We start from the raw sequence: 144,179 nt of genomic DNA, 5'->3' as shown, positions 1-144,179 counted from the left end.
TTTCATTGAATACGTAACATTTTGACTATCTACATTCAAGCTCGCTCTCTCTCTTGACCTAGAGAAAACTTCTCTTATAAGCATATAAAGTTTTAGTATTAATTTAGATCTGTGAAATTGGCTTCAACTTGTGAAATATGAATGCTGTAGATAACAAAAGCATAGGATATAATGTTTTATACATGTTATCCAATAACAGCAGAAGATAATGATGTTGGAGGGGCAGGTAAAATTTAGGTGCAAGCTAAACTCTAATGTGAACTTCTGGAAATAGAAATCATGCAATAATATATATTTTTTTTCTCCTCAAACACATAAGTCTTTCAATGTGGAAATCAATTGCCTTGGCTTCAGGGGACAATTTGTACCCGTGGTTACTGTACATTGGAAAAATGCTTGTACACTTAAATAGATGACTAAGTCTACTTTTGTACCCTGTGAATCATTTTATATTCAGCACTTCAATTAATTATTCTTTTCATCCAATTAAGGGAAACTTATGAGAACTGGAGTACTGTATATACTTAGGTGGTCTTGTACTTGCGAGCCTTTTTCCTGGATTGCTTTGGGAACCTAGATTGATAAATTCAAAACTGTTATTGCATTTGTTTGGATGATCATATTTCCATATCACAATGAAAGACTATTATTGTTTTATAAAACATATCTATCTAATTATTAGCTACATGATGTAACAAAATGTTCAGCGCAAGCTTAGATTAACTATGGATACATTTCCAATTCATTTTAAAAGATGTATTTGGTTTAGTCTTGTGTTGTTTCTTTTTTTCTTATTGTTATACTTTAAGTTCTAGGATACATGTGCAGAATGCGCAGGTTTGTTACATAGGTATACATGTGCCATGGTGGTTTGCTGCACCCATCAACTCGTTATCTACATTACGTATTTCTCCTAATGCTATCCGTCCCCTAGATCCCCTCCCCCAACAGGACCCAGTGTGTGCCCATATGTTCTCATTGTTCATCTTCCACTTATGAGTGAGAACATGCAGTGTTTGGTTTTCTGTTCCTGTGTTAGTTTCCTGAGAATGATGGTGTCCAGTTTCATCCATGTCCCTGCAAAGGACATGAACTCCCTCTTTTTATGACTGCATAGTATTTCATGGTGTACATGTGCCACATTTTCTTTATCCAATCTAACGCTGATAGGCATTTGGGTTGGTTCCAAGTCTTTGCTATTGTGAATAGTGCTGCAATAAACATACATGTGCATATGTCTTTATAGTAGAATGATTTATAATCTTGTGGGTATATACCCAGTAATGGGATCACTGTGTTAAATGGTATTTCTAGTTCTAGATCCTTGAGGAATCGCCACACTGTCTTCCACAATGGTTGAACTAGTTTACAGTCCCACCAACAGTGTAAAAGAATTCCTATTTCTCCATATCCTCTCCAGCATCTATTGTTTCCTGACTTTTTAATGATTGCTATTCTAACTGGCATGAGATGGTATCTCTTTGTGGTTTTGATTTGCATTTCTCTAATGACCAGTGATGATGACCTTTTTTTTTTAATATGTTTTTTGACCACATAAATGTGTTCTATTGAGAAGTGTCTGTTCATATCCTTTGCCCAGTTACTGATGGTTTTTTTTTTCTTGTAAAGTTTTTTAAGTTCCTTGTAGATTCTGGATATTAGCTCTTTGACAGAAGGATAGATTGCAAAAATATTCTCTCGTTCTGTAGGTTACTTGTTCACTCTGATAATACTTTCTTTTGCTGTGCAGAAACTTCTTAGTTTAATTAGATCCCATTTGTCCATTATGACTTTTGTTGCAATTGCTTTTGGTGTTTTAGTCATGAAGTCTTTGCCCATGCCTAAGTCCTGAATGGTATTGCCTAGATTTTCTTTAGTGTTTTTATGGTTTTAGGTCTTATATTTAAATCTTTAATCCATCTTGAGTTGATTTTTGTATAAGGTGTAAGGAAGGGGTCCAGTTTCAGTTTTCTGCATATGGCTAGCCAGTTTTCTCAACACCATTTATTAAATAGGAAATCCTTTGCCCATTGCTTGTTTTTGTCACGTTTGTCGAAGATCAGATGGTTGTAGATGTGTGATGTTATTTCTGAGGTCTTTGTTCTGTTCCATTGGTCTATATATCTCTTTTGGTACCAATACCATGCTGTCCTGGTTACTGTAGTTTTGTAGTATAGTTTGTAGTCAGGTAGCATGATGCTTCCAGCTTTTTTCTTTTTGCTTAGGATTGTCTTGGCAATACAGGCTCTTTTTGGTTCCATATGAAATTTAAAATAGTTCTTTTTTTTCTAATTCTGTGAAGAACGTCAATGGTAGCTTGATGGGAATAGCATTGAATCTATAAATTACTTTGGGCAGTATGGCCATTTTCACAATATTGATTCTTCCTATCCATGAGCATAGAATATTTTTCCATTTGTTTGTTTCCTCTCTTATTTCGTTGAGCAGTGGTTTGTAGTTCTCCTTGAGGAGGACCTTCACATTCCTTATAAGTTGTATTCCCAGGTATTTTATTCTCTTTGTAGCAATTGTGAATGGCACTTTGCCCATGATTGGCTCTCTGTTGGTCTATTATGGGTGCATAGGAATGCTTGTGATTTTTGCACATTGATTTTAGTATCCTGAGACTTTGCTGAAGTTGTTTATCAGCTTAGGAGGTTTTGGGGCTGAGACGATGGGGTTTTCTAAATATACGTAATGTCATCTGCAACCATATATACTTTGATTTCCTCTCTTCGTATTTGAACACCCTTTGTTTCTTTGTCTTGACTGATTGCCCTGGCCAGAATTCCAATACTATGTTGAATAGGAATGGTGAAAGAGAACATCTTTGTGCTGGTTTTCAAAGGGAATGCATCCAGCTTTTGCCTACTCAGTATTATATTGGCTATGGATTTGTCATGAATAGCTCTTATTATTTTGAGATATGTTCCATCAATAACCAGTTTATTGAGTGGTTTTAGCATGAAGGGGTGTTGAATTTTATCGAAAACCTTTTCTGTATCTATTGAAATAATCATGTGGTTTTTGTCATCGGTTCTGTTTATGTGATGAATTTCATTTATTGATTTGCGTATGTTGAACCAGCCTTGCATCCCAGGGGTAAAGCCGACTTGACAGTGGTGGATAAGCTTTTTAATGTGCTGCTAGATTTGGTTTGCTGGTATTTTATTGAGGATTTTCACGTCAGTTTTCATCAGGTATATTGGTCTGAAATTTTCTTTTTTTGTTGTGTCTCTGCCAGGTTTTGGTATCAGCATGATGCTGGCCTCATAGAATGATTTAGGGAGGATTCCCTCTTTTTGTATTGTTTGGAATACTTTCAGAAGGAATGGTACCAGCTCCTCTTCGCACCTCTGGTAGAATTCAGCTGTGAATTTGTCTGGTCCTGGGCTTTTTTTGGTTGGTAGGCTATTAATGACTGCCTCAATTTCAGAACTTGTTATTGGTCTATTCAGGGATTCAACTTCTTCATGGTTTACTCTTGGGAGGGTGTATGTGTCCAGGAATTTATCCATTTCTTCTAGATTTCCTAGTTTATTTGTGTAAAGATGTTCATAGTATTCTCTGATGGTAGTTTGTATTTCTGTGGGATCAGTGGTGATCTCCCTTTTATCATTTTTTATTGTGTCTATTTGATTCTTCTCTTTTCTTCTTTATTAGTCTGGCTAGCGGTCTATTTTGTTAAACTTTTCAAAAAACCAGCTCCTGAATTCATTGATTTTTTAAAGAGTTTTTCGTGTCTCTATCTCCTTCAGTTCTGCTCTGGTCTTAGTTATTTCTTGTCTTCTGCTGGCTTTTCCATTTGTTTGCTCTTGTTTTCTATAGTCCTTTTAATTGCGATGTTAGGGTGTTGATTTTAGATCCTTCCCACTTTCTCCTGTGGGCATTTAATGCTATAAATTTCCCTGTAAACACTGCTTTAGCTGTGTCCCAGAGATTCTGGTACATTGTGTCTGTGTTCTCATTGCTTTCAAATAACTTTTTTATTTCTGCCTTAATTTTGTTATTTACCTGTAGTTCTGTGATTTTGAGTGAGTTTCCTAATTCTGAGTTCTAATTTGATTGCACTGTGCTCTGAGAGACTGTTTGTTGTAATTTCCATTCTTTTGCATTTGCTGAGGAGTGTTTCACTTTCAATTGTGTGGTCTATTTTAGAATAAGTGCTATGTGGTGCTGAGAAGAATGTACATTCTGTTGATTTGGGGTGGAGAGGTCTGTAAATGTCTATTAGGTCTGTTGGTCCGGAGCTGAGTTTAATTCCTGAGTACCCTTGTTAATTTTCTGTCTCATTGATCTGTCTAATATTGACAGTGGGGGTTAAAGTTTCCCATTATTATTGTGTGGGAGTCCAGGTCTCTTTGTAGGTCTCTAAGAACTTGATTTATAAATCTGGGTTATCCTGTATTGGGTGCATATATACTTAGGATAGTTAGATCTTCTTGTTGCATTGATCCCATTTTTTTACGATTATGTAATGCCATTCTTTGTCTTTTTTTTTATCTTTGTTGCTTTAAAGTCTGTTTTATCAGAGACTAGGTTTGCAACCTCAGCTTTTTTTTTTTCTGCTTTCCATTTTCTTGATAAATCTTTCTCCATTCCTTTATTTTGAGTTGATCTGTGTCTTTGCATGTGAGATGGGTCTCCTGAATACAGCACAACAATGGGTCCTGATTCTTTATCCAATTTGCCAGTCTGTGCCTTTTAATTGGGGCATTTAGCCCGTTTACATTTAAGGTTAATATTTTTACGTGTAAATCTGATCCCGTCATTATGATGCTAACTGGTTATTTTGCCCATTAGTTGATGCAGTTTCTTCATGGTGTTGATGATCTTTACATTTTGTTTTGTTTTTGCAGTGGCTGGTACTAGTTTTTCTTTTCCATATTTAGTGTTTCCTTCAGGAACTCTTTTAAGGCAGGCCTGGTAGCGACAAAATTCCTCAGCATTGTTTATAAAGGATTTTATTTCTCCTTCACTTATGATGCTTAGTTTGGCAAATATGAAATTCTGGGTTGAAAATTATTTTCTTTAAGAATGCTGAATATTGGCCCCCACTCTCTTCTGGCTTGTAGGGTTTCTGCAGATAGATCCACTGTTGGTTTGATGGGCTTCCCTTTTTGGGTAACCCAACTTTTCTCTCTGGCTGCCCTTAACAATTTTTCCTTCATTTCAACCTTGGTGAATCTGATGACTTTTTGTCTTGGGGTTGCTTTTCTCAAGGAGTATCTTTGTGGTTTTCTCTGTATTTCCTGAATTTGAATGTTGGCCTGTTTTGCTAGATTGAAGAAGTTCTTCTGGATAATATCCTAAAGTGTGTTTCCCAACTTGGTTGCATTCTCCCTGTCATATTCAGGTACACCAGTCAAACATAGGTTTGGTCTTTTCACATAGTTCCTTATTTCTTGGAGACTTTGTTCATTCCTTTTTATTTTTTCTTCTCTAATCTTGTCTTCACACTTTATTTCATTAAATTGATCTTCAATCTCTGATTTTCTTCTGCTTCATCAATTTGGCTATTGATACTTAAGTATTTTTCACGAAGTTCTCACGCTGTGTTTTTCAGCTCCTTCAGATCATTTATGTTCTTCTCTACATTGTTTATTCTATTAGCACTTCCTCTAACCTTTTATCAAGGCTCTCTAACATTTTATTATGTTTCCTTGCATTGGGTTACAACATGCTCCTTTAGCTCAGAGGAGTTTGTTATTACCCACCTTCTGAAGCCTACTACTGTCAGTTCATCTGACTCATTCTCCATCAGTTTTGTTCCCTTGCTGTCAAAGAGTTGTGATCCTTTAGAGAAGAAGAGGCTTTCTGTTTTTTGCAATTTTCAGCCTTTTTGCACTGTTTTTTCCTTAACCTTGTGGATGTATCTACCTTTGGTCTTTGATGTTGGTGACCTTAGGATGGAGTTTTTGTGGGGTCTTCCTTTTTGTTCATGTTGATGCTATTGTTTTCTATTGGTTAGTTTTCCTTCTAACAGTTAGGCCTCTCTTCTGCAGGTCTGCTGGATTTTGCTAAGGGGTCCACTCCAGATCCTGTTTGCCTGGGTATCTCCAGCAGAGGCTGTAGAATAGCAAAGATTGCTGCCTGCTTCTTCCTCTGAAAGCTTTTTCCCAGAGGGGTACCTGCCAGCAGGCAGCAACGTTTAAGTCTGCTGAAGCTGAACTCATAACCACCCCTTTGCCCAGGTGCTCTGCCCTTGGGAAATGGGAGTTTTATCTATAAGCCCCTGACTGAGGCTGCTGCCTTTCTTTAAGAGATGCCCTGCCTAGAGAGGAGGAATCTAGAGAGGCATTCTGGCTACAGAGGCTTTGCCCAGCTGTGGTAGGCTTAACTTAGTCCATACTTCCAGGTGGCTTTGTTTACACTCAGCTGGACATGCAGAAATCATCCACCTTCTGCATTGATCTCACTAGAAGCTGCAGACAGGAGCTGTTCCTATTTGGCCATCTTGCCTAGGAATCCTCATGTTGTTTCTTAAAGGAGGAGACCTAGTAATAAAAAGAGGAATGCCTTTTAAAGATATTAACAATGATGGTTGATAGAAAAGATAAGTTATTGAGAAATGTGTTTACATTTTAATTTTAAAAATCATTACTGTTGTAATCAATATAGAATTGTATGTTTTACAGAAAAATGTTAATGCACATCAGTGTTATTAAAACTCATTTGTAGTGCAGCAAACCAACATGGCACATGTATACCTGTGTCTCAAACCTGCACGTTGTGCATATGTACCCTAGAACTTAAAGTATAATAATAAAAATAAAATAAAAAAATAAAAATAAAAAATCTTGAAATAGAAAAACCAAAACAAAAACAAAAAACTCATTTGTACTTCTCCAAAAATAATTTTCTCTTTGTCTTGAGGAGTATTTAACTTCATGGTATCTGATTTTTAACTCACCTCAAATTTAACTTTGAATCTTGGAAATAAAATTCAACTATATTTTTATATTTCTAAAGTATATTAATGATTAACATTGCCTTATTTTGATATATTCTTCATGATTATATTTACATACAAAATTCTAAAACTACTTAGAACTACAAAAAATGTGTTTATTTATTCAAATACTTGGATTCATTCCTCTTCAAATATATTAAATTAATATATAATAGGCAATCTCAAACTTTTTAAACATTTGTAACTGAGCCTAAATAAGCATAGTTTTGTGTTTATGTTTTCTCTGGTAAATGAATAAAATAAAGTCTTTGCAAAGTTATAAATTCAAATACTTCAAAAGGGATCATAATGGAAAATGCTACCTTCCCACACCAATATAGTAACTAATCTTTAAATAATATAGTGTTTCCTATGGACCAGATATTAATCTAAGTCTTCTGTGTATATACATATGTACATTAATTTTCACCACATCCTCATATGGGAGGTAGTATTATTGTTTTCACGTTACAGATTAGGAAACTGAAGCAAAAAGTATAAGGTCATTTGTCCAAAGCTGCATGGTTAGTAAGGGTCAAGGTCAGAATTTATAATCAGTACTCCTACTCCAGAGGCCATGTTCTTGGTCAATACTTTGTTCTCTTTCTCTGTCTCTGAGCACTATATTCCTGATGTGACTAGTGAATTTCTTCATCAGAAAATAATCACCGTATATTTCGTAAATCAGATGGGTTAAAAGAGTGGATTTTTTGGCTATGTTTTTTATTAGAAAACAAGTCAGCAGAAGGTCATGCTGTGAAGGATGGATGTGTGTCTGCACATTTGTCTGCTTTTCACTGTAATGAAATTTATTTGCTCACAGTAGTTACCTTTCTCTTTATGACCATCACTCTGTTAATTATTCTCACAAAAGTAAAAGGGATTAAAACATTAAAAGGTCACCAAATTCTCTTGCATGGCCCTTTCAAATGTGTCTCTCAGGGCTTGGATTAAGACCTTCTCCTCTTCTACTATGACAATGCTCTTCAAGACAGACTTCAAAATAAGGAGAGGAAGCATTTAAAAACTCATGGTGGATATTTTTGTGTGGAGAAAGAGAAGGAATAAAAGGAGAAAGATCCAGGGGAACAAGGAACAAAACATTGCAGTGGTTGTTTAAGTAATCTGAATTCCATTAATCACCAAGCATTGTAGAAATAAAATGTTTTAGAGTGTTGACCGGGCATTCATGTATTTGTTAACTAACAAGATGAACATACCTTTCATATGGGGGCCCTTTGAATTTCCCTCCTAATTTAAATTGAAGCTGTGACACATGGTTCCGTTCCAACAAATGTGACCTTCCCCCAGCCCTCAGAATCTAAGCGATGAATCTCTTGGTTTAAAAAGAAGAAAAGTAATAATAAAATCTTTATAAGATATTATAATCTATTTGCTTCTTTGTTAAGGAATAGTGACAGTCATTTTACAGATTGGATACTGATCAGAAAAGTTTTCAAATTTGCTTTGCATTCAGTTTCAGACCAGGACAACAGCTATCAATTATTAATTTGATTTGGGTGCACTTCATCTGATAAAAATCTAAAATGTTGATTTAGACTGCATTTTGAATATCTCAATACATCTCTAAACTATGGAAACTCATCTAATGGCTAAACACTGCCTATTGAGGTGGGCTAAAATTTATATTTCTATTCAAGTTAATCCTTTCTTATTAATATAGGAACCAGGGCTGTGTGAGTGTTGTCCTAGTAAAATCAAGTCAACCGATAGTCATTTCATACGTTGTAGGCATTGTAGGGAATACTAGAGGGGGAAAAAAAAGACACCTGCACAATCTAATTAGAAAGGCAACATAAATGTTCCTCTAAATTTTAAGACAATATATTATCAAGTAATAGATTGTCTTATACAAATATAAGTACTTCTAGAAATGGAATGTTTGAAATACCTCTTTTTTTTTTTTTTTAATTGAGCCTGAGTTTCACTTCCTGGGTTCAAGTGATTCTCCCGAATAGCTGGACTACATGTGTACACCACAATGCCTGGCTAACTTTTGTATTTTTAGTATAGAAGGGATTTCATCAGGTTGGCCAGGCTGGTCTCAAATTCCTGGCAGGTGATCCTCCTGCCTCAGCCTCCCAAAGTGCTGGGATTACAAGAGTGAGCCACCACGCCTGGCCTTGAAATATCTCTGAGGTTGAATCATTAATAAAGTTTTTGTGAAGAAAATTGTTCTAAAAAATTGCATATGACATTATGTTGCAGAAAAATAAGGAAGAGACTGCAAGGTGAAGTGGAAAAGTTAGTTCTGGGATAGTGGAAGAAGAAAACAAGGGAGAAGAGGCAATGACAGAAGTTAACTTCCATTGTAGTATGGTACACAGCATTGCTCATGACTGAAGGTTTGCTTCCAGCCTCCCACTCTGCCCCAATTCGTATGTTGGAGCTTAATTCCCAATGAGATACTATTTGGAGATAGGACTTTTGGAGGTGATTAGGTCATGAAGGTGGATTCCTCGTGGTGAAATTAGTGCTCTTATAAAAAGAGACACAAGAGAGTTTGCTTCCTCTCCCTGCTCTCCACCATGTGAGGCTACAAGGAGCGAGGAGCTGGCTACAAATCAAGAAGTGGGCCCTCACCAGACACTGCATCTGCGGCACCTTGATCTTCAACTTCCCAGCTTCTAGACTGAGAAATATATCTGTGTTGTTTAAACTGCACCATTTATGGTAGTTTACTGTGGAAGCCAAAACGAAGATAAATATGTTGAGAGTCACCCGTCGATGATCTGGACTGTCTGATGGTGCTAAGAATCTACCTCTCAAAAAGCTTTTACTCCTAACGTCCTAAGTAAAGACATGCTATATTCAAGTTATTTGTTTGGGTGTTTCAGGGAAGATTACTCTCTTTACTGCCTTAGAGATTTCCATTTTTCAGGTCACCATCAGCATCATGCTTTTCCTGCTCTGCTATACTTCTGAGCCTCTCATTGTTTGACGGGCAGACCCAGTCCATGAGACTGCCCTTGTCCTAGGCTGGACAGAGTCATGCCTTCCATGTGACAGTGTGTCATGTAGACCAAGCAGTGTGTAGACACTTACTTGAGGTTCAGGTGTTTCCATGGAAACCAGGTTGCATGCTTAGGCACAACAGGTGCAGTCTCTTGATATGTAAACTTATTATTATCTTCCTACCACAACCTCATCCCCTATCCAAGTCCCCTTATCTCTCAGGGACTACACAACTTTAATTCTACTTTCCAGACAACTATGAGGAAAAGTTTAAGCTGTTAAAAAAAAAAAAAAAAAAAAAAAAAGAGTTGAGCTGCTGTATCTTTGTATTGAAATACAAACAACTCAAAACTCAAACAGGAAAAAAAAAGTTTTTTTCTTTATATTTTGTAATTGATTAATTACAGGAAGGGAGCAAGCATTATTCAATGTAAAAGAACATGTTCCACCTGTGCCTCCAATATTTCTCTACTTTTATGGAGAATGTGGCTTTTATGATCTGTAAATCCCATCCCTCCTAAGTAAGCCATGACCCTTTGGCTGCCCCATCTCCAAGATCCTAGAAGAAACCAATCTGATACAATTGTAAACTTAAAGTTATATCTCCTTGGAGTACATCCTAACCCAGATATGAAATATCCTTATGATTTTCTAAACTCCAAAATACCACCTAGAGCAAGACACAAATAATAAAATTTAAGAGAGAATATTGCTCAGATCTTTATCTTGAGTGGTTACCTTGGCACATGCTCTCTCTCTTTGTTTTAAGTAATTTTTTTCTGGTTGCATAATACAAAGTCATGTATTAACGAAATTTCAAATTGCCACAGGTTTTCGAATCTTGTAGTAGCTTGTTGGCAAAGAGATATAGCAGAGAGGCTACTGTGTTTTCATTGTAAAAAGAATCTCTGAAGAGGGAATATTAACCAAAAGGAAAATATAATAATGGTGTGGGAATAAAATAAATTTTTGTTATCTTGTCTTAAAAATAATTGTTATTTTGTTGAATTATAAGATATCTTTCACCGTAGCTTAGTGGGGTTATCACAGGAGAGGAAAAAGGCTTAAGAGCAAGAAAACAAAACTTATATTTTTAGGAGAGCATTCATTTAGATCACACGACATATTGGCATATAAATCAGTTCCTACCAAACGAGTCCATTGAGATGACGGTACTTATTTGTTGAAATCAGTGTTGTTTTGAAACTCAATGTTGCATTTACAGTCCACTTAAAAAGTAGAATAATTTATTAGTCCTACTTTTATACCCTAAACTAACACTTCTTTTTTTTTAAAAAAAAAAAGCCATAGTATTCATTCTATTTATATATTAGTCTACTTTAAGAATGTGCACATTGTGAATAGTGCCGCAATAAACATACGTGTGCATGTGTCTTTATAGCAGCATGATTTATAATCCTTTGGGTATATACCCGGTAATGGGATGGCTGGGTCATATGGTACATCTAGTTCTAGATCTTTGAGGAATCGCCATACTGTCTTCCACAATGGTTGAACTAGTTTACAATCCCACCAACAGTGTAAAAGTGTTCCTATTTCTCCACATCCTCTCCAGCACCTGTTGTTTCCTGACTCTCACTCAGAGGTGGGAACTGAACAATGAGATCACTTGGACTCGGGAAGGGGAACATCACACACCGGGGCTTATCATGGGGAGGGGGGAGGGGAGGGATTGCATTGGGAGTTATACCTGATGTAAATGACAAGTTGATGGGTGCAGCACAGCAACATGGCACAAGTATACATATTGTAACAAACCTGCACGTTATGCACATGTACCCTAGAACTTAAAGTATAATAATAAATAAATAAATAAATAAATAAATAAATAAATAAATAAAAAAGAATGTGCACAAATGGGAGGAAACACCAATGGTAAAGATAAGGCAATGAAACCCAAGTCTACCCTCGTTTAGCCTTATTACGCTGGAGCTTCAACCAAATTGTATGAGCGATTCTCATTTTTCAGAAATGTTCGGCAATCTTTTTGTTTGTTTGTTTGTTTTTGGAGACAGGGTCTCACTCTGTTACCTAGGCTGGAGTGCAGTGGCACGATTACAGCTCACTGCAGCCATAATTTCCTGGACTTAAGTCCTCAACCTCCTGAATAGCTGGGACTACAGGCATGCACCACCACGCTTGGCTATTGTTTTTTTTATTTTTTTGTAGATATGATGTATTAGTCCAATCTTGTATTTCTGTAAATAAATACCTGAGGCTGTGTAATTTATAGATAAAAGAGGTTTAATTGTCTCACAGTTCTGTAGGCTATACAGGAAACATAGCAGCGTCTGCTTTTGGGGAGGCCTCAGGCAGCTTCCAATCATGGCAGAAGGCAAAGGGAGAATGCGTCATCTCACATGGCCACAGCAGGAGGAAAAGAGACAGGGGCAGGTGCTGCACACTTTTACACAATCAGATCTTATGAGAACTTACTATTGATGACAGCACCAAGGGGGTGGTGTTAAACCATGAGAAACTGCTTCCACAACCAAAGCACCTCTCACCAAGCCCCACTTCCAACATTGGGGATTAGAATTTTATACAAGATTTGGATCGGAACACAGATCCAAAACATAATAGATAGGAACTCACTAAGGCCGGGAGCGGTGGCTCAAGCCTGTAATCCCAGCACTTTGGGAGGCCGAGGCGGGCGGATCACAAGGTCAGGAGATCGAGACCACAGTGAAACCCCGTCTCTACTAAAAATACAAAAAAAAAATTAGCTGGGCGCGGTGGCGGGCGCCTGTAGTCCCAGCTACTCAGGAGGCTGAGGCAGGAGAATGGCGGGAACCCGGGAGGCGGAGCTTGCAGTGAGCCGAGATCGCGCCACTGCACTCCAGCCTGGGCAACAGCGTGAGACTCCGTCTCAAAAAAAAAAAAAAAAAAAAAAAAAAAAAAAAAAAGATAGGAACTCACTGTGTTAAACGGGCTGGTCCTGAAATCTTGGGCTTAAGCAATCCTCCCACCTCAGCCTCCCAAAGTGTTCTCCCAAAGTGTATATATTGAAGTCTTAAAACCCCATCCCTCAGAATATGACTATATTTGAAAAAAGAGCCATAAAAATAGTTACTACGTTAAAATGAGACAATATGATTTGTGTCTTGGTAGAAAGAGGAAATCTGGACACATGCAAGAAATACCAGGGATGCATGTACACAGAGGAGTGACCATGTGAGGACACAGTGGAGGGCAGCCAATTACAAGCCAAGGAGAGGGACCTCAGAAGCAACCAATCGCCTGACACCTTGATCTTGGACTTCTCAGCCTGTAGAACTGTGAAAAAATAAATTTATGTTGTTTAAGACACCTAGTACTTTTTTATGGCAGCCCTAGAAAACTAATACGTATGCATATGCAGAAAAAGCAAATCCTTATATAGGTATATATTCATTGGTATGTCATAGTTGTTAGAAACATGCCTCAGAAAATGTTCTACGAACTTTACATGCATTATTTCATTTAATCTTCAAAATAATATAGCAACAATGAGTTAGGTGCTATTTTAATGCCCATTTTACAAAGAGGAAATTCAGTCACAGAAGGTTTTAATAACCAGTCTCGCAGTTAGCCCAAAATCAGTGTTCAAACTCATAACCACCGTTCTCTAAAAGAAACTTTTAAAATTAAAAAAATAAACAAATAAATAAAAATTTAGTTTAGTAGGCATGTAGTGCAAAATATACACCAGTAAACCCAAAGCATGAAGTCCCAAAACTTTTGTGAAAAAGTGGGAAAATTCAAGTGATTTTAAACCTAATTTAGGCACACATGAGTGCATGTTACCAGATGTATTCTTATAAGAACATTTCAATGTTCATTTTCATGAGGAATGTGGATGACATGCAATTTTTAAAGCACTAAGAGTTGTTTTTAGGGCAGCCTAGCCTATAATTTTAGAGTCTCTTAGCACATCAGTTTCAAGTATCCATTGGGCAATTTCATGATCACAAACACAAAGTAGATATAACTCAGAAGATAATGAAAGCTAATAACTCCCTTGTCTGGTCCATGGCTAAAACGCTCAGATTTTCAACTTGGAAAATATTTCATTTTGCCCACATCATTTGGTGTAAGGATTTCAATAGATCAAATATCTAGATTATATTGGTTTAACAGAAACACAATTTGATAATTTGAAATGTGTTAATAAGTATCGATAGGACAGGCCCCCAAGTATATAAGAATTTAGAATGTTTAGCATTAATTACTTATAAACAAATGTATCTAATAAGATAGAAATAACATTTGAAGCTGTGAAAAATAGTTATTACCACATGCCAGTTACTTTTCTAGATTATAGATATAGAAATCAACAAGAAAAAATCATTTTCTGTATTTGTCACAAATATGAGAATAATGCCATCTCAAATTCATTTAATATTATTGCTTTTCCTTGAAATGACTTTTTTGATGAAACAGAAGGAAATGTTACCTGACGACCCAATAAATATAATCATAAATTGTAATTATTTATTTCTGCGACTGGCAGTATTTTCTCTTATTTATACAATCTTATTCTTTGTGTGTCTTAAAATCTAAACAATTGTACTTAGCACTTAATTATTTTCTCTAGCTATAACACTACTACATAACCATTATGGAAAATTCAAATGAGACAATTCCCACATATTATCCCTTCACCACTGAGGATTAGTATCAGATATTGACATATTGCATTTCAGTTTCATATTTGTATACATGAGTGTGTGCTCTCAAAGGTTGGTGCATGTATTTATTTATTCTTTTATTTAGTTACTGTGGCTAATGTGTATGGATAACAATTCTGTTTCAGAGCAACAGAAGGCAGAAACCGTAAACTCTGTATTCTGAGATTTAAAAAAACGTCTATTGATGGAGAGACCAGGAATCCAGATTTGGACATGCTAAGTTTGAGATGTGTATGAAACCTTCAAATGGAAATATGTTAAGCAGGAGCCAGATACTGAGTTGTGCAGTTCAGAAGAGAAGTCTTGTCCAGCTTTATTACATTTGGGAGTCAAAGGTATTTAAGACCGTGCGGTCACATAAAGCAGCAAAGAAATCAGTGTGGCTAGAAAACAAAAGACACCAGAGATGAGCCCTGAAGCACTTCAATATTAAAAGCATGAAAAGAAAAGGAAGGGCTGGCAAATCTGACAGAGAAGAAGAAAGTAGTGAGAGAGGAGAAAAAGAGACTGAGGTTGGAAAGTCAAGTAAACAAAATTTTTCTAAATTATACTACTAAAAGAGATAGTTTCAGCTTCATTAAATAGTGCTGATAGACCAAGTGAGGTGACAAGTGGGATCAGACTGTTGGATTTCAAATGAGGAGGACATTTCTTTATCCACTTGTAGATGGATGGGCATTTGGGTTGGTTCCACATTTTGGCAATTGCGAATTGTGCTGCTATAAACATGTGTGTGCAAGTATCTTTTTCGTATAATGACTTCTTTTCTTCTGGGTAAATACCCAGTAGTGGGATTGCTGGATCAAATGGTAGTTCTACTTTTAGTTATTTAAGGAATCTGCAAACTGTTTTCCATAGCGGTGGTACTAGTTTACATTCCCATCAGCAGTATAGAAGTGTTCTCTGTTCACCGAATGCACGATGCACCAAAATCTCACAATCACCACTAAAGAACTTACTCATATAACAAAACACAACCTGTTGTCCAATAACCTATGGAAATAATTTTTTAAAAAAACTAATACAAATAAATAAATAAATACAATGAGGAGGGCATTGGTAATCTTAATGAGAGCAGCTTCTATGGAGTATTGGGAAAGAAAAACCAACTGGAGTGGAATTAAGAGAAAAAGGGATAAGAACTGGAGAGTGTACAGGCTAGTCTGTCCTGGAGTTTTGAATAAGGTGACTAAAGAAATACATACAAGTGAACGGTGTGTCAGAAGGAGGTGAGAAATTGAGCCAAAATAATTTTTTCTTTTAAAATGATAAAAATAACATCTGGCCTAAATGCTAATTGAAATGATCCAAAGGGGAATAAAAAGTTGATGATGTAAGAAAAGGGAGAGAACTGTGATGCCGATAAGAAGAACGGAGAATCCTGCCATCAGTACATGAGGAGTTGAACTGTAGTGATAGGCAAGAGTGCAGAGTATGTGAGGGCAGACAAGGATAGGTAGCTGGTCATGATTAGTGAGAGCCTGAAATAATCCCTCAGATGTGAATCCACTAGAGATAGGATAGGATAGGTTCAGAAGGAGCAAGGCTAATATTCATGAATTTAAAGTGAGAACAATCAGGGGCCTTGTTTTCTACACTAAGGTTTAGCTGATTAAGTGTAAAATAAATGTAGGATAAATTTTGAATTTAGGTAGTATTGGCTAGTTTATCAAGTGTCCAAGAAAGTAAAATGAAGATTTTTAACATGAAATCATAGCCTCTTTCCTGTATTGCTGAATAGCTTTAAACTTATTATTTTAATGTTTATAAGTAAATATGAACAAAAACATATTGAAATATTTTCTAATTGTTGGAATATTTGTTTTCACTCATTATATATAATATTTCAATAATTATTGAATTTAAGAACCAAAATTGAAAATCAATTAAAAAAATAAATTACAAAGAGCTTCCAAAAGAATAACTGTTTTAATTATGATCTATTGTTATATAACAATTCATTCTCAACATTTAGTTGGTTTAAGAATCAACAGACTTTAATTTGTTTCTACTACTACAGTTTAGGAAGGACTTGTTGGGAATAGTTTATTTTGTACATGAACGTGCATTAACTAAAGTAACCTGGCTAGAAAAATTACTTCCAGAATGGCGTCACTCACATGACTGTTGCTGTTGGTTGCTGACTGTGAGCAAAGCTGGAGATATCTGAAAGATCAAAATTTATCTTAGAAATCATATTTCTCATGACACATATACACCACAGAATACTATGCAGCCATAGAAAATAATGAATTTATGTCCTTTGCAGGGACATGGATGAAGCTAGAAACCATCATTCTCAGCAAAATAACACAGAAACAGAAAATCAAACACTGCATGTTCTCATTCATAGGTGGGAGATGAACAATGAGAACACATGGACACAGGGAGGGGAACATCACACACTGGGGCCTGTCGGAGGGTGGGCGGGGGCAAGGGGAGGGAGAGCATTACGACAAATACCTAATGCATGTAGGGCTTAAAACCTAGATGACAGGTTGATGGGTGCAACAAACCACCATGGCACATGTATACCTATGTAACAAATCTGCACATGTATCCCAGAAATTAAAGAATAAAAAATAAAGAAATAAAGAAATCAGTATTTCTATGATGGCTATAAACTTTGATTAGATTGGAAGAATTTTTATATATTTCACTATTTTTCACCCCAATTTTTTTGAAACTTATGAATTAAACTTCTTTAATAATTAAGTTTTGCTTAAATTTTTTTGAAATTACTTTTCTGTTTTTTTAAGTTTACTTTGTTCTTTGACCAATTAATGTAAAGGTTTATTTAATTTAGTTTCATTCTACTTTGTAAGTCTATAATTTTTTTGGCATTTATCAGTCTCAACTTTTATATTTATTTATTGAAATCAGTTGATACTTTAATGAAGGTGTATGTGAAACATAGCAGGGACATTTTATAGACAATGAAACCAAAGCACCCCATCGAAAAGTGGACGAAGGATATGAACGGATACGTCTCAAAAGAAGACATTTATGCAGCCCACAAACATGAAAAAAGCACATCATAACTGATCATTAGATAAATGCGAATCAAAACCACGATGAGATACCATCTCATGCCAGTCAGAATGGCAATCATTAAAAAGTCAGAAAACAACAGGTGCTGGAGAGGATGTGGAGAAACATGAACGATTTTACACTGTTGCTGGGAGTGTAAACTAGTTCAACCATCGTGGAACACAGTGTGGCGATTCCTCAGGGATCTAGAACTAGAAATAGAATTTGACCCAGCAATCTCATTACTAGGTATATACCCAAATGTTAATCTATAATTTTTAAATTTAAGTTTTAAATAATTTTTAATTATTAAAATGTTTAAAACTATGTTTGTGCCTCTGGATATATTCTTGGACACACCTTAAGTCACACCTAAGGTGTGTCCTAGTTGTTCACTTTTGCTATTAACTTCTATTTTGTTGATTTTAAAAAATGAGAACTTTAAAATTTCTTCGAGAAATACACTGAGATTTTCTTTGTGACAATCTAAATTCACTTTTCTGAAGAATTTTTAATGAACTCTTACGTAGTTCTTATTCTAAGTTATAGGTTGTTAGGTTCAATGCATGCCTTTAATTTAACCTAGTGATTCTTTACTCAAACACTTTATTTTATGATATTATGCCAGTTACTTGACTGGCTACAGTTTTTAGTGTGGAACGAAATTATCACGCCAGATTTATGACTGAGTACTGACATATATAGCATTAAGGAAAAAATTGTTCATGACACTTGTTAAAGATGATAAGGAAGAATCGAGGGGAATACAAGGGACTACTGCAGTGGGATTTTACAGTAGGAGAAAGAAACTAGGCTCAATTCTGAATATCACATAATGATTTACAGCTAAGAAGTAGGGTGAAAAGATTGGTGGATGGAAAACTACTAAGAGAGTAAAGTAATTCTTTGCTAAACTTACCTGTCAAGACTCTTGCTAAATGTAATCTACGGTGATCAGACATCATGAAGGGGATGGTAGAAAGGAGGAAATTGTCCAGATATTGAGGTTGATTAGACCCTACAAGGACTAAGACCAAAGCCCAAGTTTGAGCCTACTTGAGTGGACGGCTTAGAGGAACTTGACTGAAGTTTGGCCAGGTACAGTACCTTTGACAACAGCATCTCATTTGTAGAAGTGTAATATTTTCAGTTAAAGTAATGACCTATCACTATAGAATTAGCTGTATTTACCAAAATGTAATCTGAAAAACTGATTCATTGTGAAGTCATACAAACAACCTATAAGGCCATTCTGTGATTTCAACCTAAAAGGTCATTCTAAGATTTTCCTGTAAGTATAATATTGACAATGTATTAGCCTCTTACATTTAGAATCACTCTGTGATCTAACTCTAAATTATGTATTACTTAATATATAACTAAGTATTAAAAGTTATGTTGCTGAATTCAATTTATCTCTTCCTAATACTTAAAAAAATACATTGAAATTTATAAAACCTAAAAAGACAGTTTCCATATTATTCACAGAATGTCTCTTCCTACACTTGCATCTTTAACAATGTAAGTCTTCCCATAATAAAATGCATCTTAAATATTCATGTTTTATGACCTCATCAATTGTAATCATTTTATCCACCTGGATGAAGCATGGAAATAACTATATTAATCATGTTAACAGCATTGCCGTCTGAGGGTACTTACTGAAATCACATATCATCTCTTTTGACTTTTCTTTTTTTGCAGAATTGACCTAAGGATTTATTTTTACACTGCTATCGTAAGTTTCATTGACATGTATTTTTTAACACAGTTAATATTTCAGCACATCAACGGTTAAGTAATATTTCCTAAGGTTCTTATTGATAAGTTAAAAAATGTTCATGAGATCTCCATATACAATGTAAAAAAGTGACAATATTTGACTTTCATCATTTGCATACTAAGAAAATGACTTATAGTTTATTTCTATGTAACAGAATAGTTTCTCTGTGAACTTCATTAACATAGATATTTTTCCATCTTCTTGATTTGGAATTACACTTCAAATCATCACATGGATAAATTCAGTGTGATTGAATGTTTCCTAGGTAATATAAATAAATAATACATTTTTGCACACAAGGTTGACTAATAGCTAATTATTCTTACAGACAAGCCTCTGTAGTAGAATTTGTGAGGTTTGTAGGTATATTATAATGCCATTCCAACAAATGTACCTCTGCAACAAGAGAATAAGCCTAGATTTTAGAGATGGTTTGCTGGGGTTCCAGAACTATTTGAAAAGTAAAGGATACTTTGATTTTTTTCTGTGAAATATGTTCATATTTCAAGTTTACTATTACACTTTTATTTGTAATTTTACTTCTCTTTTATTCTGACTTTAAATATAATTTTCATCTTCAATCTTGAGCAGAGCATTTTTTTTTCCTCAAAAAGTAACTAAGTGCTATATTAAAGTGAATTGCTTGTATTGTCATCTACAGGAAAATAATGCACTATATTTAATCCCCCCAGGTAAATAAGCCATATAGAAAATACACATTTTATTATACCTTCTAATTCTAGAATTTAGAGATACACTTTGTTAATAGTATTACTATAGTGTTTGTTTTTAAAGACCAAAAATCCATATGGAATATTTTAATGTTATCCTTACATTCCTTTCAAAAGTATCTACACATCTTGAAGGAGAATAAACACATACACACATACACACACATGCAGTGTCTCAGCAATTGAAAAGTTAAGATAAATATATGTCAGTAGGTACAGTGTTATGAATTAGAGCTGTGATATCAGATCTCTTGAATAAAATTCTGCGTTCTCCATTTACTACCTGTTTATCCTTTTGTAAGCTACTCAGTCTAAGTTTTGAAATTCTTGTCTGTAAAATGAGATTTTACTTAGGACTATTGTGAAGATTTAGAGCGATCATATTCCTGGTACATATTAAGCACTGACCATATCTTAACTATTATTTTTTGAGGTATCTTTTTCCTATCAATATATTTTTAAATGAGAGATAATCGTATGCATAAAAGTATGTGTGTCTGTTAAAAAGCAGTTTAAGCTGGCATATGATGGATTTCGCAAGCAAATTTATACAGGCTCGAAGACTCAGAAGAAAGAAAGAATTTTTAATTAATGTTTTTTAAAAAGATTCCATGAATTAATAACACCCTTCCCAGACACTGACACCGGTATCTATAACGTTATTAATGTTTTTATTTTTTATTGCTATAAATTTTATAAACAATTGACAGGATGACACAGATGCATTATTATTCAAGAATAATAGAATTTGTACATGGTTTTTGAATAAAAAATAGATCTAATTCAACGTATACAAAGTTGATAATTTAGTTCTTTATTAGATTTGAGTTCTTCTAGTGTGTTTGAGAAGCAAAGTACAATTGTTTTGAAAAGTCACAGGTTAAAAAGTATGTGAAATACTTTTCAGAAAACATTTCAATTGGTTGCTACACAGATAATAACCTACAGCATGTGGTCGTGAATTAAATGCAAAATAACATCAGGAGCCCTGCTTCAAGAAATAATTAGGCTTTCTGCAGAGTCATTCAGTAAAATTACATTATTGTGTTCAACTGAGAGGAGCTGTGTAGAATTGTATTTGTAAAATATAATTGCAGGGACAGCTGCCTGAAAAGGGAAGAATCTTAATAATATATGTTGCTGAGGTGGTTGGTTGTTTACTCCCCATTATGAAAGTGGTTGATAAGAAGAACAGTCACTGTTGCATGGGAAAGAGAAATTAATTCAGGAAAATAATGATGCAGCTTCTCATGTCATTTAACTGCATTTTAAAGCGAAATGTATTGTTAGGCATGCAAGCAACATGCCTGGAGAATTTGTGCTCCTTGCTCCTACTCCCAAAGCCTCAAATCTGCTATGTGGCCTTTCCCAGTTGGCTTCTTTTATTTTCTTAACTTCTCCCTTGTAATGTAAACATGGGAAAGAGAAAGCGGTAGAAGAACAAAGAATAAGCATACAAAGTAGCCCCACTCCTTCGCATAAAGCTGTAATAGGGAAATGGTGCCACACTGAGACTGTGTGAATAGATTGATAATAGTGTGTTCATTTAAACCAAATAAGGAACCACTATATGTTTTGCCATTTTAAAGTCAATTTCTCTTTTACTTAAAGGCCTTCTAGATTTTTTTCCACTCTTTGTCAAATAGGACAATTAGTTTTATCAACATAACCTTTCAATGCTGTTATAAACTCACATGTGCTAAAATAAATGTCTTAACATCCTCATGATCATGTCTTATACAGATTATCACATAAAATATGGGTGCTAGTATTTCATATACAATTCACTGTCATATAAATTAAACATAAATCAAGGGAAGACAAAGAAAAATGTTTAGCTGATTATTAACTCTGGAAAGGAACACATTTTAATTTTTAATGATTATTTAAATGCAGGTTAGTATTTAAGTGGCTTTTCATTATTCAAATAAATATCAGGTAAATATTTGTTGTAATCGTCCCACAAAACAAAAGCATTGATAAATGAATATAATTATCGTTTCCTGGAAACTGAAAGTTTCTATTTTTAGACAATGTCACTATAATGTACTCTTTAAAATTATTGGGATAACCTGTATTTTCATTTGTAAAAGCAAAGTTTGTAACTTACAGGCAAAATATCTGAAGGCAAAGTTTTACTTCTTCAACAAATATATATTAAGGCTACTATGTGCCAGTCACTATTCTATACAGTAAACAAAATAGAGAAACTACTTTCAGGGAAGGGATATGCAAAAGTGAAGGTGGACATTACACATTTAATGTCATATCAGTAGTAATAAAGGCAGTGAAGAGACAAAAGGCAGAGTAAGGGTATCAGTGAAGGATGTGCTACTTTAAGTAGGTTCGTCAGGGAAGGCCTTTCCGAGGCGATGACATTTGAGCAGAGTCCAGTCTCTTATTTATTTTTTTATTGAGAATCCTTCAATATTTTTATTATTCTGAAATTGAGGAGAAACAATACTGCTTGAAAAATGTAGGATATGATTGAAGCAATCCTGTTCTGTTTATCACAGGAAACCAAATCAGGTCTCTCAGCTATGTACAGCTGAGGTTGACAGAAATGCTTTTGTTGGCTTCATTTGTGAAGAAAACATGGATGTAAGTAAATCAGTAGACGATATTTAGAGCCATTTTTAATTTGTTATATCTCATGATCTTATGGGTCAAGAATTGAGCCAGAGCTTGGCTTCCTGTTTTGTTACACATGGCTTTGGCTAAGGCCGTTCTGATATTCAGCAGCATATAGGTTGGTGTAAGGATCCAAGGCAGCTTCTCTCACACATTGAGTCCTTAGTGGGGAAGACTGAAAGACCAAGTTTGGCCCGGGGTTGTCAATCAAGGCGCTTATATGTGCAGCTCCAGTACAGCAGTCTTCCAGTCATCAGAATTCTAACGTGGTTGTTCAGGGATGCCAGAGGAAGTAGTCCTAGAGAAGAAACGTAGATGCTCCCAGTCTCTTAAGACACAGCCCTAACATCTGTCGTGATATCATTTTGGCTTTATGCTATTGAGTAAAGCCTCATGGAGCTCACCCAGATCAAGAAGGTTGACATGGGCTCCTTGTTTTCATGGAAGTAAAGGCAAAGAGATGGTGACCATCTTTAATTGGCCACTTACGAAACGTATTCAAATACAGTGACCAGAAAGCGAATTTGCCTAAGGTGCTTGGATAGTTCTAAAGACTCTGTTATGTGTGTGTGTGTGTGTGTGTGTGTGTGTGTGTAGTAAACCTAAAATGATATAGCTGTCAATAGAATATGTCATTTCCCCTATTTTGTACTGTAGAACTCACAAATTAAAATCCAGCCAGAGAAATATTGTTTATTTGTATGTTCTGGGTAGTAACCTGAGTCCAAAATGCAGGAAAAGCTAATTCACTGTTGGTATTTGTCTTACAGAAAGGATTTCATTAGATGGCTTATTTTCGTCTCAATATTTATGTTATACAACATAATTAATAGCTTATAGTTAATATGTTATATTCTAAAATTGCTAAGAGGATGTATTTTAAATGTTCTTACCACAAAACAATAAGTATGTGAGGTAATGCATATGCTAATTAGCTCGATTTTGGCCATTCCACAATGTATCCATTATTCCAAACATCATGTTGAGCACCATAAATATATACAATTTTTAGTTGTCCATTTATTTATTTTAGCATCTTTTAATTCTTACATAAAGGGTATAACACCAACTAACTACAACATAATGATCTCCTGTATGTTTAAATTCCCACTGAAAATCATTAAAACAGGTATTTGCAATGCCAACATTATGATGGACATTGTATCACCGGTCCCTATTTAACTCAAAGGCCATTTTGTGTCTACTTGAGAAAAAATTTTGAAAGCTCTGTGCTGTCAATCCAATCATTATGGCCTCTGCTTCTGATATTTCCTTTGGCAGGTAACTTTAAGTTACAAGCGAAGTATCCACCCAATCAGTTTCACCTACAGCAGCAATAAATTCATTCTAGCATTCTCTGTAACTGTGGTTATTCATTTACTAGATCAACTTTGAAATGACAGACAATATCATTTAGAATAATTCCTACAGCCATGAAAATTCTTAATTTGGGAAATTATAAGAACTTTTAATTTGCTATCTAATAGAACTCTGAGGTATTATTTTAAGATAATTTTATTTTCTATGTAAAAATGCTGTCTATGATATTTAAATTGCCAACATTCTACTATGACACTTTAAATGAGAACAGTAGAATTCTAGGAATGGCATTCCATCCATTGTAGCAGTTAGCTTGAATTATCCAAATTTCTGGTCTGTGTTGACAGCAAGGAACTATACATTCCAGAATTCACTTGACTTTTAACAGGAATTCTTATTTCTCTTCATGCCAGTTTGAGGATAGCAATGTGCAACTGGATACTTACTTCAGCAATTTTTTTTTCTTTGATCTATGTCTCCCAGACACTAGGTATAACTATGCCCTATATTAATTAGATAAGATTTCTCAATACCTAAATTCTAATAATTAAATTCTTAACATTGCCATGAGTTAGAAAACAAAAATTCTTCTTGCAGTTTTCCTTATTAAACAAACGGAAGCAACTCAGAAATTGTCAAGTGGAAATAAATTTAGAAGAAAAGTACTTTCCACTCACCTTGTGCTGATCTTATGAAATAGTCTCATTCATTCTTTAAATATGTCTCTCAAGTTTGACCTTGGCCAGAAAGTTACGAGGAGATTATTACAATCTCTTGTCTTTGAAATGGGTGGGTCTGCTGGGGAATTTTCCTTTTGGTATTCACAGTCTCAAATTAGTTGTGCACTTAATTAACAGCTACTTTAGTTCCTTTTTTGCAAGTGTCATAAAAATTCTGTGCCAACATTTAAATGCCTATCCATATAATCACGTAGAGATGAGAATAATATCTGCTTGGTTTGATATCACTGTTGTGGGAATATCTGGGTCTAGATATTTGGGGATATCTGAATTTTTTTTTCTTCTTTCAAATGCTTTATTTTCTGTGCCTTTAGCATTATAGAAGCCTAACTATAAACTACTGAACAACAAATAGTATTTGTAGGAAGCACTCATACCACTGAACAATTCATAGGAAACACTTACAGCCCTGAATGTTCACTTCAATTAGTTAATTTTGTTTTCTAGAAACCAGGTGTTCTTTTCATAGCTGTGGACCCATGAGCTTTAAAAAATAAGAACTAACGCTTCCTGAGCACTACTTCAAATCCAAGTGTTTCTCTAGTGCTTCTTTGTATATTGAGTTATTTAATCCTCATTACATTTCTACAAAAAAAGATGCTGGTTTTGAAGGAGAGAGAGTCATATCCATTTCTACATGGACATTCTCTCCCAGAGAAGATCACAAAGCTTATAAATGGCAGAATCAGGATTTGAAATCGGGCTGTTTGTTTTGCCTTTTTTTTAACTGCTGTATTGTTTTTGCTCTCTACATAAATTTAGGAAGAAATTATTTGTAAAGACTCAGTGGCCTTAAGATAAGTCATGGCAGAACCTATATATTCAAAATTGCTTGGTGTGAGTCATTTGGAGTTTTTAAGTGTTCAGGCCTACAAACTCACCACCTGAGACCATGTAGAAATATCTGATTATAACTTTTTTTGGTGATTGACACATCCCTTGATCACTTTTCATGTACAATATATGATACCACTTGGAGACACAAATATACACACACACACACACACACACACACACATTCATACACACAAATGTTCGGGGGTAATATTGTCACTATTATTATATTTTAAAACATAATTTTTCTTCTAATTATACCTTGTTCTTAGAGTGTCTATAAAGATATAATGAGACAAATTATATTTTGGGATTTATTTTTTTCTAAATTAACGTTCTACTTTTGGTGACCTCAAGTAGATATCTCAGACAGTGAAAGGGAGGGACATATTTGAAAGGCAGAACCATTTCATGTATTTTGATACAATGCCTAAGAAAAGTGAAAGTATAATGTTAAAATAGTAATTGTTTCTCTTATATATCTCTTATAGCCTTTAAGTAAATTTTTACTTCATGGATGTATCAAACATATAGTCTTAGATATAATTGACATTATAATTTCAGAAGAGCTATTTATCAGGTTCAACAAAATTCACTTTGTGGAATTTTTATAATGATTTTAAAAATTATTCAGTTTTGAGAAAAGTTTTAAAATAACAAGTCTCTATAGACCATGGAAATATTTCTCAAAGAAAATAAAATAGAAATATTAAGATAAAATATTTCAGGATAGCTTTTTTTTGTGACTTGTTAAGACAGAGCCTTTCTTGTGGAATTAAAAATTTAACACATCAACAAAATATGTTTGCTAACTTATAGTGTGTGGGAAATAACTCACAAATTATATTTAAATCACTATTATGCTGTATGACATTTTTGTGCTCTGACTATGCAAGACTTAGATTCATTAAAGTATAAGTTCAAAAAATTTTATTTGAAAAACATTACTACTAGATCTCATAATATGTTTTCCTTATGATCTCTTCAGAAGTGAACTGTTTTTTCCAGATATTGTTTAGCTTTAGCGTTTGGCCAGTGAATCAATAAATATAAACGTTATAATCTCTATGGATAGATTTGGTGCTAGGTATAGAAGTAAAGGAGCAAGAATTTTTGAGACATGATGTTGGCTGTGCATTGTGACAGCGTTGCCCGAGGCTAAGACCATATGTTTTATATCTTGAGTCTAGCACAATTTCTGACACATAGTAGGCAGTTAAAAAATATTTGCTGAATGAAAAATGACTGAATGGCTGAATGTACTTAACTGTTCCAGTTTAGCATTTAGAGGTTATTTTTAAAACTGTTAGAGTGACGAATATACTCATTGAATACAGCAGCAAATATTTTCCTTTCACAAATGTCCAAGGATTTTTTGATCAGTATGTCAGTTTCCCATTGTGCCAAAAGCTCTAGTAATCTTTATTTTATTTTATTTTTTTAATATAAGCACCTTGGAAGTCTGGTTAAATTGAAAAGGACTTAAGTTTGCATTTTCAGTTTTTCTCTTTGTAGAGTGTTGAATTTTCCATTTGATAAAGTATCATTAATAGTTTTTATATAGTATGCCTATGATTATAAGCAGTTCTTCTTCTTCTTCTTCCTCCTCTTCCTCCTCTTCCTCCTCTTCCTCCTCTTCCTCCTCTTCCTCCCCTTCCTCCCCTTCCTCCCCTTCCTCCCCTTCCTCCCCTTCCTCCCCTTCCTCCCCTTCTCCTCCTCCTCCTCCTCCTCCTCCTCCTCCTCCTCCTCCTCCTCCTCCTTCTTCTTCTTCTTCTTCTTCTTCTTCTTCTTCATTTTTTGAGACGGAGTTTTACTCTTGCTGCCCAGGCTGGAGTGCAATGGTGTGATCTCGGCTCACCGCAAACTCCACTTCCCGGGTTCAAGCGATTCTCCTGTCTCAGCCTTTCTGAGCAGCTGAGATTATAGGCATGCGCCACCACGCCCGGCTGATTTTGTATTTCTAGAAGAGACAGGGTTTCTCCATGTTGGTCAGGCTGGTCTCGAACTCCTGACGTCAGGTGATCCACCCACCTTAGCCTCCCAAAGTGCTGGGATTACACGTGTAAGCCACCGCCCCCGGCCAGCAGTTTTTCTTAAAACAATTATTCCTATTAAATTAAGTACCACTTAGCAATTTTGAATATTGTGCAGAAACCTCACAACAATCCTAAGATGTAGGTGTTATGGTTACCATTCCTCTTTAGTTAGGTCTAGAGATGTTAAAACAGTTTGTCCCAGTTCGTTCAACTAATAATGTCTTTATTATGGTCTTTGGCAAAGCTACTTTGTGTTGGGATTGTAGTGTTTGTACCACATTCATTTCTCACTGTGTGTCTCTGTGTGTGTGCATCTGTGTGAGTGTGTATATATATATATATACACACACACACACACTTTTTTTTTTCTAATATATATGAGACTATTTAGAGTCCTTATCTCAGCATGTTAAGTCCTTCGACTAAGTCTAGAAACAAAAGTGCATGGCTAAGGTGGGTGTAGTGATGCACATCTGTAGTTCCAACTACTTGGGAGGCTGAGGCGGGAGGATTCCTTGAGTCCAGGAGTTCCAGACCAGCCTGGGCAACATGGCAAAACCGTGTGTCTACAAAAAATACAAAAATTAGGCAGTAGTAGTGGCACACACCTGTAGTCCCAGCTACTCAGGAGGCTGTGGCAGGAGAATGACCTGAGCCTGGGAGGTAGAAGTTGCAGTGAGCCAACTGCACTCCAGCCTGGGGGACAGAGTAAGACCCTCTCTCAAAAAAATAAAAATTGTGTTTAAAAAAGTACATGGCGGCCAGGCGCGGTGGCTCAAGCCTGTAATCCCAGCACTTTGGGAGGCCGAGACAGACGGATCACGAGGTCAGGAGATTGAGACCATCCTGGCTAACACGGTGAAACCCCGTCTCTACTAAAAAAAATACAAAAAAACTAGCCGGGCGAGGTGGCGGCGCCTGTAGTCCCAGCTACTCCGGAAGCTGAGGCAGGAGAATGGCCTGAATCTGGGAGGCGGAGCTTGCAGTGAGCTGAGATCCGGCTACTGCACCCCAGCCTGGGCGACAGAGCGAGACTCCGTCTCAAAAAAAAAAAAAAAAAAAAGTACATGGCAGCAAATGTCATTTTTTCAAAGTATTTTATAACAAAAATATAATTTATTTCAATGTTTTAAATATGAAATTTAAAAACTTTTCCACATTATTAACGGTGAAATATAAAAACCTAAAAAATAAGACTGAACTGGTTTATTTTTAAGCACCAGATCTGTTTCCCATACAGTAATTACTTTGATTTGTTTTATTTTTTCCTTCTGCTTCCCAAAATGCTTACATAGGTGTGCCTGGTTACAAGTCAAGTTGTTTATGTTATTCTAGTTTTTCAGACAAAGAGAAGTTTATTTTATTTTTCATACTTTTATTAAAACGTCAATGTACCACTAAAAATTCTAAAGAAAGATTGAACTAGAAAACAAATCTGAACCCATTATTGTCTGCAAATGAGTAAAAAACACATGTATTTAAATTACCCGAAAAAGTGCTCATTTTGCTTCTTCAGTTGGTATGATTCAGATATAACTAGTGATGGAAGAAACTCTCTGAGAGCCATAATTGTATTTCTATTATACCATTTGGATGCTCTTAGCTGCTTGTGTCTCAGGAGCCACATCATGGCCATAGAACAGACTGTTTCCTGTGGAAAGCAGCAGCCCGGCAACACAGTTCTCCATAAAAAAAGAGACAAAGCACTGTCATGTTCACGTTTCTGACATTTTCATTATTATCATAAGTTGCTTCCATTTTCAAAGTTGAGCATTCATCAGGGTGATCATTATATCCAAAGCAAAAGAAGTAACTATAGAACTGAAAATTTATTGTAGACATGTAACAACTGATTTAGGGTAGTCAATATTAAATCCTATTCTATTATCATACTTTTAGTTTCCATAGTTTTGCTTTATACTGTCTAGATGGACAAATAAATTGACTAATTTTATCAACATGTAGCTTATTGGCTTACAAGTCAATAAATCCAAAAATGTGGATGAAAAGATATTCCTGATTGGGTATAGAAATTAACAATTTCTGGCCGGGCGCGATGGCTCAAGCCTGTAATCCCAGCACTTTGGGAGGCTGAGGTGGGCGGGTCACGAGGTCAGGAGATCGAGACCATCCTGGCTAACACGGTGAAACCCTGTCTCAACTTAAAACACGAAAAAATTAGCCGGGCGAGGTGGCGGCGCCTGTGGTCCCAGCTCCTCGGGAGGCTGAGGCAGGAGAATGGCAGGAACCCGGGGGGCAGAGCTTGCAGTGAGCCAAGATGGCGCCGCTCACTCCAGCCTGGGCGACAGAGTGAGACTCCGTCTCAAAAAAAAAAAAAAAAGAGGAATTACAATTTCTATAGTAATCAATTCACATATTTGTTGAGTAAGTTAGAGAACAAATGAATAAACTGAGTCCATCTCAACTGTTTGTGGGGGAAACCAAACCAATGAGGAAGTAAGGCCTTGGTAAAGGATCATGGATGCCTATTTGAATATCACAGGTACTGAGAGAGAGAGAATATTCTTCCCTTATTTTAACTTTTGATATTTGTTGGTGGCATAATTTGAAGATGACTGATTTAAGAGTCAGAGGCCTGGATACTTGTTGATTCAGCCGTGTAATGCTGTGTAACCTGTTGCCATGTATTTAACCATTTTGGGTTCCAGTTTCTTCATGGGAACTGTCACAGCTTTCCTTGACTTACAACTTTATGGTGACTACCAAAAGTTGTAAGATCCTGTTTTTTAAAAGCCACATTATAAACTACAGAGCCTTTTTAACAGATTTTTCTTATAAATATAAAGTTGAAGATTTTCTGGAGTTTGCCTCTTTTGGATAAAATCTTACCCCCAGTAACTTGCTCCGTTTTGAATCTTTGGAATTTTCCATGTCTACACTCAATAATAGCGAGTGGGAAATTTCCTTGAAGGGTTTAGAGATAATAGAGATGAAGAAGGAAAGTGTGCACTTGTCATAAGATCAGATGACTAAACTGAAGCCATCATTCCAGATTGCCTATGGTCTCATGTACCCAAACTGACATCAATAATCTTGTGTGTATGTGTCTGTGTGTTTGTGCTTATGTGTGCTTCTCTGTATATTTGTCTGAATTTTTGGCTTTATAATAAATGCTTATTATCCATTCACAAAAATACGCAAATCTTTAATTTCCGAATAATCTACTACATGTAGAAACTATTCTGAGCCAACAGTTTTAAAGAAAACTCCTCAGACAAAGAAAATAGATTTATGTTTACCCACAGGACTGAAGAGCAGGAAGACATTATACAGGAGAAATAACCACCTTGTCCAAAGGACCAGTCTTAAAATGATAACACGTTTTATGTTCTCATGTAGAAATGATGGATGGTCCTCATTGTAAATGGGATCAGATGGCAATAAAAGGAAGCATATCTGATGGCTACAATATATTGGGACCAATTAGATAAAATGAGACAGTAGTGCATAATGGACAGCACACATCTGTTGTTACAATACAAAGTGCTCCAAGGAGTTCAAGGACTACACAAGAAAGAGTAGGGGAATTTCACACTCATTGACTTTACCTCTAATTGATATTTCAGCTGCAGAGATAAGATAAACTTGTTTTCATGCTTAAGTAACAACACTCTCCAAAATATCTAAGTATCATTAGCAATTATGATGTACAAAGAAAGAAAGCAAGCAAATGTTATAATATCCCACTTTGTTTTCCAGTAGTTAATTAAAATAATACATGCTATTTCTTTTGCTGCCAAAGTACATTCAGTCTTGAAATATAAAATCAAATTTAGCAATACAAATGGCAAGGAACTAATTTATGAACATCGCATATAGGCACTCTTTTTATCTATTAAGAAATTGAGGATGTCAATGTTTAAGTATTACTGGGCTCCAGCATCTGTGATGGTCTGTTAGTGTAATCAGCTATCTAATTATATTGGAATGGTGCAAAATTTTCCGTGTATTTTACAGCTCAGTGGTCAAGATACTCAAAATTAGACAGCACATTAGGGCTTTGATAATGAAAGTAACGTACTGTAATGTTTTTGAAGGCAAGAGATTTTTTGGAAACTAATGTTAACTGATTTTAGGGTTAATCCTTTCTTCGTTTCAAATATACCTATCTACTTTGCTATTGGAGAAATATAACTAAAAATAAATTAATGATCTTTTTTCAGTCAGCTCATTTATTCCAACAGACTTTTCACTCTTAGTGTCTGCTCTTATAATTAGCCACAGCACAATTAATAATACAATAACAAATTTTATTTTATATATATGGGGGGAGGAAGAGAGAGAGACTTTACTACAATCTATATGAGATAAATACTATTATTACCTGAATTTCACAAACGAGAAACTGGCACCAAGAATTTAATTAACTTTTCAGAGATCAAAAGCACATAAATTGTGAAGACATGATTCAAATGTAGGAAGGTTTTGCTACACACTAAACCTTTACAGTAACCTGGATTTCACTGCTCATTAAAGCTCCAAATTTATATAAAGAAGAAAAATGTTGAATTGTATCCCTAAGTCTGCTTTCAAGCAAATATTTTATCATGAACTTCTTATTTATTGTGCCTCATTTCAAAGAAGTTCAGACATTTGACAGACTTCAAATCTGTTATACTTGAGTTTTAATTCTGACCTATCCTTGTCACTTACTGGATGTGTGATTTGGGGTTAGTCACTTAAAGTTTCTTAGCCTCATTTCCTTATGTGTAAACAATAAGAAAAATTAATGCTGTCCTTTTACCATTCTATGCATAATTAAGCAAAGTATTATTATTTGTGATATTCTTGGCATAGAGACTGGAAAAATAGAAAAGGCCTAATATATGGAACTATTAACATTAATATCATTGTTGCCATCATTATCTTCCTCGTTTAAAATAATTTAATAACTTTCCATAAGCATTTCATAAATATATAATGAATTGATACCTTTATTGTTTTAGAGACTATTAACCCTATCTGTTAAATTGAGAAATACACTTTTAACCTGGCTTCTAAACAGTAGAATTTCATGATCCATTTGTAGAAATGGACTAGAAACAAAGAATAAGTTATTTATTCAGATATTTTATTTACATTAAAACAGTATATACACACAACCATCTATTCTTCAAGTGAGCTCAAAGCTTGTAACATGTTGTTATCTATTTGAATTCAATTCAATCCCTGATCAACTTTTGTGGTTGAGCTCATTAGTTGACCTGATCCTTTGGCTCCATCATCTTCTACAATAAGAACGCTAACAGCTTTTGCAATTAACTGTGCCTAAATATATTTAAGACAAACTGACACCTAGCAAAGAAACACTTTGTCTTTCATCCATCTTTGAGGAGTAAAGACTTGTTTTCAGGAATGCCCAACTCTACTTAAGTAGTCTCCACAATCTTAAACATCTGTAAAGAATATAATGCTTTATATGTAAAAATATAATGCACCATGTTGCAGAGATCCTATTTAAAACAGATTTAATATTGAGATTCCATTGTAAGTCTAGTAACAAAAGATAATTTCTTCTATTATTTAAAAAGTTTCTGCACAGACTCCTTTCACTTTATTTTTTTGTTTTCTTCCTCTTTTTGTGAGGATACTTTATGTGCAAACTAGAGTCCTAAAATTTCATCTACTTCAACAAACACTTATATAGTACCTGCTAATAATATTAGCAACCACTAATATCTATTCTGCATTAATTATACACTTCCATTTTCAAAAGAACCCAGTAAGATAAATATTATCTCCATTTGATAAGCAAGGAAACTAAGACTAAAGATATACAGTAATAAAAGAGATAGACCTTGCACTCAATAAAGCTTGCAATCTACTATGTTATAAGATAGCTATAAACAAACAACTTAAGACAAACCATGGAATAAGTACAAGCTATCTAAGCATGCTAGATATACAAAAACCATTGAATGCACCGAAAGAAGAGCGCGTGATACAAGTTGGAGAAAGCTGGGAGGAGCTGGCATTAGATGCAGCTTTAAAAAGAACCAGTGAATATCTGAAAATGAGGAACGGACTATTGAGGTAGAAGAAACAATTTGAGAAAAGGCGCAAAGGTATGAAAGTGTATGGCATATTTGGAAATGAGTGTGTCATCTTGTGCAATTGTAGTACAGAATATTTGAGGAAGAAAGTAAGTGAGGCATCATGGTTAGATCCATTGCTCTCAAATTTTAGTACCACTCAGTAGTGATTCCCAGGTGGGCCCAAGAATTTTCACTTCTGACAAGTGCCCGGGTAACCCTAGCACTTCTATCTCAGAAAACACACTTAGAGAACAACTAGTTTAGAGGCACAGGAGTTGCTGATTTTAAATGCAGAATGTAAAAAGTTTTAATGTTTGTAATTCGTAAAATAAGATGTTCAATGTTGGCCTGCGATGTTAAAATCATGTGTTTTCAAAGGTAATTAACTGTAGGCCTGAAAGGACTGTTAAGAAAGGATGTTTTACAATGAAGTCTGGAGTTCATTTGACAATCTAACAGGATGCTTGTTCATAGCCCTAAGGATGAAAGTCCTGTTGAAATTGACATAAGATCAAGTTCTGGCTAGGAGCAATAATTAAGGAAACCATCAGGACCTTGGTTGTGGTAATACAACAACAGTCCCTCCAAAATGAAGACTGGGGTAACAAAGCAACATTAGGTCACATATGCGAAAGAAGACATCACATAAGAAGAGACCAAAGAACTGTCTTTGAAGTGTCTCTCTTTGAAGAGCTACTGCAAAAGGTCATGAATTGGTACATAGCACAAAGGTATTGAGCAGAAGCTGACAGAATGAGACCTCCAGGCTGGGGGCGGTGGCTCATGCTTGTGATCCCAGCACTTTGGGAGGCTGAGACAGGTGGATCACCAGAGGTCAGGAGTTTGAGACCAGTCTAGCCAACATGGTGAAACCCTGTCTCTACTAAAAATACAAAAATTAGCCAGGCATAGTGGAGCACTCCTGTAATCCCAGCTACTTGGGAGGCTGAGGCAAGAGAATTGCTTGAACCCAGGAGGCAGAGGTAGCAGTGAGCCGAGATTGTGCCACTACACTCCAACCTGGGTGACAAGAGCAAGATTCCGTCTCAAAAAAAAAAAAAGAAAAACAACTACCTCTAATACTTGCACACTCATATCTGATGCTGAAGTTGGCACAAAATAATAATTTGTCTAGACAGCACATCCCTTTCTAATTTATCTCCTCACTTCAGGAATCTATATTTTTTCATTCAAACCCCGTAAGCCAAAGAATTGGGTTAAATTGGTTAGGTCTAAAATCTGGAGAAAAAGCAACCACCTTCATATTGCTGGTACTGTAGTAGTAGGTTGCACGATCTTAAGTAAGTGGCCTCTTTTGGGATGTAGTTTCCTAAAACATAAAATTGAAATAGTTAAAATAAGTAATTTCAAATACACTTTCATATCTGAAATCTGTCTTTTAGAATAAAGAAAAAACAATGTGAGTAATCATCAGTATTGACACAGGGAAGATCTGGCTTGAAAACCACTCACTTTCAGAATGCTCACTTATTGGATGATTTTGGGTACACTGTTTAATCTCTCAAAGTTTCAGGGGACTTTATTTGCAAAATGAGGACAATAATCCTTATTTCATAGGAACAGATAAAACTGAAGAACAAGTTCCAAGGTAAATTTTTTTCAAGTCACTGAAGCAAAACATTTTGCCCATTTTTGTGTGCGTGGTAAGGTAAAAACCCTACAGAGTTAAAATCCATACCAACTTTGATTTCAAATCTTCCCGTACCAAACCCTAAAAGGTGTAAATTGCTTTAAAAAGAAAGGTAAATGAAATTGCTTTGAAAAGAAAGGTAAAAGAAATTGCTTTAAAAAGGAAGGAAAGAAGAAATGAACAGATGGAAAGAGATGGAAAAATCAAAGGAGGAAGAGAGGTAGGAATGAAAAGACATGCCTTTTAATTCTAGAAAAGAACTACTTTTCTTTAATCCAAAATGACTAAATCAAATCATGGCAGTACAAGAATATATAGAACATATGAAAAGTTACATACTATAAAAATTAAATTGTCAACAGTTCCATATGAAAAGTATGACTACAGAGGGAAAAAACATAAGCAGTACAAGAAATATTAATATTTAACAGGTATCTATATTTTTACATGTGCACTTTAAAAAGAAGAAATTAATCATTAACATGTCAAATTCCCCAGTGTCTTTAAAGGATGTGAAGCACCATACTGTTTTCTAAGAATGCAGATACAGCTGGGCATTGAGGCTCAAAGCAAATTTTACTTGAATCTTGATTCCAGCACTTGTGTATTCCAGTAATGTGACTTTGATCCAGGTAATTACACCCTCTCAACCTTAATTCCCTCATTTACCAAATGTAAATAATACTACCTGCTTCTCTAATGAATCTGTTGCTTATTACTCAAGTGACCACCTAACAAAACATTTAAATACTTCAAGCCCAGTTTCTGAGCTGTCTCTAAGTGTTGTTTATTTTGGGGATTACATGAGACAGTGTGTTTAAAATATCTACATATAGTAGTCTTTCAATAAATACTAGCTTCATTAATACTAAAGAATTCACATACAAGTGTGCAGTTGACGTCCAGTTAAAAATATTCCTATTTGAATACCATAATTTCAGTCATTTTAACACCCTAGGATTTTTGGGTCTATCAAATTAATCTAAAATAGCTATTTTTTTTCCTTCAACAACTGATTAAGGTTCAGACATAATAACAAATTAATTTTCTACAAATTCTGTTACTTTTATAGAAAACACGATTACCTGAAGCATCACATTTTTTATAGAAATGAACTCATATCACCAGGCACTTCTGAATGTTCATCAATTTATCTCAGAAACTAAACACAATAACACAGGTACTGCCTATCTAAAATTCAAATGAAAGAGTCAGTAATCTATGTATAGGTCCTGAATATTGTTTTTCAGAAATTCCAAAAAGATGGTAATACCATACCACATATCTTTTTATCATCTCACTCTATGAAATTCCAAATTTTAATGCTTCTTTCCTTAAGTGAGGAGCTAAGATTCCTACTGTCATATTCACATACCCATGAAGGGCATTTTGAAATGTAATCATTGACTCTCATGTTTATTCTCATTTTCGAGCATGATTGTGACCAATGACCTCCCCTGACATAGTCAATTTTATAATCTAGGTGACTTTTGCAGGCCTTGTTGGCTCCTGTTTGAAATGAATAAAGGGCAATAACACTGCTCAGGTTACAAATGAAATGTTCTTTTACTCACATATTTTATAAATAATATGTAGGTACATTACACAGATTTTGAAATATACAAAACAAAGTCAAAGAAGAAAATCAGTATTACCTTGCACTCAGAGATGTCCTACATGCACACAAGAAAGAAAAATAAATACCCTGCTATTTCCATATATCACAAATATTTTCTCTGGTAACTAAATACTTTTGTAAATAACTATTCTAATGAGTAATACATGTTTACACATTCATCCTATAATTCATTTCAATAACCCAATTGTTGATGCCAATTTTTCATTATTATAAATGTCATAACAATAAAGATATTTGTAGGCAAATAGATGGCAATTATGTAACCTTAAATACCTTCCTAAGAAGAGAATTTCTGATCTAAAGTTAATAACGCATTTTCTTTTGGTAAGTGCTGTATTTTGTTTTTCAGGAGGTTTATACCAGGCAACAGTAAGTAACATCACTGTCTAAAATATTTCCAGTAATATATCAATCACCTCATTCATCTTGTTGTACACCTTAAAAAAAATCAGTTTTTGTCAGTTGTACTTCAATAAAGCTGGTGGAAAAAATAAATGAAAATAGAAGAATTCTGGTAAAATTGAATTTTAGTTCAATGGAAATACAATTAATGCATGTTCATTGAAGAAAATTTAGAAAATGCAGAAGAAAATGAAAAATCTGAATAAATTTTGCCATTCACAATTAGTGACTGCTCCTTTTCTCAGCAGAGTTTATGTATATATTAAACACACTATTTTTAAAAGGTAATACAAAATTTCAAACTCTTTTGACATTGTATTGTAAGTGAGTGTGAAAAAAAATTTCATAATTTTTTTTAAGGCGGAGTCTCGCTCTGTCACCCAGGCTGTAGTGCAGTGGTATGATCTTGGCTCACTGCAACCTCCACCTCCCAGGTTCAAGTGATTTCTCCTGCCTCAGCCTCCCAAGTAGCTGAGACTACAGGTGCCCGCCACCACATCCGGCTAATTTTTGTATTTTTAGTAGAGACGGGATTTCACCATGTTGGACAGGATGGTCTCAATCTCTTGACCTCGTGATCCCCCCGCCTTGGCCTCCCAAAGTGCTGGGATTACAGGCGTGAGCCATCGCGCCCGGCTGCATTTTCTAATTTTTGAGTGTCTTTTTTTTCTTCCCTATTTCAGAGATTGGCTACTATCAACAACGTTGCTCTCATCAGAAACTCATGGGAATCACTCCAGACATGACCTTCTTTCTTTTGTCCAGCACCAGCAGCTTACCAAGTCCTGTAGAATAATGCTTGTAAGTTTCAGCTCCCTTCCAGTCGTATTTCTTCTCCTGTTCACTTGTATTACCATAAATACCTTTCAGCAGGTCTTTTGACCTTCACTTTAGTCATTTGATATTCCACATCCCATGATCCTGTCAGAATTTTCTTCCCAATATTGATATAAAACCCTGTGACTCGTAGGATCACAATGATTCATTTAAGATAAAATCCTAGTTTTTCCATGTAACACTGTTCCTTTTACTTTTTCAGCTTCATTCATCTCTTAACATTATCTCAGACGTAGCTTGCCCTGGGGCAATGCCAAACACTTGCTGTTCCTTGACTGTTTGCTGCTTCTCCATGAGTGGGTAAGTTCCATATTGGAATCCTCACGTAGGGGCTCAGAGCAGGGCTCTGGGTGAATACTGCCTGTAGTTAAGTCTTAGCTGTGCCAGCTGTTGTCCTTGCACAATTCACTTAACTTTTTTTTTTTTTTTGGAGATAGACTCTTGTGGTGTGGCCCTGGTTGGGCAGGTTCCAGAGATTCTCTCATTTCTGCCTCCCGAGTAGCTGGGACTACAGGTGTACACCACCATGCCCAACTAGTTTTTGTGTTTTTAGTAGAGACAGGGTTTCACTATGTTAGCCAGGGTGGTCTTAAGCCCCTGGCCTCAAGTGATCCACCCACTTCGGCCTCCCAAAGTGTTAAGATTACAGGCATGAGCCACTTAAACGTTATATGTAACTTTTATGTTTTCTCACTTGTAAAATTAGGATAATAACAGTATTTACCTCTACGATCATTAGAAGGATTAATTGTTATGGTTATTAACTAATTACTATGTGTATTAAATAATGGCTTTCTGTTTTACCTGCACATTATATTGGTTAACTTGCACAGCTTACCTAACATTGAGAGCTCTCCAAAATTATTTTTTTTTTCTGAAACTCGGCTGAGATGCATTCCTCTCTCCTTTTACCTTTGTCCCATCATTTTCATCCAGCATTGAAACTGTCTGTTTGTAACTCCTGAAACAGACTAACTTGTCTGAGAGTAGAGGTTGTCTTTCTCCTCTTTGTCACCAGCATCGAGCAGAAAGCTTAAGCTATGTCCTAAATTGTTTTGCATCAGTATCTGTTTTATGAATGAACAATGTTTGATAAATGGTAGTTTTGATGAAGATCTTATTTACCATTCTTCTTTTGCTGTGCAATATGTTTTCAAGACCTTAAATTTAAAAATAAATATATATGTGTGTATGTGTATATATACACACACATATATATACACACACACATATATATATTTAAGGTCTAAGCTTTACATAATAAATTAAAAACACGTAATCTAATTTCAAAGGGAGACAGAGTCAAAATGTACTTTTATCTGATATTTTATTGTAATATTTTCATGGAGAAAAGAAATAGCACATGTCGTATAATAAATACAGTGAAAATGAACAGCCAAGCAGGCACATTGACTGAAATTGTATGTTGGAGCAATTGCAAGTAAACACCATGAGAAGACATGAAGGAAAAAGACATAGAACTTACTTTGCAGGCTTCTTGGGGGTCTCTTTGGCTTCAGAGCACACACCCCCAAGATTATTTAGACACATGTAGAGATCTGTAACAACGTACAATTCAGAGGATAAGCAAATTAAAACAAATGGAACCATTATGACAGGAACTTTCGGCTCAGCAATGAAATATTTTAGGATGATATTAGTCTTAATTCAAATTAGAAAGACAGAGACAAGGCTCTGAAACAAGAAGGTTAAAAAAGTTAAGGGAGATGAAGAGAACACTCAAAGTCATAAAAGTAGAAATGAGATTAATATTACCAAAAAGAAGCTTTGTGGAGGACATAAAGCAACTGGCAAATTCTTTTTCTGAGTCTGATGGTGCAACAGGAAATGAAAAAAGGTATACCACAGAGCATGGAAGTCTTTCACGATTGAAGTATTTAAGAATGAATGAGGTAAAAGTACTTCATAAATGAAGAAGTTATAAAATGTACATATGCTTATAATGCCACCAATGTTCCTAAGTTTCTAACAGTAATAGTAAATGATAACATAATAGCTTTATGACTGATGATGATGAAAAACGATGAATATTATTATTATATTAGTAATCAAGGGGAAGCAAGATGAATAGACAAATATAGATTTTCTAGAGTATGTTATTTAAATACTTCAGGTTTACTGAACACCTGGTTGTCTAATGTGAATTATTCTAAAGAACATGCTGTTCCTTTCCTAACAAAAAAACTTCAAAGGCAAATAAATAATTTCCAATTCCTTTTTGGTCTCCAAGTCACTCTTTACACAAGAGGAATTTGATGAGTTAAGTGTAAATGTATAAGAAACATGTGGATTGCATTTTCTTTAAAAATATACAACGGTTTAAAAATTAAGGACAAAAAAGTGTTTGGCACAGTGCATTTTTGGTGAAGCCAAACCAGAAACATTTGAGACAGTTTCAGATTGGAGTGTGACCTTCAGCGTTGCTTGTGTTTCTGGGCATTAAATGAATCTAAAAATAAACACTATCCATAGCTGGAACTGAAGCAGTAAAACCTGCAGCAAGGTATGGACCTGAATGAAAAATTTTATGAGGATTTACTGAATTTTTTTCTTTTTTCTAAAAAAAAAAAAATCTTCCAGTCTGAGATTTCAAGCAAATGCCCACCACATGTGTCATGCTCTGTGTCTATTGCTTTATTTCTTCATAAGGTTTCTGGTTCACGTAGAAGAGGAGACATCTGAATATGTATAAGAAAAATGTCAACCCTCCCCTAATGGTAAGATTAATTTAACTACAACTTGTGCTCTTCAACGGTTTCAAATGTGTTCTGAGATGGAGTCATTTTTCAATGCTTTTGGTCCACACTTTGTTCTAATTTCTCCCTATGTATTTGTTGAAAAGACACTTTCTGAGAATGATATTTTGTTTCTGTCCATAGGCAAGAATTATAAAACATAAATAGCTGGGTTGTGTTGAGATTTATTGGTGGGTAAGTTAAGGTGATAGAACATGCACTATAACAGGCAACGACCATTTTAACAACCTGTAACAAGTGGAAAAAAAAACAATAAAATGGAACTGTAAAATTAGTGTTTTATTTTTGTTGTGTGCTGCTGGCTTACCTGGTCCTCTATTGAGCATGGCATTTCAGTGGTTTTTGCTGTTCTACAAATTCTCCCAGTCATCGCACATTACCTCCATCTCCTTTATCCTGTTTTCCAAGCACAAAGCACTGTGTATCAGTCAGTTTTCACATTGCTATAAAGAACTGCCTGAGAATCGGTAATTTATAAAGGAAAGAGGTTTAATTGACTCACAGTTCTGAATGGCTGGGGAGGTCTCAGGAAACACAGTTATGGTCGAAGGCGAAGGGGGAGCATGAACTTTCTTCACATGGTGGCAGGAAAAATAAGCAGGAGAAGAGAGCAATCGAGGAACTACCAAAACACTTATAAAACCATCAGATCTCATGAGAACACACTCACTATCACAAGAACAGCATGGGGAGAACTGGCCCCGTGATCCATTTGCCTTCCACCAGGTCTCTCCCTCAATACCTGGGGATTACAATTCAAGATGAGATTTGGATAGGGCACAGCCACACCGTATCACACTGAGTCCTGTCAATTATTTCCTAGTGCTTTTCTCAAAGTCATCCTTTCCTTTATTTTCCTACTGCCAGCTTCCTGAGGTAGGCTCTCATCTCTCTATATCTAGACTGTACTTGTGAAAAAGAGAAAGCATCAGTCTCTGCTATTTTACATATGCCCCATAACTTGTTAACAGCAATCTAATATTTCTAAAAAATGAAAAAATTATTCTACCACTTTCTGCTTTATAACCTTCAATGGCATCGTATTACTCAAAAGCTAAATCTTACATCACAATATTAGAAAGCAGTGTTTATTCAGTAAATATTTGTTGAAGAAACAAATGCATTTCTCTCTTGTATAGCTCTCTAAAACCTATCTTCTCACTATCTCCACTACTTTTTGAAGTACATAAACTCTTTGTGGTAAGCAGAACTTAGTGGCCCACCCACTAATACTTGGAAACTGAATATGTTATGTTACATAGCAAAAGAGACTTTGCAGATGTAATTAAGGTTACAAACCTTAAAATGGAAGGGGAGAGGATCCACTATCCAGGTGGGCTCTCAATCTAACTACATGGCTGCTTAAAGCAAGGAATCTTTTTGGCTTTTAGTAAAAAAAAATGTGGCAGAAGGTGAAGCAAGAAATATATGACTGAAGAAAAAGTCAGAGAGATTCCAAGTATCCGCAGATTTGCCGTGCCCTTGCTGGCTTTGAGAAGCAGGAGTACACAGGCAAGGACCTCAGGGGCCACTGGGAGCTAATGGCAGCCCCTAACAGAGAGGGTCACCTCAATCTTACAAGTGCAAAAAACTGTATTCTTACAAGAGCCCAAGTGAGTTTGGAAGTGAACACTTCCTTGTACCTCCTGATAAGAACCCAGTTTGCCAATATATTTACTTCAGGCTTGTGAAAAAGCTGAAATCCAGAGCAGAGAAACCAGCTGAGCCAACAAAACAATGGGATAAATTTGTGCTGTTTTAAGCAAATTTGTGATAATTTCTTACAGCAGCAACAGGAAAATAATACACTCTCAAACATGCTGTTCTTCAGTTATGCCCATTGCCTCCTCAGCTCTACCTGGCATGCTACTTACCTATGGCAATAGTATACCTTCTGTATCACCTTCAGGTCCATCCCTAATCCACACAAACATCTTGGAAAAAAATTGCAGTGTGTTCCTTACAGCCAAATATTCTTAATTAATTAATGTTTGAAAAAGAAAATACCCGAGAGAATCTCTTTGGTTTGATGACTTGCCATTATATATAAGATGTTCTTGTTTGATTTATGGCTATGGACATTTAATAAAGAAAAATATTTTAAACTAGTTCATAGCAAACCTAAATATGCATATGTCACATCTGGGCATCCTGTTAAATTGCAAATTTCAATTCACTAGGTCTGGATTTGGTCTAGAAAGTCTTCATTTCTAGTAAGCTTTAATTGCATTGTCATTTACTTTTTGTGTGACCTTGAGTAAATTACTTCAGGGTCCAAACTTAATTTTTTTCACCTGTAAAATTGATATTGTGTGTATAAATGAGAGCATGGATATAAGGGAAACAGTGCTTTTTATGCTTTTCTATTACCACAACTCAGATAACACCAAAAAAGCAGCCCAAAAATGCAGGGATGAGCCAGGGACAAATCGCTCAATTAGCAGATCTCAAGAGCTGTAAGAAAAGGTCTCAGGCTCTCATTCTTTATTTAAAACTGCATTCAACACATTCAACAGGTTTTGTTTGTTTGTTTGTTATTGGAGGCAGAGTCTTGCTCTGTCACCCAGGCTGGAGTGCAGTGGCCCGATCTTGGCTCACTGGAACCTCCACCTCCCAGATTCAAGTGATTTCCATGCCTCAGTCTCCCTAGTAGCGGGAATTATAGGCATGTGTCCCATGCCTGGCTAATTTTGTGTATCTTCATAGAGAGAAGGCTTCACCATGTTGCCCAGACTGGTCTCCAACTCCTGAACTCAGGCAATTCTCCCCCCTTAGCCTTCCAAAATGCTAGGATTACAGGCGTGAGCCACCGCACCCAACCTCACCACTGTTCTTCAGAGGGACTGAGGCCCATAGCAGATGGAATTCCAGTTGTTCTCAGTGGTAACAAGCTTTCCTCTTTTCTTAGTTTCCTTCCCCCCTGCCCCGCCACACCTTTGCTTCTGCTTCTTGGACCCTTTCAAATAAACTCTCTTTTCATAAGTTCTTTTCTCAAACTAATTTTGCATCACAATTACTGATAGTCTCACCTATTTTGAAATGGGGTAAGAGGTAGAAAAGAGGGAAACATTGGCTTATGGAGTAGCTCTGATACTTGAACTGTGTGGGGGCAATGATAATTTAAAAGATTGTAAAATTAGTTGACATTTAATTTGCATTGAAAACCTTGGAGAAACAGAAGACCTTCCCGGAAGTATTTAAAAGTATTTAAAAGACTTTTATTTATTTATTTATCTATTTATTTATTTATTTTATACTTTTTTAAAATTATACTTTAAGTTCTAGGGCACATGTGCACAATGTGCAGGTTTGTTACATACATATACATGTGCCGTGTTGGTGTGCTGCATCCATTAACTCATCATTTACATCAGGTATATCTCCTAATGCTATCCCTCCCCACTCCCCCGACCCCACAGCAGGCCCCGGTGTGTGATGTTCCCCTTCCTGTGTCCAAGCGATCTCATTGTTCAGTTCCCACCTATGAGTGACAACATGCGGTGTTTGGTTTTCTGTTCTTGCGATAGTTTGCTGAGAATGATGGTTTCCAGCTGCATCCCCACAAAGGACATGAACTCATCCTTTTTTATGGCTGCATAGTATTCCATGGTGTATATGTGCCACATTTTCTTAATCCAGTCTGTCACTGATGGATATTCGGGTTGGTTCCAAGTCTTTACTATTGTGAACAGTGCCATAGTAAACATACGTGTGCATGTGTTGTTATAGCAGCATGATTTATAATCCTTTCGGTATATATCCAGTAATGGGATGGCTGGGTCAAATGTTATTTCTAGTTCTAGATCCTTGAGGAATCACCACACTGTCTTCCACAATGGTTGAACTAGTTTGCAGTCCCACCAACAGTGTAAAAGTGTTCATGTTTCTCCACATCCTCTCTAGCACCTGTTGTTTCCTGACTTTTTAATGATCGCCATTCTAACTGGTGTGAGATGGTATCTCATTGTGGTTTTGATTTGTATTTCTCTGATGGCCAGTGATGATGAGCATTTTTTCATGTGCCACCGCACCCGGCCTGCTAACTCAATCTTAGCTGGCAATCCTCTTTTATAACAGTGACATGACATAACAAAACTGTCAGCTTGCTTCATCATACAGTTTTTCTTCCATCACTACTTCCCCAATATTTATATTAACAAACAGTTATATTAACAAACTTTATCCTTTTGTTTTTTCTTTTCAGGAATACTGGTAGTTGATGAAAACAATAAGAGAAATGCCTGCTTCTTTGCATACACCATAATCTTCCCAAGAGAACCAACCTGAATGCTATGCGTTTTTAAATGGATCAATCTAACAGTCAAACCTGGAGTAAAACTTTTATTGGAGGTGAAGGCAGTTAAAGCTCAAACTTTGGGAACTATAAAATTCCAAATTCAAGGTGACTCCTCTCTAATTGATTTCATTTAAAACAGAACCACTTATTTCAAGAAAATGAACTTGAATAAAATTATAAATAGGTGAGAGTATGAGTAGGCATGCTGTGGTTAATCGATGAGAAACGTAGTTATTTTATCAGACTAGACATGCTCAGTGAATAAATATGAATAGTTAGAACCTTTCAAAAAATTTCTGAAGAAATAATAGATATTTTCATATATTATTCCTGTATATATTAGTTTCAAAGACTCTAAGAGAAATCCTAAGATCACAGAATGTTAGAACAGGGGGTATTTTAGGGAGTATTCAATTCCATCCTCTGTTCTTAGATCCTCCTTCTTGCCCAGGAAAAGCTACGTAACATTAAGGTTAAACATGCAGAATCTGGAGCCAAACAACCTTAGTTTTAGTCCTGGCTGTGGAGAAGTTACCTAATGTCTCCATCTCTCAGTTTCCCACCTGTGCAAGGAGAAGGATAATAGAAGCACCTAATTACAGGGCTGTTGAAGAATTAAGTGGCTGAATACATGGTAGATCTAGAAGAAATTGACACACACTAATAGCACAGTAAGTGTGTGTGTATGTGTTTTTCTGCAGTGATGTTTCGTTGAGAACCTACTACATGAAATCATTGACCAGGAACTAGAAATGAAAAGAAGATTTGTTGTGGTTTCTGTCCTCAGGATGCTGAAAACCTTGAGGAGATGGACACCACAGTGGTGTGAATGGGCACATTTCCCTGAAACGATATTTACAGAGGAGATGATAGTTTATCCAGATCTTGAAGGTTGAGTAAAAGCTTGCTAATATGTTGCTGCTGCTACTGCTGTTGTTGCCATTGATGATGATGATAATGACAGTGATGACAATAAATAATGAATTGATAATATAATTATTAATTGCTAAAATTTATTGGATAGTTACTATTGGCTAATTGTGTTATTTTGTTTAATGCTGAGAAAGATCCATGAGTCAAGTTTCATTTTTATCTTTACTCTTGAGGACATGAAACTGAGGCCCTGAGAGATTATGAAATTTTCCAAGGTTACTCAAGGAGTAGATGGCAGAGACAGAAAGTTAGCACAGGCAGAAATCCATTTTAAGTAATGGGACAAGCACTGGAGAGCATACCTAAACTATAATGCATTGTGATGAGTGGAAAAAAATGTTCAAAGCAGCTCAAGCACTGAGTGTGTGCAGGTGATGGCAGCTGATGGTGAAGAACCTTCAATACTCTGCTAAAAGGGTGAACATAATATAGTAGGTCCCAGTGGAAAAGAGAAGCTTTTAAAAGAGAGAAATAAGAATGATTGTTACCATTTGTTAAGAATTTATATCTACTCATAATCTCAATTGCCTGTCCCAATAGCATGTTATATACCTAATAGAATCCTTGGAAGTTTAGAGGTTAATCACTTTCCTAGAAATTTTGAAAAGATTACTCTGGAAGCAGTGTGTTTGAGAGTAATTTCTTAATTGAAGGGGAGGATGAAAGGGAAGAAATGAAGTCAAGAATGACTGTGGTTTCTGGAGTAGGGAATTGTGGAAGAAATTATAACAGTAAATGAGATTTATTGGAGAGTTTGAGAGGTAGTGGAGGAAATAAAAAATTAAGATTTTGCATAAACACTTTTACTGATTATTGGATTTCCCAGTAGTAGATGTTTTTAGATGAGCAGTTAATATATGCATCTGAATAGGAAAGATAAGGCAGATAATAATGACAATAATAGTAATGATTTGAAAAGCATTAGGAAATTTTCCTTTTACTTTTCTGCATATATAGCCATTATTCTGATTGATCTGGGGTCCGGGGATATTGGTATCAGTGGTGGGTGAGAAGATGAAAATGTTTCAGAAGAAAAGTAGAGAAAGAAGATGATAATAGTTATATCAATAATGATTTACAGCAAGATAGTGATTGTAAGTTCCAACATCATAGAGAAAAATAAAGGTTACTTTGACATCTTTAATTTTCATTTATATATGAAGGACTAAACTAGATGTTTCCCAAAGTTTGGAAAAGGCAACCATTCCCTGAGGTTAGAACAGAAAGAAAAGTGATAATGTGATACATAAAAACACTTCACACTGACTTGAAGTTTGGTCAGAGAATGGAGTTGGGGAGAGAGAGAAACTATTTGACTTATGTCTCAGTATTCCCTCTCTGGATTTGACCTCAGGATGAGGAAAGTCGATTAGATAATTAGGGGAGGGTAGAAAGTTCAGGGGACTTGTTATTTCACTTGAAATAATTTGGGAGGAGCCACTATGCACCGTGCCCTGCACTAGCATGAGGCAGCCAGTTTAGTGAAAAAGATGGAGTGGCATGGGAAAAGAGGAGCACAGTGGGCACCCTCTAGTTCCTGCCATTCTTTGATGGCAGGGAGACTATGGTGGAGGTCACCAAATCTGTGAGCAGCCTACTGAAGTGGCATAAGTCACATTCTTGTCAAGGCCAGGGTGATGAATGGAAGAGAATTGGTACATCTTTGCCAGCTGAAACTTGGGTAAGCTGAGCAAACCAGGTGGGAGAGGGCTGTGCTTCTGGAAGGACTTTATTACAGCCCTAAGTTTAAAACCTCAAATTTTAGTTTAGGAGGCATGTACGAGGCCCACCTACAAAGTGGACAAGAGTGACAGGAAAAATATCAGCAAGTGCATATCTAACAAAGAAGCAAAGGTCGGAGGAGTCCTTCCCATTGTACCTCTCACCAAATTAAAGTAATACAAAACTAAGAGCCACCACAAAGATGTGAACATTCCCTTTTCTCTGTCTGAAAACTTAAGTTCATACCAGGTGAAGGAGGTGCAGAATATCTGAACATAAATACCACTAAAATAGACAGCTTATTTAGTTTCAAATTAGATAGAACTAAAAGTTAATACTCCTTCTTACCAAGAAGTGAAGATTTCTAGGAAGACAGGCATAGTTATGGATTGGATTAAAGAGGTTTTATTTCCTATGTGACCAGAATGAGATTGGGAAAGAAGAATGAGAGAGAATAGAGATATTGCAAATTGAGAGATTCTTTTCCAGTTATGGAAAGAGTTTCAGAAGAAATCTGAAAAAGTTTAATTAATTTTCCAATGGTACAGCAAGTGAATGCACTGAAGTTTTTAGTTTGAGTTCATTTCTTGACTGTGCATCACCTCATGGCCACTCCCCATGGGAGGAGCCTGAGGATGACACAAAGCACTTCCCATAGTGTGTATGAGGCTTTAAGGAAAATAATTTCTCAGTTGGCTTCTGGAAGTACTGCACTAGATGGGTGGAAGGAAAGCTCTATAGAATGTTACGTGGAAAATGTTAACCCTCTCCACAAAAATGGTACCAAGAAACCTCAACATAGTTTATTAGAAAAATCTGGATAGATAGAATACTTTCTAAAAACTCAATTTTATTTTTTACTTGCCTAAAATCAAAAAGGTTTTATATAATAGTTTGGGAGTCATGTTTACTATTATTTTGCTTTCTAAAACAGGTTTGGATTTATCAGAGGTGGTCTTTGGTGCTTTGGGATACAAATTTTCAAATTGTATTATTTGGATTAAATCTAAATTAATTAAAAATATATATGTGAAGTAAAAATACCAAGATTCTGGTAACTAATTAGTGTATCAATTAGTAGATTGATATTAATAGCTCTCATTTTAATAATTACTCTGACTTTTAGTAGCCATAAGGTTAACACTTGAAGTACTTCTGTGATGTTCTTGGACAGCCATCGACGTTACCAACTCATTCCCAACTCAGTTGACCCAATGGAGAAAGTCAGACCCTACTTAGCCCCTACTTTTACAGATTCTTGGTACAGAACTAAATCTGTACCCTGTGCCCCAAGAGTATGTGTGAGACCAACCTCATATTTTCTACTTGCAAGCTCTTTCTTTGCCTTTTGTCTACATTTCCATTAATGCCCCTTCTTTTTACTTTCAAAGTTGTAAAGGTTAAACTGCTTTCTTGTTCTAGTTCTGAGAACTGCATTGTATTTCACCCTTTTGTTGAAACGGAAAATTGACTTTAAATGAAAGGCAAACAGATACTACTTAGTCATGATAAATGGTGAAAATTAAGCCCACAGAACTTTTATCTTTAAACATATTTTTACCCTGACATCTTGAACATATTATATGATGCAACTATTTCCACAAGTATTTTAAAACTGGTTTTGTGTTCCAAACAGTACCTCAAATTATTGCTATCATCATCATTCCATAGACTCCAATTCTGCATAAGGTGCTCTAAAGATATTGTATCTACTGAAAAGATATTGCACGTGACTAAAATCAAAGGATCTTTCTCACTAGGAGGCTAAGAGTCTATTTGGGGAAATTCTACAAGCACAGAAAAATTGTAATTAATGCTGTTCATAGAGTAGAAAATGACTTTGAATAGTCTTAAAAGATGAATAAGATTGAGGTAAAGGAAGTCAGTGTATCACAGCGTCTTCAACAGGAAGTGTGTGGTGCGTGCCTGTGTGGAGTTGGGAAGGCACATGGCAAGCCTGGGAAACAATAGGAGGTGATTTGGGCCACAATGAGGAATTTTTATATAGAATAATTTTTCTCACTAGTAAAAACTACAAAGAGTTCTGAAGGAAGAGAAAAGAACTCCCAAACATCAGCAGAGCTACAATAATGGCTGCTAGGTGAATATTCTTGTAAACAAAGACTTTTGTATTTTTTTTTCTTCCTTCTTAATGGGGACTTAATGTTCCAAGAATCCATTTGACTTTGGCAAGCTCTACCAGACACCAAGTGATGGCATCTTTAATTTGTTTACATGAAACAGAAAAATAGAAAATAAAAATAAATAAATAAAACCTAGAATGATTTTCACTTGAAGAAGCCAGAAACTGAGAAGTGAGTGGGTGCTGTATCCACTGTGAAATGGATGCTGGTATCTCTAGAAGGGTCCTACCTCTACTGTACAGGTGAGTTTTGTCGTGTTTCATAAAATGTTCCAGCCCTTTGACATATTGGACTCTTTGTTCTTTTCTCCTTCTCTTCAAAGGTTAAAACAAGCAGGGGAGATTGGGTGATGATCATAACAGAAAGAATGTGGGCGTAGGAGGTGTGAGGAAATCAGTGCCTGGGGCCTGAGTTGGTTCTTCCCTGAAATGATTGAAAAGCACAGTGTGGCTTGATGACCAGAATGAACAACAAAGACTTTGAGCAGAATCTGCAGTCTGGGCCCATGGGAAGAGTGTTCCGCAGTGATGAGTCCAGCCATCACTCACTGACGTTTGCCAAAACAACCAGCCGTAAGAAGGATGCCCATCTCCCCCCAGGCCCTGCTTGTAGCCTGGACGTAGTGTTGCCTGTTGCTAATGAACCACTAGGATTGCCTCAAACGCACCCTGACAGCTGCAGAGTTTTTGGTAACAGCCCTAATTCCACTTTCCCTTCCATCTGTCTACAGATGGTTTAAATTTGACCCCTTTAAAAAAAAGTATCCTATTAAGAGGCAATTACTGTGCTTGTAGATTTCCCATAAAAAAATGACAGAATTGTGATTTGCAAGGGAGTCTGGTAATTGTGGATTATGTTGAGAGTTTGACCCTCATTCTGGACATGGAGGTTTTGACAGTATTTGGGGCTGGATTTATTCTAATTGTCAATCATAATGGCATAGATAATGGTCAGAAATGTCAGTCATAAGTGCAAAAAGAAGTCAGTCCTTTCAAAACCATTAGCACTGATCTTGTTTTTATTTTTTCAAAATATCTTTCAACTACAACAGGATGCTACACCACCACAATGTTTCTGTTTATTTTGTGCCATCTGGGTTTCCTTGATTAATTATATATTTCTTCTTTCTACAAGAACTTTCTTCTGAAAATTGCAAAGCAATTTAAAGATAGCACTTCAATATTCATTATACTTTACATATTATCTCAGTGTGAATATGAGAACCAAGATAATTTAGGGGAAATCAAAATGTAAATAGGTTTCTAGAATATTTCAGAGAATTACAAATCTTAGACTCTTTGGAGCCTTAAAGTTTGCTTGTCCAAATCTCTCTTTTGCTAGAGGCAGGGAGGTTCACCATGCCTTGAGTGACCAATTTTGTTTCCCAGTGAGCCAGAAGGAAATGCCAGTCCTACTGATGCCCAATTTAGTACTATGTACTTTTGACACCTAAGTCACAAAAAATCTTTCTTCTAAAATGAGTCTGTGTTTTATAATAACCGAATTTCTCTCTCAAGGTTTCTGAAATAGAAAAATGTTTTTTTTGTTTTTTTTTTTTGAGAAGGAGTCTTGCTCTGTCACCCAGGTTGGAGTGCAGTAGCGCAATCTCTGCTCACTGCAAGCTCCACTGCCTCCCGGGTTCAAGCCATTCTGCTGCCTCAGCCTCCCTAGAAGCTGGGACTACAGGCACCCACCACCACGCCAGGCTAATTTTTTTGTATTTTCAGTAGAGACGGGGTTTCACTGTGTTCCCCAGGATGGTCTCAATCTCCTGACCTCATGATCTGCCCGCCTCGGCCTCCCAAAGTGCTCGGATTACAGGCATGAATATTCATTTTAACATATCAAACCAATACTTTAAAGCACGTGCTTTGTGCACTATGTTGCAGAGCCTACAAAGAAAAGATACAGTCCCTGTCTCAAGAAGCATATAATTGTCTTGGAAAATTACCTTGAGGAATCAAGGCCTTCGAATGTGAAAAGGTATTTCATATTGGGAGGTTGTGCATGACAGAAAGTGAATGGTACAGTTGATATGGAAGTGAGTAAGGCTTCTCCTTGACTTTCTGCAGGTGCTCTGCAAACACTTGTTGAGTTGCATTTAGTTGTATTCACTTGGAGAGCAGCTTCTCTATGGGAAAAACAATGGGTATCGTGGGAAACCCCACCCCTGATATTCAACATGGGTTCTTTTCTATTTCCCTAAGTGTAGGCTGGTCTGAGAAATAAAGAGAAAGAGTATGAGAGAGAAATTTTAAAGCTGGGGCCTGGGGGAGACATCACATGTCAGCAGGTTCTGTGATGCCCAATGAACTGTAAAACCAGCAAGTTTTTATTAGTGATTTTCAAAAGCAGAGGGAGTGTAAAAATAGGGGGTAGGTCACAGAGATTCACATGCTTCACAAGGTAATAAAATATCACAAAGCAAGTGGAGACAGGGCGAGGTCACAGGACCACAGGACGGGGCAAAATTAAAATTGCTAATGAAGTTTTGGGCACACATTGTTGTTGATAACATCTTATCAGGAGCCAGGGTTTGAGAGCAGACAACTGGTCTGACCAAAATTTATTAGGTGGGAATTTCGTCATCCTAATAAGCCTGGGAGTGCTACAGGAGACCAGGGCTTATTTCATCCCTTTGTCTTTGACCATAAAAGATAGTCGCCCTCAAAGCGGCCATTTTAGAGGCCTACTCTCAGGGGCGCATTCTCTTTCTCAGGGATGTTCCTTGTTAAGAAAAAGAATTCAGTGACATTTCTCCCATCTGCTTTTGAAAGAAGAGAAATATGGCTCTGTTCCACCTGACTCACTGGCAGTCAGAGTTTAAGGTTATCTCCCTTGTTCCCTGAACATTGCTGTTAATCCTGTTCTTTTTTCAAGGTGCCCAGATTTCATATTGTTCAAGTACACATGCTCTACAAACAATTTGTGCAGTTAACGCAATCATCACAGGGTCCTGAGGCAACATACATCCTCCTCAGCTTATGAAGATGATGGGATTGAGAGATTAAAGACAGGCATAGGAGAAATTACAAGGGTATTGATTGGGGAAGTGATAAGTGTCCATGAAATCTTCACAATTTATGTTTAGAGATTGCAGTAAAGACAGGCATAACAAATTATAAAAGTATTAATTTGGGGAACTAATAAATGTCCATGAAATCTTCACAATTTATGTTCTTCTGCCGGGGCTTCAGCCGTTCCCTCCATTCAGGGTCCCTGACTTCCTGCAGCATCTCTCCCTTTCTTTTTATATAAATGTGCCATGGCAATGAAGGCTTGTTCATTCTCTCGATTTTGACACAGGATTCTTTGGCTGGTCCAGCACACTAAAAATAAGCCAATTAAACAGAGAAACATAATTCTAAAATTTACTACAGTGGAGCCCCCAATAGACTTAATCCAAGTCATGGGGTTTAGTCCAGAAAGACTTTCTGCCACCTGATCTAACGCCTCAGCTCCAGGCACAATGGATAAGTGAGCTTGAGAGGCTTCAAAAATTTGTTTCTTTAATTTAGTTATGTCCAATGATAAATTATCTTCCCTACCCAGAAGGTGTCCTTTGACCATTTCCCATGAACGATCAGTCTCGTTATAGGAATACAGGGTGATACAGAAATCAGAGGTATTCCAGTTGCAGTGCATTTGCCTGTGGTGTTCAAGAATCACTACCTGATCTCCAAGCCAAATAACAGACTGTCTTAAATCATTAATTTGATTAACCAATTTTTGATTAATGCCTTGCTGAGAATTCCACATTTGGGTGGAATTGGCTTGCCAATCATTAACAAAGTGAGCTGTTTGAATAGATGTATGTAACGCCATTCCGGCAGTGGTGGCCATTGCAGTGACTATAATTAGACCCATGATCATAGCGATTAAAGTGAAAACAAATCTCTTAGATCTTTTCAGAATTCACTGTAACACTTCATTAATTAAATGTATCAAGAGGGAGGATTCCCAAGGTCTGGGCAAAGTTACTGGAATCCAGACCTTCTCGAGCTCAAACCTACGTTACACTTTTCCTGGAGTCAACATGGGAGTTAATACAAGTGTATAAATGACAATTAATGCACTGGACAGTTTGATTGTTTGCCCAAATTTTGATATTTCCCACTAACAGCATGTAAGGAGGCTTAACACAACTCTGTATGGGAACTGTCAGGTTGGAGGTAAGTAAAGCAGAATGTCTGGATCTACGTTGATACTGAGAGATGGGGGCAGTAGCGGGGACAATAGACAAAATAGTTTCCTCTTCCCATACTCTTAGTGCAGACATAGCAATAGCCAATTTCCAAAGTTCTGGGTGTTCTGGGCTCAGAATGGGGAGTATCGTATGAGGCCTTGGTGGGGGGTAATGCCTTTATCTTCCCATTTTACGGGAGAGAATGAGCTGAACCTCCTATGCAAAGTAGAATGATGATTCTCCTTCTCCTGACAAGAAAGAAAATAAGTAGCCTCCGGGCATTCCCTTCCACCAGAGAAGCAATTGTTTTTAAATAGCCCTTTGGTGCCCAGTCTCTTACTAAACCATATGAGTCATTTTTTGATATTACTGCATGTGAGTTAACACAGTCTTCCCAAACTAAAGTTTTAGATGGACCCTCAAAATTTTTAGGGCATGGTTTTCCTGCATGTTTACATTGAAAGTATGGGGTATCTCCCATTACTCCCCTTTTCATTTGTTTTAAAGGAGAAAGGGAGAGGCCAGAGATCAAATGTCCCAGTTCCTCAGTAGCTGATTTATCCAGAAGGTAAGCAGACCAGACGTGAGTTTCTAGATGGAAACAACCAGGTGCATGTCCGAGGCACAGAGGGGGGTATTTATAACACATGGTAACATTAAACGCAGTGCCTTCTTCTCCTGGTTGAGCGAGGCAATGGTCATCTGTAGCTCCAGGCATCCACACACTATCGTTAGTATAGATTTCCGCAGGAGCATCCATCCAGGTGAGAAGTCGAATAAGTGGAGGAAAAGGCACATAAGCCCAACAAGAATAATTGTGTGTAGCAGGTAAATCAGTGTGAGAAGAAACTGGTGAGACAGAAATTATAAGGAGAATCATTAAATAAAACCCGTTGTAAGCGAGATTGAGTGCTGAAAGAGGAAGATAAAAACAGAGGGATGTTATTTTCAGGCTAATAGAAATGGTGAGATTTTTAGGTTTGTAAGGAGAAAAAGAAAGGTAATTAGAAGTGGGATTAGTTAGATGGGTCTCCACTGCCAACAGAGAGGATTGAATCAGACCCATTGCGATTTGGTGTGCCTGCTTCTGAGGAGTTGGCACAGATCTCACCACGTCCGAGGGCGGTCTCTGACATGGATGTCTTTTCCCTGTGGTTTTCTTTTGATGATCTCCTGGTGAAACACAAACATATCCTCTTTCCCACGTTAAGTAGAATCAGAGACAATATCTAAAGGTTTGGGGAAATCCCGCAAGGCAGTAATGACAGCAATTAACTCTGTCTTTTGAGCAGAGATAAAAAAGGTAGAAATAAGCTTCTCTGTAGGACCTACATAACCAGCATTGCCATTACTGGAGTCATCAGTGAACACTGTAAAGGCCTCAGGAATGGGCTGATCTTTGGCTAATCGAGGAACCACTGAGAAGTCATTTTTATAAAATCAAACAATTTTGCTGTTATCTGAACATTGCTGTTATCCTGTTCTTTTTTCAAGGTGCGCAGATTTCATATTGTTCAAGCACACATGCTCTACAAACAATTTGTGCAGTTAACGCAATCCTCACAGGGTCCTGAAGTGACATACATCCTCCTCAGCTTATGAAGATGGCGGGATTGAGAGAATAAAGTAAAGACAGGCATAGGAGAAATCACAAGGGTATTGATTGGGGAAGTGGTAAGTGTCCATGAAATCTTCACAATTTATGTTCAGAGATTACAGTAAAGAAATTTTATAATTTCTTACGGGAGTAAGAAATTATAAAAGTATTAATTTGGGGAACTAATAAACGTCCATGAAATCTTCACAATTTATATTCTTCTGCCATGGCTTCAGCCAGTCCCTCCATTTGGGGTCCCTGACTTCCGGCAACAAATGGGTTTGATCAACAATGTTAACTACTAATTTTTAGTAAAAATTCTGTAGGTTGGACTAAGTTGTGCATATTTGTTTACATATATTTCAATGTACAGTGTGACTAAAAAGTGCTATGCTATGCGCTTATTCTAAAAAATATGTTAAACATGAAGATTATATTAATATGGGGAAAACACTTTTTAAAATAATTTTCTAAGTCTTTACCAGTAGCTTTCTAATTTGTGATGGTTGATTTACGTATTAACTTGGCTGGGCCATGGTACCCAGGTATTTGGTCAAACACCAGTCTAGATGTTTTTGTGAAGTATTTATTTAGATAACATTAACATTTAAATCAGTATTCGTTGAGCAAAGCAAATTGCTCTCACAATGCAGGTGGGCCTCGTCCAATCAGTTAAAGGCCTTAAGAGAAAAAAGCCTAATATCCCTTAAGGAAAAGGAAATTCTATTAGCAATCTGCCTTCACAGTCATATTGCAACATCAACTTTTCCATGGGTATCTAGCCTCTCAACCTCCTCTGAAGATTTTGGACTTTCCAGCCTCCATAATCACCTGAGCCAATTCCTTAAATCTCTCTTTTGTGAACGTGTGCATATGTATATCTTTAGAAATATAAAATTCCATAATACCAAATACACAGCAGGTTCTTGAATAACATCCTTGCAAACATGCAAATGGACTGTGTGCTGCAGAAGAATTACAAACACACACCAAGAACAACATGTGGTTATAATATATATGCAGAGTTTATTGGGGGAAATATGCATATAAAGAGGTTATTGGAGAAAAAATTCAAACTAAAGAAATAGTATAGCACATGCTGTCTCCCAAGCTCATTATTCTACAACTTAAGCGGGGTATAGATGGTCTGAATGCACCCCGGCCATGGTTTCAGCAGGAGGCGTCTGCCTGGATGAGAAGCTGGAAGAGAAACTGAGAACACGCCGGGACAGTGAGTCAGCCTGGAACCCACACTGCATTACATATTTTTTTGGTTAACCTGCGAGGGGCTAGGGGTCACCTAGTTTCACAAAGAACAAAAAATATTTTAAGATATCTCTGAGCCCAGGTAGGATGCTACAGAGAATGCATACAAATCAGGTGGGTCTGGAAAGCTATGCACGCTAGCAATGCAGACATCAAAGATCTTTTCTCTCTGTCGGCCATGACACCAACTGAGCCAGCTCCCTGCCCAGACACCAATAAAGAGGAGAAAATTAGCCTCTAGAGCCATGTAGGCTTGTTTCCCAACAGGGTCTTAAGTATGAGTGACATGAGTCACTTCCACTTTTTGACTCAGTTCCCCTACCTGTACATTCTGACTATGGGAAAAATACAATTGCAGATTAGTTGCTATTTCAAAGCAAATTATGCATCTTGCGTGACAGCAAATCCAACCTTGGAGCGTGCTGTCTCCTAGGTGGCACCCTAACTGAAGCTTCAGCCATTCCACTAGTCTACTAGATCAGCTAGTATATAGACAGGAATTCATTGCCACTCTTCTATGTTTCTAGATTACAAGCAATGTGGTGTGGGATACCATAACTTGTAAATAAGCCATTCTATAATTGCTTGGATGATAGTTCTAGAAGCAAGGTGCATTGATAAGTCAAATTCAATTTTGAAAATGTATCTATTTATATTAAAAAAAAAGTTTGCTCACTAAGACTTGTTTCTCCTTTTGAGTGGGATATCGTGCATGTCTTTCACCCTAAAAAGAATGCCCTTAGAAACTTCTCTAAGGGCAGTAGCCTGAAATTTCATTTTATCTCTTCCTCTATACACACAAATGACTTTCTAATCATTTAGGATATTCTTGCTACTTCCCCCTAACCAGATTCAATCAGCATCTAAGTCATAGACAAATGTGATGTTCTGTGAAAGGTCCTAATCAAGGTCCTGAGTATGTATAAGCATACTATACAAGATATGAACACTCCCATACCTTTTATAATATAGAAGCATATTATATGCTGTGGCCATACCTTATGTACTATGTTTACACATACAATACACTGGTATCTCTGACAAGAGAAAGTGAGCTGCTTCTGGTCAACCCTTCAAATTGCTATGGAGAAGAAGAAAAAAGCATTTTCAATCCAGATCAATAGATGTGTACTAAATTCAAAAACCGTCTTTGATTTATTGTACTCAGAATACCTATGTGGAATAGCAGTTACAATTGGAGTAACCACCTGGGTTTACGACAGCCCTCAGTCATTCTTTATGACTCCTTCTGTTTTTTTCCCAAAAGTAAACTTGCTGTGGCCCTCCGGGGATGAGGCTTAGCTTTTGGTTTGCTATGCAGGTACAGATGGCACTTCCAGGTGCTAACCCTTGGGACTTCTTATCATAATGGACAATGAGAGGCTTCTGTTAGTTTCCTAATGTACTTTACCCAACTATGCTATTAGGAACTGGGAAAGTATCCAAAGGAGGATTCTGGACCCAATAGGACCACTTTGAGATAGACTTGGCCCAAAACTTTACTCATCAGCCAATTTCCATAAGTCCCAGAAGACTATAGTGGCACTTCAGGTGCTCAGGGATGAGTGTCAACTCAGAGCCAGTGTCTAGAATTTTCCCCTTCTCCAGTGCAAAGTCATAGGTGAAATGGCCATATACTCCTTCAGGGTATGCTTAGAGGAAGATTTAGAGTCTGTATACATGAGAATGTTGCAAGGCCTTCCTCAAGGGGGCCTAGTCTCTCCTTCAATTAAGTAATCCAGGTTTATAGACTAGTTTAGATAGAGGAATTGGAGATGCCATGACTTCTTACTGCAGTGACTCAAATAAGACCTCTGTTCCCCAGTGTATTCTCTACAATACAAATCAAGTAATATTTTTGCCTATGTATTTTGTCCCTAGGTCCCAGTAATCAATTATCCATGACTCAGGTCCCTCGAGTTTAAAACACTCTGGATGGCAGTCCATCTTTACAACCTGTCATGGTAATTGAGCCATCCTTATCTCTGATGCTTAAGCACTGCCACCTGGCCTCTGTCACTCTGGAATCCCACAATTTCCATTAAAATCACATAGATTACTTCACAAGTGGCAACTCCCACCATCAACCCATATTTCCAGTTGAAATACAGAACCAAGTTTTCAAAAATGCTGGTATTTCCCTCATAAAGCATTTCTCAATGCCCTGGTGATGTAAGTGTTTTTTTGTAACTTTCAGATAAAATTGTCAGAAGAAGAGAAAGCAAATTGTCCATAATTATTTTGCTCTAAAATTATCATGTTTGTATATCTGTTGGACTCCTTGCTCTAAATAATTACAGGAAGGTTTTCACATCTTGACCTTTTTAGACATAGCTCTTTGTGGAATCCTGCTTTAGTCAGTCAACCAAGTGAACTATTAGAGCCATTTCCAGATGATCAAGTTAATACATTAAATCATGAATCCAATAGATATAGCCAACCTAACTGTATATTTCTTTTTCTTCCTTTCACATGCTTACGATTCATTTATATATGTGCTCTTTGAATTTCCATTAATCAATATGGGCAAGTTTTTGCAATTCCTGGTGGTCTATATGCTGCCTTCTTCCAAGATAACTCGTGATTCTGCCCTGGTCTTACTGGAATCTGACTCCAGTTTTGGATCTATAAGCAATGAAGTGCGATGTGTGTGAATTACAAAAGAAGGCTAGTTTCCTCAGGAAAATGAAAAGAGGGAGAGGTGTTTCTATTAGGAAATCAGTTTTGATATTCAATTATGGAACTCATTTCATTGTATAAGTCCAGTATCCAGCTTGATGTGAACAAACAGTTTTCTGTTCATTTCTAAGAGAATCATTGCTTTCTCACTAACCCCTAAATATTAACAGAAGAAATTTAGCAAAGTTATCTGACCAACTTGCTTCAAAATTCTCCAGACTACACCACAAGACATTAGTCCTGACTTTCAGCCATGCTGTCCTGTATGTATAATGGATAAAAATAATTCACTGAAAGCTGTCATCAAGTACTCTGGTTTTCTACCTATGTTTGAGCTGAAACTTATAAGTCTTGCTTTGGCTTTTTTTTTTTTTTTTTGGGAAACCCTGTAGTGTTGTCTCAAATACTTTATCAAACTCCACAATACTTGTAATCATTGTTACTGCCATAGTGGCAAAGTACAGCAGATTACTTAATTTCTTAGAGCCTGGAAAATCCAGGTGGTTGTGATGCCCCTACATACCATGGATTACTAAAATTCCCTCTCTGCCTTCATGCGGGTCATTCCTACTTTCAAGATCTAACATACAATCCTTTCTTGAGGATTTGTTTCCTGGGATCACTCCTTATGGGCAAAATTGTATATACCATATTTCAACCAGGTAAGTAGAAACCACTCTGAGCTCTTAAATAGCAAATTTGAAGCAGGGACTTGGTTATATAGTGATAGAAGAGCTGCAGAGATGGTCAAACAAACCAGAGATTAGCAACATCAGGAAGCCACTCCCAGCCATAGGGGCAACAAAGAGAAGCATTCTAAAGGGAGCCCAGACACCAGGGTGCCCAGCAGTAGTTGGGAGTGTGTCAGCAGCTGAGGCCTCAGAGGAGTCACAGTCACTGCAGGAGACACAGCTGCTGCCAGAGATGCTGTCCAAAGCAGAGCAGGAGACAGAGAAATATCCTGGCTTGTCCTAGTACCCGGTCTCACCCTTCAATCTCCTGCCAGGGCCAAGGCTCCACCCACTGGTAATACTACTTGGGACATTGGAAAGTCTAGGAAGGGATCAGTCTCGGGAAAGCAGTTTCAGTACCTGCAAGGAAACTAATATTTCCCTTTCCAGAACAGAGTGGTTTATTCAGGAAGAGAAACTATGTCTTCCTCCACCTCAGAATGGACTGCTCTGGCCATAATTTGTAACCACCACTGCGCAGTTAGGGGACCTCAGGCTTGATGTGATCAATCTATTTACAATAAAGCTATGATGAGGGTAAAAACAGATGAAGTATGTGTTAGGACATTTGCTGAGAAAGACGTACTTATGAGCAATGAAGCAAGTCAGATTGACTAATATGGAAACATTTTTGATAGAAGAGAATGTGCTAGAGATCCATATACATGAAACAGCCAGATCAAGGAGGTTGAGGATGTTTTTAGGGCACAGAGACTGTGTTCATTTAACTTGCTTTGTCTACATGCTGGATGGCATCATGAGCAGGTGGTAAATGCCTTTGAATTATCATGATAAACTGTTCTTCCTAATGAAAGTGTGAATGACTGTAGGTAATTACATGGAATTCAGTCGCGAGATTAAGCCGTCAGCAAATGCAGGAAATTTATATTGAAATTGAGTCATTTATTAGTGTCCCAGAAGAATCTATAGAAGCCAACATGGATCATTGAAATTAAGCTGGACACATAACAAGGATTTTGTTTTGTAAAATGCAGCAGAGTTGACTGAGCTGGATAACCTGTTATGTCTTTAATGATATATGTCTGTAACTTTGTCTACTGTGCTGCCTGTAATTAGTAATAGGAATGCTGTGAATGCTTTTTTTTTTTTAATTCTACATTTCTATTTTCCACCACTGAATAATTCAAACCAGCACATGAAACATATGGGATGAGCAAAACATCTAAATTGTGCACAGGTTTGCCTATTGGCTCCTTGAAAGAAAAACTGTTAAAAACACAATTCCAGGATGTCAAATTCCTAAAGAATCATGTCCCTCTTGCTATTTCTTTTCTCTCTCTCTTTTTTTTTTAACTTCAGATTACATAAATGGCAATGGCATTTGTTGCAGAGATTGTTTGGAATTTGTCTTTGTTCCACTCTGAACAACATTGTCATTATTGAATTTTTACAGCTCCAACTTGCATTAACATCTGAAGAAGTTGTTAAATAATATTTTCCAATTGGATTCTTCTTTCCAAACTATTCTAGCTCCAGGAAAATATGAATGATGATGTCTAAATAGGGTACGTTGTCATATTTAAAGAAAATACATGTACAAAAACTTTTAGAACTAGAAGAAGCCTTAAAGATTGTCTAGTAGTGTTGTTCCTATTTTATAGAGAAGAAAACACACCAAAGAAGTTTAGTGATTTTTTTTTTCTAGGAGCACACGGGTTGTTAGTGACAAAAACAGGTCAGGAATAGATTTTCTTTCAGATAATCTAAGAAAGCATTCTTTAGGTAACTCGTCATTATTCAGTAAAATTCCGTTACTTTAACATGTGATGTAGTTCTGGTTCATGATCACGCATAGTTGCAAACAACATATAGTTTTATTCTTAAGAACAACAAGACTGCTTTATCCAGAGGATAACTCATTCCTCATAGTTCTCAGCATCAGGTTATTTGCACACAAATTCTTCAGTTCAGAGCCTTTTTTTTTTTTTTTTTTTTTTTTTTTTGAGATGGAGTCTCACTCTGTCGCCCAGGCTGAAGTGCAGTGGCACGATCTGGGCTCACCGCAAGCTCCGCCTCCCGGGTTCCCGCCATTCTCCTGCCTCAGCCTCAAGAGTAACTGGGACTACAGGCGCCGCCACCTCGCCCAGCTAGTTTTTTGTATTTTTAGTAGAGACGGGGTTTCACCATGTTAGCCAGGATGGTCTCGATCTCCTGACCTCGTGACCTGCCCGCCCCAGCCTCCCAACGTGCTGGGATTACAGGCGTGAGCCACCGCACCCAGCCCAGTTCAGCGTCATCTTACAGACTTTTTCCTTGTTTGTCTACTTAAAATTTATTCCAAACATTTTTAATTTTCCCTTCTGTCCCTCTCCCTCAACCTGGTCTTGTTACATCTTAGTTATTCAGTATGTAACTCTCTTATCATGTTAGGGTTTTGTTTGAGGCAGGGTCTTGCTCTGTCACCTAGCCTGGAGTGCAGTGGCACGATCTTGGCTCACTTTGACCTCCGTCTCCCGGGCTCAAGTGATCTTCCCACTTCAGCCTCCCAAGTAGCTGGAGTTACAGGCATGCACCACCACACCTGGCTACTTTTTGTATTTTTTTGTAGAGACATAGAGACAAGGTTCCATCATTTTGTCCAGGGTGGCCTCAAACTCCTGACCACAAGTGATCTGCCCCCTTGGCCTCCCAAAGTGCTGGGATTACAGGTGTGAGCCACCACACTCTGGATTACAGGTGTGAGCCACCACACTCCACCTTATTATCTTTGAATTTTCAGTTTAATGTACTGCAACAGATAGGAACCAGAAAGTAAAGGTGCAAATCCACAATCTGATGCCTTTCTAAGCAGAACTTCCGTTTTTGTCATGGGAGTCCTGCTTAAGTGACATGTGCATAGGAGAGTTGCCGTGAGGCTAACCAGCTAAAGCTTCCAGGTCTTACTTGCACAGGCCCTTTCCCAGGTCTTGGGGTGAATCTAGAGCTCATGTTGACATATGTTTTTGTAATTTTCTCAAAAATTAGCTGTTTTAAGCACTATTGTTTAAGAACACTGTCTCCTTCACTCACATACACTGTCTTTTCCATCACATGTTCCAGTTATGGGGTGGTAGGGATGAAACTAAGACAAGGTTGAGTTGGTCAATACATACAACTGAGATTTAGTGGATGTATTTATGCCATTTTCAGATATATCTATGTACAATTAAATAATCATTTGCTGGTGTAGAAATGGCTTCTAGGAATACTTCAACCCCTCCATTGCAATGTTTCAAATGGGCCTGAGATGACCTCTCTCTATGAACATATCCTATCAGTGTTCTATCAGCAAGCACAAGAGTGTAGTGAAAAAAAAGTAAAAAACAGGTTTAAAGCGTGCAGAGGATTAAAACTAGTCGTTAGAAATACAGTGCATCACATATGCATCTTTAAACAAGTAATTAAGGAAAATGTACATTATTTTTCTGAATTTTGTGTTTTATGGCATTGATTTTCTTTTCAAAATGTGTCCATTGTGATTTCTCATTTTCAGCATTCACTTATGTACATAACTTAGTATTCATTTGGGATTCTTTTTCTTAAAAGGTCATCCTCTCCCCAGCTTTCCTAAGTCTCAGGCCCCACAAATCCTGGATCTGCCACTAGGTGATTAACTTTCCAAAGCTAATCCTTTTAGACTTCAGAGGGAAAGTCTGTTCCTGGCTCGCTGTAGCCGCCAAAGTTTAGCAGGGCTGGGATAGCAAAGACCTAGCAGAACGATCAAAAATAAAAACAGGTAAAAATCTCTTCTGTGGCGTGCGATAAAAAGTTCCACATCAGAGAAGCTGAATTCTTTTGACAAGGCTAAGAGAACTGTCATAGGGCCACCGAACAGGGACAAGTTTAGAAGCCTCACAGGTCCACAGCAGAGAGCAAGGTGCAGTGGTTGCATCCAAAAATATTTCCATGAAAAAGCTGTCATTTTTGAGACTTGTTTTTATGAATGTGCACTGCCTGATCGGAGACAGTGGTTTAGCCTATTACAAATAGTCAATACAGACACCATATTCGCTGTCGACATTGACAAGGGAAATGGATTAAACACCCATATGACTTCAAATCAGGACTTCTAGGGGTTGGAATCACTACTTTGTTTTACTTCTATTAGTATTTTTACCACATATAGTTGACCCTATAGAAAGTCTAAATAAAGAGAAAAAAATATGACACACACACTCACACACACACACATACTCACACTCACACACTCACACACACACAAGTTCTGGGGGTAGGATGATTTCTCCTGCTTTATTTACATGAGTTTAGAGAAAGAAGGAAATGGGGATTATAATTCACAATAATCTGAATTTTCATGCAGAAATTGAACTAGATTGTCCAATTACTTATGATGTGTCAGTCTCATAATTCAATTTTAAGAAAGTAAGACAGTAGTGCAGAGTACAGCTAATTTGTGGTATAAACAGGTTAAAAACCAGGCTTTCAGTCTCGCTCTGTTGCCCAGGCTGGAGTGAGTGGCGCGATCTCAGCTCACTGCAAGCTCCGCCTCCCGGGTTCCCGCCATTCTCCTGCCTCAGCCTCCCGAGTAGCTGGGACCACAGGTGCCGCCACTGCGCCCGGCTAATTTTTTGCATTTTTAGTAGAGACGGGGTTTCACCGTGGTCTCGATCTCCTGACTTTGTGATCCGCCCGCCTCGGCCTCCCAAAGTGCTGGGATTACAGGTGTGAGCCACCGCACCCGGCCCTTACTTATATTTTATATGTGAATGTGAGCAAACATTAGGCACTCAATGTTAATTGTATAGTAGATTGAGATGGAGGTTGGTGTAGCGGAAAATACACAAGATGTGAAATTACACTGGACTTTTAATCCGGATTCTTCTTTGTCATGTTATTTAAAATCCCTGCAACTCAGGTTTTCATCTCTAATGTGAAAATAAGGAAACCCGCCTTGAAAAGTTGTTCTGAGGATTCAAAGAGGTGACTTCCGTAAAGTTCCTGATTATAGATGCCTAGTAAATTTGAGCCAATACCAATTGATGCATAAAATTCTAATCTTCCTGGGAAGTCTAGTAGTTAACAGGTACTTACACATTATCCCATGTAATCCACATATCTATCCTATAATACAGGTATTGCCCTCTCCTTTTTACTAATGAGGAAGGGTACATTTCCCATGTCAAACAACTGGCAAGTGAGGAGTAAGGTGACGCTAGAATCTTATAGCCTCAGCTTTCTGACACAGAAGCTGCAGGTTAAGATAAGTGTTTTCAGATGATTTATTCTGTTCGTGTTTATTAAAGTCTTGCCCAAACACATACTCTAAGTGTGAGAAATGAGGATACTTCATTAAAAAAAAATTTCAGGACTAAATTGTAATTTTGATTTTTTTTCTAGCAGACCAAACAAGCGCTGAACCCTTACAGAGATTAGGGAGTTGACAGTTTCAGATGAAAAATAAGATGTCAGCATCAAGAAGCTATAATTCTTCCAATCCATTATGCACTATTTTAATGAGATTTGAGGATGAACTGAGTAAAGGAATAATCACATTCCTTGAGACCAGAAGAAAATGTCAGATGAGTTTATTCTGTATCCCCAAGTTGCAAATAGTGTTCTACAACTCCAAAGTCTCTCGTAACTCTCATTCGTGAAAGCCACATTACTCTCCCTCACTCTTCCAAAGTGCCCTGCCCTTTCTGGCCATTTTTACCTCCTCCTACTATCTCTTTTTATCCCAGTTGACTATGAGATTATACAATCTTCTCACAGCAAATACATTCAGACGTGACAACGTCTGAATTTTGAGTTTTTATAATCTCATAGCAAAAATTTGGAGGTGGTATGCAGTTCTGAGATTTCTGTTTGGCTAAATCTGGGTTTGGATCCTGGCTTTGTCACTCCCAACTGAGATCCTATATTGGGATTATCTAGAGGAGAAGAACTAATAGGATATATATATAAAAAAAAATATATATTTATATAATATATAATTATCACATATATTTATATAATATATAATAATATGAAAATATTATATATAATTTATATATAATTATAATCATATATAATTATAATTATAAAATATATAATATAATGTAATATACTGTAAATATTATATTATATATTTATATAAAATATTTATTGTATATTTATATATAATAAATATATTTTATATATTTTTATATATATATCCCAGCCCACTGACTCAAATGTTAATCTCTTTTGGCAGCACCTCACAGACACATCCAGGATCAATACTTTGCATCTTTCAATCCGTTCGAGTTGACACTCAGTATTAGCCATCACAAGTCCACTGTCTGTCAACTTAAACCCATACACTTCTCCTGAAATCACACATAACTTCAAATAAAGACAATAATAAGGTCATAATTAGACCTAACATAATACAACTCTCCTTCATACAACCAGAAATGCAACAGTTCCCAACCCAAATGCTATTACATAAACTTAAATCCTGATATGAAGTCAATAAATCTTACGTCACATGATAAAGGAAAAAGAAAAAAAATGAAGGTATTTTCTTAGTACAAGTGTATACGTTCACAAACATGTTTCTAACAAAAGGAGAAGGAAATACTCATGACAATGACAGTCCCCGTTTCTGCAACTGGTCACATGGTCTTAGCTGGTATTGATGACTACCTTCTTCTGCTACTCATTCTGTATTCCCTTTGCCTTTAGCAAGCACCTTGGCACGTCATGGTTTTTTCCCCTGGTGGAGTTATCCAACCATCAGCTCTTGACTTCTGCGCACTCGCACAGAAGCTGCCAAGGCTTTAAGTCACAGCCCAGCCTCTACGTTAGGCCCTTTCAGCCACTGTTAGAGCAGCTAGGATGCACCAAGACCTTAGGCTGCACACAGCACAGGGACCCTGGGCCCAGCCCATAAAACCACGTTTTCCCCCTAAGCCTCCCGAGATGGGAGGACTGCTGTGAAGACCTCTGATATGCCCTGGAGACATTTTCCCCATTGGCTTGGGGATTAAATTCAGCTCCTTGTTATTTATGCAAATTTCTGCAGCCGGCTTGAATTTCTCCTCAGAAAATGGATTTTCCTTTTCTATCACATTGTCAGGCTGCAAATTTTCTGAACTTTTATGTTCTGCTTCCCTTATAAAACTGAATGCCTTTAACAACACACAAGTCACCTCTTGAATGCTTCGCTGCTTAGAAATCTATTCCACCAGATACCCTAATTCATCTCTCTCAAGTTCAAAGTTCCACAAATCTCTAGGGCAGGGACAAAATTCCTCCAGTCTTTTTGCTGAAACATAACAAGAGTCACCTTTGCTCCAATTCCCAACAAGTTCCTCCTCTCCATCTGAGACCATCTCATCTTGGATTTCATTGTCCATATCGCTATCAGCCTTTTGGTCAAAGCTAGTCAACAAATCTCTAGGAAGTTCCAAACTTTCCCATGTTTTCCTGTCTTCCTCTGACCCCTCCAAACTGTTCCAACCTATGCCTGTTACCCATTTCCAAAGTTGTTTCCACATCACTGGGTATCTTTTCAGCAGTGCCCCCACTCTACTGGTACCAATTTACTGTATTAGGACATTTTCATGCTGCTGATAAAGACATACCCGAGACTGGGCAATTTACAAAAGAAAGAGGTTTAATGAACTTACACTTCCACATGATTGGGGAGTCCTCATAATCATGGTGGAAGGCAAGGAGGAGCAAGTTACATCTTACATGGATGGCAGCAGAGCTTGTGCAGGGAAACTCCCCTTTTTAAAACCATCAGATTTTGTGAGACTCATTCACTATCAGAAGAAGAGCAAGGGAAAGACCTGCTTCCATGATTCAATATCTCCCACTGGGTCCCTTCCACAACTCTTGGTAATTATGGGAGCTACAAGATGAGATTTGAGTGGGAACACAGAGCCGAATTATATCATTGCCTTTTGGAATGGACTTTACTGATGATTTCCTCAATTACTGAAAAGTGAGATTAATTAAAGAGAAACAACAATATTTACTTAGTGATAAGTAAATTAAATAGATAATCCGTGTAACAACTCTGTGAAGTAGTTTCCTTTAATATCTTCATTTTACAGCTGAGCACAGTGGCTCACACTTGTAGTCCCAGCACTTTGGGAGGCTGAGGCAGGCCGATCACGAAGTCAGGAGTTCGAGACCAGTCTGGCCAGTGAAACCCAGTCTCTACTAAAAATATCAAAATTAGCAGGTGCCTGTAATCCCAGCTACTTGGGAGGCTGAGGCAGGAGGATCCCTTGAACTCAGGAGGCGGAGGTTGCAGTGAGCCGAGATCGAGCCACTGCACTCCAGCCTGGGTGACAGAGCTAGACTCCAGTTCAAAAAAACAAAACAAAACAAAACTTCATTTTACATACAGATGACCACCCTGTGATTTAAAGAGGTCAAGAAAATTATCCAAAATATACAGCTTCTAAGTAGCATTGCTGAAACTCAACCCCCATTTTTATATTGCTAACAGCTTCCCAAATAATGCTATCTGCATATTACTATTTGTGAGAGTTACTTGAGATGAATTCATGTAATACTCATGATAGATCAAGGACTTTCATTAAATATTGGTTCCTATTTATTTGTATTTGTATAGTACTTTATTTTTCCCAAATCTGTTTAGATTTTCTTATTTCACTTGATCTTCCTTGGACAGATAAACAGAAATATAAGATTCAATGATATCAACAAATCACCAGTGGAAATCGTCCTAGGATGTGGGCCTTCTCTCTTCATATTTGGTATCTTTTTTCCTTCAAACCTTCAATCCCTCAAGATGCCATAAGAAGAGACTTTGAATTTTAGCTTTTCTTGTGTCCTCCCTCCATTTGGGTCTCTGAGGAAAGGCATATGAAAATAGGGCATATGCTTATTTTCATAAAAGGATGTTACAGAACCTGATAGCGCACATTTAAAATGACTACTTTGTGATCTTTGGAATCATTGTGGTTGAAGGGCCACTCACAACAGGACTTTTCCTCTTCTTGCAATGATAAGCCTTAATGGAATCTGGCCTGCAGAGTGTCTGGGCTGTGTGTGAGCTTGGTGTCAGATCAAGTCCAAGCAAGTTCCCCGAAGCTCAGGCTTTACAACATCATGTAACTCAGAAACATTCCATCAAGCCACCACCCACCTTTTCCAGTGGGAATTCACTAAAATGATTCTCTTGGAAGCAGTGTGGAAGTAGGGGGAAGGGTGTTAAATTTGTGCTTTTGGAGCGGATTGTAGATGGGTGAGTGGGTGGAGACAAGAAGGGGGGAATTAAAAGCAAAGATGGAAAAAATAACCACACTGCCACCAAAATATTCTGCTCAAGGATGAGGGAGTACACCCTACAGCTGTTAGCACTGTTCAGCATATTTTGCATATTTACATATACCAAGTATTTCCAAACAGCCTTGTGTTTGTTTTAAAATCCCACACGGAGATGTCTGGTAAAGCTGTCACTGCGGAAACTTCATGGTGAAGTTTGCAAGACTATTTTCAAAATTCTTTATATGCATCATAAACTGAGCAGAAGAGCTATTGTCATTAACCACATCATAGAGAAATCTGAACTAATCTGCCTACCCATCAGACAACACTCAGAACAAAGCATCCATGTTCTAAGACAAAGAAAGCACCTCGTTGATTGAAGTCAATTTTTTTTTATTGTTGGTGTAATTTGTTTAATACAAAATGGCACACAGCATGATATCATGTCACCCAATTATCCTTGATTAGTCTTGAGGTTATCGAAGTATGATTTTTCTTTATTTCTGATGACTCTAACCTTTGACTTAAAGATATTTTCCCAGACTTACTGAGTTATCATTGACAAATAAAAGTTGTATATATTTAAGGTATACCATACGATGGTTTGACATGGGTAAACATTGTGTAAACACAATCAAATTAATTAATACGGCCATCACCAGACGTATTTTTTGTAGGAAAAATAACACTGGACAGATTTCTCATGTAGCCATTTTCTTTTGGAAACATAAACCACCACAAAACCATACAGAGCTCATTTGAAAAAGATTCGTGAGTTTTCAACAGAAAGAATCGGGGAGTTTAAAGCTATATTTTCCTTTTAGCAAGATCCACAAGAAAGGATAGAGTGTCATGCTTAAAGGGGAACAGATTTTGTATTTTTTGGCAAGATATTAAATCCTCTGTTGCTATATTTGGCTCTCTGCAAATAGTCTCTTGTACAAGTGCAAAGCAAAGATCAATGCTGGTGTTCTTCATTCAGTCACAGCCAAACTTGGTATGGAAAGTAAAACAGTTGTGTTTGAGTGTTGTTTCGAACAAAGTCTTGCAGTTCATGTATTGATCAGCAGCATTCCAGAGTGTGGATACCCTCTTTACACATTAAATCTATCAAAACATGTTTGCTTTTCCATAAGTTTTTCCACTGCTTAACTGATAGCAGATGGAGTGATTCAATCTGGACAAAAGTGTTAAAGCTTTACCACGTCAATGTGGTCATATTTAGCTATTTAGTCAAATGTGTATAAGCAGGTCAAATAAGATGCTTGGAGACTTAGGGCATCACAAGATGGGCCTATGTTCCCAAAAAAGGAAGCAAAACAATGAAATCGTACTTGGTTGTCCCCAGAGAAAACACACTTCAGCTAGGAAGAATCTGCACTAGATGACCTGCTCTCCGCCCCCCAGACTGCTCATCTTACATAAGTAATACATAACCCTTTGGATTCTGAAGTACTATAGAAACTACATGAAACATTTGAAATAGTGACAGAAATTTTCTTTATATGCAATTATTTGATGAATGAAGACAAACCCCCACACAAATGCCAACGCAAGCATTATGACTTGCTACTCCCAGTGAAATAGTCCTTCTTGATTACAAGAGTGATGGAAAATGATGGAAGTCCAATACTAATTGTTGTAGGTAGAATAATGGCTCCAAGTCCTAATCCCCAGAACCACTGAATATGTAATTTTACATGGAAAAAGGGACTTTAAAGATGTAATTAAGAACCTTGAGCCGGGCACGGTGGCATTCGCCTGTAATCCCAGCACTTTGGGAGGCCAGGGCGGGTAGGTCAGGAAGTCAGGAGTTGGAGACCATCGTGGCCAACATGGTGAAACCCCGTCTCTACTAAAATACAAAATACGAGCCGTGTGTGGTAGCACGTGTCTGTAGTCCCAGCTACTTGGGAGGCTGAGGCAGGGGGATCCTTTGAACCCAGGAGGCGGAGGCTGGAGGGAGCCGATCGCGCCACAGAACTCCAGCCTGACGACAGAGCAAGACGCCATCAAAACAAAATAAAACAAAACCTTGAGATGATGAGATTATTCTGGATTATACAGATGCAGCTATTGTAATCACATGAGTCCTTACACATGTAAGGGAGAGGAAGAAGAGAAAGTCAGTGATGCCATGTGAGAAGGCCTTGACCAGGTTGCTGGATTTGAAGATGGAAGGAAGCTAAGCAAAGGACTCTAGAAGCAGGAAACAGCAAGATTCTCTCTAGGAAGTATCCAGAAGAAATGCCGCCTACATTGTGTAGCCCACCAAGACTAAGATCTTCGCCGAATGTCTGACCCACAAGAGCTGTAAGATAGTAAATGTGTGTTCTTTTAGGCCGTTATCGTTGTAGCAATGTAGTGATATTTTACAGCAGTTCTAAAAAGCTCATTTTGACACCACATTCTAAATGTGGTAGACAGTTAAAAAGCCTGTGCCAAATTATTTCATCTGTAATGCTGGAAAGTCTATTATTTAAATGCTGATTTCCGGACTTTAGTACTTTCACATTAAAGATACGTGTAATAAGAAAATTGAGGGCCCACGTAGAGAAACTCTAGCTTTCTTCAGAATACACGGTCTTGGAATTCTCTTTTCAATGTTAACGCATCGTGGAAAAGTTTTTGTTTGTTTTTTTCATATTACTTATGGCAGGGTCCCTGTCAGCAAATGTAAAAACAATAAAATACACCTTGGTCAACCAATATCCTTAGAAGCATTGCATTATAAAATTCTCAAGACTCTTACTGTTATGTAATTAATATACCCCATTTCATTTGCTTTTCCATTATAAACATGTGCTTCATAATCTATTCCTTGCTCTAACATATAGACTTCTTGGCTCTAGAAATTAACTTCTTAATTAAAAACACCTAAGATGTTGTAATTTCCAAAATATTTATAAGATGCTTAACTGAATAAGAAGGAAACAAAAAGAGCTTTAAATTCTCAAGAAATGCAGACCAAATCCAAATGCTACATTCAAATATAAACATTCAATTCACATTAAATTATTTATTCAACAAGTTGAAGATAATGACATCTGTTTTTATTACAAAGTCTTCCATCATCTGGTATCATTGACACATATTATGAGACCTGCATTTGAAGAGTGAACAGAAATAACAAAATGTTTTCCCAGCCCCACAAAAACAGAAAAAATATATAATTTCATAATTATCTTATAAAGCCAAAAATTTTATGAGTTATACATTTTTTATTAATTAAGAATGACAGCATAACTAAGGTTAATTTTTATTTCTGGAAACACAAAATTAAGGTAGCATAACTGCTTGTAGAACTAATAAGTCTGAAATTTCATGGCATTTCAATGCACTAAAATAATATTTCTATTAGTTTTCAGTTTAATCAAGTGACAGATATAAAATTCACTACACTGTATTTTTGTTCACAAAAGCATTTCACCTTACCTAGATTTATATAATAAAAACAAATTGTATCCATATCTTCCCTTTACATATATGTACTTTAAAATGATACAAAGAATTCACATGAAAACTTTTCCCTATGTTTTATCTCCTGAAAAAAAATGTACGGAATAGTATTTTTAAATCAGATATAATATCCAATATTGTACATATCCTAAGAAATTAAATCAATTGTGTAAATAATCATTATTAACTTTTGCTCTAGCCACAGCATAGAAAGAAATGTACATCTCTATTAATATAAAGAGATATCAATAGGAAAGTTCACATCTTATGTATATACCAAAAAACTAAAGTATTTGCATTTTAAAAGCATTATTCTTATGCCAAATTTAGTAGTCTAGAAATTGTTTTTTTTAAAAAAAACAAATTGATGATTACTTATCCTTTTCTAAAAGGTGTCTGTTTGCTTATACAATGGAATTGGTAAAAGTACACTTAATTATAATAGAATTTATTGGAACGTAAAAAGGAGATTCAGAAAAACTTACTGGATCAAATTAAATTGACTACGACTTCAAGAGAATACTACTTTGATCAATACTTTAAAACTATAAAAGTATTTTTAAACAAAAAAGCACAATAGACAATAAAAGAAATACAAAAATTGAGATAATTTAACAATAATGACGATTTCTATAGGTTGGAAAAGTGTACATGGTGCAATTCCCAGAGAGCACTATAAGATTAAAAAGAAAAAAAAAATCCTGCTAAAAAATTCTAAATGTCTGTGCTGTGACCAATCTCCATGATCAAGTTACCAAGGAAAGTAACATTTTGAAGTTATCGAGACTGAGGTTTCCTTATAGGCTCCACTCATGCCCCCACTTGCCAGAACCATTCACTTTTTTATAAGTTCTATGTTTGTTTTCAACATCCATTTTTGAATGGATGTTGAAAGGCTAAAACTTTTGCCCAATTTTTCTAAAATGATTTTAATAATACTTTTAATGTTTTAACAATAGATTTAAAGGGCACTTTGGCCTTTAAATATTTTCAGAGAATAAACTGTAATTTCTCTCTCAAACAAGCCTTTCTTATTCTGAAAGATGTCTTTTATCTTACAGGAAAGAAAAAAAATGAGTTTCTAGGAGCCTCTCCATTAAACTGGCAGGCTGATTTCATTTCTGATCCCATACAGTTTCTGCTGTCTTTCCCTTGGCTGCAAAGGTGATCAATCAGGAATTCGAACGCCATCAATACCCCTTTGTAACTGCAATGGCTCAAGTGAACTCCTTCCATCTTCAATAACTAAGTGTCAACATCTGCTTCCAATAAGGTGGTTTCTTTTTTTTTCCTTGAGTAGAGTAAATCTGCTGACTGAGATCGTAAATGGTTGTGTTTTTTCCCCCTTTTCATGCGGAAGATTTTTTCCACCATATTTTGCAACTTTCCTTCAAGTCAAGTAAAAATAAAAAAAATCGGAGAACTTCAAAAGAAATGTTCTTATCCTAGGTGCCAAGGAAGTTCGATATATAACTAAAAATATAAACCATGGTGAATGAATGACACTGTCCTCATAATTTTGGACACAGTACTTTAAATAAAATTTTGGAACATGTAAGAAAACTGAGTTGGACCTACACGCCACTATACGGTTAATTTATTTTTCCTTCAGAAATGATACACTAAAAAGTCAGCTAATTAGGAAATGTACATTTATCTCCTATACCAGGTAGGAGGGACAGTTAGTAGGAGACAAAGATTCTCTTTGTATTAATTTCTTACAGAAAAACAATCATGTATCTATTTGATTGCTACAGAAACGAATACGGACGTGAAGAGAAGAGACCTTTGGGAGCTCAATTTAAGGAACTACTTACTCAACTGATAGGCATCTCTAGTAGCTGTTATTTATTGAACATCTAATATGAGCCAGATGATTGATCGTGTGTGTGTGTGTGTGTGTGTCTGTGTGTGCGTGTATGTGATTTACAACTTCCACAGCCTGCCTGTTAGGTATTATCCCATTTTACTCATGAGATAAATAAATAATACCCCAAACCACACATAAAATTGTGGCTAAACTAGAATTTAGAGAATGGCCTAACAGCCAAACTCTTTTCCATTAATTCATTCTGCTTTCTATTTATCCGTCAGTCAAAACTCTAACATATGTACTTTCCTTTTTCCACCACTTAATGCCACTGCCCCCACCGGCTTAATTCAGCAAACACTATTTAAAGAAGGGACACTCAGTAAGGGATAGAATACAGGTCTTTGAAATACAGTTTCTGATTGCCACTTTAAATTATAAATACAACATTAAACCAGATAGCAAACTCAAAAGCCAGATAGTGTGACATATTCTGCAAATCTTAGAATAGGAATGGGCAAATACTTTTTGCAAAATGAATAACAAACTTCTCAAAGACAACTTTCATGTCAGTGCCTAGAATTTGTTTTTTTTTTAAAGTCTTATAAAGTTAAAGAAATAAATCCCTCAATTATTTGCAATCCATTCGTTCTCATTTTGCAAATTTTAGAGCAATTTTGGCCATTTTTGCTTAACAAAATAATACAAATACTCTTAAGAAGAAAGAGAAAAGAGAGCAAATAGAGGGGAAAGTTAAGAGAGGGTGCTTAACTTTCTTAAGAAGACACATTGATTTCTCAAAAGTTCAGAGTCTCTTTCAAATTAACAATGAGAGACAAAATAATCTGTTAGGATCCTGATTTGTCAACGTTATGTTGTTTCTTAGCTCCCGATGGTTTATTGGTGAAAGCACATATTCTATTTAAAATAAATGAGATGATTTTCTAGGCTCTAGTTCACAGATATTTAGAAAGCTTGAATAAATCTGATTTGTAAAATCAGACAAAAGTCACCTTTGTCTAAAGGTGGAGTGGTTTTAATAAAATTGTGGAGGCAGATGGTAGCCCTCATTAAAGCAGTTCAGCAGCCTCTAAGTCCAACAGCATCATTTTGATGTGAAAAAAGAAGAGCCAGAGAATGACAGAATTTTAAACTTGGAATGAATTCAGAATATTATGCTAAATTACAACCCATCCTCTTTTAGGACTTCTGGTGGTAACAGCAATATGGTCCTAGAAGACAATTGTAGAGACATGCTCATTCTCTATTTATATTTTTGATCCACTCTCTGGGTGGCAGTGTATCCCAAACACCTAGGGCCTGTTTTCTTTTTCCTTTTTCTTTTTGAGACAGGATCTTGCTCTGTTGCCCAAGTTGGAGTATAGTGGTGCAATCACAGCTCACTGCAAACTGCAAACTCAAACTCCCAGGCTCAAATGGTCCTCCTGACTCAGCCTCCAGAGTAGCTGGGAGAACAGTTGTGCACCACAATGCCCAGGTAGTTTTTCAGAAATTTTTTGTAGGGACAGGGTCTCCCCACGTAGCCCAGGCCGATCTTGAACTCTTGGGCTCAAGCAATCCTCCTGAGCCTCTGCCTCCCATAATGCTAGGATTACAGGCATGAGCCGCCGTGCCCAGCCTGGGTCCTGTTTTCAAAGAGAGAGCTCACTTACAAATCTTTCCTCTGTACAGCAGAAACCAGGTTCCCAACGTTTCTCTGGTCCTCAGAGCTGATACATTTTTTATCTGACAGTTATCAGGAGAGACACAGAGCAAAGTCTAAATTCAGGGAGAAGACATCTAAGTAATGCCCTTCAATTAAATTTGGTGGAAAATAAGAAATGGAGCAAGGAGTAACTACTTTCCTTCTCCGCTTCATTGGGAAAATCCAACTGAATGATCTGAATGAGTTTGAGTATAACATTACTTTCAAATAAATTACAAAGGAAGTTAATGTATTCCAAAGGTGGATGCGGATGAGGCGAATAACCCTGTGAGTCATCACATGGGAATTGTTGAACACTTGGCTTTGAAAATTCAGAAGGACACAAGGCAAAACCAGATTTATAAATTCACACAATTTTGTGCTCCATGCGTTTGGGCAAATTATAAACAAAACAATCATATCAAATCAAATTGTGGACCAAAGTACAGAAAATTTAACCGGGCTACTCCCAGGAAATATAGGTTCATATTATTAGTGAGTGGAAGGTATTTTAAATTTGGACCCCACATTGGTAAAAATGTGCATATTGTGTAAAAGAGAGTCTAGGTAAGAAACAGCAAAGTGCGGAGTGATGACAGTACAAGAGAATATATAGATCTGAAACTCAAAAGATGGATAGTATATAAATGAATACATGAATTACGGCCAAGGAAAATATTTGAAAATTATATATGATAACTCTGCCTATTTGAACATGCCATGTTCATGTCTAAAAAGCTCACATATAACATATGAATAATCAAAGACAGAAAGTGGCATTTCACTGATCATACTATTTTATGTGGTGGAGAGAAAAATGGGAGAAATTTGAAAAACACCTCTTCATACAACTAAAAAACTTCCATATTACACTAACTTTTTTACATGACATCTCTGGAAGCAGTTGATGGAAGAAATGAACTTTGCCTTTGAAGTCTTAACAGTATCAATAACTGCTACGTTCATAATCTTAATCTTCTCCTGGCAGTGTCTTAATGATAATTTCAAGTTTATTTAGATCCTGATTCATATCAAGTTAAATTCTCAAATTTTTAATTTTTAGCACAATTTAAATTGTATATGACCTCTGGTTTATTTTTAAATTGTGGCATAAATTTAAATCCTAATATACACTTTATTTTGCCCTAAATTTCTTTCTAAAAATAATTAAATCAAGTAAAGCCAGATTTAAACAAACAAAAAGATTTGTTAAGTTCTGTGTTTAAACTATTACATATAGAATTTTGTGTTTGTTTGTTTTAGTTTACAGTGATAGGTGGCATTATAAGAAAGAGCTAGGGCTCTGTAATTTCTCTAGTGCCTTCCCAGATATTGTTCCTTCAAATGCTCTTCAGGAAAAACAAACCCCACTTAAAATATGACTTTTTAAATTGCCATGAATGAACAATTAGAAACAAGTAAAATAAGTCACTGGCGCTCACAGGTAGCATGGTTAAATGCAGTTTTTTTTTCTTGTAGTTGTATATAAACTCTGGTTCCATTTATCAAATTTGGATGGGCTAGAAAGATAATTAGTTTCCTGTAGGCAAATTCTTCATCTAATTGAAAGTTTATGCCAACTTTCTTATTAGTCAACCTCCAAGTTATTCTTTGGGAGAAATCAAAGCAATGAAATATCATTTCTTTAGTGTAGTCATTTAAAAAAAACTTTTCAAGCTATACATATAATTTAAAACTAATTGAGCTAGTGTGGAATTAAATCTTTACTGCGATTCAATGTAAAAACAATACTGCATTGGTTTGTCTATGGTATAGCTACTTTTGTAAAAAGGAAAAAACATAAAACATTTGAGGTAAGTTAGAAAGCACGGACAGAGCATATAATAGACATCTGAGAGATAAGCATTTTAAACATTTGTGCCAGTGCTTCTCTGAGAGCAAGTTCTTTAAACAGAACTCAACAATTTTTACAATATTAAAAAAAATACATCCCTCAAAAATAGCCCATCAATGCTAAACCAACTTTTTTGTATTTCTACAAAAATAGATGCACATAGAGCTACAAACTTGTATTCTTGAAAGAATGAGCATTTTAATGTGTGGTTCATCCTTTCCTGACAAGGTGGTTGGCGGAAAAAAAAAAAAATTAAAATGAAACAAAAACTTAGCTATATACTGGCAAAAGCAAGATAACAAAAGGAGAGAGTTGCACAGTTGGCAAAGGCTCAGATGAGGAAAAAAACAAATAAAAATGCTTTTCTTCAATGTCTAGGACCCACTTTGCTTTCTCAAGAAAGGCCGACACCCAGTCAACTGCGTGACACTTTGTCTTCTCCTTCCACGCCTTTCGTGTCCTATTGCTGAATGGAAAATTCCGACGGTATCTTTTCCCAGTGGGCCCTTGGATTTATGCTGCAACTTAACTCACTAAGATTGTGCGTTTCAGTACCATGGTGATTCCTTACTCTTGTCTTGATGCTGTAGACCTGGAACAAATGACAATGAGAAACAATAAAGAACATTAATACACATAGTACCAAAAATTAGCGTAATCTGCAATACATTGGATGTAGAAACCAAAAAGATAATCCAGGCAACTGTGAGGTCTGACCTGAAGACAACATGATCTCTAAGCAAATTCTGTGCTAGAGCTCACAATTTTCAAAAAGCCGACGAACACAGTATGTGACAAAAACACAAGACTAGAACAGTGCTATTTAAACAATACAAATTCGTTGCTATATTTTTTTTTATTTTCTTGGAGTATGAGTGGATAGCAAATAGAAAAACATGAAACATTTGTAATTTCAAAAGGAGGTGATATTGGGAGAAAAAAGATGATGTAAATAATCTTTGGAGCATTTATGCAGTGCTTCAATTAATACTTTCAGTAACAATCAAAATTATTCTTTTAGACTAACGTGACAAATAAATTCAGTTGTTATTTTGAAATGTACTCCACAATGGGATTACTATAAATTATGTGAGCAATTAGATGGCTAAAAACTGAGTCTACTATTGTCGGTAAAATAAATACAGTTGGTTCATAATTAACAGTCCAGACCTATATTCTATTTATTAATTTACTTATTTTATCTTATCTTCCTCCAAAAAATATTTAAAGTGGATTTAAAAAATCATACCAGATAGCAAAAATTAAAATTTAGAAGTTAAAAATAGTGACGAAAGGAAGGTATACATAGATTAATAGGACATAGATTAATTCGAACTCAAAGCTAAAATCAGTAATAATTTATCAAAGAGAAAACAGGAAATGTGACTTTTATCTGTGTCTAATACAGTTAATTGACTAATATCTGATATGGGCTATTCACATGGCATCTTCAGTTTGCACCTACTTGAAATTACTTTTGTTTTTTTCCTTTCAGCTTCATTGACGTATAATTGAAAATTAAAATTATATATATTTAAGGTGTGTAATAAGATATTTTGATGAACTTATATATTGTGAAATTATTACCTCAATAAATTTAGTTAATACATCTGGCACCCGTTTTAGTTCCCTTTGTTGTTGTACCTGAAGTATAGTTGTTTGGAAGAGCGAAAACACAGAGTAATAGGTGCTTTTATGTTGCTTAAAACTAAATAACAAAACATGAAGCAAAACTCTTTAAACATGTAGGTAGAAATGCGGCAAGGTTGCTGTTGTGTGGGTGCAAGGATCTTAAGTTGTTTTCTTGGCCTTTGATCTAAAACTGTTGTAATCCAAGATGGATGTCAGAAACTGAATAGCTAAATGAGCCAATTTGGTTCAAAGTTTTTCTATTATTAAACAACATTTCTTATCCCTCAACTAGTAAAAGAATTTTGTAAAATATGGATGTCATTACAAAATCGGACACAATTAGTGTTTGGGGACATTAAGACAATCTACAAAACGGACTACACAAAGGGCAAAAGAACAAATAGAAGGAGATAAAGAAGCACTTCACAAAATTACAAGTCACAATCTGCGTACTATGTAGCATTTGTATAACGGGAACAAGCAACACTTCCTGAATGCCGAAAGATTCGCTCCACTTTTCTTTTTTCCAGAAGCATGCTGGTATTACGCTTGATAAAGAGGCAATAGTTTTCCTTTTCCATTTCGAAAGAAGAGGAGGAGAAGCATAAAAGAGGACAATGAGGGAGAGAAAAAAAATAAAAGGATCTGGGGTATGTCAATCCACTCTAAGTTTGCTTTATTCATTTTCAAATGATTTTCTGGTTAGAATAATTTGCAACCTGACATAGTCTCTGTTGGGTAACTCTTGTAATCTAAACCACCTTTACTGACAATCTGCTGACTATATAAATATTTTTTTCATTATTAAAACATCTCATCTTCTGTATGACTCAGGATTTCCACACTTGAAGACTGCATCAATCTACAGAATGTCAGCACTGCAAGTCATGAATACTGTTGTAATCATCAAGTGGTTTGCCTGTCTTATTTTTGCTTTTAGATAAAGGCAATTTCTTATTTGCTTTGCAAAGACATATGACTCTTTCAAAATCACGTGAGCCTTTTGCTGCGGACAAGTATGCATTACTTAAGATCGCCCCAGATTTTCCAATCAGAATAACAGAAGTCATTCTCTCTTTATAAATTCATCTATTCAATTTCTTGTTTCCATGTATCTGCATTTCTACAATGTGAATCTTAAAAAGTCAATTCCTCTGTGGCCTGAAATGTATCAGATATCTAATGGATCCTTGTGGTTAAACTTCTTGGTGATGGAACATAAACAACTTTGCTTTAATTACCAGGCATTCATTTGTAAATCTCAAAATAGGCATACGTAAAGCACAAGAAAATGAGCAACTACAAACAAAAAACCCTACTAATAAGTTGCAAAAGAAAAGCAGGGCTACAATTTTTTTTTTTATTAAGACAACTGGTAATGGTAGATCGGGATAATTAAGAGTCAATAAGTACATTTAGTTTTTCCCAGCGAGGGCGGAGCCGGGAAAAATTGTTAACTCACGAATCTTACGTGGTCTACATTTATTTGGTATTTCCCATGATTTTTCTTGCCGGAATAAAATCCACTCTGCTACAGGTTCTGCTCCTATTCAGACTTTTCTGCTTCCTCACTTACCCAAATCAAACCTACTTGAAATTAATTCATAACATATCCTGAGATTTCCCCACTGGCTGTCTGAAACCACATCTGTTTACCTTCTTTACGGTAGCCATTTTCTTTAATTCTATTGTTCAGACCATGAGATTTTTCAGTAGAAAGGAAAAAAAATCATAAAAATGAGGTGAGCTAACATTTTCTTAGGGCCTTAATGATTATATTAGGAATGGTGCTAAGTACTTTATATGAAACATCATACTTCATGCTCTTAATCATGCTGAAATAATATCCATTTTACAAATGAGAAAATTTAAGTTAAGATAATTTATGCAATTATTAAGTGAGAGAAATAGGATTTTAAAAGAGGTGGTCTGATGTCAGAGTCAAGGGTCTTAAACATCATATATGTGTTCACCTTATGAGAATTATACTGGCTGTAGCCTAAGTCAAAATTATCACAAAATCAATTCAAGGAAAACTTAATAGATTTTTATACTTCTTTTTGCACTGCTTAGAAACACCCTGATGTAACAGAACTGATCCAGATTAACAAAATGGCCCTCAGTGATTTTTTAAAAATTCTCCATTTGTCACATTTTTCCTAAGATGACATAAATGATGACATAGTAGTCTGTTACACTTTTGATGAAGCCCACTTCAATGATGTGATAGGATGTGTCATATTTAACTGATGTGTCTCTCTACATGTATCTTTAATTTAACCACCACACCCCCTGCCAGACTTCTCCAGTGTGAACTTTAAAAACATAGAGTGGTCAGTTGGCTCTTGAGGTGGTTGTCAAAAATGAACTAAGAAACAAAGAGATCAATTGTATACTCCAGAGTTTGAGTTTGAAATTCAGTTAGGACAAAAGCCTGAAAGAAACTGAAGGTCCATAGACAGACCCATTTTTTTACTTCAATTACAACACCACTACTGCCTGACCACCAAAAGAAAAGAAAAAAAAAAAAAAAAAAAACTATTCAGAGCCAGGATGAGAGCAAAGGAAATATGAACATACAAAACAAAAACAAAAACAAAAACAAAACAAAATAAAAAAACCCACCACCACCACCACAACAAAAAGCAACAACAACAACAACAAAAAACCTTTGCATAGGGGCAAGTGAGAAGTCTTGGTCAAGGAAGAGGATGAGAACATGATTTTCCTTAAAAATTTGAAGATTCTAAACAGTCTTAGTCCATTTGGGCTGCTATACCAAAATACTACAAACTAGATAGCTTATAAACAACCAAATCTTATTTACCACAGTTCTGAAGGCTGGGAAATCTAAGGCCAAGGTGCCAGCAGATTTGGTGTTTGGTGAGAGCCTGTTTTCTGGTTCACAGAGAGTGCCTTTGGCTGTGTGATCACCTGAGATCTCTCTCAGATCTCCTTTATAAGGGCATTGATTTACACTCATGAAAGCTCTGCCCCCATGACCCGATCACCTCCCAAAGGCCCAGCCTTCTAATACCATTACCTGGGGGCTAGGATTTCAACGTATGAATCTGGGGGAGTTGTAGTTATTCAGATCATAGCACTGACTGTATATAACAAGGCATCATGACTCATTTTCTAACTGAGATTCAGGGAGGCAGCAGCTTCACAGATCTACCTCTTGTAAAATGCTATAGAAATAAGAAAATAGAAATGGTGACATGGTAGGTCTGAGTGTGAACAGCCTAGAGACTTCCTCCTCCTTAGTTTCCCTCAAGCCCTGTTTTTCTTTTTCTCCAAAAAGTCTTAAAGCTCGCCTACGCTCCCCACCAATGGTAAAGGAGACAGTTCAGTGAGAATTCTGGGGTCCTGTCAGTATTAGCTGTGATATGGGTATCCCACAGCAGAAGAAATAGCATGGGCCACCCCAGATGGGCGTCTTGGAGGGATCACAAACACTAGGAACTGAATTCAAACAGGCCAAGTTGAGCAGGCCATTATTAGAAAGCACATTAGAAAGAATATTGTATAGAGAATGGCTGGAGAAACAGATTAGAGGAGGAGGGTATATTGGAAACAGCAGTCCAGGATAAGAATGAAAAGACAGAACCAAAAAGCAGACAACAACTTATCAACTGGACAGTTTTTGTGATGTGAATAACTTTCTAGGAACAGAGGCAACCCCAAGGAAAAAATGAGGAAAGAATCTGAAAAGACATTTCAATTCAAATGGGATTTTGTTTTAAACTGAGAATAATGAAGCTGCCAGTGGATTGAACTAAGAATAAACATAATTGATGAGGGTAAGTCTTTGACCACTAGATAGAAATAATAAATAAACATTGGGTAACAAAAAAGTGACACTAATATACAGCTGAGTTTTAGGTACTGTTTGTTTTTCAGTCATAACCCACTAAATAAACATGTTCTACTTCTGAGAAAGCACAGTCATTTGACAACACCACTGATCGAATATGCTTTCAATTAATTTTATTGTGGGAGATAAAAGAGGTAACCATACAATGGGAAACATGCTGTTGATTGAAAAAAAGGAACATAAATAGGAACATAAAGCCTGAAAGTGTATGTAGAAACTTTGAAGATCTAAAAGTAAAGACAGCATTTATATGGGTAAATGTAAACTTTTCATTTCATACATATTAAAAGTCAAGAAGCCATGTGGATTAGAATGCTTACTATTAGGCTAAGAACCTGGTAACATTTCTATATTTAAAAAATAGATCTCCCTTTTCAATCATCCTTTAATAAAGATAAGAAATACTTATTACAAAGCTAAATATATACAACACTGTGTCAGATGCTACATCAAAATATCCAAACTTCGCCAGCAACTTGACAGCTAACACTGACACATTGATATATGATCACAAAAAGGTGCAAGAGACAGTCATACTATTTTCTATTGCTTTATGAAATTATCATTGTTAATGATCATAGAATTGCATTTGTTTGTCTGAGCCTTGGGGCAATCACTTTAAATACTAGCTAAGAATTTCTAAATAAGATCTATGTAGGGGTAGCACCTTAACGCTTGCAAGAGAAAAATGTAAGACAGAAGGCTACCCAATCTGAGAACTATGATTTCATTGCAGGTGAATATCAAGATTAACATATAGGTGCCACATTTTAAAACATTTTTAAAACTCTTGAAACATCATGGAATTCTTGCTTAAAAAATCAAGTTAAACAGTATTTAGAAAGTAAAAAGCCTACATAATGTCACCTATCATCAGACAATTTGCTAAGTGTACCCGATCTACATATACACACACATACCACTTGCCTATTTCCCCAGCAGTATTATCTTGGAAAATCATACTATGTCAGTATGTGTACCTCGACCCCATCCTTTTGGAAGGCTGCACAATATTTATTCTATAGTATACTATTACCCAGTTCTCTATAGATGTACATCATTTAGATACACACACACACACACACACAAAGAGGTTTACAAAGTTGCTGTTGTGTGAATATTTAGGAGTTAAATTTCTTACAAAAATACACATATGTATAATTGCTGAATCCAAGCATGTGAACATTGACATTTATGTATTTAATTGTGATGACTAAATGTGCTCAGGAACTTTGTACCCATATTTATATTTTTTGCTATGTATGATCAATATTATAGATTAAAAGCATCTAATTGTTTCAATGTGAGTTTCTTTCACTGTTAGTGAGGCTGGATATTGTGTGATTATGGCATTTATTCCTCTGTGTTTTAACTCTGGCCAAATGCTTATGCTTTTCAAAAAGTAATTTTCTCGTTGATTTTTAAATGTTTTTTGTATACTAGCATTTAGTATACTTTTAGGTATCCTAGCATTTTTTCCCATGTATTACAAATATTTTTGCCAGTTTGATGACTTCTCTCCATATTTAATATGCAAATTTTGAACAATAATTCTTTTTAAAGTAATCACAAATAAGATGTATTTTCTTAAACCAGACCAAAGGTTAAATTTATTATGATATTTCAAGTGCAATTATTCTCTTATAATTACAATTCTTGCACACCAAAATCATTACAAAAGATACCTAGTATGGCAGCATAATAATGTTCTGGCAGAGGGAGATTTTCCGTGTATAGAGGTATTTTCTCCAGGCACATTTAGAATGCACTTAAAATCTCCACATACTAGTATTGTCAGAAACAGCGAGGTTAAAAACTGTCTGAACTTGTCAAAATGTCTTTAAGCTCAGATTCAAAAGAGGGTAGAAATGTAAAACCCACTGAACCTGATGTTACTAGAAAACCATAATTCACTAAGGTATTTCAAGAAGCACAGCACCTGCTCACCTGAGGCAAACATGCAGGTGACAAAAGTTCAGCCACCCAGGTGTTTCTCCTTGCTGGTGTTTCCCAGACCCAGACAGCAAGCCACTTTATTCTGTTTGCTCTCTCAGTACCTACCTCCCTCCAAAACCACAAACTCTCCTGTGCACAGAATCTCTAGCCTTTGCCTTTAGTGACATCCACTTCCTCAGACATGTGCATATTAAAATGCACAGCTGGAGGGTAAATTGGCAAGTACTTAAAACATCAGGATATAAAGTTACAAATCTGAACCAGTTGTTTAAAATCTGACCTTGTGGATATATATATAAAATATAAATCATAGAGTTAGGTAGTTTTGTTTTTTTGTGTGTTTGTTTTTGGGTTTGTTGTTGTTTTTTATCATAGTGGCAATTTACCAGTCTCAAAATGTGAATGTCAATGTGGCCAATAACCTCTTGGGTGACTGGGGACTATATGGAACGATATGGAATTTAGACACCGCTTATGAATTCAGTGACTTCCATTTCAAAAGCAGATATAAAGAAACTTTGAAGCCAGAGACAAAGAATAAAGGGAAGCAGAAGGGAGTGCGGAAAATGAAATGGAATACTCTTTGTAATTTCTTCTACAGACTTTCTCCCAGAACTGGGGAGGAGCAAAATAAAAAAAAATAAAAAAAATAAAATAAATAAAAAGCTTGGATCACTTATTGTAACCAAAACCACAAGTTATAATACTCTCAAGAGATTCTAACTATCCAGACATCTGTTGGATAACAGATGTAGCCAAACATGCGTCTTTAAAGAGGTTTCTAGGTTATGCAGTGACAGCTTTACATTCCAGAAAACAGATAATCCAATCAGAGAAAGAGCTAATCTGGATCCATTTCTTACCCCAAAAGAAAAACATAATTAAGGACATAACACCAACATAGGAAACATGATACCTAGAAGTATGAATTGTAACGTTTACTATTCTAAAATTTTTAAAAGATGCTTAAAAACTGCTGAAATATACTTGCATTTTAATGTCTATTTGGTGTAAATGTACTTGATTTAATGCCAATCAATCTCTCTACAAATGCAAGATATATTGGAAAGCATTCCATTAGAATGAGATACGTTGCATCTATATCAATTTTTGAGTTGACATCAGAAAATATTCATCTCTCTCTCTCTCTCTTTTTTTTTTTTTCTTTGAGACAAAGTCTCACTCTGCCACCCAGGCTGGAGTGCAAGGCACGATCCTGGCTCGCTGCAACCTCTGCCTCCCAGGTTCAAACGATTCTCGTGCCTCAGCCTCCCCAGTAGCTGAGACTACAGGTGTGCACCACCATGCCTGGCTAATTTTTTGTATTTTTAGTAGAGACAGAATTTCACCATGTTGTCCAGACTGGTCTCAAACTCCTGACCTCAGGTGATCCACCCGCCTTAGCCTCCCAAAGTGTTGGGATCACAGGCGCGAGCCGCCGCGCCCAGCCTCATCTCACTTTTACATGGCATGAACAGAAGCTCACTCTCTGACATTTTCCAAAAGAGACTGTCCAATTCGAGCAAACATAAATACGGCTTCAATGATTATGAAGATGCTAAGCATCACCTAATAGTGCTCAAGTAAACCAGGCATGAAAGTAACACTACGAAACATACTTGTGTTAAAAAAAAATTACGAAGTTAAATCTCCAGCATATCAGACTGTATCACAAAAATAAAAAAAAATACCCAGCATATTTTGTTTCTCATCAGTCCTTTTTGCCAAGAAATTCAGAACATGTTGCCTGCAGACAACTGTTTGTGAAACCTTATATTATTGATAAAGAGAACAAGAAAAGGATAGTTAAGCAGCCTGAAAGGGAATAAACTGTATCTGTAAATTCCTCAGGCCATAGAGAATTTTTGTATATAATCTTTGCAGACTGTTGGAAAATGGATATAAAATTGTCTGGGAACAAGTTCTGAAACAGATTTCTTCATTTGATCTGTTCTTTTAGATGCACCCCTATATGAGAGATGAGAAACAGCAAAGCTGAAAGTAGTATTTGCTGATAAGAACCTGACCACTGAAACAGCCTTTTCAATGCTTTGTGTAATTCTCTACTGAGAGTCATATCAGGACAACCTGGGAGTTATGACTTCCCTCTATCGTGAGCACATCAGTTTCTTTTGGGAAGACAAGTTTTACTCTGAAAAGGTCTCCACCTCCCAACCACAGCTAGTTGATGACAATTCCTTTAAGAAAAGGGTCAAATGATGATGGCATTGCCTAATCTTGCTTGAAGTTTTTAAGAAAATACTTAAGCTAACAAGGGATGCTATCCAATTTACATAGTAATTTATATGGTAAAGGAGCTTTAAAACTCCTTCATAAAATTAATGCTAAGATAAAAAAACTGATTAGTTTAGATTTGCAACTTTTAAGGATTAGCATTTATTATTGGAGTTTTGTTGAGCCTAATTCATAGTCTAACTTCCTTTTTTGTACTTAAAATTTTCTTTTGTTTTATATGAGTGACAAGGATGAATATCTCAATACATAAGCATAAAGGGATAGGTTTTTTTTTTTTAGTACCCTCTCATTCCACGTGGCAGGATATTCTAGACAGAGAAAATGTTCAAATGTTTAAAAATGTCTTGAAGATGTTAATCCCTCAATATTTTTATCTTCTTTTCCATTGTCTGTCCAATCAATACAAAAGCACCCAGTTTTCGCTGTATGGCCAATATCAGCAAAACCACTATCAGGAAATTTAACTGTGACAAATATCACAGCTAATCTTCAAGAACAGGAAAGGATTAAGTCAGACACAGACAAAATAAAAATGACAGATGCATTCACAGCTTGCACCTCAATTTTTTAGGATGTCTCAAACCTCCAGCGTGAATTAATTTTTTGTCACAGTGAACCATATCTCAGATTCAGAATCATGACAGTTTTCATTCTGTGTCGTGTATCACCATCTAGAAAACACGAGCTCATTGGGTCCTCCCAGCTGTGTGAGGGGAGGAAGTGTCCTCTCCATTTTGCAGCTAAGGAAGAGGAGGAGCTGAGGGGTTATAGGTTTACGCAACATAATGCAGCTAATAAGTGGTGATATGTGTCCAGAATCTGTTTTTCAGTCCCGTTTTTCGCTACCTATATCTGGACAGACATTTCTGCATCTCTGCAAATATTAGAGATGCCTACATTGACCAGGATTTTTATGAGCCCCTAAGTGAATTTGGGAGGGGGGGGAATAAATTACTAATAAAATTAATGTATCTCTTTTCTCTTTTTCCCTGTCTGCCCTTCTTTCTCTTTCAATGCATACATATGGATATGTACATAAATAAATATGTATATATATTTGTCTTCTAAAGTCCTTCTCCTTTCTTCCTCAAACTCACATTACTGACCTCAATACCTGCTGCCCCAAAAGAAAGCACAATTTGACAAACTAGTCTTCTCTGCTTTCATTGAATGATATGTATGTGCACATATGATACAGACAAATATGCAAACTTTTTTGTTATTATTTTCCAAAATGGACATATATGTGCTTTTCCTGAGTTTTTCTTTTTCAGTTAGCAATACCATATGGAACACAGTTCACTCATAGATCCCACCTCTTGATGGTAATCGCTCAATTCCACTTTTTTTCTTACTGCAAACATTGTCACAATAAACATTTTGTACATGTGTCATATGCTGCGGCTTATATTTATGGGAGGTAGACTCATAGGAGTAAGAATGCTCAGCCAAAGTTTATGAATATTATTACTGTTACTACATTTTCCAGTCTACTTCTTTAAAAAACTAAAACTCTAATTTTCTACCAGCAATCTATGAGAAATAGCATTTTCTCTTAGCAAGACATCTTTTACAATGACTCAAATTTATGCCACATAACTATTTGTATTATTATGCAAACACATCCTAAAACATAACACTTTTAGAAAGCTCCTGCACCTGTTCTACCAAGCAGGAGAAGAATCTGAGGCAAATCCCCATAGTTTAGGCATTGCGACATTATGGCACCATTTTATGGAGGAAAGCCCACAGCAGCCCATGGGCATGATAGCTACATGGCTCTCAGAGGGCAGGGGAATTTCATTATGGTCCTACAGCATCCAGCTTTGAATGCTTGAAACTGACGGCAATGTTCTGGAATGCATTTCTCCCCTCTTATTCATCATCCAGTTACTTTTCATGCAGATCTCACTGGCTGGGATCTCCTGGCATTTTGCATGCATCTCAAAGATGGTTTCCATTACCCTTCTGGTCATGAAATTGTCATTCTGGACACGTGCCCTACACAACTAACACCAATCAAGAGTTTGTAAATATTTTAACATAACTCTGATGTTTTTTTCCTCAGTAACAGGCTTATGACATATGCCAGAGAAAAAGAAAAAGTTTTGTAGAAAGTGTGAAGCAATTGGGTGTTGATTAGAAAAATTTTTATTGTTGCCAAATCATCATAAACTCGACAATGACAACAAAGTCCAGAAAAAGTATTTCCATTATTCATAAACATTCTGCCTGGTGTTTTTAAAAATAATCTGCACCTATTGCTTTATGATGTTTAACTTTCCTAGCTGAGATAATGCCCTCAGGGTAGGTATACAAAATTCTGTAAATCTTTTTTGAACCATAATAATGAGATGGAAGAACATCATATAGTCCTAGGCTGGCTTCCAGAGAGAAATGTCATTTTATCTGTCTACATACTGAGATCAAATGATTATAAGTAAACTTTTATGCCTATTATATTTTTAATGCCATTTTTAAACATCTTCATAATTTCCTAATCATGTATACAAATTATTAATATTGTCAAGAAAGGCCTCAATGAATCCCTAATGCCATAATCCTCAGGATTCAGATGGCTAATGTATGCTCCCTGAGAAGTGAAGTAGAAAGGAGGGAAACTATTTTTAGTTGAACATCTACAATATATGATATTTTGATGCCCTCTAATCTTTAGGGTGAAAAATATCACAGTGCTTTAATATTTTAACATAAATCAAACTATTCTGTTTATTATTATTGCGGCTCTCTAATGATTCATCTCCAAATTTATTGCATCCTGCTTTCATTGTGAAGCCTGGAATTGGAGCATTATAATATTTAGTAAACATTCAAGGGTCTTGAGTTGTAAATCTACGTTTCCTGTAATCCTTTTTGTAAATGTAAATGTTTAGAAAGAGAAATTATTTCTAAGATGTTACTGGGTATAAAATTCCATAATTTTAATAACATTAGTACCCCAATGAAGTTAACTCATCAGTAACTTTTAAAGAGTGTTATTTAGCAAGGTTATTTGTCGAACTTTCATGCAACTAGTGATTTTTACTCAGCTGGATTAGCACCAGACCACCTAAAAGAAATCATGGGTCTTGAGATGTGAGTAAGTTTTGGCAAATTTATGGGTGGAATGGAAAAGTAGGAAGTAAATAGATCTCTCTTTCGTGGAGAGAAACTGCCTCTCCATTTGCTTCTCTAGTATATTTGCTATTCTCACCCTGTTTTTTGTATTTCCTGTACCTAACAAAACCAAGATGTTTATGTTTTTAACTAATAGACTTCATTATAAAGCATCATTGTAGTGCCAGCCACCATAATCTTAAACACTAAAGCAGTTTAATTAGTCTGTTCCAAAGTGAATACTATATAACAATTTCGAGCAATGATGATTACAACTTAAATCCTTTAAAATATAATTTTTGTCACTTGTGAATAATGTCCCTTTCACAGAATATTCAGATTAAATCGGAATGTTGTTTTTAAATATAGCTTACTGACCTTAAACCATAAATAATTTGGAATACCATTTAATAATACCATTTAATATGATTCTGCTTTTATGATATCATCAGGCACAAGCTGTCCACATAGAGAAAAGGGTAGATTAGGACATTTATCTACTCCTGACTTCCCCTGTAGTACCCAGTCCTCCCTATTTCATATCAAAATGGAGAACCTCAAACAATTTTTTTTCCAGTTTTCTTAACAGATGAACTTCATTCACAGGTTAGAGAGTAAAGCTTATTGCTATGAAAATCTCTTCAGAGAGAATACTAGAAACAACTTTCTGTACTTATGACAAACTTCTCAGTCTGTGCTTTGCAAGTAATTTGTGGACCAGTAGCTATTGTAGTGTTGTTTCCTCTGTCTGGCAAAAAAACATTGTCCCAGTCTGTGACACACAGTCTTGATTTCACTTGATAGCTAAAGATATCTTGCTAAGTGAGAGATGAACAAGATAGTGTTTAATATCTGGATATAATCACATTTGGGGCCAGCTCATATAATGAGTCACTGAGAGAATCCACTATTAGGTGGCTACTTACACAAATTAATGGCTAGTAATTAGGATGTGTTTTTTTGAGAAACAAAAGGTACATCAGCATATGTTTACTCCCTCTAAGTTCTAGATTTCATGGACCTGAGAAATAATAGGTTATGAAAAAGTAATTGTTATATATATATATGTATATATATATATATATGAATATGATGTTGTTTTGTTTGTTTAATATTAGGTTACCTAAATGTATCCTAGCAAAAAGTATATGAATACCTCAATTCTAAGTTGTTTATGTATACTGTATATTGCATTATTGTGACATTCCTCAAAGTAAAAATAGATATTTATAACAAAATTGTAGCTAAAATAACATGAGGGATCCCAAGAAAAATAAATCTGTAGATCTACAGATGAATACAATCTCATGCCATGAGCAGCTTGTGTTTATAAAAAAGTCACACCACAAAGCATGACTACTTTTGTTTTGGGTACATTTAAATAAAGTGGATGAAGTGGAAATTGTGAAAGTCAAGTTTAAATTTCAGTAAAAAGCCCTTATTTTTTTTTTTTTTTTTTTTTTTGAGACGGAGTCTTGCTCTGTCACCCAGGCTGGAGTGCAGTGGCCGCATCTCAGCTCACTGCAAGCTCCTCCTCCCGGGTTCACGCCATTCTCCTGCCTCAGCCTCCCGAGTAGCTGGGACTACAGGCACCCGCCACTTCGCCCGGCTAGTTTTTTGTATTTTTTAGTAGAGACGGGGTTTCACCGTATTAGCCAGGATGGTCTCGATCTCCTGACCTCATGATCCGCCTGTCTCGGCCTCCCAAAGTGCTGGGATTACAGGCTTGAGCCACCGCGCCCGGCCAAAAAAGCCCTTATTAGCAAATCTTCACTTGAAAAATTAATTTAAACTTGGCTGAAATGTACAAGGTTGTATGTCTTACATTAGGTAAATTATTGGCAATAACAGGAAGTAAGAATGACAACATTTCAGTAGAATGCATGGAATGATTGTGACCACTGAAAGAGGACTACTATGTCAGAATTTACTTAATGTCATCACTAAAAAATCTGAGGATGATAAGAGGAGACATATTCTGGCATTCACACGTGAATGCCTGGTAATATGTTGTACATGATCACAAATATTTCCACATTTAACCCTCCCCCTCCTTACACACAAAGGGGCCCAGTGTAATACTCTGAGATCGCTGCAATCAGTCCTCCACATCCTGTGACCCTTCCTTATTCACTGTACGATTCTAGGTGTTATCTCGGCCCCACCTACCCTTGTTAACCTAGGTTACACGCAGCTTAAAGTAAGGTGAAAGTCATTCAAAAAGCTGAAAACCATAGCTTCTATTATGGGGAAGAAACAAAGTTAAATGAGAAGTTAATAAGTATACCCCAAAAAATGTGTTCATAATAAAAGCAGAGTGGAGTGGAAAAATCTCCTGCTAAACACAATTTAAAATGCTTTTTTACTGAGGAATATACAAAACATTTTATATGCTATAGGGAACTGTGATCTCTAAGAGGTATATGTGGGCAATGTAAATAAATTCAGTTGATAATAGATCTTTTGTTTTCTCAATTAAGCCCGTATTATCACATTCTGAGTATTTTTCCTATGGAAACCATGGAACTCAGTTTAAAGATTGATAAAGGAAAGGGAAAAAAGCCAAATGTGAGATCTGTGATAACACCCGTAAAGACGGGCATTTTTCACGTGGCGTGGAGGGCAAATACAAATGACATATGATCATACCATACCGATCATTCCAAGGTACCTGTATGTAATACCTGTTCAACAGAGGGAGCAAAAAATAAGAGTGAGCTAGCATGACAGCAAAGCAACACCAAGACAAAGGTTAGAGAAATAAGGAGCCCTGGGTGTGAAACATGGGGTGGCATACACTTGCACAGCCCTGACAGTATGGATCCCTTTAAATTTTGTTCCAGAGGCACGTCACTCCCCTCACCACCACTCAGCCCGTCAGAAAAACTGGACCACCTTACTTCTTTCCTATGGCAGCTTTGCCTACCAAACCTCAAACCCTATTATAATATATTGTAATGAATCTTAAAAATTTAAATACTTAAAAAAAATTAAGAATTAAAAATTTAAAGGTAAATATTTTAAAAATCACAGATATATGCTCTTTGAAAAAAAATACAGAAAATATATAAAATACAGAAATATATAAAATAAAAAGTGAGGTTCTCTCAACCCCACAGTTATACTCCTAGATATGTTTCCAAGAGAACTAAACACACATTTACATAAACATTTGTACATGAGGGCCGGATGCGGTGGCTCACACCTGTAATCCCAGCACTTTGGGAGTCCGACGCAGGCAGATCACGAGGTCAGGAGTTTGAGACCAGCCTGGCCAACATAGTGAAACCCCATCTCTATCTACTAAAAATGCAAAATATTAGCCGGGCGTGGTGGCAGACACCTGTAATTCTAGCGACTCAGGAAGCTGAGGCAGGACAATCGGTTGAACTTGGGAGGCAGAGGTTGCAGAGAGCCGAGATCTTGCCACTACACTCCAGCCTGGGCGATAAGACTGAAACTCCGTCACAAAACGAAACAAAACAAAACAAAACAAAATCTTGCACATGAGTGTTCATCACAGTATTATTCCTATTAGCCAAAAAGTAGAAACAAATCTAATGTCCATATTCATTTGTTTATGCATCAAATGCATAAGCAAAATGTGGTATTATCTACACAGTGAAATCGCACCCAGCTCCAAAAAAGAATGACTTTATGATAGATGCTACAATACACATGAAACTTGAAAACGTGTATACTAAGTGAAAAAAGACACAAAAAGCCACATATCATACAATTCCATTTGTATGAAACTTCCAAAATAAAAAATTCCACAGAAGTAGAAAGCAGACTAATATTTGCCAGGCATAGGGGATAGGGAAAATTGGGAGAGATTCCTAAGAGGAATAGGAGTTCTTGTTGAGGTGATGGAATGTTCTGTAATTAGAAGGTTGCACAATATTGTGAATATAAGACCCATCAGTTATACTTACGAAAATGGTGAAGCATATGCTATTGTGAAATATATCTAAATAATAAATTTTTAGAAGTTAAAAAAAGTGAAAGTCTGTCCATCTTCTCTTACATAGCTATAATTTACAGAGTACTTGTTATATGCCCGGTATATTTGTAAATGCTTTACTGAATGAACTAATTTAATCTCAAAACAATCCTATTAGGCATCGTTTACCTATAAAGAAGTTGAAGTAGAAGGAGGGCAAAGTCATTGGTCCAAAGTCTGCTTCTTTTGTAAGTGGCAAAGCTGGGCTTACAAAATCAGGCAGTCTGGCTTCAAAGCTCATGCTATCCACTAACTTACCATGAGTAACTACCATTAAAAGTTGGTATATACACTTCAGGATAACTTTCACTGAGGAAGTGCATGCGCCCAGATGCATGAGTGTGTGTAGAAGATAACAGTTATACACAGGGATGATAGATACTGAGGGTCGGCAACTACCCACAGGCCAAATTCGGCATCACCTGTTTATGTACACCCATGAGTTAAGAATGCAAGAGTGAATTTTTCAGTGGTTGGAAGAAAAGAAGGAAAAAAGCAGAGTAGCATTTGATGACACATGAGAAATATATAAAACTCAAATTTCAGTGTGAATCAATAAAGTTTTATTGGAACACAACCTTCTTCATACCAATTTTGTCTACAGCTGTTTCTGCACCACATGAGCAGAGTAGAATTAGGCAGTGGTAACAAGAGACCTGTATGGCACCACAAAGCATAAAATATTTTGATCTGTTTCTTTACAGAAAAATTTTGCTAACCCCTGGATGATGCCATACATGATACTATAAAACTTTAGTTTGTCACTACACATTATATTATGTTCAACCTTCTAGATTTCAAGGTTTCCTTAATTTCTTTAAGTAGATACAATGAAAAAAAGCACCTAAAATTATTAAACTATTTGCAATGAATTGAATGTTTATGACTCCCCTCCAAATACATTCAGATGTTGAAATCCTAACCCCCAAGGTGATGGTATAAGAAAGGGAGCCTTAGAAGGTAATTAGGTTATGAGGGTGGAGCCCTAGTGAATGGCATTATTGCCCTTATAGAAGAGATCTTCAAGGTTACTTTGCCCGTTTCATCATATGAGGTTACAATGAAAAGATGGGCACCTAGAAAACAGGCCCTTACCAGACATCAAATCTTTTAGGACCATGATCTTGGATTTCGCAGCCTCCAAAACTATGACAGTAAATTTCTGTTGTTTACAAGCTACCCAGTGTATGGTATTTTATTATAACAGCTTGAAAGCACTAAGACATCATTTCTCTACTAATGAAAATTTCATGTTTTTAGGCTGGGCCCAGTGGCTCATACCTTAATCTCAGCACTTTGGGAGGCCACGGTGGGTGGATCACGAGGTCAGGAGTTCGAGACCAGCCTGGCCAACACAATGAAACCCCATCTCTACTAAAAATACAAAAATTAGCTGGGCAGGGTGGCATGCACCTGTAGTCCCAGCTACTCAGGAGGCTCAGACAGGAAAATTGCTTGAATCTAGGAAGTGGAGGTTGTGGTGAGCTGAGATCGCAGCACTGCACTCCAGCCTGGGCAACAGACAGAGCGAGACTCTGTCTCAAAAAAAAAAAAAAAAAAAAAAAAAAGAAAGAAAGAAAGAAAAAGAAAATTTCATGTTTTTAGCAAGTTCCACTAAAAATAATTGGATTAATGTATTTATTTTCTAATGGATGTGAAATTGACCTATATTTTAATGGTCCAGGTCACCGGGACTTTGAGAAGTTTTATGACTATATGAAGGTTCTTCTCTTGGCTGCTTCGTAGTCACCCAATTATTGATGCTGAATTTTCAGCTGAGTCGCTGTTTCAGGCTGTGTGGTCAGGTCAATGTGGCAGAGGTTATATAGAGGGACCCAAGTTTCACTGTTCTCAACTGCTCTACTACCCCTTCCTAGCTTGGTCCTATTATGCAGAAACTTCTGTTCATTTAAAAGTAGTTGGAAAAGTGGTAGAGTGGCTACTACCCTTTTGCTGTCCCTCTTTAGAGGATAGTGTGGTGTACAACCAGATCCCCATCCCTTTAGGACCGAAGCATTTATTCTCCTGTTGCTGGCAATTTCTGACTCTCAGTTGCTTCTCTCTTTGGGAATTGCCTTCAGCTGAACAAACCCACCTCGCCTAATATCATGTCCCCTTCCCAGAAGCAGATCACAACTTCTAACTGGTCAATTCAGGAATGTAAAAGCCCAACCCCCTTGGCCCGAGGCAGAACAGTTATGAAGAACCATCTCACTCTGGAGCGCCTTGTAGAATCCAGGCCTCTATTAACTTCATCGGTGAGACTTCTTCTGCCCAAATCTCTTATCCTCCAAAGATGTTGCCCTGAGAACATTACCCCATAAATTGTCTACAAGCAAATCTGAGTCTCAGAATCTGTTTCCTAGAAAAATTGACCTGCAACAACCCTCTCTAACTCCTCTCAAAGAAAGAGAGATGTAATATTTGTTATTATATCTGAGTTTAGCAGAATAAAATGACCACGTATGGCTCAGCCCCTTCCACTCTCTCTTTTTCAGGCCAGCCTCGATGCATGTTGGTGCACTGCTCTGCTTGTGCCTTTTGTAGGGAAACTGTACAAGAGTTAGGATTCAGGTTACGTTTTTCACAGAAAAATCTGATCAATCATCAATCTCTTCATAGTAATGGAGCTCTAAGCTGTATAACAAGGAAGGTGTCCATAGGAATCTTCTCTGAAGTCGAGATTTTCCCCAGAACTGCATGTACCAGAATCTAAATATAGCTGAAGGCAGCAGGAGGTCTAATTGTGGCATTAAGTCTAATCTAGAATCTTCAATTCTGCCTGATCAATGATTATGCTAATAATTTTATCTTTATTTTCATGATTCCTTTGTTTTCTCAATTGGGTCAAAATTTATGAAATGAATCTTGATTGTCATCCCAAACCCACACTGACAAAGAGCAGCACGCCACGCATGCAATAGGAAAACCTTCATCTTTCACTCTTAACCATTTTAATAGTCGAATTCACCTAATTTTACCTGATTTACTTATACAAGGTGATGGTATCCCAGTAATCCCTTAGAGAGGGACACGTCTTAGTTCAAACTTCAGCTTGGACACATAACAATGCAACTTAAGCTAGTAGTTTTCTGAGCCTCAGGTTTCTTATTCATAAATGAAACTAACAAGAACTATCTCAGATTTAGTTTAAGAATTTAAAGTAATTGTGTGTGTGTGTGTGTATGTGTGTGAGCATTTATATATAAAGTACCCCAGGTAATGCCTCATATTGTGAGTAATAAATGCTCATTCATAGCTCTGTAAGTATGAAGAATTATCATAAATTATATCCAACTGGGTCCTCTCAAGAATTTCCAGGGGAAAAAACCCTCTTGTCTACTTCCAAAAGGTGTGAGAATGGCATTTCATCTTGATGAGATTATTTCAAGCTGAAATTCTGTAACAAGTCAGTGAATCAAGCTCACACTGAAGTGAACAAGTACAAAGCAGGCCATCAAAATGAAAGAGCAATAATCACATCCATTTCCCCCTTATTGGTAGAATTCATAGAGGGAAGAACATGCCCTTTACCTGAGAAGAGCATTGTTACTGTTGCCACATAGGTACCACATAAGACAGAGAAGAGCCTCCTGAGACCGGCTGTCCATGAAGGCTGCTGCCAAATTGGGAACTCTAATAAGATCTGGCCTCAGGCGTCACATGACTCCCAAGTTCTCTTTATTCTGTCAGTATGTGGCAAAGAAAGAAGGGAAGTCGGCGCTGGCTGTCCCATCCCACCCTCTCCTGCAGAGGGAGTACCCAGTCCCCTGATACTTTGTTTAGAAAAGCAGCTTGAACCCAGTCTCAATAGGAAGCTGAAATGGGTTAGATGGGGCAATGATCAACAATGGAAAGCTCAGTGGAGAAAAGTTAACCAAAATAAGAGTGTTCCACTCACGTCACAGGAGAGGTAAAATAAAGCTGAGCATTTATGACTCTGGGGAATTATTTGTTGTGAACCAGCACATGACTAAGGGTTCTCCATACTACACAAAAGCTGAGGAAGGAAAGAATTTCTTTAAGCTTTTGGAAAGAGAGTTCCAGTGTGCCGCAAAATGTTCTAGCGAAAGAATCTGGGACCCACCACTTTGGACTCTAGGGATGCAATGATCAATTTGTCGTTTTGGGCTCTGATGCCTGTGATTTCATGAGCTCAGAACTATGAATACTATTAATATAACTAGTCTGGTTCAAAAACCAAGCTCAGACAGTTAACACGTAACCTTCAGAACTAGTGAATTCCAGAGAGGAGATGAATGCTCTGTGAAGAAATCATTTCCTTACTATTTGTTTCTAAATCTGTTGAATATAAATTTTATAGTAGTCTTTTAAGTCTTGTATTATTTAAATCAGACAGGAAGAGAGGAGAGGAACAAAGGAGGAGGAATAAGAAAGAGAAAAGAAGGAAAGGCAAAGGAGGGTAAAATCAGGGAAAGGAGGGCAGGGGAGGGGAGGGGAGGAAGAAAATGAAGAAAACATCATTCTTTTAAAATATGTTCCCTAATTCTTGTTCAAAAGGCTACACTATAGACTATATTTCAGAAAGCAGTTTTTATAAGTCATACATGAGGCCTAACAAAAAAAAGGAAAGAAAGAAAAATTACTCAAGTATACTATTTCTGAATTCTATTAGGCCTGACACATGGTGTAATGTACAGAGACATGGGAGATTTAAATAATGGGCTCAGTTCTTTGTAAACAGAAGTTACCAGGAAGTCCATTTCAAAGGGACAGACTACTAGCCTAAGAGATGAGAGAAGAGCTCTGAGACCTTTCTCAGGCTGTATTGCATGAGCTAGTCATACCAGTTTCTGCAGGAATGCAGAAATTATTGCAAAATGGCTAGGTTCCATAAACATGTTGGTAAAGTTTAACTTTACAGATAAGAAAAAATAATTTCAAAACAAATTTCCACCTTTCCTTAAATTAACTTTATCTTGTTAGAGAAAGAAAGAAATCCAGCAGCTTACCTGTATCAAATCCCACACTTGGCACTATGTCTACTGTCCCATGAAAGGCTCCAGCCCATGCTGAGGTAGCAGAGGTGACTGTAGTCGGTTCTGTCTTTGTGATGTCACACTGGGGAGCAGGAATCCTGGCCGCATGCACTGAAGGCATCAGCAGAGGCCCATAGGATGGATCCAGGGCAGAACCGGCAGGAGGGTGGTGATGGTGGTGATGATGGTGGCGGTGGCGCATGTGGGCATGAGGGTGGTGGTGCCGCATGTACACGTCATGCATATGGCTGTAGGATGGGCTCACCTGAGATGTCAAAGGATAAGGCCAGGACTCAGACACAGCAGGGGGAGGGGCTGGGCCAGTCTGATGCAGGCTGTGTCCTGGCCAAGGACTGGGATCAGCTGCAGAAAAGGTGCCAGGGGGTCCAGTGACCTGGAAGTCAGGATGAACTGCCCCCAGACAAGGTGCAGGTGGGGGCTGGTAAGAGCTGGTCCAAAAGGAAGTTGGGAAACTATTCCGTTGGCTTGAGAGAGCTGAGCTGTCTGAGAAGACAGAAAATAAAAAACACGATTAACATAAGACTCAGTTTTGGGATAGACTTGCCTCTAATTGTCCAATAATATTTTACAAGCAGTCAAACGAGCATGCACTCTTATTCTTCCCAAACAGGGGTGAACTGATATCAGGTTGGTCTCTGGGCTCGCAAGCCAATGGGTCCGTGTGCAGGATCCAAAGTGTTGAATGAGCCTCCCTCCATTTGCTTTGCTTGGCTTATGCCGTCACAGTCTGTGCTAAGGTTTGCAATTTGGGGATTGAAAAATTTCATTTCCTTCTGAGTACCTTGTAGCCATTAGGCGTAAGAGGAGGTCATAGCTACCCACTTCACTGGTAAAAAAAGCTTATGCCATAAATGAGGTTTATATAAGTTGGAAATGATCATTTTTACCAACTTCTAAATGCAAATACGATTTTCATTTAAAGGAAAGATTTTAATGCCGAAGGTAACAATGAAAGTAAGATCACAATTACTTATACTCACTAACACTCATTTTCCATTAAGAAGAGTGTATTCTAGCCTCATTTTATTTGTTTATTTTCTGTGGAGATCTGGGAGTCTCTAGACCGAGAATAAAAACGGTCAATATTTAATACAGTATCAAATGTCCAACACTATGCCAGGGGCTTTTCATAGATAATCTCACAGGAGTTTCATTCCAGGCCTACGGGGTAATTATTGTTATTATCCCCATGATGAGAAAATTCCAGCAGAGAAGAAGCCTAAGGCTTAAGATGGCAAGAATGGGACTAGGCTTTGAAGCCAGATGGCCTAAATGGCCAATGGCTGGTCCTCTTCATAAAGTGCCACAAGAGGGCACAATTGAAACTATGAACCTCAATGTCTCGAATTTGGTGAAGATCCTATGGAAATGATAAGTGGAGGAAATTCAAGTAGAGGTCACGGGTTTGAGGAACTATTTTGGGGAGATGGAAATATCAAAGAATAGCACTTAGAGACAAATAAGAAAGAAAATCATCCCCTAACTCTTCATCAATTCAATTTCCTACTCGATCATAACACATTTATACATGACCTACTGTGTATCAAACGTAGGCATCAGGGATGACCAAATGGACACCATTTTTAGTCACAATCTGCAGAAGGATAGATAAGTAAAACCAGACATGTGCAAGGTGACACGGTAGGTATTCTCCCAAAAGGAAGCACAGAGAGCACCGACCCAGCTTAGAAAGTGATAGGTAAGTGGAAGCTGACAGGCTGAGCAGGGGCTAGCCCTGGGAAGAGAGCTTTAGGCAAATGGATCAGCACATAAGAAAAGGCCATATATTACACACACACACACACACACACACACACACACACACGACAACAGCAGCATTTGAAAGACAAAAAGAGTTCGGTACGCAGAAGGTGGCAAAAGAAAAAATGAGACTATTGAAATAAGGACCCAGACGGGTGTAGACTTGCTGGCCATGGTACTGAATGTAAATTCTATTCTGAGGTGATAGGGTCTCAATGGGCTTTGAAGGGTTTTAATCTAGGAAGTGACATAGTCAAATCCATTTGTAGAAAGGTCAGTGTCTCCACCTGTAGCCTGTTGCCTACAGTGTTGTGTAACTGAACAAGCACTGGGCTGGGAGACCAAGGAGCCCAGCTTTCATCCTAGGTCTTACCCTAGGACCCTCGTTTTATCACCCCATATGGACCCATTGATCTTTCCATGGCTTACTTTCTTTTACTAAGAAAATGAAGTATTTGAATCCATTAATTCAAATTATCTACTGGCTTAATACTGCTAACAGTCTGTGAAGTGCCCCATGGATTATTTTTAACTATAGAAGAAGATATCTTCTAAAGACATTAGTCATGCAAGTTTAAAGAGAGTATTTGTATACTGAGTTCCACATAAAAGAAACTTGCTAGATCTTTCCATTGAATGAAGGGTAAGAGTGGAGGATATCTTAGGAAGTATTTTAAAATAAGAATATTCAAAACATTATCTATGTTCTCACTTCATAAACTTCCAGGCCATACTTTTCTTACCTCAGGGAAAGCTTAAAAAACTTCAATCAACCACCACATATATCATTTGGTTAACATAATTAGGCTATTAATGTGGTGTTTGAACATCTCTTCTCCCCTAACGGCTGTGGCAGCAGCACTGCAAGCTCTTCCATTCTCTCCCCTTCAGCCAGGCATGGGCACCAGAGCTGTGATCATTTATCCCATCCATCCTGTGGTCAAACAGCTATTCACAGTCAATTCCCTCCCTCACAACATCTTCATCGATCTCAAAACACTCGGGGGAAATCTAGGAGATGATGTTCTTCAAAAGGCAAAGAATGGAAGTGCACACTTTAAATCTTCAACCAACCTCAGGAAACTTGTAATTGAATGGTTTTGTTAAAATCAAAATCTATCCAAAAACACCCCCTATGATCAACCTTACTGGCATTGAGGTAAATATGTTTTCTTGAATTAACAATCGTCTCTTTGCAACATATGAAAAATGCTATTAATGACAAGAAGGAAAGTCATATAAGTTGTAAGAAGAAAATTCAATATGCCTCACGTGATGGTCATTTGTAGAATATTTCAGTCACACCCACAATGAAAGCCATCAATGTTTAAACTTAAAAGCCATGCACAGAGTTTAGAGAGGCTCCTTGTTCTACATAGTTCATCCCTGCTACCACACGTCTGCCACTTTGCTCTCACAACCCCCATCTTGTGGGACCAAAGCCTTCATTCTGCTCCTAACTTCCATCTCCTGGGGGGCTAGAATCCTATTATGAAAACTAGTTAACCCCAACCACAAGTAAGTGCCAGAGATACAGAATTTCCCTTATTAAAATCCACTATTAAGATGTCAAAAGTACAGAGTATATACCATTTCTCTGTATGCTTTTAGGCTCATTTATATGTACATGGAGCCAATCTTATTTTATAGATGCTTATGCAGTTTGAATATGCAGGCACAAAAGGGAATAATGAATGAATTCCTTATCAAAAATATTATTGGTATATTTATGAAGTACTGTACCATGATTAGTGAATACATTATTATTGAAAGTAGAAATCTATTTTTGAAAATGCACTCCATAAAGAATGAACAGTTTAAAAATGCTCCAGGGAAAAATAAAATTAAAAGGAACTTAATATTTTCCCAGTCAATATGTCTCTTGAGATTAATATAAAGTTTGCAAAGATCTATGCAGCCCTTGAAAAAAAACCTGTTGCATTTACAATTGAAACAATATTGAATTGAAAATAAGTTTATGAAGAAGCTTATACTTCAGAATCACTATTCGGTGTCTTACTTGTTTAAAGAAAAAAGTCTTGATGCAAAGGAAGAGATGATATGCTTTGTTTCATGCCTGAGAATCAGTGTGCTTATTTCATATGTATGTAAATTTTTTTCATTACATGATTCTTTGCTTATGAGTACTTAATCACAGCCATATTTGTTGGATGAAGAAAACATATGAAAAGCTGTGTGAGCTATTTCTATGCAATATTACATTTCAGGTTAGTGAAGGCAATACAGTACTTTATGCTATTAACACTATATGGTGATTTTGGATTCAATATTACCTGATACACAGATGATGTTAACTGATATTTGGATGATGTTGACACTGACAGTCTAACACATACAAAAAGCCCAACTGTAATTTTGATTCAATATGCATTTGGGGTTAAAAATATTACACACACATACATACACACAAGTTTATTTCTAGACAAAAAAGAAAATGGTAATATTGATACATTGTCTAATACAATCCACTCAAAGCAAACCTAGTAATCTCACTATCTGATTTAGACTGGAACATGGTACACCAGGTATTTCTTTCAATTTCATAATAGCTGGGATACTTTTTACACTGATTCTAAATGTCTCTTTAAAACACACACACACACACACACCCAAAAAACAATTTTAAAAAATCTCAGGGTAAAAAAGTTAAGAAAGATAAGATTCAAAATTTAAAGAATGATATAGCTTATTAATTTTGAAAATAACAACAACTAAATTAAAAGGAAAACGGGACAATGAAGTGTTGCAGAAACTCTAAGTCATCTTAAAAATTTCCAGAAACCACATTAGAATCAAAATTGATTAAAACATCATTATTAAATGTTAAAAGGTAACATTTTTACATTTTTTATTAATATCAGTAAAAAAACAAAATTCTACTCAATTCTTAACCTAAAGTGTTCTTGCTGTAATTTCATTGCCATTCTCTTGTTGTTCTTCCCACGAAAATAAATGGCTGGGTCAGAGGTGAAATGACATGTGTTCCAGTGTTTTCTGTCATTCAGTAATTATGCATTACCATTATGTCCGAAGATTGCCCTCTAGTTACTTTCTTCTAGAGTTGCTCAAAATGGGCCTTGTGACTCTACAATGAGAGTTTCAAGGGATGATGTCAGAGGCTGATACTCCTTGGAGGCAGCAGGGTGAGGTTAGTCACGCCTCACTTTTTTCCCCATGTCTTGGTCCTATGGACATTCTGTTCATTTCCAGTATCAGCCAGCTCATCAGACAGGCCCTCCTTTTCCTTTCTCCATTCGACTATTTAGGTTTCGTATTTATTTCGAGAGTTTTTTTTTTCCCCATGAGAATGAATTGCTCAAGCAGACCCTATGTACATCAATGAGCCAACAGATAATTTTCTTTGCAGCTACAGTATCAGTAAGATTAGCATTCAGGATGGTTTTAAGTCAGTGATCTACTCTGCTATGGCTTGACATAAGTCCTGCCCTTTTCTACAGGTACACACACACTCATTTCTGTGAAGATCAGTGCATAGACGTATTTGAAGCCAATGTTTAGCTCTGCGCCAAATTAATCATATAGATTATTTTAAAAATCTTCATGATAACACTAGGAGAAGGGTATCAGTAAACACGTATTTGTTTGGAGATAAGGGAACGATCATATTCATTAGGTTTTCTTTTTTTTTTTTTTTTTTTTTTTTTGTGATGGAGTCTTGCCCTGTCACCCAGGCTGGAGTGCAATGGCACAATCTCAACTGACTGCAACCTCTGCCTCCCGGGTTCAAGTGATTCTCCTGTCTCAGCCTCCCAAGTAGCTGAGATTACAGGTGGCTGCCACCGCGCCTGGCTAATTTTTTGTATTTTTAGTAGAGACGGGGTTTCACAATGTTGCCCAGACTGGTCTCAAACTCCTGACCTCAGGTGATCCGCCCGCCTCGGACTCCCAAAGTGCTGGGATTACAGGCATGAGCCACCGCGCCCGGCCTCATTAGCTTTTCTTAATAGAAAGAAATGAAATTCTTTCAACCCTGTTAGAACATATAGCAGGATTAGAGGTAACTGGTAAGACATTGCCAAATAAAATACATGTACTTCCTGTCATTAAGTGTTTGCCTTACAGCTGAAAAACACCTAAAAAAACTTTCCTAGCTTCATCAAGGAGACATACATTCAAAGTATAACCATTATTCCATTATTAGCTGACACACACTATTCTTTGTTTAAAGATTTACCATGGGAAATCTATTCTGCAGTTAAACTTGATTCAGTTATTTAATTTGTTTGTGGCATAGTAGCACTTCTGTGGCACTGTAATAACTTTATGCTGTAAACTAGACCCTTTAACACTGGTCAGCAGTTCCTTTCTAAGCATCATCGCCATGGCCACTAACATCATCGTTAGCCTTTAGTATCTACTATTATCTAAGACTCTGTGTTTTCTACCAAAAACACAAAGTTCCAGAAAACAATGTTCCTGGATAAAGGCTCAGGGTTTGTTTTCCATGTGCCAAATGAGTGGAAACTTACTTCAGGAAAAGAGAAAAGGCATCTGACTTTCATTTAGCACCTTGAGTCAACCTCTATGCTAAATTATTCATATACATTATTTAAAAATCTTTACAATAACTCTAGGAGATGGGTATCAATAAACACATATTACAGTTGAGGAAGTCGACGTAAGAGATTTCAATTTAGTAATCCAAGATCACATTGCAAGCAGAAGGTAAAGGCTGGAACATGAATCTAAAACCAATGGACTCCAAAGACTGCATTTTCCAATTCTGTGTAGCCTTGCCAATTAATATTAAATTGCCACCAACTCTCCTGTTCTATGAGAATAAAAGTGTGAATCTCATTTTATTGAACCTCTTCTTTAAGACATTTTCTATATCTTTATTTATCGTTTATGGCTGTCCTATAAATCCTACACAAGTTTTATATATTTATCTAAATATGACTAATTCACAACTGAAGACAATTATGGCAAAGATCTAAGAAAAGCACATAATACCTTTGAAATTATAGAACTTTACAGGAGAAAAGATTTTTACCAATTCTTTGCTTCAACCCCCTTATTTTATAAATAAGAAAACTATACCCAAAGATTTCATGTAACTTATTTCCAAGAAATTTGCTATTAAAGACTCTTTTGTCTTCTAATTCTGGATACATGGTATGAAATTGGTTCATTTAATTCAGTCACTTAATCATTAAATTAATATCTATTTCAGATTTTCCACATAGAAACACATTGTCGTGAGCATCAGAAAAAATTAGGTACCATAAGAAGATACGGTATTTGTAGACTTAGTGGGAGAATAGGAGCTAAAAATTGAAGTGCATGCTGTGTTCTCCTGGTATACTCTGAAAAACTGATGTAAAAACCTGTAAAATAGCCGGGAGGGGTAGCTTGCGCCTGTCATCCCAGTACTTTGGGAGGCCAAGGCAGGTGGATCACCTGAGGTCAGGAGTTCAAGACCAGCCTGGCCAGCATGGTAAAACCCTGTCTCTACTAAAAAAAATACAAAAATTAGCTGGGCATGGTGGAGGCCCTCTGTAATCCCAGCTACTCTGGAGGCTGAGGCAGGAGAATCGCTGGAACTGGGGAGGCGGAGATTGTAGTGAGCCGGGATCGCGTCAATGCACTCCAGCCTGGGTGACAAGAGCGAAACTCCTCCAAAAAAAAAAGTTCTAAAACATCTGTTCTCCACCTATCACTTTGCATTCCATTCGCCTCACATCAGCATCTTTGCTTCTCATTAAATATTCCAAGCCCATTCCATCTTCAGGGCCTTTGTACTGTCTGTCCCGTGTGTAGAATTATTTTCCCCTAGGTAACCACATGATGAGTATTCTTATTTCCTTCAGCTATCTGCTCAAACGCAACTGTGCCCTACAGGGCTTTTGTTATCACCTTAGGTAAAATAACATCTTTCGTAACAATTGTTTGTTTCCTGTTTCTACCCCAAGACGTCAGCTCCATGAGGGCAGAGCCTTGGGCTGTCTCAGGACTTAGCACATTGCGTAACACATAGCAGGAGGTTAATAAATGTTTGCCGAGTATGTCAATGAATAAAACAGGTGACATATTTAAAGATCAAATTTAAGATGGTTCCAAGAAAATTTTAATAATAGTTATGAAAACATTGCCTTGATTAGCCCTTTCTATGTTACACTTTTAACATCTGCTAAAGGACCTTGTGTAGTGTGTTATGCAAATTACAGGGAAAATGCTGATATGTTGTAGGGTTTCCACACATTCACAACATCCCACTGAAAATTACCATAGATAATCACCCTGGCACCAAGAAATAATTTAGGACATTAATTCTGATTTCTCACGTTAAATGATAACAAGGTTGCATATGCCCATGTGCTAAAAGAAGTAGACATTATATGTATTAGTCTCTTGGGACTGATTATCTTAATAGGATTCATTATTAATATATCAAATTATTTATTAAAGCCATCTAATTCACTAATGTTTTCCTATTTTCTTCCTCTACAAATTATTAAAATTATTCATCACATCCTGTTAAATAGGACATTAGTCTATTACGTAAGCATCATAGGCTTCCAAGGACTAAGTCTCAGTTCTCATAGTAAGTCCATAATGCTTACTAATCAAATAAGTAGAATGTTTTTCAATTCACTTCCATCAAGGCCTTGGATATATTATTTGTAATCCACCTTACCCTTTATAGTCACTGTTTAGTGTTGTTTATATTTACTGAAGAGAAAAATAAAGAAGGAAGGAAAGAAAAAAAAAGAGGAGAGCTGAGGAGGCAAGCAGAGAGGGAATGAAGGAGAGAGGGTAAGAAGGGAGGGAGGGAGAGAAGAAAAGAAAGATAAAGTAGGTAAGAAAAGATCAGGCCCAGCAATTCCACGTGGCCAGGACTTCTACAGTGGAGCAGAACCATTCCAGTGCTTCAGAGAAGGTACCACTAGTCACTGCTCACTGCTCACCTGGCCCTGCCCACAGGTGGCCAGCTTTTCCTCATGACAGGAATCACCCAGAGCCCTTGTTCAAGTGTGATTCCCACACTTGAAGATTCCAGTTCAACAGACTCGAGATAAGGGGGTCCTGCAAACTGTCCTTAACAGGACTAGATCAATGATTATCAAACTCAAGCCTGCATTGGAGTTACTGGGAGGGCTGGTTAAAACACAGACTGCCCCATCCCAGAGTTTCTGATTCTGCACGTCTGGGGTGGAGCCCAAGAATTTGCACTTCTAACAAGCTCCCATGTGGCACCGATGTTCCTGGTCAGGAACATCATACCTCGAGAACCATTTTACTAGATCATTCCTATAACCAGGTGAGTTTGGAAGAAATCATCACTGTAACAAATTTCTCTGAAGCTGTCATTGAAATGACATATTATGTTTTTCTCCAACCCTGTAATTACCCTGATTTAGATGTCACCAATAATTTTCTGTGAGTCAGAAATCAGTTTCAAACATATCTCTGTGACCTCAATATAGAGAGAAATAAAGGAGTCCAACGTGCAGCTCTTTCTTTATCAAGGTAAAAACACTAGTTTAAACCATGTAGAGGCTGCCAAAAATGCCTAGATTGTATACTACAAAGAGTTAATACAACCACCAATCAGGATAGAGAAGTCTATTAAAAGAACACAGACAGCTTTCAATGTCTGTGTTCCTGGGTCAGATTCAGGTCTCTGGTATGTCATCACGTAGCACCTACTGGAATGAGCAAGAGCTAAGTTTTTAAAAGCTGATTTAGACACGCCTATTATTTAGAGATCCAAATTGGGCCACTGGGGCTTTAGGAATGGTGCTTCGCAGCTCAATGCGGCCACTATAAACTCAAGCCGGTTGTATCACTCCTTTCCATGAGGAATTTAAGGGGTGTGACTGCATCCTTTCCAACCCTGCATTCCACATGTGACAAAACCGATCCAGCTGTTTGTCTGAAAGAAATTCCTCGCTGTCCTTAAATATTAAAAAGCAAGTGGATATCCATCCTCAGGGGCAAGTCTCCAGCTGGAACCTGGTACAGGCAGTTGCGAAACAAAGACAGTGCCCTGGAGAGCATCTGCTTTTGAATTCTTACCTCGCCATAGGGGGGTTAGCCCCATCTTGCTTTTTGAAATGGCAGATTCTGGATGGAGGGTGATGGCTTGGCCCAAAGCTCTTGAGAAGTGTTCATCCACTACTGACCCAATGTCTCCCTGGAAATAAGTGAAAAGGACACAGCGAGAGTTAAGGTACTCCATCTCGGCAGGCTGGTCTTTCTCCTCCTCCTCCTCCTCCTCCTCCTCATCCTCCTCCTCTTGTTTGCTGGGAAGGGTGACTTCCAGAGAGTCCTGCATCTTGCTGAATACCGCTAACTTCTTCTGGGATGGAATAAACAAAACACAGTATCAAAGACAGTTTGTAAAAAGGCATTCACTAGTTAAGTTTTCACTTTAAAAAAAAAACAATCTAAATATTAACATATGTTTGCAAACGGATTCTACTTCATCTGCTTTATTCCATCTTTTTCCTCCCCAAACCAGTTGCCTCCTTCCCACACTAAAAAAAAATAATATTAATAAAAAGTCTGTGATTCTACATTTGGCAAACAAACATAAAAGCCCATTATCAAATAGCATATTTTCAAAATAGGATTTTGTTTTTGTTTTTGCTTTTTGTTTTTTCATCTAGCTAGGCCAACGGGAGAATGACATTTTAAAAAAAGTTTTTCTTCCCAGTTTTGGTTTACTTTTAAAAATGTAACATACAGCAGTGTTACGGTTTAGGACAGAGAGGAATGACTGTCTGGGGGTGGGGTGGAGAAGAAAAGAACTTTTCATAAATAAAATAAACTAAAATAAAAACAGGAATGTAGCATCTTATAAAAGGATTTGGCAGATGTGCTGAACTCATTTCTCAAAAATCAAACTAAAATGACAAAATAAGTCTGTGTGAAGATGCATTTTACATGGAACATATTTTTCAGATGTTCCACTTACCATCATTATCATGAGGGGAAAAAGTTTTATTATGGCTTGCTGAAAATATTATAAAATACTAGTAGCGGGTTAATCTTTCAAATAAAAATGAGAAAGATTTGTTAACTTAAAATGTTTAAAATATATGATAACTCTCATAATATACATTATGTCAGACAAGCTTCTAAAACTTTCTATTTATCACCTCATTGAATCTTTATAATTCTATAACATGGCTATTAATACTATCCATATTGTAAAGATTAAAAAGCTAAAGCACAGAAAAGTTAAGTTACTTGCCAAAAGTCACAAATCGTGTGAGCTGCAGAGTCCGAATGCATAAGAAAATCAGACAGGTATAGACATGTGTGTGCACACATGTGCTGGGGAATGGCAGAGGGGGTATCTAGAGTATAGATATGCATGTGCATACATGTGGTAGGGAAAGGCAGGGAGGGACATCAAGAGTAAAACAATTACAAAAATGTATTTTGTATTGTTTTTCTGTGTAATACATTTATAGTTAATAGATATTTTATTATTCCTGCTTTTCAATATTTCCAAACATTTTTCACTGAGCACATATTACATTTATTATCAACTTCAAAGCGAATTACATATACGAAGATAATGCTAAAGATTGTGAAATGTATTATTCTAGTGACCAAACGAGCTTTCTCTGTCATCCTTATGTCTGCAAAACCTGATCCTTGATCATACCATTTTTTTTTACTTTGAAAAAAATGCATGCTGGAAAATGAATGTGAATAGAAAAAGATAAATCACTCCAGAATACCCAGTAATTTTTCATATGTTAGCAAAATACCTACCCCAGACTCTGTATTTCTAATGTAATTACTAGCTTCAATATCTATAGCTCCAAATTATAAATGCACCATTCAACAATTTGGCCCCTTTCCCCAGCAGTGAATATGTTGCTCTTGTATAAGGTGAGTACTGAAATATTCAGAAATACTATGAGCTTCTAGTTATCGTTTCAGGATGGTTATTTATAAATATATATTTTGCTTTTATTTAAAATTTGTGTCAGTATGGTTATGATTTGTTGATGAATAGATAATTCATTCTTTGTAAGTGAATGTGCCTTGCTGATGAATAGGTAATTGCAATGACCGAGTGCTTTCCTTTCTCATAATCTACTTCTGCACAGATTTGAACATTTTTATATTTAACTTCAATAGTAAAAACACCATAGAACCATATGGTATGTGTAAAATTAGGGAATCGAGCTAAATAACCTCTAAAGCCACTCCTAGTTTTAAATTCCATTCTAAAATTAAATGAATATTATAATTTATTAGTCAAATCACAGTGCTGCTTCTTTCGGTGCATGTGTATTTACCTAAAACATGTACTGTTTTAACCGTATGCACACACTCTCTGTTGAATATTCTGGAACATTAAAAGCCGCTCTGTATTTACATGAAAACAAAAACCCTAAAACCTATCTACATGGTGGCATCATTGTCCACAAATGTTCATTATTATTCGTGAAACTAATTTCTTTTTTCTGTTATTGTCCAGCCCAGCATCAGTTTGTGAGAGTGGGGCTCTGCATATAAATGCTTTATTTGTTTAATTGTAACATTCATTCTTTAAATAGAAGAGCCTAGCTATGTTAACAATCCAAATAAAGTCAATGTTTTATTTTATCTTTAATTGACAGCAATTAATTCTCAGATGAAATAAAAGTGAAGTTTTATATATATATACATATATATATATATATAAAGGATTTGAAAGCCATGAATCCTGATACAAATGTCAAATAGTATTCTGATCAATAGTAGCAATCATAAAATATCAATTTTAAAATTGATATTTTTAAATCAATCATTGTATTTAAACTATAGAATTTCAATCTATTTAAGATTTCAGTTTTCTAAATGCTTCATAATATTGTGTTACCTTTCCTACCAATTTTTGAATGGTTGGATAGAAATAAACTAACCTAAAAATTATATTTTTCAATATGCAATGGGGAATAGTAAGCGAAAGCTGCCCCTGCATTAAAAAGCTCATCATCAGTTTATTTTAGAAAAAGAATTATCTCAATGTATGCATTCTTTATATTTTTATTTCATATATGTAATATATCTATATTTACATAAATACATATACTGAAATAGTCCTTTTTGATATGGCAAACATATATGGTTCTTTAAAATATCTATACTGATTCCTCTACTTAAATAAAGTTTTTTGGAATGATTATAAAATATACTTTCTGTTTTCTTTTTCTCTCTCTGGGTTCTTTAAGCCAGATTCTTTTACTAATTAAATAAATTTGCTAGAAAACTATCAAACAAATAAAATGAAAAAAGCTTATATCTACCAATAGGCAGGACACAAGAACTCTACCATTGCCACTTGCACTTTTTTTTTTTAGATAAAGTTAGATTGGGCCGGGCGCGGTGGCTCATGCCTGTAATCCCAGCACTTTGGGAGGCTGAGACGGGCGGATCACGAGGTCAGGAGATCGAGACCATCCTGGCTAACACGGTGAAACCCCGTCTCTACTAAAAAAAATACAAAAAACTAGCCGGGCGTGGTGGCGGCGCCTGTAGTCCCAGCTACTCGGGAGGCTGAGGCAGGAGAATGGCGTGAACCCGGGAGGCGGAGCTTGCAGTGAGCTGAGATCCGGCCACTGCACTCCAGCCTGGGTGACAGAGCGAGACTCCGTCTCAAAAAAAAAAAAAAAAAAAAAAAAAAAAAAAAAAAAAAAAAAATACAAAAAATTAGCCGGGCGCGGTGGCGGCGCCTGTAGTCCCAGCTACTCGGGAGGCTGAGGCAGGAGAATGGCGTGAACCCGGGGGCGGAGCTTGCAGTGAGCCAAGATGGCGCCACTCACTCCAGCCTGGGAGACACAGCGAGACTCCGTCTCAAAAAAAAAAAAAAAGGATAAAGTTAGGTTAATTTAATTTTCGCAGATTATAATGAACCAATTTAAACATTTACGTTTACAACACATACACACACACACACACACACACACAGACATAGCCTCACGATCAACAGTACTGGTTAAAATAAGAATTTCAAAGTATCAAATGACCTGATAACTAACTAATGTGCTAAGGTTGAATTTGCATACTTTTGTTTTAACATTAAATGTGATCATGAAGAAAACAGAAATACAACATTTAAACAGCAATCTATTCAAATGCTGCCATTCATCCCATCTTAATTTCATTCGCCATTCTCCATAGACTCTCGTGCCTCAACTACTTTCTAATATCTGTATTTTGTTGACTGTAAATCAATTTATTGGTTTTTTTTGTTTTGTTTGGGTTTTTTTTTTTTTTTTTTCTTTTTTGAGACGGACTTTTGCTCTTGTTGTCCAGGCTGGAGTGCAATGGAGCGTTCTTGGATCACTGCAACCTCCGCCTCCCGGGTTCAAGTGATTCTCCTGCCTCAGCCTCCCTAGTAGCTGGGATTACAGGTGTCCGCCACGATGCCCAGCTAATTTTTTGTATTTTTAGTAGAGACGGGGTTTCACTATGTTGGCCAGGCTGGTCTCAAACTCCTGACCTCAGGTGATTCACCCCCCTCAGTCTCCCAAAGTGCTGGGATTACAGGCGTGAGCCACGGCGTCCAGCTCTGCTTTTTTTTTTTTTTTTTTTTTTTTTTTTTTTTTAACTAAGTATTTTACTCATGAGCACTTCTGCCACATTCTGTATTCACTTGGTCTTTGCTCCTTCAGTGAAACGTTCCTAGTGTTACATTCTTTCTTGGAAATAATATATAAAATTCAAAACATTGAGACTAAATATCAAATCATCAGAACCCAGATTTCCTGATTCAAGGTCAAAATGTAATCTAATTGGTATTTTTCTCAAAATGCACAATCACTTCCTAAAAATATCCAGATTTCGCAGAAATATTTATGTTTTGCTTAGAAGACCCTGAAGAAATGTTAACAAAAATAAAGTCATCTAAAGGGACTTTAAAGACTACAAGTTGTTGGGGTTTTTTAACGCACATTTATGTCTCTTCACCACAATATAGTTAATGACACTTTTTCCCTAGGTAAAATGACTCTGGAGTAAGATGAAACAATAAATGGGTTAATAGGTATAAAGTGAACGCTAACTCACAAAGAGGTTAAAGTATCAATGCGGAGAGTTCGCTTGGGCAGTACAGACCATATCCAACCGCCACGCTGCTTGCCACTAGGCACAACAGTAACAAACTTTTCAGCAGGAATGTGCCGGGGAAGGATTTGTCTGACAAGAGAAAGACTTCCATGTCAGGAGCCAAATACCACTAACTCCCCAAGGCTTAAGCCTACAAAATGCCAAATGATTACCGTGCATATGTGGAAACTTTTTTCCTAGGGAAACAAAAGTATTTTAATGAATCACTGGAGTCTTTGGATATTTAGAAACAGATTTAAAAAGAAAATCTACTGGCTAGCTTTTTAAAATACAATGATTTTTTTATATTCAAAAACACGATTGGAGCTATAAGAAGAAATCGCTCTCTCTAAATATTTCAAAATCGTAGAGGCCATAAAAGCAGCACATTGCTCTTTGACCATATGTATTTTTTTCTTTTGAGACAGGTTCTTGCTCTGTCACCTAGGCTGGAGTGCAATGGTGTGACCACGGCTCCCTGCAGCCTCCACCTCTCAGGCTCACATGGCTATCCCACTTCAGTTGGGACTACAGATGCGTGCCACCATGCTGGCCTTATTTTTTTTCTTATTTTTTTTGTAGTGACAGGATCTCACAATGTTGCCAGGGTTGGTCTCAAATTCCTAGCCTTATTTAGATCCTCCTGCCTCAGCCTCCCAGAAGTGTTGGGATTACAAACATGAGCCACCGTGCCTGGCCACATATTTCTTAATTTACTTGGATAACAGCTTTTGCTTCTTCGCCTGTTTGGAGAAGGCTAGATCAGCTTATATGAGGTTGTGTCAAGTTAAGGAACATATGTCACAAACCTTTTGTATATTTCGTTTCACATAACTGTCCTCCCACACACAAATATTTTGTCAGAATAAATACTCCCAAGTAATATGCAAATTACTGGGTCAGGATGGTCTAATTATAATAGTAAGTGGCAGAGATGGGATTAGAACCTATTTCTGTTTGTTTACAAAGCATGTGCCCAGAAAATAGACTAAAGAAAATGTGTCTCTATGGTATTTATTTTAACTGAATAAACAAGCCGTAAACATCAGTCAGCGTGGCATCACATACTAACTAGGACAGTCTAAAACTCATGACATTAAAAAAATAGAAATTAATCAATGCCATGCTTTTAAAAACATACATCATTCTAGATGAAATTGAACTTCTATATCTAAGAATATATTATCTCCTTGACAAATCAGATACATAAAACAATTGTCTACAATTTTTCTGAAAATCCCATTTTGGAAATTTGACGAGAGTCAGTCTGTGAGACAAAATCACACCTCACGATTCTGTGTTTGTTTGTCTGTTTTTCTTAACAGTAGGGAGGAGTCAACCAAAAATCATATAACAACATGATGAGTTACTTTCGAGTGCATTTGCCTCTAAACGATTCTTGTCACTATCAAAAAATCAAATCTAACCCCTCCAAGGAAGAAAAATTTCCAGTTTTAATGATGTTCAAAAAAATGTGCCACAGGCTTAGAGGCGATTTCAAAATTTACATTCCCAAAATGTTTTAAGCAATGATCATATCATGAGGGTATGTGTTCTCCCTCAAACCAACTACTTTGAAGGAGAAAACAGTTTCCAACATATAAATTTCTAGTGAGTTTGTATAATTCTATTACTGGACTTAGGGTGTAATTACATTTTTAAGGTTATTTATCCATTATTCATTAATTTATCTAATTGTCAATTAATACCTACTTTGGGTCAGAAATTATGCAAAGACTCGGAGTCACAAAGATGAGAGTCATAGCCTGTTCCTAAACTCACACTTCTCCTAGTTAGTTGCAAGAGTATGGTAAAGGCAATCATAAATAAAGAGAGCCTCATGATTTATTGACATGGCTGATTGCATTAGATTCTCTAAGTGGCTAATATTCCAAAATTTAAAAGTAAGAAAATTCAAAAGATAACACTAGGTTAATTACTGTTTTCTTGTTTCTAAAGCAGCACCGATGGGAAGGGAATTCAATAGAAAGAGAACTGAAATGGGAAAGAAGATTTGACCAAAACGATTTCCATGAGTCTGAGCGAGCCACTGAAGCTTCTGGCCCTTAGCTTCCTCTTTTGAAAACAAGAAACTTTGATTTGATGGTCTCAGAGGTCTCTCATCCAACTCTATATCTTAATAAGCAACATGCTGGAGCTCTAGACAAATTCACACTTAATTTTGTTTCTCAGATTGGCTGCCTCTTCTGATATTTAGCCAAAAAAAAAAACCCTACAGATCATTGAAGAATAATTTATTTTCAGACATGGGTCATCTAGCCCAATTCCTAGGAATTAGTTACGGTGCTTCCTTTATCTGTCTTCATATTAACAAGAAAGGACACACTTTTAGAGTCCCCCTACTTCATCCTCCAATGACAAGTGTTTTGGCACACTGAAATCATATAGTTTTAAGGAGAAATGACACCTGTTGAATTTAGGTCATTTTTTTTTTCTTCTTCTACTCAAGAAGGAGACAAGTGAAAAGCGGTTCAGCTCTCCCAGTTCAGACCACACTTGTAAATTACTGGAGTAAATCTGCTATCCACTGAACTATCAGTAAATATGGATTTATGAGTTGTTCTAGCAGCAGCTGTTTAGGTCTAATGGTTCAGGGCACTCTTAGGGTCTTCCTAAATGAGTAGTCAGAGCAGAAAACCAGCTGCTTAACGAGATGTGTTTTGAAAGGTTCAAAGCAGAGCTTAGCTCAAAAGTTTTGCTCTCACTGTCCCTGACAGAGCCTCAAATTCAACTCTTAGAGAGTCTTTGTTTCTTGAATAAAAATGTTTTCTTGGAGCTAATACCCTAACGTATTATCTATTACAGGATATATTCATTTTCAGCTTTTTAAAAAGTTAGTTGGACACAGAGCCTATGGAAATGAGATCCAAGCTAAGCACTCAGGTCTTAGAATGACAGTCACCTAGCTTACAAGTTTGCTTTAAGATCTGTCTTAGGTATCATAAGCTTAAGAGTTTTATTTCCACTGAAAAATCACTTTGCAAAGATAGATATGACAAATATATATACTTGTGATATACACAGCCCAGCCTCTTCTGCAGTAGCCTGAAGAAACGGTGCATAGGAGAACAAGGTTTTCCACTCTAAACACCTCTTTTACCATTTTATAGGTCTCCTTGCCATCTCCGGCTCTATGAGATGCAAAATTTTACTAAGGGCCAGATAAGGTAGGACTTCGTTGCATTTAGTCAAAATACCCTTTAGATAAATTTCCAGAGAGTCACCTTGTCCTGGCATTTGGTTTCTTGGTGAACACATCCTCACTATGCATGATTTTATGGATCTCAGTCTTGCCCTTACCATCATTATTGTAATCTCCATTCTGGTTGACCGCCAGCGATAACAGTTCAGTTATGTTAACAGTTAATGTTTCCTCCGGTTTGGATTTTCTGGCTGGGAAGTCATTGGGAGCATGAAGCTCTGGGGCACTTCAAGTCTCTAAGTCTCTACAGTGAAGTTAATTTGTGTAGTGTGAAGTTATAGGGGCTGTTCTTTCTCAAAGAAATCCTGTATGAATTTTTATAAATCCACTTAAGTCCTTACTTACAGTTGCAAGAAAAATAGATCCTCTGCCTCAAATAAGTTGTCTGTGAATGGAAACTACTTGGGTTATAATTGTATTATTTACTCTTAATGAATCTAAACTTACATTGGAAGAGCTATAATAGATGAGGCACTTAAAATTAACTGCTAATACCACTTCCTGTATTTTATTTTGGATAAATAAATATTCATTTGCTAAGTGGATATACTATTTCATCAACACGGGGTGCAACATGGGTAGCATAAGTCATTAGCATAATCCAAATGCTTGCTAAAGGCCTTGGAATGCCTAAACTTAAGAAAGTACACTACCAAGGACTTGGAAAGAATCTCGCACTCCAAGGCCAAAGAATCTACTGCATATTAATCTTCATTATCAAAACAAATTGATTGGGGATCTAAAGACAAAAATAAGCCTATTGTGCAACAGCAAAACATTAAAAAAGTTAAAAAAGCTTTAGGAAACTTCACGGCATTGTACAAAGATGCTACACTGGAGAAAGGGAGATCTGGTGGTCCTAATTTTGTCACCAGCTTTGAAATCTTTAGCCAGGCATTTCAGTCCTATAAAAATCCATTTTCTCACTTGTAAAAGGAAGAGTTGAAGTTATGTTTTTCCAGGGCTTTTTTCTCTAACAAACTGAATCTCAGAACAATTGTATGACTCAACCAAGGTAGCAGAGTCCAGACAGAGTTTGAAAAAACACCTTGCAAAACTTATAACTGAAGTTCTGCCTCCAAGGGCACTTAATTTTTTCAAGTGAAAGCATGCATGCAGATTCATCCAGCTGTTACTCTGGAAGAAGACAGAGTAAATATACTCTATTTTATATGAAGCCCAAAGTGTGATTGTTAAAAAATCCCCATGTGCAATTAGAAAGCCGGTGACTGTTCTCTGCCTCATCTATAAACTGCATAATTCTGAAACATTTGAAAGCATGTGCTGAGAGATCGAGTCAAGAGTTCTACTGAGGAGATGTTAGAGACTGACATATTAAAGCCAGGATGAGATGGTGGGCATGGGAAACAGGTCACCCAGCATCCCTCAGCAATTTTGGCTCTATAAACCCCACTGTATGATTTATACCCAGCCATGCAATCTCTAGTAATTGATGTCAGGGACTATAAAATTTATACTTTGGACATATTTTAGCTTACTTTGAATTTTTAGCCCAATGTATACCTAAGTAACACACTGCAGTACAAGCTAATATAAATATATATACAGTTCACTAGGTTTTTAAAACGACATTCACTTATTACCCACCTACAACATACAATATATTCAACAAAAACCTAAACTTAAATTTCAAGTGCACATTTGTGCTTATAGGGAAACAGGTGAGAATACACGTGCCTGGATAATAAAGTTCTGTTATTTCCAAAATAATTCTCAATATTATACGATCATTTGTTAAGAGGGAAAATATACCTGTGTTTAAAATCCATCATAATGAATAATTCTGATACAGTAATTAATAAGGACTTCAGAGCTACACAGTTTGCGGGGAAGATTAGTTGACAGATACACTATTATAATTGAATACAGAAGTAATACAAAACTTTAATGTTGTCTTTTCTAGCATTTCTTTAAACAACCATTAAAATTTCTTGATTACTGTTACTTTTCTTTGCTCCTTTTCCATTTTTTCCTTCTCAAAAAATCATTTTTTCAAATTCAGTAGGAGTTGTAGCCCTTACTTTTGTCTCCCAGGCAAGATTCTATTAGGGGTCACTTCCCATGTACGGAGAAAGCAATCTTCATGGATAATAATGATAAAACCTTATGGAATGCAAAAACAACCAAAATATGTATTCTCAGATGACTGCATTAGGGCCAAGTCAATATTAGTCCCACTTCACCCACGCATCACATAGTCTAAAAATGCTGTCAGCCTGATAAGAATTTCCTGATTTACTCTCTTTTCCAATAGAAAATGTAGGTCATCAAAATAAACTTCTGACAGTAAAAGAACAGTTACACCATCAAGTCTTTTTTTTTTCATTTCACCAGCCGGTTATGGTCAAATAGTTTCTTTACATAACCAAAAAAAAAAGAAAAAGAAGAAGAAAAAGAAGAAGAAAGAAATAAATCTTGAACAAGTTGTTTTAGTAAAAGCAACAAGAAAATTTCCAAGCACATCTCTTGACTACATTCTTATGGTTGACTCAGCCAAACATCTAGTTAATCCAGCTAAGCAATGTCTACAAAAGTCCAAAATATAGAAGTTGAACTAATCAATGTAGATAAATTGTTTTCTTTTTAAGAAGCTCATTGGTCAGAGTTTTTCTAATTTTTATTTTATTTTATTTTATTGTTTACTTTTTAAAATTGTTGTCTTCAGTATGTTGATGGTTTTAGCAAGAGAAATGAATTGGGGACAGAGTCTCAGGGCCATTGCAAACATTATATAAAGTATTTGGAGTCATTTCTTATTGAAAACTTTTATGATTGGTAATTTGCCATTTTCTCTGATACCGAATGTTATTTTCTAGCTCAAAAAAAAAAGTGTTATAGTATTAACTCCACCACAGATTCATTAATTTCACAACCCTAAAAAAATGAAGCCGTATTTGAAACAACTTCTACTAGTTTGTTATTTTATAAAGGAGGAAAGTATCTTTCTGAATATGTAGAGAAGTTTTAGTTTGCTGCTCATCCACATTCCAAATGATAATTGAAGGCCTCTATAATATCAGAGATGCTTTGAAATGCTGGTGCTGTTGAATATTTTTTTTTTTAAACAGGATAGCAGGAAAGTAGGGCTCCTTCCTCTTTGGCCCTAATTGGTCCTAGTGAAGCTGGTACTATTCAGCAGATGAATCTGGGACATGTACCCTTCCAGAGTTAGCTGAATTTCATAGTTCCTAAATTCTAAACAGAAAGTTAGATTTCTTTCTAAAGCATAGCACTGTAATTCTAGCAAACAGACAGACGTAGAGGAAATATAGAAAGTAAAAAGTCAGATTAATTAACAGCCCAAACCTATGAAGGTTTGCAATAAAACATGTGGTTCCTAAGAAAGTAAAAAGAAATAAATCAATGTATTCTACGGATGGTAATTTCCTAACCAAATCTAGTTATACATTTTTAAGTTTCTCCAAATCCACCCACCCTAATTCCCATAGTCTGAGGTGGACTCTATTTTGGTACAGCCCTTGCCACATACATTTTTTATTTTAATGTAGCACTAACTAAGCCTTGGCACACTCTCCATTGTATCCAGAGAGTAATGTCCAAGGGCGCCTCGTGCCAAATTCCCCAGAACTCTACTGTTCCTTCTAAAGTAACGATATCATCTCCTCAGTTCACGACCCCTTATTACGGACATCTTCGGTCACTCTTGGAAGAGTGGAGACCCAGCATTCAGAGATCCAAGGTAACCTTTTGGCCTAGGGACACACTGTCAACAGACTGAGCACGTACTATATAACAAGCTCCTGTGCTTTGCTGGGATGAAAAAATGAATGAAGAACCTTGGAATCCATCCCTGTCCTCTAAGTCACAGTCACAGGGAGAAACATTCTGTGGAGAAGTTCTAGTAACACCCGATAGACATGATGCTAGACCAATGTTCCCCCATGAAAGTCCCAGATCATTTCGTGAACTCACTCTCCAGATAGCCTCCCCTACCTCTGTCAGCGCACTTCATCTTCCTCATCAATAAAACCCTCAAACATTCCAACTTTCCAAACAAACAAAATAGTTGGTTTAAAGGAAGTTTACTTACATAGTCCTAAGACAGATGCCCTTGGTGAGCTTCAGAGAACTGAGTCCTAAGAGCTCGGGTGGCTATGAGGCGCAGCCTCTGAGCTCCGGTGACCACAGCTCAATGAAGCCCCCAGCCAGGTCATGCCTCACCCACCCGTACACCCCGCTGCTCTCCCTTCCCGGCTCTCTCGGGATGGCTTCTGCTCAAGGACGCTCCCGCAGGTCCCAGCGCATCCTCCGCGCCACGCGTGCCGGCGGGACGTCGCCGAGCCCCAGACCGATACTCTCGATGCCCTTCGCCCCCGCCCCCGGCAGGCTGCCCGGCCGGTGACTCACCTGCTGGCCAGGTTGGGGCGCCGGCTGGTAGTAGGCTGTGGGGCAGGTTGTCGCTGCCATGGGGTTGGGCAGATACTGGGACGCTCCATACGGCTGGGGGTGATACATCACCTCCGCACAACTCATGGCAGCCGGGGCAGTGGCGGCCCCCGAGCTGCGGCCGCCGCTCTACGCGCTGGCGCGAGGGGCGCGGGCGCCGCCGCCGCAGCTGCCGCCTCTGTCGCTGCTCCAGCTGCTACTGCGGCGAAGGCGGGTCCTCGGCGGCCTCGGGCTCCGCGCGGGGCGCGGGCTCGGGAGGGACAGGCAATCAGCGGGGGCCCGTGCGCGGGCACCTTCATCTTCAGCCCCTCCGGGTGTCCCCTGCCGCGCTTATATAGCGGCTCAGGGACGCAGCCGCCCGCTGCGCCGCTGGGGCATTACCGCGTCCGGCTCCCGCGAGGGCTGCGGCGCCCACGGCAGCGCCAGTCACAGCCACAGCCCAGGCCCGGGTCGGCCAGCCGTGGGGAGCCAGGTTCTGGTTTGCATATACACAATGCACGCCCGGGGCTCGTCCTATCACGAGTGCTCCCGGCTGTGAGAGGACCGGGAGGCGGGGGCAGAGGGAGGGGGAACGCCGGGGAGGAGGGGGAGCACTTCGCCTCCCCAGGCTCTGACGCGGAACTTTGCGAAGTTTCTCCAACTTGCTTTGCAGCCGGCGGGTCACCCTGCAGGGGGACCCCGGCGAAGGCTGGCTGCGGATTGGAGCGAAGTTTGCAGCCCTCTCCGCCTCTCAGCACTGGATGGTGGTAGGAGGGGAATGGTATGCAGAGGCTCCGCGCCCTCGATGCTCGGCAGGTTCCCACCCTGTCTCTGTCACCTGGCCGCCAGGGCAAGGGCTTCCCAGCTCCAAGGAGATTTTACAGGGAACACCAACTCAGAGGCTGGGGCCAAACAAAAGCCAAGTGTACAAAGGGGTAAAACAGAGCAGGCGCAGAATACACGGGGATTAGCTCCTACACTAAAATAATCATAAGTGAAAGTTAACATCACTACAAGTGCGCACATGCCAAGAATGCAACACAGTTTTCCACAAGCAATCTCTGCTTTAAGTTTACATCTTCATGGTATGACACTGCTGTGGGACGTCCACCATTTCTGGCTTTTACAGCCTGGTTTTCATAGAGCAATAAAGGGTAGTTGATTAAGCCCATTCAGCTAATAAAGGTTTATCTATTTGCAATTGGATCTGACCCTCTCCAAATGGGGGGAAAAATCTGTGAGAATATACTTGCATTCCGACGTAATCAGTAGAAATAATTATACTCACATTATTTTATTTATTTTGAGACAGGGTTCCCCTCTGTTGCCCGAGCTAGAGTGCAGTGGCATGAGCACAGCTCACTGCAGCTACCACCCCTACGCTCAAGAGATCCTCCCATCTCAGCGTCTGGAGTAGCTGGGACTACAGGCCCGCAGTACCACGCCCAGCTTTTTTTTTTTTTTTTTTTTTTTAAATTTTTGTAGAGGGTCTTGCTATGTTACCTAGGGGGGTCTCTAGCTCCTGGGCTCAAGGGATCCTCCTGCTTCGGTCTCCCAAAGTGTTGGGATAACAGGCATGATGCACCGTACTGGGCCTATTTTATAAATGAGCAAACTCTAGTTCTGAGGTTCAGCAAACACATCTTTTCTTATACATAGGCTTCCTCTTTTATGACTCAAAGCAATCTCTCATTTTCACAGTCTATCTTTTCTCAGAGAAAAAGTCAATTTGAAAGTCAAATGTACTAATGTTTTTATAGATTGAATTATATCTTCCCCAAAATTTATATATTGAAACCTTAACCCACAATAAGGCTGTATTTGAAGATAGGACATAGAAAGAGGTGATAAGGTTAAATGAGATGTAAAAGGTTGGGCCCTAATCTGATAGGACTAGGTTCCTTATAAGAAGACAAAACACACCAGATATATCTGTCTCTCCCCCAAACAGCACTCCCTGCTCTGCCAAAGAGGAAAGGTCATCTGAAGTCCTAGTGAGTTGCCTACAAGCCAGGAAGAAAGGTCTCACCTTGAAACTGACACTGACCACACCTCATCTTATGCTTCTAGCCCCCAGAACTATGAAAAAATTAACTTCTTTTTTTGAGACGAAGTCTCACTCTGTTGCCCAGGCTGGAGTGCAATGTCAGGATCTCGGCTCCCTGCAACCTCCGCCTCCCCCATTCAAGCGATTCTTCCGCCCCAGCCTTGGTAGTAGCTGGGATTTCAGGCACCCGCCATCATGCCTGGCTAATTTTTTGTATTTTTGTAGAGACAGGGTTTCCCCATGTTGGCCAGGATGGTCTTGAACTCCTGACCTCAGGTGATCTGCCCGCCTCGGCCTCCCAAAGTGCTGGGATTACAGACGTGAGCCAGGGCACCCAGCTTAATTTGTTTTTTTAGGTCACCTAGTTTGTGGTATTTACCACAGGCCTAGCAGACTAATACAGATATACAGTTCTCATATATTGTTAATGTTTAGATAAGTGTCTGTGTGCATGTCTAGCTACACAGATACATACACATGTATAAACACACAAGCATACACGCACACTCACACTATAAAAATTGGATAGGAAATTTTCGCCACGTCATAACAGCTTTTATTCACTCGTTTTATCCACTGAAAATTGAAAGCATATTTATTAAGGGTTTGCACAGTTTTTGGACTTTAAATTGTGCTCTTTGTAGTGCAACAGTATTTCCAGCAATGATATGCTTCATAATTTACTTTAAATGTTTATTATTGTCTTTTCCCAAATTGATATCCTTTGATTAAATCCCTTTCCTGTGTTCTAGGTTTATCTATTCAGTTCTTTCTAGGCAGGTCCACATAGGTGTTACATAAGGACCTCAGTCCTAATACTCCTGATGGTCTCATGTCCCCAGTTTGATCCTCTTGTTTAATCTTCATCTCTACTGAAACTCCCTCACTACCAGTTGCCCTAGCTGGAAATGTGGGAATCTTCTGGCACTCCTTCCTTCTCCTCACAGTCCCCACACCTGGTCTTGGAGTCAAGTTGACCCTCAGTTTTCCATTTCTACAGACTCTCTCCTTATCTCTGTTGCTATAATCGTTAGTTTACTCGGCATCTCTCACTCAGACTCCTGCAAGAGACCCTGAGTGATTTCCGGGCCCTAAGACGAATCCTCTTCCTGTTCTGCATAGTTGATACTACTGCTCTTTAATGACACTGAAAATCCAACTGTGCAATGATGATTCATTCTTCTTTTAAACATTTCACAGTCACATCCCGCAGTCTGTAGAAACAACTCTAACCTTCTGATTCTGATCCCTGCCTATGTCACTACCTCCTGCGAATGTTTACCAGCTATCTGAATCGAGATCTGCATTCTGCGAAGCTGTGGTACTTTCTACCAGCATGTCATTTTACACATGTGCACCCACACATCCCCCACCCTCTTCACTTGTTAACTCCTTCTTGCTCTTCATGTAATTGTCCTCCAAAACATCCGATGAGGATCAGCTTTAATGCCTCTATTTTCACCAGCTCTCGTACTTTTAAGAATACTGCTCCCATCATACTAATAGTTAACTACTTGATTTGAAGTTGCTTATTTGCTTGTCTCCCCAGTATGACCATGGCTGCTTGAGAGGAAAGACTGACTTTTATCTCTAAATTTCAATCATATTGTGTCTGGCTTAGTAAACGTTCTTTGAATAAGTAAAGCGTATAATAGGAGGAGAAACAAAACTATTAGAATAACTTACAAATTCTTGGGGGGATCTGAGCACATACGAAATCCGTGAAGGCTATAATGTAGAATATGATTTCAAACTCTGTTTTAGGCTTTCTACTGTATGTTAGATTGAGAAAATCCTTAGGATGTTAAAAAAAAAAAAAAAAAAAAGGACTTAGAAAATGACAGCCACTTATCAGAGCCACACCTGCTGTTCAAATGTTTAATGTCTGCAACTTTTTTCAAATAACTTATATCTGTAGTTGATGTTTTTGTACAATTATTAGTTCAGTATCTGTCTATTTAGCTAGACTTTGACAGAGGTTATTTATATCTTGTTCATCTCCATATCTAACACTTAGAAGACATTCTATGTTTTCTGAATGATAAAATAAAGCCAGAACTTGATTCAACATGTCCATACCCCTTACTGCTGCATCTTCAACGCTCCATATGGCCTCCAGTGTGTTGCAAATATTTATTCTATGACAAAAAAAAGTTATTTGGTACTAATAAGTCATGGACACAAAAGTCCATAGGTGTTTGGCGAAATCTTCCTACAATGCAATATTGTTTTTGATACCTGTCTTTGTTTCTATATTGTACTGCTGGAAGAAAATAAGAGAGTAAAGATTAATTCTACCTTGCCTTAGAATCTAGAGAAATGGACAGAGAAAGAAAATGGTTTGTCAAAGGCTGTAGTCTTCGTGAGGTCATTAATAAAAATTCTGATAATTAATGTTAGGGAAATCTACATTTGAGTTCTAGTAAGAAAGCAGATGTACCTGACTTCCCCTGGGTAGCTATTTAGAGTTTTAGAATGGAAAATAATAAAAAGGATCATCAAGTTTAAAACATCCTTTTTCATAAATAAGTAAATATATGATCTGATTGATGTCTTCTAGGGAACCAGTGGCAGAACTAAAACCAAAGTCTCATTTCTCTTGACTCTTGATTTAGTTCTCTTTCCATAATCGCATAATAAAGATATATAGGCCGGGCGCGGTGGCTCAAGCCTGTAATCCCAGCACTTTGGGAGGCCGAGACGGGCGGATCACGAGGTCAGGAGATCGAGACCATCCTGGCTAACACGGTGAAACCCCGTCTCTACTAAAAATACAAGAAAATTAGCCGGGCGAGGTGGTGGGCGCCTGTAGTCCCAGCTACTCGGGAGGCTGAGGCAGGAGAATGGCGTGAACCCGGGGGAGAGGAGCTTGCAGTGAGCCGAGATCGCGCCACTGCACTCCAGCCTGGGGCACAGAGCAAGACTCCGTCTCAAAAAAAAAAAAAAAAAAAAGATATATAAACAAATACATATGCATATGTATATGCACACATGCATTATACATGTGTGTACATATTCTTAGATGTTTACTTATGCATACACACACACACACACACACACGAAGGAAGAAGTTTTTGATCAGATCCTCCTTGGGTCAACTTGGAGTTGAAGAAGAGCAGTATGTGAATGGGGTGGGGATGCGGGCCAATTGCATTTAGCAAGAGTGAGTCACTCAGATCAGAGAATGTGATCTGACCACTGGTGTACTCATTGTTATCTCTACTATGTAAGTGTGTCACAATTACTTGGAAAAAGCAGCAACGGTATGGAATTCAATTTTATGTAGTTCTGAGCTAAAGTTCCTCAAAGTTTGCCCTGAAACATTCCCAAAACTTCTGAATTGTGGGTTTACAGTCACTACATTTCTCCCCCACCACCAAATTTCTCAAAATGTTTGTTTCCAAATTTTCCAGCTGGAATTTAGTGAGGTGGACCACCCCCCGCATCTAGTTTTATTTGGAGGGATAACTTGAAGTGGGTTTTCCTAATATATTTTGGAATGAGATAGGGTAAAAAGCAGGGGCAGCTTACTTTTTGAGTGGTGACAGCCACGCCTACCTTTAACTTGGGTTCCCAATGTAAGAGAACTCCCTGGACCCTGCAGTACATGCATGTAGACATCTCAAACTAAGTATTCAAATCTCCTCTACCTGCCCCCTGCTACCAAACAGTTGAGTTTTGACCAGCCCTTTACCCTAAGCTGAGCCCACTGATAATGCAACCTTCTCTAGGAACCGTGGCTCTGAGGAAATGGGCCTGCGTCATCTGTGCAGGAAATTGTCAGGTCTTGAGTAAAGAAACATAGTTGTTCTAGGCAGAATTATGTCCCTCCCTAAAGATGTCCACATTCTAATTCCTGAAACTCTTGAATGTTCTGTTACTTAGAAAAGGGGAGTTAAGATTGCAGATGGAATTAAGGCTTGCTAATGAGAGGATTTTAAGAAGATAAGCTTGATTCTCTGGATGGGCCCAATGTAATCATTATGAGGTGGGACTCCTCATATAAGGGAGGCAAGGGACAGAGGAGTCTCCCATATTGATGCAAAGAAAGAAAAATGACTCTGCAGGCTATTGCTAGTTTTGAAAATGGAAGGGATTCGAATCATGATCCAAGGAATGCAGACAGCCTTCAGAAGCTGAAAAAGGCGAGAAAATGGATTTTCCTAAAGTCTCCAGAAAGAACACAGCCCTGCGGACACATGTCAGCCCTGTTTTTGTACTTCTGATGTCCAGAACCATAAGATAATAAATTTACCTTATTTAAAGCCACTAAGTTTGCGATCATTGGTGACAGTAGCAATAGAACCCAAATACAGTGGTAGGATGGGGAAGGAGATGCTGGAAGAAGTTTTGGTGAGCAATTCCCCTTTGCCCTACAATTTCCAATGGAGAAAGGCACCACAGGAAGAGGGCTAGTGAGGGGTACTGTAAAACTCAGGGCCAGGGACGGACTCTAGCTGCCCGGATCTAAGAGTGGTATCAATTGTGCCAGTGGGATAGAAGTAAAAACAGGAGGTCAATACTTGCACGGAAGAATGAAGATCGTTTTAATCAGTTGTCATTCAGGATCACCTGCCCTCCTCAATGGCACTGCAACTTTACTGTTTCTCTAAATGTGCTTACCCATGTCGTCTTGTAACTATTGCTTCCTGTCTTGTCCACCATTCTCAAATCTCTCCAATTCAAACATTTTACCCACTTTCTCCATCTCTGTTCTCTATTTGTCTCCATCACCCCACCAACATATATTAAGGTCAGTAGTACTGACCATGTTGTCCAATTCGAAGTTAACTGTTAAAACCTCATCCTAATTGATGCTTTATAAATTTTGCCATTGTGAATTAATCCCTTCTTTAAATTACATCCTTTCATGGTATCCTCCTGTCTGCATCTGTTTCTTTATACTTTGGCTGTTCTTCCTGTTTGCTCTGTGACAGCCTCCTCTACCTAAACTTTAAACACTGAGTGTCTTAGCATTTGGTCCTGTACCCTTTTCTCATCCTTAGGTAGTACTTCTTGAAGAGATTTTATATGTACTCTAATTCAAGGTAGTATATTTTCTTTCCTGATGAGTTTACAACATCTAGTGAAATACTCCCTTCTCTTATTAATGGCTCTTATGAGGTTGTTAGATTAGAGTACACCTCATATAAAGATTCTGAGGCTGGGTTTTCAACTGTAACAATTAATGATGGGCTACTTTCAATCTTCATGGTTTGATTTATTTAATGAAAAATGAGACTTTAAATATTTCAGCAGAGACACATAGCAAATGGTAGCACCTGCTTCACACAAGATTCTCATTCGCTGGGAGCCCAGCCAGGGTTGGCCAGGACCCTCTCTTAGCACCTCTATCTACCATTAGCACACACTCCTGAAAGAGTCAGCACACTCTTTCTGTTAAGTGTTTTTTTCCTCATAATTTCATCAAAAATTTTCATATTTTTTCATGAATTTGGCTGGAGTTACAGGATTTCACTAGAAGGCATACACACACATATGCAAATATATGTGTATGATACTATATTATTAGTATATTTTATAGATACTTAAACATAGAGGAATCCAAGATGATAAATCGTGAGGTGAGATCAAAAGATGTCAAGACCACAGCGAGACTCCGTCTCAAAAAAAAAAAAAAAAAAAAAAGATGTCAAGACACTATTTAGGATCTATCAGCAGAGTGAGGTGATAGATATGTTAATTAACCTGATTTAATCATTCCAAAATACATACATATTCTACATTCTACAACATATCATAGCATCACATTGTACACCCTTAAGTGTATACCATTATTATTGGTCGATTAAAATGAAATTTTAAAAAATACAGGTTAGTCTTAGAAATATTCAGATAATATCAACTCATCATTTAACTATATGCTGTTAAAATGTTAATTATTTTTAAAATATGAGCAAAGAATATGTACTTAACTGTATAATAGGGTTATCTGTCATCACAAATGACAGACCTTGAGTTCAATGCATACTTTGAGTTTGTTGTTTGTTTCTTTGCTAGTTTTCCTCATAGTAATGACAGATCTGGGCTAATGTAACTACATTGTCTCTCTCAGCCTCTGACCAGAGGAATATATTCACACGAAATCTGGCCTGGGTATGAGTACATTTCTGTCCATGGAATGGAACAAAGTGAAGTAGGCCAGGGGGATTAAACCCTTGATCTTGGCATCATTAGCACTGTGTTCTAACCCACCAGGCTAAGTAGCCACAGACAAAGACCAATTGGACGAATAAATCACAGCAGCCAGAAGTATCTGGTTTGCATTTATATCTCATTTTCAATACATTATTTTTATAATTTGATTTAAATATTTTAAAATTAAAAATGTAAAAAGAAAAAAGAGAAAAGAAAATAGAAACTTTGGAAGAAATGAAGCCAAAGGCAATGTTGCCGTCATTCAGAAGTGAGAAAGCAGGGAGGAAAAGCTATCCCACATGAAATCCCAGCACAAAGCAAGACTATGAGATGTGCTCTCACTTTGTACAAGAGGTGTCAGCTGAGAATGTTAAGAGAAACTCACAATTCTTTCAAGTAATTTAAGAAGCACAAAAGAGGCTTTGTATTTAAGGAAAACTTTTTTGAACTACTTTGAAGGCCAATAACTTTTATGAAAAAAAAAGTACTGTTATGAAAAACAAAAATTTTCTGCTCTGTTGTTGCTGTTTCCAGATTGTCAGTTTTGTGTTTGATCCAAAAATGAGGTATGCATGTATTTTCACATCCTAAGAGTAACTTAGTTGCATCCCAACTGCCCAATTCATTCTCATTGTATAAATAGGTCACTGGAGAGGATGTCTTAACATTATTGTCCCTGTGGATTTTGATTTCTGGAATATATTCAAAATCCTATCTACTTCCAAAGCTCATTATAAGTAGTACCTCCTTTAGGACGTGCATCTTAACATTTGAAAATTGACTTCCCTATACTGTTATAATTTGTGTTGCCTGCGTCTTATATTTGGAGACTTGATTGTATGTAATTATTATTGTTGCTCCTTATTTTGCTCCAATCATTTCCATTATCATAATTGTCTCCCTAATGAGAAGACAAATTCCTTAAAGGAAAAGGCAGAGTTGGATATACCTCTTGGATGACTCACATAGCACAAAAGGTAGGCACAAAGTTTATATCTGCGGAATTTAATTTGAATTTAGCAATTATACCTGTGATCTGTGAATATTGTGGGATTGTCAATCTACAGATGTTCTTGCTTTGGTCTCTTTCAACATCAAATAAGAAGAACAGAGATGCTAAGAATTTTTATGTGAACATTATATAAGAAATACATGTTGCATTATGTTTTAGCTTAGTTGCCTAATTTACTTTTATGAATAAATTATGTCTTCAAGTAGGTGTCTCTTTTGAAAAAAAGTATCTACAGAATAATGTCAAAATGTTGAATGTGATGGACAATACTTTTGAAGATTTTTTTTTATTTTCTAAGAATTCTAACTACAGCAGTTTCTTTAGTATAATACAATTATAATAAAACTGAAAAATATAAAATAAATTATTTCAGAAGCCATGCATCACCTTCAGTAACTATAAATATTAGCAGCTCATCTTCATATGTTTGTATCTTGAGGCCTTGCAAAATCAAGTTCATCTTGGTGGTATAGTAAGGGGCAGACTTCTTGAAATTATGTAGCCATAACGTAAACTTGATGAATATAAAGGAAAAAGTAACAGCAATAATAGCAATCAATAGTAATAATGATGATAATAGTTAACCTTTAGAGCGCCTACAGTATTGTAGGCAGGTCTTAAGTGCTTTACACGTACTAACTCAATTATTCCTCACAACAACCTCACGAGGTAAGAACAATAATTTTCCCCATCATACAGATTAGAAAATTGAGGCACTAAGTGGTTAAATGATTTTCTCAACGTTATGCAGCCAGGCAGCCTGTTTCCACAGTTTAGCCCTTAACCAGTGTGCATACTATGTCTCAAAGGTGAGGGTGTTGAAGAAAGCTAATGTGTAATTTTGCCAGTTCTAGATCATTTTACCCATTCTATTATAAAACGTCATAGTCTCTTGTCTACAATTTGTTCTTAGAAACTAGGTAGATAACATCATCTCTGAAATCTAAGATGATGTTCTGTACTCTAGATATCAATGATCTTCACTAAAAGGAAAAACTGCAGGTGATAATAACCTGTCCCCTACATATGCCACCTTCTTCGAATCTCAAGGGGGCAGGGACAGGAAAGTAAACAAACCAACTAAAAGAAAACAACACCTAATGCCTCAATATAATACTTGCCTAGTTCTCTTATTTGTAGAATCCAAATATAAATTTCATTCTTTCTTAAAAGTGAATAACTGAAATAATGACATGCCTGCTGCCAACTTTGTGAGATTAAATCTCACAAATTCTCAAAGACTGAACTGCTTGTTTATATTTCCCTTGAGAGCACACCATGTTCTGTATAGATAATAACAATTTGAAAAGAAAACCTAAAAGAAATTTCAGAGCATTTGGTAATCAGGTCATGGCATCATCAACTTCAGGTATGGTGAGAATATGAGGAACTCAATGTGAACAAATGGGAGAAATAAAGAAATGTGGGAGCTGTTCTTGGACGATGTGAGATATGATGCTGAATATTAATTGTTACTTTTAAGCTCAGGAAATGTGCAAAAATTAGTCATTAACTAGAATGTTGCTACTCAAGGTGTGGTCTATGGTCCAGCAGGATTGTTATTATCTGAGTTAGAAACAAATCATCTCAGGGTCCCAACCCAAATCTGCTGAATCTGAATCTGCATTTTGATAGGATCCTCCAAGCACATTAAAATTGGATATTCACTGAACTAACATGTCTTCTCTATATCCAATATCAAAATGTAACATCACATCACTTATATTACCTTTTAGCCTAATTTTTAGACCATAGCCACCTTAAAAAATAGACTAATTATGACATATTTATGGCAATTTAAATCTATAAAACCCTTTCCCAGGCACTTACCTCATGTAAAATCCTTATTCTGCCTTTGAGAAATTCAGAATATGTACATGTTTTTAATGGTAAACTGTTGCTAAGAGAGAAATTATCATGGGGACAAATGCATAGAGGTAGTAATTTAAACCTTGATCTTGTAAATCCAAATCCACTTTAACACCCTCACTTTTGAGACATAGTGAGGCCTTTTCCATTCCAGAGACAAGCATCTGCAGTTGTCAGAGCATTCTTAAGTTGCGTTCAGGAAATGCTGAAGGATTGACAGTCTATTTTTCTAAGACACAATGTATTCCCAATACAATTCCCAGTCTTCATGAAGGTAGAAAAGGTGATTTAGTCAAGCACAAGGAAACCATGTCACTCTAAGATTTTCTTGACATTTTCTGGATAAACGCAATGGTTTGAGGTTAAACTAGACATTTCAGATGTTTCCCTTCTTATTCCGCCTGAAATGTTATTAGGCTATTTGGTGGGGTAGGGGAGTGCATATGTGGGGACATGGTTTGGAGGAGACGCTGTGGTTGCCTCAGGTTCTTAGTCCTGACATCCCACGTAGCCATCTCTACTCTTTCCCCTTTCCATGGTGACATTCTTGGGAGATTGTGCCTCTTGGCATGCTAGGCAGAGAGCAGAGGCACAGGCATTCCATCCTTTAAAATTCCACTTATGATCAACTTCTATTTCTCCTCTTCCCTTTTAGGATCCAACTGCAAGGGTGGGGACAGGAGAGGAGTGGACAGGCCAGAGGTGCCCCCTCTCATATGTTTTCACCAATTCTCTACTCTTTTGTTTCCTGTACAACTCTTCCCTATTCCTTTTAGCCCAGAGAGTTCTTATCTCTTCAAAGGCAAGAAAAACTAGATCTTCGGGTATTTTTATGTGGCTTTTAATTTAAAGCTTAAAAGTCAGGATTTGGATGGTTTTGTTTTTCAGTTTCCATAGCTGCCACTTCCCCTTAAGGCAACGCCTGCTTCAAGTCTGTCTGGTGACCTAAATCGAGGAGAGGTAACAGGGTAAAATGGAATGAGGTATGGCAAGCATTGGCTAATATTTAAAAATATTGTCCTTTCTGGTGACCTGTAATTCTCATGAGATATATGAACTTCTAGAGCGCTGGACTTTCTAGAGTTTAAACCATGGAAACTTAGGCTCATCTAATCTGTTCGTCTGAGAATATCTTAGATACTGAATTCAGTTCTTAGTACCACTCTTTAAATGTCATTGTCAACCTAACGGATGGTCTTAGGAAAAGAATCAAAATGGAAAGGTGTCTGGGAATGATCTCCTGTGAGGTCTGATTATATGAAGTACGATTATTTAGCCTAGAAAAAATAGACTAAGAGGAAATAAGTATTTAAACATCTATCATATTTACGGGGAAAAGTAAGTAAGTTTTGCTATTGTTATTGCTTGTTCCAAGAGCAGAATGAATTAGAATTGGTGAATTAAATTTAAGAAATCTAACTTTAGTTCAAATTAAGTATGGCACAGAAAACATTGCCATTTTCATTTTACTTCTGGATGGAGCAACATTATAGAAAAACCCCAATTCCTGAGATATGATTTGAAGGGAAAGGCCACGAGGAAGGCAGGTATTTTACACATTTCAAATGGTGATATGAAGGAGAAATAAAATTTTTATTATGTAATGCCATCACTAATATTTTGTGATTTTTATTTTATCACAGCATGTTCTCCTACCTTGAATCGTATAGTAAGGAAGAATTTCCTGGGACAGATATTCATCAATGAACTGGATTTCCCATGCAGAAGCACCTATTCTATTATGGAAATTATTGAGCAGTAAAAAGGATACATTTATTCAGTAAATGTTTCCTTAAATTTATTTTTACATTTCTCAAAATACGTATCTTCATTGAGTACATAATATGTGCCTGTTATTCTAGTATGAGATGAAGAAAAATTGGAGGCAAGATCAGCCTGGCCTCTCAAAATTGACTGGTTGTTCCGATTAGGTGATTTTTATGTTTGCTTCTGATCCTAAAAGTTATAGGATCAATTTAATAATTTAACAGGATACTGCTACTCCTAAATCCTACCGCACCATTAAAGTTCCTATAATATTCAGCCATCTCATTTTTTCCATATGCATTAGTGTGTATGCATATTTATGCATTTTTATTTAAACACAATTTTATACTTCTGATAACTTGCCTAATGATTTTTAAGAATTGTAAATAATCTGAGATTTTTATCGTACTTGTAAGATAACAAGTTAGCTTGCCGTAGTTTCGTGGATGCTAACAGAAGGCAAAAGACTCCTGAATCAGAAACAAAGGACAGTTTATCGCTTACATCAATAGCAGTAACCAAAATATCAGCATTTACACTGGTTGCCTGAGTCCCAATTCCTATAAGTAGATGTGATGAGGGCCACGTGGCACCTGCACACGCAACGGGTTGCATTAGATTACAGGGAGGAATACCAAATTTAGGAAATCTCAGGCTTTTAGAATGGGCTGCAAGCAAGCCTGCCCAAACATTGTCCCAGAGGGAAACATTACTTACTTTCATAATGGATAGCAAACAAGCCTGGTCTCTGCCCTCAAAGGAGACACTCTCTATCTTCCAAGGTTGTCTTCTATACAAACCTGAAACTTATCTGAAAAGATAGAACAAAAGGCTGTCAGTACTTCCGTTCCCAGACACACAGAAACGCTAGAGATTCACAGAAATTGCCTTGCAATAATCATACCTGCTAGATTTCAAATTACCACGAACCAGATCCTATCTTTTTCATCACCATATTCAATTTCTTCCCCACTGCCTAGTGCACAGTATAAGGAGCTAAGACTTACTGAGGTCTCATCATATGTCAGACTTTTCAAACCTTGTGTATGTAAACTCAATTCTAACTACTATTATATAGTTACAAACGTTACCTTCATTTGGCACCAAGTCAAAAGAATTTAGAAACTCATCTAAGACCAAACAACTAACAAGTGTTGCAACATAAATATATATATTTCTAAAATAAATAAATTGGATTAATAGATGGCTGGAAAATTATGAAATGGAAAAGCAGCCTCTGTGATTATATGCATCAAGCTATGTATTATGCTGCAATTATGAGTTTGAACACAGTGCAGTTCTTTCTCCAGACCTCACATACTATTAAAATCAGAGGCTAATGCATATTGTTTTACTACTTGTTGATTTCTGTAACTGCAATCTGCTCAGGGAATCTGAGATGCCTGTGCTGTAACATATCTAATGGAAGCTTTAGTGTCTAGGTTTAATTTGCCTGACTTGGCCAAACTTCATGGTAAAAGACTAATTCTATCTGAAAAACGCAAGAATTTATTTCATACTGATTGTTCTTAGCAGTGTGTCCATTGGCAGAACATTAAAAAACAAGAAGAATGGCTCTGTTTTATTAGCTGTGGAATAAATGTACAATGGAAAAACTAGCTCATGCTTAAAAGAGAGAGAAGTCATTTCTGTGCTATGTAGCCGTCCCTGGATATAGACACGACTGTAGCTACACAAAGTATATACTGCTCTATGTCTTGATTTTTGTTTTTCAGAAATTACACTCTGTTCATTTCTAGTCCCCCTCTTCATAGAATGATCTCATTTTTCCAGGTTGTAAATATAAAGTGGCATGCATTTGGGTAGAAGGAGACTGAAAAATACATATTACTGCATATCAGCGGGGATATAATGGAGAAAAAGGTGGGGAAAAAAGAGGAAAGAGTTTGGAAAATCAGGAAATTAAATAAATGTACACATAATTCCACATCCCAGTGTAGAACCATTATCATATTAATTTGTATATTTTTCTCCAATATTTAAGTAATTCATCAACAAATTCACACAACACATATTTATTGAGAACCTACTACATGTCAGATACCGTTTAAGGTGCTGGGCATATAGCAGTATACAAAATGAAACAGATATTCCTGCATATATTCTAGAGATGGTTTTCTAGATAATATACATAGAATTTTGAAAGCTATCTTTTAAACTTTTAATCATTTTCCCAGGTGACTCTTTGGTTTTCATAACCATAATTTTTAAAGGACTGAATGATCTTAACAAAATAGCCAATGATTTCAACTACTTTTTTTATGGTTGTTGTATTTGCTGTTTTCAATTTCCTTTTCTTCTTTCCTTTCTTCCTTCCTTATTTTTATTTAAAACGGTTTTTAGCAAATAGCCTCATACTGAACATCTTGTAGGACTGCTTTTTTCTCTGTATTTTATACAAGTGTGTTCTTTCAGCTCACATTTCCTCTGGACTTGTGCATAGTGCCTTTAGACACCCTTCTCTTTTTTGGGCAAGATTCACATTACAGAGCCTGAATGTTAACACATCGAATTCTCTGACGCAGAATTGTCATTGAATAATTCCAGAGCTCCCAAAGAATGATTCTCCTGGGATTTCCTTTACCGATAGCTGATTTTTGAAATGTCAAGGTTAGAGTTTCACATTTGTCCTCCTTCAAAATTTACATACCACTGCAATATTAAAATCTAGGCTTGTTACAATCATCTATGCATTTATAAGAACAAAGAAGGAGCAGGTTTGATAGAGCAGAAGAAGAAAGCAGAAAACTAATGGTGCCCATTTTGTCCTATGCATACAATTCAGGCAAGTTCATTTTTAGATATGGATATATGAATGTTATTTCTTGCTTCATCGTTGCTATGAAATACCTAGTATGGGTTTATCTGAAATTAAGGAAATCTATCCAACTGTAAGGTCATGTGTAATTGGCTGGGTAAAGGGATCAGGTGTGAATCTCATCAGTGCGGTGTTTTAGTTGTCTAGGGTCAATAAATATGAGGGATTTTATATACTGTCAGACTGTTATAATGATTAAAGATGAGAATAAGCTGGGAATGGGATAGGCTCATAGATTGTTAGCACTATATTCTTTTCTAGTATAGTTATTTGATTTTCAAGTGGAGAAGATGAGTACTAAAGAAACTGAGAGATTTAACTAAGTCATAAAAATAGAACAATATCTCCATTCTAGTATTCTTTCAGCTTGTGTTTACTGCCTCTATGCTTTAATGAGCATTTGGATATTTTATAATGGCCTTCCAAAAACTCAATTTTTTTCAGCTTTTTGAAGGAAAGTGTATCAATAGATGCTCTTGCTTAATTGTGCTTAATTGTGTATTTTTCCTTTTCACCTAGAATCTCAATAATTTTTCTAAACTGCTTTGTGGACATACATTATGAAAATGTGAAATAGAAAGGAAAAAGATAAAAAAAGAAAAAAAATAGAATGAAGCAACAATTTTAAAGTAAATTGAGTGAATTCTGACTTTCTCCTGATAATACATAACACTTCACGTGTGTTTTCTATATAAAAGTTCCAGTTTCCCTTGTATTCCACTAGAAGGAGCCATTCAGTCTCAACTTTGAGGGCATACTTCCTTCCCAGAATAACATGAAGTATCTATTTTTTCCTGTTAAGACTTGAGCTAAGCATGAGAATCAATTTTCTTAAAACAAAGTTTTCTTTATCTTTCATGAAAAATAAATACTTGTTTTAAATTACTAATGGATTTGGGCTTTATTCTAATGCATGGTTATGCTCCTCTCTAAGAGTCTGTCCATCCTAACATGGGAGAACAAAAGGCAGAAAAATAATCCATATATTTATAAGGGAGCAAAAGGGTGTGAGTGAAAATTCTTGGAAACTGGAAGTTGGAAAAACTACCTAGAGGAGTGTAGAAAACAAGTGTCAAGTGAGTCTAGATATAGTCCTATCGTGAATCTACTGATCAGCAATTCGTGTGGCAAGGAAGTGGGGATGAAGACCTTACAAAAAGCACTATTCTAACGTCCAGGAGCTGGGCTGGACAAAAAAACTGAATTTCAGTCAACTTCCCAGTCATTACATGATGGAAATATGTCCCTTCCCTGCTGTCAGTTTAGGCTTCAGATGATTGAGATCAATGGCTTGCTCACATTATTTCAGTCTTCTTAGGAAGCATATTTGCTTATTCCATGCTAGAGTTAAATGTTTGTGTGCCTCCAAAACCCATATGTTGGAATTTAATCACCAGTGTCGTGGTGTTGGGAGGTAAGGGCTTTGCGGGGGGTGCAATTAGTAGTTAGATGGTGAAGCCCTCATTAATGGAGTTGATGCCATTACAGAAGGTGCCCTAGAAAGCTGCCTTGCCCCTTCTACCATATACAGACAGAGTTAGACAGTGCCATCTATGAACCAGACAGAAGGCCCTCACCAGACCACGACTCTGCCAGCACTTTGATCTTGGACTTCCCAGCCTCCAGAACTGTGAGAAATAAATCAGTCTGTGGTGTTTCCAAGCCACCCAGTTTATGGTATTTTGTTATAGTAGCCAGAATGGACTAAGACACTTTATGATTCTACTTTAGACCGAATCAAAGATTTGAACTATTTTTCATTATATTATTTGTTAATGCTTATTTTTAGTGTTTACTGGACTGTTACTGAAAATAAATAAATAATATTTCCCCCTTTTTTCTACATTTACTATGCTATCTTAGAGAGAGAGAGAGGGAGAGAGGTTATAGTTCATTCTTTTTTCTCCATTCATATTTCTGAATATTTGTTCTTGAATAATGCATGCCAGTTGAATCTGCATATGCTTATATAATTTATAAACTGCCAGAACACAATTTTGTAAAACTGTCAAATTAAAATAGTATGCCCATTGAAGTGTAGCATTCTTTATTTAGGTTATGCAGTGTTTCTTAAGTAATGGGAGTGACTCAAAAGCATTTTATAATTATTTACTGAGACCTACTTTTATAAAACACACAGACCATAAAATCTATAATAGGCATTACATGCTAAGTATTATTTCTTTAAAAAGAAAATAAAAATTAAATTTTCAATTGCAAAATTTCATATCTAAGCGGTAGTTATCAAAGATTACATTTAGATTCATAAATTACTGCTCCTCCAAAACAATATGTAAATGAATACATTGCTTTGTCTTTATTAGTTTGACTACATATTTTCAAGTATCTATTAGTTTTTTTTACTTGTTTTTAATTGATGTATAACAATTGTATATATCTTTGAGGTACATGTGATATTTTGTGTATATAATGTATAATGATCAAATCAGGGTAATTGGGATACCTGCCATCTCTTTTCTTCCTGTTGAGAACATTGCAATCCTTCTCTTCTAACTATTTTTAAATATAAAATAAATTTTAACCATTAATCTCCCTACTATACTACTGAATACTGAATTTATTTCTTCTTTCTAACTGTATTTTTATACCTATTAACCAACTTCTCTTCATCACCCCTCCTCTCTACCTTTTTCCCTGGTAACCATTCTTCTCATCTCTACTTTCATGAGATCCACTTTTTTAGCTCCCACATATGAGTGAAAACATGCAATATTTGTCTTCCTGTGCCAGGCTAATTTTGTTTAACATAATGACTCCCAGTTCTATCTATGTTGCTGCAAATGACAGAATCGTATTCTTTTTTTACTGCTGAATAGCATTCCATTGTGTATATATACAACATTTTCTGTATCAGTTCATCCATTGATAGACATGAAGGTTGATTCCATATTTTGGCTATTGTGACTAGTGCTACAATAAACATGAGCATGCAGATGTCTCTCCAATATACTGATTTCCTTTCTTTTGGATATATACCCAGCAGTAAAATTGCTGAGTCATAGAGTAGTTTTATTTTTAGTTTTTTGAGGAACCTCCATACTGTTCTCCAAAGTGGCTGTACTACTTTAAATTTCTACCAAGAAATACTCTTTCTACCAACAGTGTATGAGAGCATTCTCCCTTTTCCCCACTCTCATTCATCTGTTATTTTTTTTTCTTTTTGTGTTTTTTTTTCCTTTTGATCATAGCCATTTTAATTGGGTGAGATGCTATCTCATTGTGGTTCTGATTTGCATGTCTCTGATGATTAGTGGTGCTGAGCATTTTTTTTTTTCTCATTGACTATTTGTATGTCTTCTTTTGAAAAATGTCTATTCAGGTCCTTTGTCCATTTTTAAATGGGATTATTTGGTTTTGCTGCTATTGAATTATTTGAGCACATTATATACTCCACATATCAATCCATTGTCAGATGGATAGTTTGCAAATGTTGACTCCCATTCTCTAAGCCATCTCTTCACATTGTTGATTCTTTTGCTGTGGAGAAGCTTTTCAGTTTTATGTAATCTCATTTGCCTATTTTTGCCATTGCTGCCTATGGTTTTTAGGTCTTATCCAAAAAATCTGCAGTGTTTCCTCAAAGTATTTTACTAGTAGTTTCATAGTTTTAGGTCTTACATTTAAATCTTTACCCCTTTTGAGCTAATTTTTTATATGGTGAAAGATAGGATGTAGTTTATTTTTTCTGCATACGAACATACAGTTTTCCCAGTACCATTTATTAAAGGGACTGCTCTTTTCGCAGTGTGTGTTCTTTGTGCCTTTGTCGAAAATGAGTTGGCTATAAATGAGTGAATTTATTTCTAGGTTCTGTATTCTATTCCATTGGTCTATATGTCTGTTTTTATGCCAGTACTATGCTGTTTGGTTATTACAGATTTGTAGTATAATGTGAAGTCAGGTAGTGTAGTGCCTCCAGTTTTATTTTTTTGCACAAGATTGCTTTAGCCACTCAGGGTCTTTTGAGTTTCCATACAGATTTCACGATTGTTTTTTCTAGTTCTGTGAGTAAGGTCATTGGTATTTGGATACAGGTTGCATTGAATCCGTAGATTGCTTTGGGTAGTATGGAAATTTTTACAATATTAGTTCTTCTAATCCATAAGCATGAGATATAGTTTTCATTTTTGTGTGTTCTTCAATTTCTTTTATAAGTGTTTTATAGTTTTTCTTGTGGAAATATTTCATTTCGTTGGCTAAATTTATTCCTAGATTTCTTTTGTAGCTTTTGTAAATGAGATTTCTTGACAGTATCTTTCACAGAGCAGAAGTATCTGATAAAAATCTGTTACCCAAAATATGCAAAGAACTCTTAAAACTCAACAATGAAAAATACAAACAACCTGAAAAGAAAAACGAGCAAAAAGATACCTTAAAAGATACCTCACCAAAGAAGATATTCAGGTGACAAATGGCATATGAAAACATACTCCACATCATATATCATCAGAAATGCAAATTAAAACAACAATGAGAAACCACCACACAACTACAACTGTTAGAAGGGCAGAAATTTGAAGCACTGATAATATCAAATACTGGCAAAGATGTAGAGCAACAGGAACTCTCATTCATTGCTAATGGGAATGCAAAATGGTATAGTCACTTTGGAAGATAGTTGAGCGTTTCTTATAAAACTAAACATGCTCTGAGCATATGATCCAGCAATCCTATTCTTTGGTATTCACTGAAAGGAGTTGAAAACATATGTCCACACAGAAACCTATACATAAATGTTAATGGCAGCTTTAATTACAATTGCCAAACCTTTGAAGCAACCAAAATGTCCTTCAGTAGGAAAGAATAAATAAACTGTGATACATCCAGACAAGAAAATCCCATCAGCACCAAAACGATATGAGCTATCAAGCCCTCAAAATACTTGGAGAAAACTTATATGCATGTGTTAAGTGGAAGAAGTCAATCTGAAAAGCCTACATACTATATGATCCCAACTTCATGACATTCCGAAAAACAAAAAAATACAGAGACAGAAGATCAGTTGTTGCCAGGGTCTGGGGTAATACAGAAGTAGCGGATGAATAGACAGACCACTAAAGATTTTTAGGGCAGTGAAAATACTCTGTATGATACTATAATGGTCCATAAATGCTATTATAAATTTGTCCAAACCCATAGAATGTACAACAACAAAAGAGTACCCTGATGTAAACTGTGGACGTTGGTGAATATGATGTTTCATTGTACATTCATCAATTGTAAGAAACATACCATTATGTGGATGGTGTTGATAATAGAGAAGGTTATGCATGTGAAAGGAAGGGGATATATGGGAAATCTCTGTGATTTGCTCTCAATTTTGCTGTGATCCTACAATTGCTCTAAAGAATAAATTCTATTAAAATTAAAAAAAAAAGAGAAAAGAATGCATGATTCTTCCTCATGCTTTTTT

The 144,179-nt window shown here is 36.9% G+C and overlaps 1 protein-coding gene, 1 long non-coding RNA gene and 1 pseudogene across 4 annotated transcripts; 1 reads left to right on the top strand and 2 right to left on the bottom strand.

Moving 5' to 3' along the window:
- Nucleotides 1-70,248: 70,248 nt before the first annotated feature.
- LOC126949339 (uncharacterized) lies at nt 70,249-71,676 on the bottom strand (annotated as a pseudogene).
- Nucleotides 70,249-123,196, bottom strand: VGLL3 (vestigial like family member 3). Of its 3 annotated transcripts, XM_050782113.1 has the most exons (5): nt 123,035-123,196; nt 110,386-110,668; nt 100,516-101,046; nt 79,236-79,293; nt 70,249-72,975 (listed from the first exon to the last, which is right to left on the bottom strand). In XM_050782113.1, exons 1-4 carry the CDS (start codon nt 123,158-123,160, stop codon nt 79,250-79,252), a joined length of 984 nt encoding a protein of 327 aa, XP_050638070.1. In that variant the 5' UTR covers nt 123,161-123,196; the 3' UTR covers nt 70,249-72,975; nt 79,236-79,249. The 3 variants fall into 3 exon arrangements, with proteins under 3 accessions (XP_050638070.1, XP_050638071.1, XP_050638072.1); XM_050782114.1 differs by lacking the exon at nt 70,249-72,975 and having other exon boundaries at nt 73,074-79,293; nt 110,386-110,665; XM_050782115.1 differs by lacking the exon at nt 70,249-72,975 and having other exon boundaries at nt 73,074-79,293; nt 110,386-110,503.
- Nucleotides 123,197-129,141: 5,945 nt separating this feature from the next.
- Nucleotides 129,142-135,900, top strand: LOC126949341 (uncharacterized). Its single transcript, XR_007723667.1, has 3 exons — nt 129,142-129,300; nt 135,028-135,122; nt 135,783-135,900. It is a non-coding gene; the product is annotated as an uncharacterized LOC126949341 (long non-coding RNA).
- The last annotated feature ends 8,279 nt before the right edge of the window (nt 135,901-144,179 follow it).

Source organism: Macaca thibetana, chromosome 2, assembly GCF_024542745.1.
Source record: "Macaca thibetana thibetana isolate TM-01 chromosome 2, ASM2454274v1, whole genome shotgun sequence".
Classification (NCBI taxonomy): domain Eukaryota; kingdom Metazoa; phylum Chordata; class Mammalia; order Primates; family Cercopithecidae; genus Macaca; species Macaca thibetana.
This window is presented reverse-complemented; position numbering and strand designations above follow the sequence as displayed.

Excerpts from the sequence above, each read along its gene's own strand:
- VGLL3 (XM_050782113.1), bottom strand. The coding sequence starts at position 123,160 with ATGAGTTGTGCGGAGGTGATGTATCACCCCCAGCCGTATGGAGCGTCC. Across the intron at positions 110,669-123,034 it reads CGCCCCAACCTGGCCAGCAG|AAGAAGTTAGCGGTATTCAG; the intron begins GTGAGTCACCGG and ends ATTCCATCCCAG. Across the intron at positions 79,294-100,515 it reads AAGTGTGGGATTTGATACAG|GTCTACAGCATCAAGACAAG; the intron begins GTAAGCTGCTGG and ends CATTTGTTCCAG.